Raw genomic sequence first — 102,477 nt, 5'->3', positions numbered from 1 at the left:
AACAGATTTATGTTCTCATCAAAAACAGACAAGATATCACATGATTTCCACGTGTTTCCTATGTATTTTCTTAGTATACAGAAATATATAAAGTACCACAAAGCTTATAATGTGATACAGGAACAGATCAGTGCTGAATACAAGAAAGACTGAACACTAAAAACATTCACAGATCTAAAAGTGTAGGTTCACATCAGAAAGTACTAATGCATGTATCAAATACATGACTTACACACTCTTATCTATGTGCACGACATACAAAATATAGTCTACAAAGCTGACATGTTAACACTAGGGGTGCAATGGATCACAAAACTCACGGTTCGGGTGGTATCACGGATTTGAGTCATGGATCGGATCATTTTTAGGATCAGCAAAAAAAAGGGGGGAGACAAATAAAACTTTGTTTTCCATTTATTCTATAACACACTTACAGCAAGAAATAGCAATGAACTTTGCTCATGGTCTTAAATGAAAACATTCGGGACAAACAACATTTAAGATGTCCAATGTTTAAATAAAATAAAATAAAATATATAAAATATTCAATGCTCAATTATTGCAATATGAGGCATGATACCTTCCTCTTTTAAACACAGTAGTGAATGAAACAGCCTGTGTCCACATCATCAAAACTCGATGATTAGACATGACTTAGAAACATGAACATACGTCTTTTCCTGCAGCTTGTTGAATGAGCCACCAAACAAATATTCAACGCTAACATCAGCTAGATGCTAATTAGCCAGCAGCCAGACCTCCTGCACACTAATCATACAACATCAGGTGAATGAACCTGGATCAATTCCACATGAATGAGTGAGTCCAGACATCTCACTGTAACTTCAACAGGCAAACTACCCACAACACATTATATATATATATCTGCTGCATTCTTGTTAAGGAGCCACATTCACACAATAGCCACACAGAGACATTTAACCATCAGAGATGAATTTAGCGACTAAAGAGACAGAGAGAGAGAAGCTGTATCTGACTCACGTTATCTGATGTCTTCTTCTTTCTATCATGGAGATGAAGTATTCATGTCATAACATCCATTTGTGGCTGTTGGTCATCTTGTTTGTTAGTTAACAGAACTTTATGGCTGCTGCTTTACCAGTCTGATATCATTAGCAACAATGACAAACAAGCTAACTCTCCTGGTTGTTTCTCTGGTTGCTTCTCTCTCCAGCTGCTTCCTGGCAGTGTCCTGCAGCTGCTGCGCTGCACAGTCCAGATAATTTCTCCCATTAGCTTAACAACAGTCCTCAACAGTCCTTCCATGGATGTATAAAGAGTCCTTCACGCTGCTACAACAAGCCAGCTGATGCATTGGCTAACGGAAGGAGCTATCTACTGCTGCTACTCTGCCTTACAGTAGAGGGAATTGAAGATGTAATCTGAAAACTATCATTGGACCAACTCAATGTCAATATTGCATTCTGGTTGTTGATTGGTTAGGGAGGCTGTCTTGCCTTGGAGCATCATTTTACGTGTCTCTTCCAAAGAAGAGAGAAAAAATATGATGTGAATAATACTGAGATTTGGTAATGGTTTATTTCAACCAAATATTCTCTTTTATATTTTGATCTCCCTCTTGCCGCTCAAATAGAGGAGGATCAACCTCCTCTGCCTCTATGGTGTGTGGCACACACACCCCTTCTTTCTTCCCTCCTCTCTCTCTCCCTCTCAGTTGGAGAAGAGAATTTCAGAGTACTCTTCTTGTGAAATCTCCTCATAAATTGCATTACTCTGGCCAAATCTCACATTAAAAATCACATTTTTTTGTAGGAAATTTCATGGTGAATCCATTGATACAGGTTTGAAAGTGGTCAGACTTATAGTTTAGATGTCAGAAGCCTCTGTTTGACACAAAGGTCATTGCTTTACATTGTAAGGGTGACGTGGCACTGCAACTTTCGGGGCTTAGAAAATCCAAACAACTTTTTTTCAGCACAGTGTGATACGTTATGTATCAAAGTTTGAAGTCGATACCATTAAGTGTTTGTTTGGAGGCCAAAATTGAGGCAAAGTCTTATTTTGAAAGGCTAATTGCGGACTTCCTGTTGGATTTAGGTCAGGGGTGTCAGCATATGATTTGTAGGTCTTGATGAGATGAATAATTGAGTTTTGGTTTGATCTCTCTATGACATTCCTACAGGCCGTGGTGGCCATTTTAGTTACATAGATGGCGCTAGAGAGCACATTTTGTCACTGTGGGGGTTAATTTTTCTATTTTATCAAATTTTTCACCAGACCTGCTGTGTGTGCCAAATTTGGTGAGTTTTTGAGCATGTTTAGGGGGTCAAATTTAGGTCTGATGTCCCATAATAATAAAGAAAGAAAGAAACAAACAAACAAACAAACAAAGACACGAAATACAATAGTGCTATTCAAATCTATCAGTTAATAGAGCTTGAAAAAAGTATGACCAGGTGCAACATCAAAATGCTGCATACTCCTTAATTCATCAATAATAGTAACATTATAATAACAATATGGATGGAAATCTGTTTAAAAATTAGTAAAATAGTACACGTGTTCTGTAGTAAACTGACAAAACTATGCAAGAACACCTGCAAGGTGTATGAACATGTTAAAGACGTCTGACAGCAGGTCTGACAACAGTCTGAGTGTCAAATTCAACCAGATTACTCCAGAGACTCCATGAATGCTGCCAAGTGACATTTACATTCAGGCATGTCAGTGTTGTTCCTGTCTTCTTAAGGTCTGTGGGGTCACCTGCGTGCTTGATGTAATATTACACAACCAGTCGCTCCTTCCATCCCTCATTGTTTATTTTGACAAACTGAAAAAACATGTCAAGATTAACTGATACTTAAATAAATAAACAAAGGGCTAATTAGAACTCCTAAAGAGGTTTTAGCAGTGGTGGAGGAGGTATTTAGACATCATAGTTGTACTTGAGCACTTGAGTAAATGTAATAGTTGGATTTGTTTCTTTGCACTGCAGGGTTGAAGTGACGCTGTTTGACATGTTTGCTGTGAGGGAGGTGGAGCAGGTGATTTGCGGTAAGGTTTTGGGCGTGTTGTCAGGCAGGTAGAGAGAGGTGTGTGTTTGTGTTTTAGGGAGGGAAGGTAAAGGAAGCTTATTTATGCTGGAGCAGATCTGATATGAACTTACTGTACAGTGATGGCTCTCTACAAAGTGATCTGTGTGGCAACTCTGCTGACTCTACTGATACAAGGTAAGCTTCCTCTTCACCTGCACACACCTGAACTAATGACATTTATAATGAACACTGGGAAGGAAATAAAATCATCTAATTAAGTAAATATAGCTGTAACACAAATATAGCTGTAACACAGTAAAATGTACTCAAGAAAAGTAAAAGTACACAGCAGACCCTGTCAGTGTTACAATATTGATGCATTAACACGAGTACAAGTTAACATGTTAAGTGGAAGAATTACTGAGATCTCTTACCTGAGTAAAAGTAGAAATACCACAATAAAATCTCACTAAAGTAAAAGTATTGGCAGCAAAATGTACTTAAAGTATCAAATGTAAGAGTACTCATTACACAAAGATGGTTATGTAGATTAATTATGTATCATTAAAATATTAATACTGATTCATTGATATATACATTTTAAGCAGCATTTTGATGTCATCGAGTTTGAAAAAAATTGAACTTTACTGTTAAAATTGTAATTATATGATTTATGTATAAAAACTGACTTGAAACGTGTAACTATAACTGTGAATTGAATGTAGTGCAATGGAGAGGAAGTACAAAGTAGCGTAAAATAACAAGTACAAGTACCACAAAATTGTACTTAAGTACAGTAATTGAGTAAATGTACTAAATTACTTGGATTGCTGGATGTTAATGCATCAAAATAATAAAATTGATCAAATCAGGGTAGAACGAAAGAAAGAAAAGTCTTGTCCAAGTTGAGTAAAATCTCAAAGTCCAAACATTTTGAAGATAAAACATTTCTAAAGGACAAAAACAACAAACTGGTTTTATTTAATGTTTAACTAATTTTAAGGAAGTTTGGCAGTAGTTAAGGAGAAATTAGTGTAAATGTTAAATCTGAATCTGCTAAGTAAGCAGAAACTATGGGTGTCAGATAAATGTAGTGGAGTAAAAAGTACAATATATCTGCCTGAAAAGTTTCCTAAAATAGAAAACTGTGTAATAAATATACTCAGTAACTCGTCACCTCTGATTTTGTGGCTCTAAGAATCCAAAAATGGAAATTATTTTGTACAGGACTCTGTTCTGAGGGCTAAAAAATGAAATGATAACATACTATTTATAGCAGATAATCATGTGAGGGAAGCAGCAGCTCATGCTTCAGCTTAGCTTATTTGGTTAGCAAATAGCTGTCATTCATCCTGTCACTGACTGTAAAGAGTCACTATAAATCACAGGATCTGATACTGTATTCATGTCCTAAGGTTCTGGAGAATCTAGGAATTGGGGGATTTTTTTTGACATGATGACAGTTTACTTTTTACTTTATCCAATTTAAATTTCTTTGATGAACATTCTGGGTTACATGTTTTATGGATGGACACTGGCAGGCAGCACTTGGTTAAGGTCAGAGAAAGATCATGGTCTTTGTTTAAAACAGGAAAATTCTGCAGTGACATGAAGCACGAGACACAACATGTTTATTAACGTTTAACCAAAAAGCCACCATTTTTCACTGACATTTGCTTTTGTTGTCTAAACCTAAACACACACGGGAGTCAGGACACAGACCTTGGTCTCCAGTGTAGGGCTACAACAATGTTTATTTTCATTATTGATTAACCCACGATTCATAGATTAATTGTTTTGTCTACATGATGTCAGAAAATAGTGAAAAATGTCTGTTATAATTTCTCACAGTCAAAAGTTAAGTTTTTAAATGTCTTGTTTTGTCCGACCAACTGTCCAAAACCCAAAGATAATCAATTTACTATAATGAATGAGAAGCATTGAGATATTTACAAATGACTAAAACGATTATTCAGTCGTCAAAATAGTTTCAGATTATTTGGTTTGTCAATGAATTAATTTTAATTGATCAATTAAGTGTTGCAGTTCTACTCTAGTGTCAACATCCAACTCAGATACTGTAAATGTTCCTAAACCAAAGAAAATAGAGTAGAATAAAACCACGTGAGAAGTTTAGAGGGAAAAATCACTATTTGGTGGAGCTGTTAACACCTCGTAGACATGTGAAATGTAACCCCGACTACACACTGCTTTTTGTAAGACGTCAAAAGCCAAAAAGGTTGGAAACCACTGGTTTCATCAGTCATCAGTAGATTTTTCTGTCAGGAAACAGCTGTCTCTCCGTTGTGTACTTCATGACATATGGTGGTGGTTTTAAACTAAAAATAGTGCACACCTTAACAGAAATATGTTCCGTGTTTTTTTCCTACCTGCTCTGGACAATGTGGGTTTACTGGTGCACTATAACAGGTTTGATGGGACACCAGATGGCACGTACAGGTCTGTTAAAATAACATGACAGAATGTGAGAGGTGGCTGCTTAGAGAGAGATATGTGAAGTATGTCAACATCCAATCATTGCACTGATAAATAACACAATGCCTATTGTTTGTTAAGGCTGTGTGTGTTGTCGTTAGATTGTACAGGTAGGTGTTATTTCCTGCTACACATTTCTGCCTGTCATGTCTCCCATGGTGCAATGGGATCAGTAATTACACTGTAGGATTTTTTTTCCTTTTTTAAAGATATTAATTACACTTTTTGTGCATTTTCTAACATCAAAAATGTGCTGACTCTGTTCTGAATTTTGGCCTAAACCATTTTGGTTTGTTTGTTTACTTTAATGAAACATGTTTTCAATTCCAGTTTTAACCCTCAAAACGCCCTGTAGCCTATATGTTCATTAATAATCCTCATGTGTACTGTAAGTCTAACAACTGAACCTTAGACGTGGCTCCACTGGCACTTTTCTCCCTCTGATTACTTTTCTTTTGCTCAATGAACTTTCATTATAATTTTACTAGGTAACAACAGTAGATTATAATGTCAGGGGGGAAGATAAACAGCTACACATACAGGTAATTAAAGATATTAAAGATATGAAAAAAATAAACAAATAAATATTCCAATTAAGAATAAGTGATGCCAAAGCAAAAGTAAACAGAGAAACCTCAGCCCATTACAACGGCAACTCATAAGACTCTGGATTACATCATGTGGGGGTACTTTAGAGGGCAATATCACATTTTCTTCCACTGAAAGAGCACCCATCAGGGCACTTCATCCCAGATTGTTAAATATAGAGGCACTCTATAGAGAATTTCATCTTGATTTATTATAAGACAGTGATTACAGAACTTTGGTATGTTTGGTATGCTGACTTTTGTTATGCACCTTAGACATTTTATCATGTTTGCTCTACTGTAGGGTCACCTTAGAGGGGCCTTTCAAAGTATTTTTTTTTGTCCTCTGGGGAACCAGGGGTGACAGTTGCCCCATCACAAACGTCCTCCCATGGGCATAATACATGTCAGTATATCACACAAAGTATCAGTGAATATAAATGCTGAATTGTTGTTTCAAGAGCTGTTTGTTTTCTGTTTTTCAGAGTCTCACTCACAACTAAATGGTAAGTCACAGTTTCCACTTGTTTGCATTTTAAAGAGGGACTTTGGCACTAAAAAGACTGTAACGTTGAAAGATATCTACTTGATTTGACTCATTTGGACGCTGAAGCTTCATATTAGCTTCAGATAAACTTTTAAATACATTTTTGCACAGAAGGAGGACTGTGGATTTTGTCCTCCATCACTTCCATTGTAAGTGCATTATGAAGGGATCTTCTAATGGTCAGTATGAACAGGAGGAATGATTACAGCAAGAAAAACAGGTTTAATGTTTATTTGAGCTCCTGACTGTTGTTTTAAGACACACTTGCTGCGTCTCCCAGCAGATTCCCAGGATCATAATCTTTAACTCACAGTTGAAGGTTATAATCCTGCAAACAGAAACCACAGTGGTAATTCAGGGAGGGCCGAGCATTGCTCACTCTGTGTTTTTATCGTCTGTCTCTCTGTAGTGTGCGGTCGGCCTGCGCTCAACACCAGGATTGTTGGAGGACAGGCGGCACCTGAAGGCAGCTGGCCCTGGCAGGTCAGTCTGCAAAGATCTGGGGGCCACTTCTGCGGAGGATCCCTCATTAACAAAGAATGGGTGCTGACGGCTGCTCACTGCTTCCCAAGGTAAGCAGTTAGAGTAGAGCTGTGATGGAAAACAACATGCCATGAGACCCCTCCAAGGGGGATGAATATGAGGGGTCTCAAGATGATTAACAGGACAAGAAAGAAGAAAAATATTGTTCTGCTGCTCAAATTTAGATTCCTTTTTTTTCAAGCTTTGTCTTGTGAAATTCTGGAATTTTACTTCTTCAGGCCTCCAACAATTATTCAAATAAAAATATCAGAGGTTTAGAAGAAAAATCTCTGGTTGAACTAAGGGTTGCAGGCAGACAATGCTTCTGTTCGGTCAACAGCCAAATGGACGATTGCTCTAAGTGACAAAAGAGGCACTTTACCAAGAATTTGAGCTGCATTTTAGGGCTTAATTTTTACCTGAGTAACATTAGAGCTAACCAGAAGGATATTTGAGTGGTCTAAGTGTCCAGCTAACAACAGCTAATAAGTTATTTCTATTAATGCATAAATGCTGCCTTCAAATTAATAGCATTATCACCTTAAAGGTAGAGTCAGTCATTCTGGAGAAAGATTGTTCATTACACTTTTTGTCAAATTCAGCGACTATCCCCTTACAGTCCCCAAGCTGTCCATTCTGTATGCATGCTGAGAAAAAATCTGGTGTTCATACACAGCACTGGCTCTGCAAACAGGAAACAAACGAAGTGGCTCAGATCGAGCCACACAACACTATTCCAGCCAATCAGCACTAGGGGGTGTTGGTGCTCATACACAGGACAGGGGGAAGTCAACAGAGCAGCTGTCTGTGTGAGGACATGACAGTCTCCCAGAATGGTGGGGGTGGTGAACTGGAGAGACAGAGGCCGTGGCCAATTCACATAGAAAGTGTTTTCTCACGGAACAGATACGCCTCCGTCTTATTAAATGTTTCAATCCACATTGAATCTGAGACAGTCTCATGGAGACCCCCCGCGTTCTTTACGCTCCAAGTCAGTTTATGTTGTGTTTAGTGAAGCGTAATATGAGCAGGCAATTGTTTACATCACACAAATGTCCTGCTGTATATGTGTTTTCAACTTATTAACCATATCAATGAATCAATAAATAGAAACACTGTTGATTTCTTCCCACGGAGCCATCATGCAAACTATTTTGGTTCAGTAAATGTCTTCTGTCAGTCAGCCTGGTGAAGGCAGTTTGTCTGGCCGCTGTCCTCTCAAGTGAAAAGCAGGGAGGCCGCAGAGAGGCAGAGAGTGTGGAGGGACTGTTGTGCTCATATGAGGCAAAAAAAAATTTCCACTGTGATAAAGTGCAAGAGGATCAGAAATCACTCTACAGCTGACCATGGATGTATAAAGAGAACTGGATACAGGAACAGCACCAGGCTTTGATGCCAATTTGATATATTTGGCAACATCACATGATACTATTTGGCCCAAAAAGACTTTTTCCCACAGACTTACATTGTTGTAGAGACGTCTGTAAATCAGTGGATACATTTTTTCACAGCGTCATGACCTCACAAAATGACTCGTTTCTCAATCAGAATTTGATCCATTTGGTCGGATCACATTTCGAAAGTCTACAAGAGCCACACGTTTGAATCGTTTTATCATCGTTCAAGTTATACATCCCTGCAGCTGACGCATTACTCTGTATCCCTCCATATTACTCTTTTGGTCTTGCCTTGGTATTCGTGTCTATGAATTTGGGGGTGCGGAGCTTCTGAAGGAGCATGAAGGGAAGAATGTATTTGTTCGGGTCTTTAGTTCAAAGATCAACAATCTTTCTCCAGAATGACTCTACTGGGACTGGGACTCTACTCTACCTTTAATGATTAAATACTGCCCTCAAATTAATAGCAATATCATCTTAATTCCATTTGTCTTTGTTCCCTCTACGTGTGGAGTTAAATCAGTTTAATACAGTTCACAATTTTTAGTACAGTCTTGGACTGAGATTCAGGGATAAACCTCAAGTTTAACAATGTAATATTTCTCTTAGACATGCAGCATATACCACAATAAAAGCTTGTTGTGCTGTAAAAAAAAAAACAAAAAAAAAAAAACCCAAAACTTTGATGATACTGCAGATGTCTTTCAGTTCCTAAAGATTCAGCTTGTCTTCTGGCAGCTGGTGCAAAGAACATGGCCCACATGTAGAAATTATTCATTGTAAGGACCAGTTTATGTAATTTGTGGGTAGGACTCAGTAAATTGAGACTGATTGTAATTTGAGGATGTAAATTTCTAACTTGTGGGAATTATATCTCTTTGTTGCTACATGGTCTTAAATGGATTTGCATCTGCTTGCGACTGAAGTGGTCTCGACTGCAGCTCTGCTTCTCATGTCTTTGCACTGTTTTATTTCTCTTCTAATCTTCAGCCAAAGCACAAACAATTTGGTTGTGTCTCTCGGTCGCCAGACTCAAGAAGGGTCCAACCCCAATGCAGTGTCTCGGAGAGTCTCTCAGATCATCAATCATCCCAGCTACAGCCAAAGCACTAGTGACAATGACATCTCCCTCCTGAAGCTCTCCTCACCAGTTACCTTCAACAACTTCATTGTGCCAGTGTGCCTGGCAGCCTCAGACAGCAGCTTCTTCACCGGCGTGGACACCTGGATCACCGGTTGGGGCAACATCGGATCTGGAGGTAGGTCATACAGCAACCAGGGCGCATTTATTACTTTTGCTTTCTCAGATGTCTCAGTGAGCAATGAAAACTTCATGTAACTTAAAATTTTCTAGTTATATTTTTATCATAATCTGCATGTAACAATTCTATCACACCCCACATTACAAAAGTATTGGACAGATTAAAAAACATACTGATAATTTATCTATTCTATGAACGTTCTGATGATGATGTGAGATGAAAGGTCATTAAAATCAAAAGGGTTCATTTATCAGAGGAACATTAACATGTTCAGTAAATCTCATGGCAAACTGATAACTAGACTTCACTAGATTTTGAAATAACATTTGAAATTTTGTCCTGATTGTGGCACAAGAGGAAAGGTCAGAGGTCACCAGAAACATTATGATTGACATGAGACAGACAGACAGGTTGGCTGATATCAGAAACCTTAAAGATCCCCTCCAGACATGTTTTAGGCAATGTTATAGTCAAGTCACCAAATTTCGAGTCTGAATCGAGTCTCGAGTCCCCATTGTTCAAGTCCGAGTCCAAGTCCGAGTCACCAAAGAAGAGTCCGAGTCGAGTCTGAGTTGAGTCCCCATTACCTGAGTCCCAGTCCCAGTCTGAGTCATCAAGGTTGAGTCTGAGTTGAGTTCCAGGATGGGCTCTAGTGCTCCACTCTGGGACGGTCAAAGAGCTGACATAAAAATAAAAAAGGTCTACATCAAACAAAATGACATAGCTGTCACTAATATTAATGATGCACCAATTGCAGTTTTCATGGCCAATTCTGATTTTTGCCGATTCTGATTTTCTGTCTTTATAAGAATTAAATAAGATTTTTTTTGGCTTTTTGGACTTGAAGTTTTTACAAATTGCGAGCTTTGTGTTGTCTTCACTCACACTAAAGAAATTCCACACCAACAACATGTTGTGTGTGTGTGGCTGCACTGTCTGTGCTGCAGCTGCTGCTGTGTGCATGACATGAACCATAATGGCTATGTGCGGAAAATTTGACCGGTGAAAAGTATATATAAAAATAAATGGGAAAGATCTGCCAGTCACTCTTGGCCGATCAGCTGAAAACAAGCTGTTTTAGATCGGTGTCCGATCGATCGGTGCATCTCTAATTAATATAGTTAATATCTTAAACCAAATTAGAAGGACCTATTACAAAAAAAAAACTAACAAAAACAGCAAACAAAAAACCTTTTTACTTCTTTATCAATTAATAAGTCCGTGTCTGAGTCTCCAACTTCCGAGTCCGAAAGCTTTGAATAATCTGTGTCTAACATGGTTTTAACACAAATAGTTCATTAAGCTTGATAGAAATTCTTAAAATCACATCTCCTCCTTCTCCCTCACTATAAAATCCAGAATCTATGAATATGCAAATATTTTTCTTTTCAAAAGTTTTCCTGCCTCATACAAAATGTCTCCTACTTCGCTGTAAAGTCTATTCTCAGTGTATGTGCACTGGAGGCTTCAAGTCATCACACCTGTGAAAGTTGCATACTGGACTACGCTTGGCTCCCCTCGGCTTTATGGAGCTTTATAGGGAGTTTCAGCGTCGTTTTGGGCTGCAGCAGCCAGCTGTTTTCAGAGAAAAAGCTCTAAAAAGTCACTGTACACTACCTGCTCAGCAGCAAACAGCAAACAGACACAGTTAGCTGTAGACTAGCTGGTGAACATAGTGGAGCATTTAGCAGCTAAAGAGCCGGATATTTCCCTCAGGAGTTGGTAGAGAGCAAAAACAGAGCTAAAAGAGAGTGAATATTGGACTTACATTCACCAGGTGGACAGAAACACGACTCCAAATGAATGATAATGTTGCTCCGCAACTGCTGGATGTGGAAATAAGCAACTGTTTGCTAACATGTTAGACACAACTACTTTATAAGCTGATAATATGACAGAAGTCATGTTTACAGACTCTGAAAATAAGTGGACAAAAAACATAATGTCAAGCAGCTTTAACCAAACTGAAACAATAAACAGACCCAGAATAGAACCCTGAGGAACCTCACAAGTAATTATTGATATTATTAATGAATGATAATGTTGCTCCATAACTGCTGGATGTGGAAATAAGCAACTGTTTACCAACAATTTCAACATATCAACTTAAAAGCTGATGATATCTCAGTGTTGTGTTCACTACTTGTGTCTGATGAAAACTAGTGAACAAAAGAAGCGGTATGAGTCCTTTTCAAAGCGTATCTCACCATATGTGTTGTTTATTAAACTGATTTTGTGTGTCTTTAGTACCCCTTCCTTCCCCACAAAACCTAATGGAGGTGGAGGTTCCTGTTGTTGGGAACAGACAGTGTAACTGTGACTATGGAGTGGGCACAATCACCAACAACATGATCTGTGCTGGGTTACGTGCCGGAGGGAAGGACTCCTGTCAGGTGACCATTTAACCACATGTTCTTTCTTCATATTTCCCCTCCTGCAAAGATTCTTTCTCCTGACCCACTCCTGAATGTTTCTCTCCTCAAAGGGGGACTCAGGTGGTCCGATGGTAACAAAGACAGGAAGTGTCTGGGTCCAGGCTGGAGTCGTAAGCTTTGGAAAAGGTTGTGCGGAGCCTAATTTCCCAGGAGTGTACAGCAGAGTGTCCAGGTATCAGTCCTGGATCAACAGCCAAATCACCAGCGACCAGCCAGGCTTCATCACCTTCACGTCCACTGGGACTGACAGTGACCTCAGTGTCAGCTGTTCTGGCCTGCCGCCACCTCCAACCACCCTCCCTCCAACAACCACAGTCAAGCGTGAGTAACTGTCATGTCCAGGCTTTGTGAATGGATCTGCCAGATTTTTAACCACAAATTTGAAAAGCTTTGAGATTACACATTTTTCCACACTGAGTGACAGTTTCAGATCTATTCTGCCTCTTCATTGAGGATAAATGATCTTTACACTGAGGGAAATATTCAAAACAAAGGCTCCATGGCGGCACTATTCTAACAGAACAGAGATATTCCAGATGTTTGTGCATCGTTTTGGACAAATTTTCCCAAAAGTCAGCCTGACATGTTTGGTATCTTTGGAAAAGTTTGGATCCCTGCTAGAATTTAGAATAAAGTTCTGTGGGTTTGAAGGATGTTTAATGATTAAAATGATAGATTTATCTTCTCTGGTCTTTTTTAAAAATCTTTCATTGTCTGCCTTTTGCTTTTCTCTCCAGCTGTGGTCTGCGGTAGCGCCCCAATGAATCCACGTATTTTGGGAGGAAGCTCGGTGGCGACTTCTGGCATGTGGCCGTGGATGGCGAGCCTTCAGAAGAATGGAAGTCATGTGTGTGGCGGGACTCTAGTGGCTGTGGACTCAGTGCTGAGCAACGCCAACTGCTTCTCAAGGTGAGCCTGATATATCAAGTTAGAAAATATTGACAGACGGACTAACACATTGTTGGTTTTCAAGTTCTTCTCAGTCCTAATTGAGTCGATTTTTCCTCCCACAGTTCACCTACAGCATCTGAATGGACTGTGGTCTTGGGTCGTTTGAACCAGAATGGATCCAACCCCTTTGAGGTGACACTGAATGTGACAAATATCACCCTAAGCACCCTGACCGGGTCTAATGTAGCAGTGCTGCATCTGGCAGCCCAGCCCACCCTGTCCGACTACATCCAGCCCATCTGCCTGGACAACGGACAGACCTTCACTGTGGGCTCCACATGCTGGGCTGCTGGCTGGAGCTCTGGGCGAGGAGGGGGTGAGTCCTTCACATACAGACTGACACAATAACGTTAGCTTTGTTTATCATGTCAAACACTTAGGACATAGCACACTGATAACTCTGGGTGATTCCCCTAATCATTTTCCCATTTTCTTATGTTTCCCAACTCTAGTGGAACAAGTTCTGCAGGAGTTCCAGACCACAGTGGTAAATTGTGGGAACGCATCAACCAGTGACAACATTTGTACAGGATCTTTTACACTGGAACAGGTGAATAATGACAGAGTAATATATACCATTTGTTGATATAGTATTTCTCTCTATTTCATCAAGGTATTTGTGGGACTTTAAACATCAGAAATGTTAGGTTCCAACAGTGGTAGAAAGTAACTAAGTCCATTTACTCAAATAGTGTACTTAAGTACAGTTTTGAGGTACTTACTTGAAACTCACATTTCACATGTCTATGAGTTGTTAACAGCTCCACCAAATAGTGATTTTTCCCTCTAAACTTCTCACATGCTTTCATTTCAATAAATGTTCAAATGATCCAATATTTCAGCAAAAATCAAAGATTAGAGAAAAAGTCCAAAAACTGAAAACAGATTTGTGTATCAGAACTTTGTTTTTTCTTCTTTCCTCTCCCATTAATCATCTCACGACCCCTCAGATTTATCTGCTGACCCTTTGGAGGGGCCCGACCCCTAGGTTGGGAACCACTGGACTAAACTAGCTAACTGTATATAAAATAGTGTAAACTAGCTCCACCTCCAGCAGCTACAACAGTAACATGCTGCTCTAACACTGATGCTTCACTATTAATAATCTAATGATGTCATATATAATAATATATCAGTCAGAGGGACCAAACCACTACTTTTACTGCAATACTTTAACTACATCAAGCTCATAATACTTATGTACTTTTACTGCAATACTTTAACTACATCAAGCTCATAATACTTGTGTACTTCTACTGCAATACTCAAACTATATCAAGCTCATAATACTTATGTACTTAAGTAGGATTTTTTATGCAGGACTTTTACTTGTAATGGAGTATTTTTACATTGCTGTATTGGTACTTTTACTTAAGTAAAGGATCTGAGTACCTCTTCCACCACTGAATTCAAAGTTGTGGAATTAAATTTCAGTTTTGCTGAGCACTTAAAAGACTTCTCATCCATGTCCAGATATGTTAGAATATAAGAAAACATTCATTTGGAATCCTTATTTGAAGGTTTTCTTACATCCTTACCAATAGTGGCACTAAATATGTAATATTTGTCCTGAAGGTGACACTAGAAGAAAGGTTGGTTCATTCGCCAACTCCCTCTAAACAGACACTCAGTAGTTTACTCTTTAGCAGCACTGGACAACGTAAGAGAATTAGATATGGCACTGCCGCTCAGCCTTGCTGCCAATTTATCCTAGTGGCCATTTGCAGAACTGCAGCAAAAAAATATCCTGCAGCCCAAAAAACATTTTCCCCACATATTATAAAACTGTTGACAGGACACCTCAAATTTTAAATAAGGTCAATTGTTGTATTTGTAAAACTTTGCTAGAGCCTAGAAAAGTGTTGTAAAATTTGTTTCATCATCCCAATGTAAAGTCTGTGGGCCAAGCAGGCACTCACTAGCGGGGCCAGTAGGAGAAACACTACTTGTGTGCAGTTTTCATTCAATTGAATAGGCACCATCTTTGAGTCCGGTATCCAGTTCCTATAATAAATACCTGGCATATAGTCTATAGATGTGACACATTGCATTATGAGATTGTTAGCAGAAAGTAGCGTATGTGCTATGGACCTTTTTTCATTCTGTGTTGGGAATTTTTGAGACTCTATATAGAGCACAAATTTTACACTCAGAATTCAGACACTCACTGAACATTCACTTTATAGTAAAGAAGGATTTGAGGATTTGATTTCAGACACAGCACACACATTCTTCCTCTTAGAGAAAAGATGAAGTAAAACTCACTTATTGTTCAACTGCCCTGAATGATCTTGCTGTACTTGGTCTATAAAATGTCAGAACATGGTAAAAAAAAAATGTCCATAACTTTTTTTTTTCCAAAGCCCAAGGTAACATCCTCAAATGTCTTGTTTTGTCCACAACCCAAAGATATTCAGTTTATTGTCATAGAGGACTAAAGAAACCAGAAAATGTGCACATTTAAGAGGCTAGAATTTTGACATTTTTTCTTAAAAAATGACCAAAAGCAAATAATCAATTATCAAAATAGTTGACAATTAATTTTCTGTCAATCGATTCATCGACTAATCATTGCAGGTCTACAAAATTTACCTTTTGGCCTGAAGGTAGCACTAGAGGAAAGCTTATGCAGTGTTCAAAATGAAAATGAAATGGCTCATTCACATTTACTAAAAATATGACTTTTTTTAATACATGAATTTTTCATTTATATATGAAAAACATGAATAATTTTAGTGGATTTCATGGAAACAACATCACCGTCATCACAAGCAGGGCCGAAATAACACTTACCACCTGAAAAACATTTTTTAAATGAACAGTTTGAAATTACTGGATGTATAAGACTATAGACTTGCACTGTGAAAGAAACATCTGTAAATCAGCGGATACATTTTTTGAGCGTCACAACCCCATCATATGACTCATTTTACTATCAGAATTTGATCTATTTGGTCTAATCATATTTCAGAAGTCTAGAAGAGCTGCAGGATTGAATTATTCTATCCCCATTCAAGTTAACCAGAGGGCTAAACTAGAAGTTAGCCATCTCGGCCGGCAGAGGTCTCTAGTGAGCATGCTCCATGGGAGCATCGGGCCCTAAGAGCGTGCAAAGTATGTTTCCAGGAAGTGGCTTTTTGGGCTTCATGCACCACTGACCAATTTAGGATTGAACAGGGCCTCGCCTCCGACACTGTATCAAGTTCTCTTTATACATCTATGGACGCTAAACACAGCATACGGTTAGCCTAGCTTAGCTCAAAGACTAGAAACAGGGGGAAGAGCTAATGTTTGCTGATTACACCAAAAGGCAGATTTGCAACCATAAAAATGAGAGGCAGATATTGTTTTTTTAATAGTTTCACAGAATGCTGTGACTGAATGTCCACTCCAGTTATTTTTGAAGCTACATGTTGGACTTGAACTAATCTGTCTTTTCTGGTTGTTCAGGGTGATTCTGGGGGTCCGATGATGTGTCAGATAGACGGCTCTTGGTTCCAGGCAGCCGTGTTGTCAGGCAACAACACCACCACCAATCAAACACGAGCAGATCCGGTGATGGTCTTCACCAAACTGAGCCGCTATCAGAGCTTCCTGGCTCAGACTGTGGGAGCATTCTTATCTCCAGCCTCCACCAACAGCACCGCACCTAACAGCACTGTGTCCACTAACCAGACCACCACGACCACCAGCGGGGGCTCACCTGCTCACCCCTTCTTCTTCTTCTTCCCTCTCTTCGTCTTCTCTGCGTTCCTCCACCTCACCTTATAGGAACCTACCTTTACCTCTAAATAGGTTTACATGATGTGACGGGCACAAATGAATGTGAACAACCATGAGAGACAATATAGGCTTAACGCTGCATTAACTAATCTATGACTCGATTCTGTCTTTATTGGCGACCACTAGGAATAGAGAAGTGAAGTGTGCTGGGTTACATCAGAGTGGTCTTTTAATTAAAGTCTCCTCCACTCAAAAATCTGGTTCCTACAGTTGAATGTTTTAGCTTCACTGTGCAGAATGATGCATGTGCAGAGTTTGACACTAGAAGGCTGTTTTTCTCATTCAGCTACTGAAAGTGGGAAGTTTCTCTGAGCTCATTGTAAATGTAATTTTAAGGGGCGGGACTACAAGCATGAATTGTGACATCACAAATAATTTGGAAGCCAATCATGGTCCAATATTCAACTTACACAAGTGTGATGTGGAACAAACACTGAGAATGGACCTTACAGTGAAGTAGGAGACATCTTGTGTCCAGCAGGAAAACTTTTGAAATGAAAAAATATTTGCATATTCATAGATCCTGGAATTTTTAATGAGGAAGAAGGAAGAGATGCCATTTTAAGGTTTTTAACAAGATAATTGAACTTTTTTTTTCTGGAAAAACCATATCCGACACAAATTATTATTCAAAGTAGGGTATTTAATATACATATTAAACCAAGAGGAATAATTACAGGGACCAATAACTCTTTCAGTGTACATTTTGGCCTGTGAATATATTAAGATAGAATTTAAAAATGTGAACCTATCCTTTAATTTAGTCACTTTTCTAGTATGAACACACTACACACTCAAATTCTGATTACAATTAGTGTGTAATATGTAATTGGGACACAGCTCATGTTTTGTGGCGAGGCAAACTTTTCAGGATTTTTTAGAATTTTTAGTTAAAACGACACCTCCAGCTCACTTCTCTACTCTATTCCAACAATAAAACATGATTTGTGCTGTTCGTGTTGGACACAGTTTTATAATTTGGTCATTGTTGACATTTTTTCTTTTTTGGCCAAATAAGAGATTCTGGACGCTAACTGCTTTCGGTCTATGAATGAAAGGTATAATGTGGGTGAAAAATGAAGAATTATTTAAGCTCCACTGAACAAATGTTTGTATATGTAGCCTTGCAGTTTTTTTAAGCTATGTGGTTTTTTATTGTTATTTTTTAATCAGCACAACAATGAAATATGTGTAATCTTATATGATTTTCACTTTCTGTAGTGTTTAGACGTGAATGATTGTTAAACAGGTTTTCCTGCAGTCTTTAACAAATGGACTGAAAAATCTTTAAGAAGCATATTTCAGATGTCTGATGAACACAGTGACAATGATTTGCCTGTCCATCACCTACCTCATAATATCACAGAGCTACTGTACAATAACAGAGGTTACTACCTGAAAAGACAAAGCACTTAAACAGTATTTGCTTTATAAATACTTAAAAGCTGCACTTTAAATTGATGATTATTTTGCCTTGAAAGATAAATGTCAATTTCAAGTCTTACCAAGCACTGTCACACAAAACTGTCCAGTAAATGTCATGTTGTCATAATGACCTGCTTTAAACTGAAGTAAAAATCTTTAAAATTTTTTACTTGATTCAGTGACATATTTTTGTGCTGTGAGCCCACATGCTGTTGCTCTGTTTTATTTCTAAAAAGCGACACGTTAATATAGCAGTTAATTTGTTTTGTTTACACAAATAAAGAAATGCACAGAAAAAGTGATTGTATGTGTGTTTAATCTAATACACAGCCTACATTTATAACTGCGCACTTATAGGTTTGAATGTAGCAGCTAAATATAGGATGATTAATACATTTGTTCTTGAATTTTTACGTGTTTTGATCAAGACATGAATATTTATGTTTAACAATAAGACTAAGAGTTTATAGAGCCATGCTAGCGTCTAGAGGTGGACATGAATGTCTGTGCCAAAGTTCATGGTAATCCATCTTTTTTATTGTAGCGTACCACAAGATGTTTATTTCATTATGTAGTCTTTTTATTGTTGTCTACAATGGTTTAAAATTATTTTTTGGAATTGTCCACATGGTCCACATTAATAATAGTTTGCTTGTATAATCTTATGTAGCTCTGTGGAATATATGCATGTATTGACACATCAGAGTCCTGAGGTCCTACCATCACATTGCTCTAAACAGAGCAACATAGAGAAACAGAGTCCTTGAAGGACTTACACTTCAGAAGGAGGATCTCCACCAGACTACACGAGACAAGCAACAGCAAAGAAAGGAGAGACTCTCTACCAGTGGCACACTGGCTGCATGTGTTTTCTTTAAAGAGAGAGTTGAAGTTGAAGCAATCATGGAACAAAACTGGCAAACACCGAAGTAGGAAAGGGAACAACAGAAGGTCAAAAGTAAAAGTCTTTAAAAGAAAGTAAAAAGTTTCCCAAATGAGAAATACTCAACTAGCAGGACCTCAAAACTGTACTCATCTGATGATGTTGACACCATTAGACAAATGTAAAATTCTTTCAGCAGTTTGAGCTTCCAACCCACTATTTCGATCTGATCCAAAGTGATAGACCAACCGACACCAACACTGCTAGTGTAGCGAAAAGTAATGAAGGAGGATACCATCCGCTGGTAAAAACAAAAAAATTGTTTGTTTATCTTTTAACATAAAAGGTCAAAAGAAAAAACTCAGTTAAAAGACAAGTAGTCTGGTTTAAGGTGCTGACCATGAACTGCAACATCCACAGTTTGAGTCTGGCCAGAAACCTTTGTTGCATGTGGTTCCCCATCACCCTCCACCCTCTTCTGTCATCTCTCTCCTGTAAACTTATTATTGAGGCTTTCCAAAAGTCTAGTATCTGTTTATGTTCTAATAAGATGCAGCGTGCTCTGCTGTTGTCTGTCTGATCAAATTATTTCATTTTTGTTGTTCAGAATCTCATTTGTACCTCAGGTTATGAGGTACCCTTGCATTTTATTAAAATAATGCACCATTCACCCTGAACAGTGTTGAAATTAAAATATATTTTATTATGGTACCCTTTGGGAGTTGTAAGAAATAATTGATTTGTAGTGATACTTTAAGTAGACTATTGTGTTGTAAATAGTATCACAGGTGTTTTCAATCTTATAATCACTCATGCAGCTGGTTTAAAAGGAAAACATTACTCACTCTGCTGTTTTGTGCCACTGTGTGCATCACATTGAACATGGAAAACAGAAGGAAAACTAGAGAGTGGTCTGAAGACATTAGAAAATAGTCAAGCATGGTCAACATAACGGTTACAAGACCATCTCCAAAGAGCTTAATGTTCCCGTGACCACTATTTACAATATTATTAAGAAGTTTAAGGCCCAAGGAACTGTAGCCAACATCTTTGGACATGGTCGCAAGAGGAAAATTGGCCCGAGATTGAACAGAGGGATTGCTCAAATGGTTGAGAAAGAACCAAGGAAAACTTCAATACAGATCCAAGCTGATCTTCAAGTTCAAGGTACAGTAGTTTTAAAGCTGTATCTTAGTCACAGATCATGGGTCTTGCAGCAGGATAATGACCCCAAACATACATTGAAAAGCACTCAAGAGTTGATGAGAAGAAAATGTTGGACCGTTCTGAAATGGCCTGCTATGAGTCCTGAAATGAATCCCATTGAACATCACTAGAAAAAATGGAAACTTGCAGTTGGGAGACGGCACCCATCAAACCTGAGAGAACTGGAGCAGTTTCCTCAAGAAGAGTGGGCCGAACTACCAGTGGTGAACTGTAGAAACCTTATTCAGATTTACAGAAAGTGCTTGACTGCAGTTATTGCCTCCGAAGGCTGTGCTACAAAATATTAAGTTAAGGATACCAATATTTTTGGCCATTTTCATTTGTTTTACTGTACAAAATAATATGTTAAGTTGTAAATCAAAAGCAAAGTTTCAGTTTATTCAATGTGAAATAAAGAATGATGGATACCATATACTACTACTGTCAGTTTCAAATTAATACAGAGAAAATTTTAAAAAAGGTGGAAGGGTACCAATATTTTCAGCCATGTCTGTATGTTTAGGACTGCCACTAAAACCTGTAACTGGAAACCACTGGTTTCATCTTTAACAATGTCTTGTATTTTAAAAGCTTGTTATATTATCCATTGTGTAAATCTTCATCTGAAAAGTTACTAAAGCTGTCAAATAAATGTAGTGGAGTAGAAAGTACAATATTTCCCTCTGAAATGTAGTGGAGTGGAAGTATAAAGTAGCATCAAATGGAAATACTCAAATAAAGTACAAGTACCTCAAACTTGTACTTAAGTACAGTACTTGAGTAAAAGTACTTAGTTACTTTCCACCACTGCCTTTGGGGAGCATTTTGAGGAAATAACAACAATAAGTTTGACCTCCTCCTCCTTTGACTAACTGTTAAATATTATTAGTTACTTTCCACCACTGCGTAAAAGTAATTATTTCAATCTGTTACTTGTAGCGTTTAAGTCAAATTATGGCGATAAACTGAAGATAGTTCCAGTTTAGTTTAATGTAACAATTTTAGCACTTATATTATTTTAGCATTTCTAGCATCTTACTGGCCTGTGAGCTCCTGTAGTCTCATAAATGTTCCTTTTGTGACAAACACAGATGTTGTTACATTTGAGATGCAGCTAAAAACAAACTGGGATTAGCAATGGCAGCAGCTCTGTTGCCATGGAGGCAAAAGGGTCCCTAGATGGGTCAAAATAGATGCACGGCAGTGCAAACATGAAAATCAACATGCTGATGGGATGTTACTAAATGTGTTTGACAGAATAAACCAGTGCAGAAGACATACTCATATCTCTTACTTAAATAAAAGTAGCAATACTACAGTGAAAAAAAAGTAAATTACAAGTCCTGCATTCAAAATCCAGCCTTGAAGGACAGGTCCACTATTTTTTTCAGTGTGTCTTAAAACAACAATCAGATGCCCATATGAACAGTAACAGAGGTTTCTCTCACTGTAATTATTCCTCCTGTTCATACTGAATATTAATTAATATAAAAGATCCCCTTCAAATGTGCTTTCAATCATTTTGTGCAAAAATGCATTCCAAAGTTGATGTGAAGCTTATATGAGTGTAACTTTATTTTGTTACTATGTTTCGTTTCAATTTTCATTTTTTTCTGTTTACTGTATTGTACTGTGTTGTGTGACCATTGCAGGAAATTAAATGTGTTTTTCCTCACATTACACACATATCTAAGTGCTCTTTTGCTTTACAAAGTGGAATGTGAAACCTTGTACTCATGAAATCAGTGTCTGAAGAATATTCACTTTGATACACAGTAGCAGTCAGTTATCTTAAGGAAAATCTTCAGAAATCTGGTACAGTAGGCATTCATTGTGAGTGAAAACATGTAGGACAGGACTGTTTGGAAATTAGGAGATGAGAAGCACACTTCCAGAGTCTACTGTCATTCTGACAAAACATCTAAACATTTTGACCACCTTGATTGTATACAGTGTCAAAGGAGCGTGTCATTCTGGTGGCAATGAGTTATTCGATGACACAATGACTTAATTTTGAAACATGGATTTAAGGTTTTGGGTGAGTTGCAGCCTTTTGCAGGTTAACTATAGCGTTTTGCTGCATGTATGAGCTGTTTTGGGAAATTTCAGTGCTAAGAATTTTAAAAATGTTTCAAGAAATGTGCCAAAGCAATTGAAAAAATTGTAAGACATATAAAAAATACTCTGCATGTGTTTGATATGGTTTTTCCACAAAAAAAGTAGAATTACCACTTTAAAATCCCTAAAATGGTAATGCTGAATCTAAATTTGTTGGCAGAATTTCAAGTTTTACTTTAAATGCTGATCATTTATATTTCTAATGCCTAACAACCTGTAACTGTTACTTATGTCAAAGAATATAGGTTACTGTTTGTGGTGTATTATCTCATATTCATTCATATTCATAAACAAAAGACCAACACCTTCTCTGCATTAAACATTAGCATGAGCTTTTGTTGTTTTGTCATAACAGAGTGAGGAGTAATAAAAGATTCTTTTTTTTTTTTTTGGCCTTTATTGGACAGTGGGCAGTGAAGAGGCAGACAGGAAACAAGGGGAGAGAGAGATGGCTATGACATGTGACATTTGGCTACTGGGGTGCTCCAATCAATTGACTCTTTACAGTCTTCTGGAATAAAACTGATAATTACATCATTTCAAGTAGCAGCATTTCATCTGTGTCCCAAACCCAACTGAAAACAACACAAAAAGTACTGAAATTCATTCAATTTATTTGTAAGTCTGTCACAATGAAGTCATTGTAAATTTTTTTGAAAGCTGATAACTCTTCTTATTGGTTTGGTTCATTTCTTTATATGTCTACATTTAACTTTAAGCTTTATCTACTGTAAATACATAAATGAGATCAGATTTATGATGGAAATATGAAATTTCTGTTTGTTTCATGTATTCATTTGAGGAACGTTACAGTATCCTCATTCCTCCAGATCTGATGTTTTCAGCTCTTCAGTGACACTGAAGTCATATGATTCATGTACATCATCATTTATTCACCAAGTCTACATTTGATTTTTATATACACAACTACTTTTACACCTCAGGAACAGGGAAGCATAATAACAATACTAACAATAACAACAGTAATAATAATAGAGATGACTAGCAATAATAATAGCAATAATAGCTGGAGAAGGTGTAAAGGCTGGACCACACTTTCATCACTCAGGTTCTGGAACTTCCTGTGAGATGAGAAAGCAAAAAAACTCTGGGGAAGAAGTCAAGTTAGTTACACACATTAATGGTACATGAATGCATACAGATTGAGAGGAGGAAGAGGAGAGAGGAGCTCAATGCATCATGGGAAGTCCCCCAGCAGTCTTGGCCTATAACAGCATAACTGAGGGCTGATCCAAGGTGAGCTTTATCAAAAAGGAAAGTTTTAAGCTTACTCTTAAACGTAGAGAGGGTGTCTGGGTGACCGAATCTGGAAGATGGTTCCACAGGAGAGGAGCCTGATAGCTGAAGGCTCTGCCTACATTCTACTTTTGGAGACTCTAGGAACCACAAGTAAGCCTGCATTCTGGGAGCGCAGTGTATTAGTAGGGTAATAGGGTACAACGAGCTCTTTAAGATATGATGGTGCCTGACCACTAAGGGCTTTGCAGATGAGGAGAAGGATTTTTAATTCTGTTCTATATTTTACAGGAAGCCAATGCAACGAAGCTAAAATGGGAGAAATATGATCTCTTTTTGTAGTTTTTGTCAGTACACGTGCAGCTTCATTCGGGACCAGCTGGAGAGTTTTTAGAGACTGATAATACCTCATATTAAGGAATTGCAATAATCCAGCCTAAAAGTAACAAATGCATGGACTAGTTTTTCTGCATCTTTGTGAGAAAAGATGTGCCTGATTTTTGCAATATTATGTAAGTGACAAAAGGCAGTCCTTGAAATTTGTTTTGTGTGGGAGTTGAAGGACATATCCTGATCAAAGGTAACTCCCAGATTCCTTACGGTGGTGCTGGAGGCCAGGGTAATGCTATCCAGAGTAGCTATATCATTAGATAATGTATTTCTGAGGTATTTAGGGCCAAGCACAAAATTTCCTTTTTCTCTGAGTTTAGTAGCAGAAAATTGCAGGTCATCCAAGACTTTATGTCCTTAAGGCATGCTTGTAGTTGCTTTAGCTGATTGGTTTCATCTGGCTTCATTGATAAATATAATTGGGTATCATCTGCATAGCAATGAAAATTTATAGAGTGTTTCCAAACAATATTACCTAAAGGAAGCATACATAAAGAGAATAGTATTGGTCTAAGCACAGAACCTTGTGGAACTCTGTGACTAACTTTTGCGTGCTATGTAGAAAGTCACACAACTTACTCGTGACTGCTTTCTCAAGTATCTTAAAGAGAAATGGAAGACTAGGTATAGGTCTATAGTTGGCTGAGATGCGTGAATCAAAAATAGGCTTCTTAAGAAGAGGTTTAATTACAGCTACTCTGAAGGACTGTGATTCATAGCCTGTTAATAAATAGCAAATCAGCTGTTGGGCTCATATGTTTTAGTGACATTTTGTGAGTCACAATGTGATGTAATTGGAGTCTGATATCAATTAAGATATATTATTATTATTATTATTATTATTATTATTATTATTATCATCATCATCATCATCATTATCATCTCCACTGTCGTTATCCCACTGATATGTGTATCACTGGAGCATATTACTGCAAAACTTTCAAAACTGACAAACTGAATGAAGCATGAGTGATGTTTGAAGCTTTGTGACGTCATCAGTCACATGGTTTTCTTCATTTGACACAAACTCTGACACATACTGTACTGAAACTGTGCGCTTCCCATGACTGAAACAAGCCTCAGAGCTTCGCTGTCATCCACCCATCACTTGCAGAACATCAAGATAAGATGTAAACTGATTCTAACAAAAATCTGTGTCTTTAATGACCAAAATGTTTTCACAGGGTTGGTTTTGTCTGATAATAAGTCTGTAATATTTCTTTAATTCAGGCCTTTCTTCTTTTTTCTTCTTGTATTTAAGTATTTTTCCATTATGTAACATAATGTCGGCTCAATACGTCAGTAAATAATTTGTGTAAAACCCTTCCTGTACAAACACACACACCTGTTCATCTTATAGCTGTAGTTCATTGGTCGTTCATGAGGTAATCAGTGTATTGTTATTTCCAGGTGGTGACCGCAGACAGGAGCGGCGAGGTCGTCCCTACTAAACCACCTCCTCCCACCTCAGTGCAAAGAGCAGTATGTGTACTTCTGTCCACACTGGGCCCAGCCCCACCTTTCACCTTTTACATAACTCTGTTAGCTCTCACTTTGATCCTCTTCACTGTGTAGAAAAATGTGACTATCATTGTTCTTTATGTTTGCTCTTTTTAATGTGACTCACTTTATTAACATCTATAAACACTCTTTATTCTGCTCAGTGGGGCCTCATTTATAAAAACAGTCTCAGGACCAAATTCTAAGAAACTTTATGCCCAAAACCTTTCAAACAAGTCTAGTTTAACTTTATTATTGTCTATCTATCTGTCAATCTTACTATATTATTATATTATCTAACCACCAGATTTAAGTGAAATTTTATGGAAAGTTCAGGTCTTCATGTCGTTTTCTGTTTGGATTCAGTAACTTTTTAAAAGTATGAGATGGCTCAACATTCATTATTATCTCATGAATGTCTGTTGTATCCTGTAACTATCTTTGTGTTTTGCGTATTTTGTTGCAGACCATGTGTATTATTTAAATGAATGTGGAGTTTAATGTTGCTCTGGCAGAGGAATGAGCTGTCATTCTAGTTCAGAAGTGAAAGAAAAAGATTAAAATTTCCACCCAAGCTGTAAACGTCAGAGCTAATTCATGTTTCAACTCTGACCTGCTGTACTTAGTGTAGAGCAAACTGTTTTACAGTGCAACAGATGATTATGAGTGACAAGTGTTTTTATCTGGTTTTTGTCACTCTGAGGTTTACCAACCTGGAAATTCAAAAACCGGTCTGATTGTTTTCACTGTTAGACTTCTTTGTAAATGTGCAGCTACCAGTGAGGCCACATCCTCAGATATTAAGTTTCCTGTTACTAAGAATTTTCTCTGAGGTTCAATTCACAAGATGTCTCTGCTTATGCTTATACTAATGAGTCATGTACAAATAGTTTGCCTTCCTCCTCTACAGGAAAAAACACGTTTGTAATGTAAAATCAATATTCTGCTCATCATATTGTCATCATGGCATTGACTGATTTTATTGACATATTTTGGCAATATTATGTCAACTTGTACAGTTCAGTAGTTGCTACAGAAATTGTCTCACTCCGACAGCCTCAGAGTCTTCATGCAGGCTGCAACTAACGATTATTTTCATCATTGATTAATCTTAATATTATCCTCTAAATTATTCAATTGATAGCTTGGTCCATGAAACATCAGAAAACAGTGAGAAATGGCCCTTTGTTCAAAAAAATCAAAATTATTAATTTAAGACAAAGAAAAGCCATAAATTCTCATTTTGAGCTGGAACCCCCACATCTCTCAGCTCTCTAAGTCATGGACTGTTTTCAGCATCTAACTTTTCATGCCAGACTATTCTCTTTATTTCTGTTACAGTATGATGCTGCTGAATGTGTTATGTTTTTGTCTACTGATTTCTGACGTGTGAAATTCAACTTCTTACTCTTTGGGAAACTTGACCACAAACGGAACTGAATGGCTCGCCTCACAGTTCGGTCATCTTAGGTTTCCATTCAACAAATATTTCCAATTCACTTCTGTTGAAGCTTGACCAAAAGTTAATTGAGGCATGTGTTTCCTGGTTGGGTGTGATGTCAAGCCAGTTTTGCAGTTCAGAGTTCACTTTTGTTCAGCTCTGACTTGGTGGATGTACTTGTTGAAACATCATGTGACCGTACCTTTCTATGGAAATTTGAGGCATTGATTATTCTGAAGAAAAAGGGTGTGGTCACAAACTGATTGGCTAAGATGGGAATGAACCCAGCTGCCCTCAATTACTATTTGAGAGCTAGTCCCCAACAGGTGATCTAAATAACCCTCCAACCAACCCAGAGGGATTTCGTCATACAACTATATAAATTCGGAACAGGGAAATGACAAAGTCCCATGAATGGGGTGACTGCTACACAACAAAGGGTCAGTTGCACTCATACCTTGCAGACAAATGCCCCACAGGATGTCAAGTCTTGCCGACACAGATGATTTATTGTATCGCGAGTCCACCGTGAGATGTTGATATGTCTGTGTCTCATGAAGGCTCTGTAGGATAGCCAAATATTTTAGCCATTTGTAATCAAGAAACTTATGACATTACCACTGATGTATAACTTGCCTTGTCATATCCTTACATTTGCTTATGTGGTCAGGGGTTTCATCTAAGGGGTCAACGTAAAGCGCCCACTTCTCCTCTGGATAGATGACCTTCATAATACATATGAAGTCATGTAAAGGGGATGAATTATCAAATTAAAAATCATGCTAGAGTACCACACAAATGTCTGGACACTCCTACACATGGTTCAATCTGCTCTATGGTAGTGAATGTAAATTCTCACCACAAGTGTCCAGTGCCGTTTGTCACAGACTGGTCCTATGGGGACATCGTAAGATGAATGAATGAATACTTGTGTGTATTGCAATCATGTATGAACAGATTTTGATAACAGTCAGCTTGTTTAATCCCTTGAATGATCCTTGCCACATTGCAGTCATTTGAAAGGAGTCAATAAGATAAAACTCTGTTTCCTCTTGTAACTTCACGACAGCATGAATGAATGCATTCACACCGTAAGTGACAAATGTGGAGTTACATTTTTGCCAAAAAAAATATTTAAGCATGTAAATGAAAAGACTTTATGCATGCAGATACCTCACTCTCTATTTCCCTTCCGGGGGCCAGATTTTGCAGGTCTGTGGCAAATATCTTGTATGGTCTAACTTTGCGGACAAGGAGACTTGTGGACTCGGTGTGAAAGTGGGAGACCTAGGAAACCTCAAGGGGCTGGGCTGCAGTGCTGGAGAAGGAGTGGAAGTGGCAGTGGCAATCCATTTAGCAGGGCTTCGTGGCTGTGGTTCCACATATTTCTTGAGATGGTCAATGTTGGTTTTTTTTGTTTTTTTTCCCCCAATGGTGTTTCCTTTTGGTGTTGTTAGATCAGCACTTTTTCCCATCAATATTTGATATTGTGAATGGACCCAATAAATCAGCCTCTAATTTCCCTCCCTTTCTTTGTTCCTGACAAATATTTTTCCATAGCACTCAGTCCCTCACCACAAAGCAGTCATCCTCCCCCTTTGATAACTTCCTCTTCCGCACCCTTCCTTGTCCTTCTATAATATTGACCTCCACTTTAGCGTACACATCTTTGAGCTCTGTAGTTCGGGTGCATGGCTCCTCATTTTCAATCAGTGCATAAAGATCTGCAACACTAGTGTAGATAAATAAGCAAAAGACACACAGCAGAGAAATGCATATGTTACCAAAGCAGTTCCTATTGTAGGTAAATGCCATCATACCTGCCACTTGTCTGGAATTTCAGACAGGTAACAGGCCTCCCTTCCATACATGAGAAAATAAGGAGAATATTTAGTGGTTATTTGTTTTTTAGTGCATAGTCCAAAGACAGTTGGTTTGATATAACTGTCCAAGTCACTTGGGTGATCCTGCACCATCTTTTTCAAGGCCCTGAAATTGGACAAATATGGTCAGTCTCTAGAGAGACAGACACACAAAATATAGATACACAAAATGTAGGAAGTTGTATTTTCACCCTTGAATGGTGCCATTAAGCTTTTCCACCAAGCCATTTGTTTGCGGGTGGTATGGTGCACAGAGGCTTCTGTCAATGCCAAGCTTGGAACACAAATCCAGGTTGAGCTAGCACAAGCATTGAATATGAAAATGAAGAACATACATTTTTATGCAATACCATGCTGTTTTTCCCAGTGTTGCTGTGTACAAAAAAAGAGTAATATCACATCTCAGGATTCAACTTACTTTGTTGACAAATTCTTTTCCTCGGTCAGTCAGAATTCCTTTTGGTGCACCATACTAATAGAAAAAATCCAGAATGTAGTCTCACTTCCTTGGCCCTCTTATTTTTTAGTGGATAGACCTCTAGCCATTTAGTGATATAGTCCACCATGACACAAATGTATATGTGTCCATTGTTTGAGCACTTCAACTTGCCCACAAGGTCCATCCCCACAAGTTCAAAGGGCTCCGACACCTTAAATGCAAACAAAGCATACCATCAAGTAAAAGACTTCTATGTTAAACATGTTTTAATTTAATGAGATCATTCACCTCGATGGGTTTATACTGGATTTCATCCTTTATAGATGCCCTCTTTTTTTGACAGTCATCACATCGGGAATCTAATAAAGCAAAACAATTGAGACACTCGGATATGAAATGTGTAAATATTTCCATAAGATCCATAGAAATATGGAGAAATAATGTACTCACCCATTTTGTGATGTCTGCTTTCATAACAGACCAGTCATACCGTTGAAGGATTGCATGCATGGTCTTGTCCACTCCACAGTGGGCCCCGATAGCACTGGCATGAAAGATGTTGTTTGCTTCATGTGGAGTACAGACTACCTTAGCAAGATGATGCTGCTGCTCATCACGCTTTCTGTGGCACTGGTAATACAGTTCCCCATCTAGGGATTTTATTGCCATAAACATTTGAAATGACATTTAAAATTCAATAACGCAATATATACAGTGCTGTTGTGTGGTTTGCCTTACTTATTATTTGCTAACTCTCTGCCCTTCATTTAAGAATGTAACGCTGATTCTTGGTGAAGTTAGGAGGGTAGATGTTTTCCAGTTTAAAGTCAAGGATTTCCTTCACTTTCTGAGGGTCCATTGCTGGTTTCTTTACTAATCCGCTATTCAGTTGCCTACTCGATTGTTTCAAGCCACTATATTGCTACTGAGCAAAATTCCTGTGGAGAGGATGGAATGGCCTGCCAGCAGTCCTGACCTCAACCCCACTGAACACTTGTGGGATCAGCTTGGGCATGCTGTTCATGCCAGAGTGACCAACACAACCACGTTGGCTGACTTGTGACAAATGCTGGTTGAAAAATGGGACGCCATCCCACAACAGTATGTGACAAGGCTGGTGACCAGCATGAGGAGGAGGTGCCAGGCTGTTGTGGCTGTGTATGGTTCTTCCACATGGTACTGAGGCAGGTTTGTTAAATGAATAAATTGTTAAATTGCCAATATGTCTTGTTTCTTCAAACTTCAATCATCGAATCCACCAAACAAGAGTCAATGTTAGAATAAGCTGTTTGGCATTGGCACAGAAGATTTGGCATATTTTTCATGGGTGCAAGCCACATACTCAGCTCTGCTGCTCATCCCACAAATGCATGTTCCTTACAAATGTGGCACCATTTAAAAGGGAAATAAACAGGCTTTCCAACGGTATAAGATTTATTGCCAAGAAGCATTGTTACAGCAAAGAAATAATCTACCAAACACAAATTTCCTTACTTTTGTGCTATGTTTATATCAGTGAAGCTTGGCACACAACTTCATGGCTTGATCACTGCATATGCACAGCTGATGCACATGACACTTTAGATGCCATGTAGATTGATTATGATCTGGCCACTACTGACCATATACCCTTTTCTATGTTAAAGTTTGGCAATATACCTAGTCTATCATCTATTGATAGCAACATAAGTGCGGGGAAATTAGACTGGTCTAATTTAACACATTTCTCAGACCGACACCCTGTTGGATGTATTGAACTACCAAAAGTTGCTACTGTTTGTTGTGATATGAACTGCAAGAACCTGCAACATAGTAATGAGTTAAGTTTTATGTATGATTCCATTGTGGAGTCCCTCCTTATCTCCAGCAGGCCTTTTTATAAACATAAGTCTAATGTGTACCATGCTAAACTGGGTTGGAATGACAAGGGCTTCATGCTGAGGCTTGAAGGGCTTTTAAAGCATGGGTAGAATCGGGTAGATATAAACACGGTCCCTTATTTGAACATAAGAAACATGCAAATGCAAATTTTAAATATGCCCTTCGATTTATTAAAAGGAACGAGAATACAATGAGATCTGACTCACTTGCGAGGAAGTTGCAAAATAATAGTTGTAATGATTTCTGGAAAGAAGTCAGAATAATAATTGTAAAACATCATTACCATCAAATATTGATTCGAGTAATTGATATTGAGTAAGTGGCTCAGAAAAAAATTCTCAGTTGTGGCAGAAACATTACTATGATCTGTTCAACTGTGTTAAAAGCAAATCATTTAATGTGGGCAACACAGACAATAATGAAGATGTGATTGTCACCCCACAAGAAGTCCAAGATGCTGTCATGAAGCTAGGAGATAATAAGGCATCTGGTATGGATAATAGAACTGCTGAACATTTAAACCTTGCTAGTAAAGAAACTCTACCCTTTTGTTTGCTATTTGTTTTATTGGGCTATTAGTCCATGGTATTCTACCTGACTCTATTTTTTCTGTTTATACTAGTGCCTGTCATTAAAGATAAAGCCGGTAAACTAAACAGCTCAGAGAATTACAGGCCTATAGCCTTAGCCAGCATTCTGTCCAAAGTGCTGGAGAGAACCCTACTAAATAGGCTGGAACAGTACATCCTGACTTCTGACAACCAGTTTGGCTTTAAACGTAAACATGGCACTAATTATGTGCATTTGCCAAAGCCTTTGACCGTATAAATCATGAAAAACTATGCAAATTAAATGGGGAAATTCTGTATCTGCTCCATTCCATGTGAGTAATGCAGTTCGAAAAGGCAGCATTTTGTCTCCTTTTCTTTTTAATATCTATATGGATGATCTGTCACTGCAGTTGAAAAGATGTGGAACAGGGTGTATAGTTGGCAATTCTATCATTAACCACCTTATGTACACAGATGATTTGGTGATTTTCTGTCCATGTAGTGCTGGTCTTCAACAGTTGTTGAGGGTATGTTCACAATATGGTATAGATTTTGACATCAAATATAATGCAACTAAGAGTAATATTATGATATAGAAGTAGAGAGGACAGAAAATTAGTATTTCCTGATTTCTTCCTGTATGGCATTGCCCTTAATTAGTGTAATGAGGCTAAATATTTGGGCCATTATATAACCAATGATTTATCAGATGATAGGGACATTTACAGACAGTGTTGAAAGTTGTACGCACAAGCAAACATGTTGGCTCACAAATTTAGTATGTGTTCAGTAACTGTGAAAATCTCTTTTTAAAGCTTATTATTATATTGTAATTTAGGCTCTGCAGAAATATTTAAAAAGAGAGAAACACGACAGCTAAGACTAGTTATTAAGGTTCCTCATTGTTTCGGCGTCTGTCCAATTGAGCTCAAGAGTTTAAATCCACTTATAAAACGGGTAGTTAAAATCTCACAATCTGATTGGTTCATAGCCATGATATAATGAGTGTATACTACAGCTATGACATTTAACAGACCTTTTACAGTTCTGTTTTTAATTATCACTCTGTGGCCACTGTCAAAATGTTACTTGCAACCTGTAAGCAAGCAGGGATGACGCTGAACTAAACCAACCACTGTCTCTGCAGCACCATGGTGCAAAAGCTTTCAGATGCCTTGAAGCAAGAAAAATAGTGGTATATTGTGATTACATCACAGAGAAGGGGGTTGTCGGGCCTCTGCTGCACTGGCTGAACAATGCCTCTATATATTGCTTAAATGTCTCATGAGGTCAGGGTCATTTTGAAAAGTTGTCTGCTCTCAGAACTCTTGACACTTAAGAGCACAAACATTTTTTATCACATACTGTATCAGTGTTATTTGACACTGCACACTTACACGACTGTTGATTTTGGCTGTACGACAAAAAACATCCCTGCCAGAGTTGAAACCAGACCTCTGGTTGACAAGATGTTTTCAACTGACGCTGCCAAACTGTTATCTGTTGTACAGGTGATGTCAAAGACACAAACACTCATATTATTAACCCTAATATTTAAGGAAATGATTAAGGAAAATGTTTATTGATAAGGCTGATTGGGTGGATTCCTTGAATGTAAATCACTTCAGATTGTTTCTCAAACGTTACTTTGTTACTAAAAAGCATCTTGAAAGATCACAGACTTCATTATTAATACATTTGCTTCACATTATAAAACCATTACTTTGCATATGAGAATTAGAATTTAGGTTTATTTCTAAATATGTTGTTGCCTGCTGACAAATGAGATGTGTTTGTTGATTTTTGTCTTTAAAGGTTTGATTTTTTTTTTTTCAGTGTTTGTTTCCTGAATTTGTTTGTTTTTTTTTTTTTTTTTTAATATTTGTCAATTTCTGTGGTTGTTACAGGATGTTTATTGTGGATCAAACTTTACACATTTTGGGCCTTTAATAACCTGTGAGGTGCAGCTCTTCTGAGGTAAATATACAACTTGTTGTTCTGTTGGAGCATGAACTGACTCCTTCACTTTTGACATCATTCATCATTAATCTTCTTACTGGTTTATCCGGCTCGATGTTTTTTTTTTTTTTTTTTTCTTGTTTTCTGGAGGCCATTTTCCGGTGCTGTGATAAGTTTCCCAAAATGACTCTGCACTTCTACATACCTGCACATGTAACTGCACTTTAATCTCAGCGACACAGACTTCCTTGTTGAGTTCAACACCTCTGAATGTTTGTGGCCTGTAACTGGCAGATCCGGTTTGTCCTCACAAAAGAAAACGTCATGAGTGTTTCTAGACAAAACACAACCTTTTGACAGATAACAATCCCCTCTCAAAAACCCTATTATGGATGGTCAACCATTATGTTAGCGTGTACAGAACAGTATGTTTCGCAGCTGTACAGAATATACCTAAGATGCCTTTTTAATGGATGCACTATTAAATCAAATAAATAAAAGAATTAAAGATTTCTTGGAAGTTTTCATGTTTTATTGTTTTACAAAATTGAATCAAAGTAGATTTAATATGGCCTTTTTTCAGTGATGGAAAGTAACTAAATACACCTTTGTGTCATGATTCTGTGTCTCCATGACCTGCTGCCACTCTCTCTCCCTGTGTGTGAGTGGAGAAAGGTGTGCTGGAATCAGAGCAGAGCCAAACCAGCTGCACGTCATCTCAATAATCAAATACTCAGCCCTACCACTTCAGCCCTGCCAGATCGTAGCTTCTGTGCCAGTCAGTCTACATCTCGAGCCAATTTTATGCCATCACCAGTTTTCTTGTCAATGCCTGTTTTGCCCTTGCCTGACCCTGACTCCCGTTTCCCGGCAATCTAATCTGCTCTTTCTCAATCCCCTCAGCTTGTCTCGTCAGTCCTGTTTCTTTGCCCTGGACCCTCACTCTTCCCAGTTTCCAGCCTAAGCCCCAGCCCCAGTTTCCCAGTTTCCAGCCCAAACTTCTCCAGGCCTGGATTCCCTTTCCCTAGCCTTCAAAATGAATACTTTATTCTTGTCATATCCCTGTCTCCTCGCTGTTGAGTGCCTACACTTGGGTTCACCTGCTTTGGCCCACACAACACTTTGAGGCATTTGTACTTTACTTGAGTATTTCCATGTGATGCTACTTTATACTTCCACTCCACCACGTTTCAGAGGGAAATATTGTACTTTTTACTCCACTACATTTATTTGACAGCTTTAGTTACTTTTCAGATGAAGATATGACACAATGGATAATATAACAAGCTTTTAAAATACAACACATTGTTAAAGATGAAACCAGTGGTTTCCAACCTTTTGACGTCTTACAAAAAGCAGTGTGTAGTCGGGGTCACATTTCACATGTCTATGAGTTGTTAACAGCTCCACCAAATAGTGATTTTTCCCTCTAAACTTCTCACATGCTTTCATTTCAATGAATGTTCAAATCCAATATTTCAGCAAAAATCAAAGATTAGAGAAAAAGTCCAAAAACTGAAAACAGATTTGTGTATCAGAACTTTGTTTTTTCTTCTTTCCTCTCCCATTAATCATCTCACGACCCCTCAGATTTATCTGCTGACCCTTTGGAGGGGCCCAACCCCTAGGTTGGGAACCACTGGACTAAACTAGCTAAGTGTGTATAAAGTAGTTGAAACTAGCTCCACCTCCAGCAGCTACAACAGTAACATGCTGCTCTAACACTGATGCTTCACTATTAATAATCTAATGATGTCATATATAATAATATATCAGTCAGAGGGACCAAACCACTACTTTTACTACAATACTTTAACTACATCAAGCTCATAATACTTATGTACTTTTACTGCAATACTTCAACTACATCAGGCTCATATACTACTTATGTACTTTTACTGCAATACTTCAACTACATCAAGCTCATAATACTTATGTACTTTTACTGCAATACTTCAACTACATCAGGCTCATATACTACTTATGTACTTTTACTGCAATACTTCAACTACATCAAGCTCATAATACTTATGTACTTTAACTGTAGTAGGATTTTTCATGCAGGACTTTTTATTTGTAATGGAGTATTTTTACATTGCTGTATTTGTTCTTTTACTTAAGTAAAATATCTGAGTACCTCTTCCACTTCTGTTTTTTTGACACTGTTCGACAAAATTGTGAAAATAGATCTCTATAATAATTAATTACAAATACAAAATACATGTTGACATATGTATTCAGCCCCTTTAACCCTAAACTATCACTGATGCAGCCAAATTTGTTTAAGATGACTCATAACTAGTTAGAGATCACCTGTGTGTAAATTGTTCTATAAATACTCATGTCAGTATCATGGAAAAACCATCACGATTGTAGACAAAGAAATACTGAAAAGGTGGTTGTGTAAGAGGGAGTGATGGACCCAAGTTTGGCAGGTTACAATGTGTGAACTGTGACGTTAGTCCCATGTTGTTGACAGTTCTTCTTGGTTTTACTGTTCCAAAGTATTCAGAATCTGATTAACCTGACAACGGCTAGAGTCCATTTGTTCATGGGAAGCCAGATGCAGTTTGACCAGTTCATTCCTGAGGAGACAGCAGGTCTGTCAGACACTACTCAGTGGAGATGGATGGAGTCCGAAGGTGAATTTTTTTGTTGAACACTGAGCGGCTCTGCAATACCGTCATAGACTGTAAAAAATAATGGTCATAACCACTGTGATGTCAGGGTAAATGCTAGATTGGACTGGCCAGAGGGACGAACTCTTGTGAGTGCAGTTAGGCTTAGGCTTAGGGTTAGGGTTAGGGTTAGGGTTAGGGTTAGGGTTAGGGTTAGGTCAAGGTAAAGGCTAGGGTTTGCATTTTGACCATTGCCATCTTAGATTTTTGGAGCAAGAAGTGACAACAGCTGTGTCTCAATTCAGGGGCTGCATCCTTCGAAGGCTGCATTTGTAGACCGAATGCGTCACAGCGGCGTGACTCATTTCAAAGGCCCCCCCAAATGCAGCTAAGAAATGTGGCCTTTTCTTGAACTTGGAGGATCCAATGGATGGATCCTTCACTGTCCAACCTATCCCAGAACGCATTTTGCACTGACTGGCAGCAGTGATGGTGGAGATTTTGAGCCAGGCGAAGCTGTAATTTTTCGCTGTAGTACTAATATGTTAATATGTCACTTCATTAAGTTTTAAGATTTTTTTCAGGTGAGAAAATAACAATTTAGATTCTCACTATGTGGCCAGTTTATCCAAATATCACCTATTTGTAAATCTTCTCGAACGTTTTTGGACATTTGAGGAGCCGCTGGCAGGGTGAGACCAGCCAGTCATCTCAGCTGTTAACAGTCCGACTCCGGAGATGATCAACCAGTCGACATCCGTCATCCCGAACTGATCTGTGCAGCTCTTTGATTATTTACCGCTGACTCAAATGTCTCCACAGCATTTTGATTGATATAATTCCTTTTGGAGGATAAATGTTGGTCTCACAGATGAAATCTAACAATGTCTGAATGTAAAATGAATTTGCATATTTTACTAGACAGAACAACAGTGCTGCCTCTGGGGCTCTATATATACAGATATCACCACATTTACTTAAATATAAATGTATTAAAATGAACAGATCATTCTATATTAAATCTTGTTTTATTTTATAAAGCCACATAACAGTTTGGATTTTTATTATAGATACATTACAGACTGAATAAAAATGCAATGCATCTCTCTGTCAGTGAGGTTATTATTTTGTGTGAGGGAAAAGTGTTGGTGGAGCTGCGAGCTTTGATTATTTTGTCACAGTACAGTCAGGTAGGTGTGTTGAAGCTGAGCTGCAGCTGTCAGCAGGTACACTGCTGCAGAGAGGCAGAGGTGAAGACAGCAGAGAATGGACAGGCTTTTCTCTCTATTCCAGAGATTGGTTGAAAAATAAAAATATTGAATGAATTAAAATAAAGTAATTATTTCTATACATTGATTATTTCATTTAGCCTACAGCAGTCTTTACAACTATTTACAACATAAATTAAAAGTACATAAGAAGTAGAATAACAGGCTGTCTGCAGGTCCTTAAATTCAATTTCATAAATATGAGGCCTTAGAAAATAACATTAAAAACATTAAACATTCTGGCTCCATTTCTACTGGCTGTTTCCCGATTGTCAGCTTTGGGTATTGGCGGGAACAGCTAATGACGCAGCTGGAAATCCTCTGTAGACCAGACTGGTTCTGGCCTTCGTGGTCTACCAAAGCTTTGTCCTTCATAGACCGCGTAGACCACGTCCTTTGAGGGATGCAGCCCCTGAATTGAGACACAGCTCATATTTGGACGAGCGAGTGAAGCTGACCCTAACGCTAGCTGCTAGCTTGGTTAGCATGGTGCATTTACAGTCCATGGTTAACTGTGATAATGCTAATGGTGATTTTCTCTCACGAAAAACAGACTTAAAACCATTAGAACAAAATGTACTGAGGCTGCCAGAAAAAAACTGAACATCTGACTCCTCAGAGGGTCTTTTATTACAACCAAACACTCACACTCACACACAAGACTTTTTTAGGCAACCAAAGTGTCACACACTGAGATAGCGATGCTACTGCTACATCTATACTCTGTGAATCTGGGGTTACGCCATGGTTATGTAACCTAACCAACATTGCTGCTGTGGTAGTAACTTGCCTGTGATGGCACCCACCTGTCACTCAAAGTGGCCACGCCCTTAATTACACATAACTTTAAGCCTTAATAAAATTTAAATGGGTGAGTTATATAAAAATTCGCCCCCCATACAGTTGTCATGAACAGGAAAATTGGCTATAGAGGCCAAGAGAAAAACAGTGTGGTTCCGCATGTGAAACTTTCATGTGCAGGGTTGAAAGTCTTGGCCTGTCAGGGATTTTTGAAATCTTTACTTCCTGCTGTGTTCAAAATTACAGGATAGGTTCACATTTGAACCTTTTAATATAATACTCACACACCCATAAATACACTGAAAGACTTTTGTGTTTCCCTGCTGAACAGCAGTGCAGGGATAGTAAAACAAATCTAGTATGAAATTTCATACTAAAAATACTACAGATTACATGTATACAGCGTCTGTAATTCCCCAAAACAAAGTCTGGAAAATAATAATACAATAATATAACATTGCAACAAGACAATTCAGTCACACTCAGCAGTCATCACACACACATTAATTTAAACTGTCAAATATTATTAAATCTATCAGTTAGTAGAACTTTAAAAAAGTATGACCAGGTGCAACATCAAAATACTGTATACTCCTTAATTCATCAATAATAGTAACATTATAATAATAATATGGATGGAAATCTGTTTAAAAATTAGTAAAATAGTACATGTGTTCTGTAGTAAACTCGTAAAACTATGTGAGAACACCTGCAAGGTGTATGAACATGTTAAAGACGTCTGACAAAGAAGTCTGACAACAGTCTGAGTGTCAAATTCAACCAGATTCCTGCAGAGATTCATGAATGCTGCCAAGTGAGATGTACGGTCAGGCATGTCAGTGTTGTTCCTGTCTGTGGGGGCACCTGAGTGTTTGATGTAATATTACGCAACCAGTCGCTCCTTCCGTCCCTCGCTGTTTATTTTGACAAACATGTCGAGATTAACTGATACTTAGATAAATAAACAAAAGCACTAATTAGCACTGATTTAACAGTTTGAACCCCTAAAGTGGTTTTGGCAGTGGTTGAAGAAGTATGTAGATCCTTTGTATTTGTAAAAATATCAATACATAATGTAAAAATATGTCCAGAAGTATCATCAGTGAAATAAACTTAAAATAAAAGTAAAAGTAGTTTGGTGAAATATTGGATCACTCGAAGACGAGACGCAACTACACACCGTGTCATCCTTTTTAAGCTTGTGGGTTTTTATGCAAAATCTTAATCTACAAAGTAACTAAAACTGTCAAATAAATGTAGTTGAGTAAAAAAAAAAGTACAATGTTTCTCTCTGAAATGAAGTGGAGTCAAAGTATAAAGTAGCATCACATGGAAATACTCAAAGTAAAGTACAAGTACATCATAATTGTATTTTAGAACTTGAGTAAATGTAATAGTTGGATTTGTTTCTTTGCACTGCAGGGTTGAGTGACGCTGTTTGACATGTTGGCTGTGAGGGAGGTGGAGCAGGTGATTTGTGGTAAGGTGTTGGGTGTGTTGTCAGGCAGGTAGAGAGAGGTGGGTGTTTGTGTTTGAGGGAGGGAAGGTAAAGGAAGCTTATTTATGCCGGAGCAGATCTGATATGAACTTACTGTACAGTGATGGCTCTCTACAAAGTGATCTGTGTGGCAACTCTGCTGACTCTACTGATACAAGGTAAGCTTCCTCTTCACCTGCACACACCTGAACTAATGACATTTATACTGAACACTGGGAAGGAAATAAAATTTTCTAATTAAGTAAATATAGCGGTAACACAACAGGAGTGCAAATCCTTTAAAATGTTCTCAAGAAAAGTAAAAGTACACAGCAGACCCTGTCAGTGTTAAAATATTGATGCATTAACATGAGTACAAGTTAACATGTTAAGTGGAAGAATTACTGAGATCTCTTACCTAAGTAAAACTAGAAATACCACAATAAAATCTCACTGAAGTAAAAGTATTGGCAGCAAAACGTATTTAAAGTATAAAATGTAAGAGTACTCATTACACAAAAAGTGTATACATATATATATATATATATTAAAATATTAATACTGATTCATTGATATGCACATTTTAAGCAGCATTTCAATGTCAAGTTAGAGCAAGTTTTAACAACTTTACAGTTAAAATTGTAATGATATGTTTTATGTGTAAAATACTGACTTGAAACGTGTAACTATAACTGTGAATTGAATGTAGTGCAGTGGAGAGGAAGTACAAAGTAGCGTAAAATAACAAGTACAAGTACCACAAAATTGTACTTAAGTACAGTAATTGAGTAAATGTACTAAATTCCTTTCCACGACTGGATGTAATAATAAAATAAAAAATAAAATTGATCAAATCAGGGCAGAACGAAAGAAAGAAAAGTCTTGTCCAAGTTGAGTAAAATCTCAAAGTCCAAACATTTTGAAGATTAAACATTGCTAAAGGGTTAAAATCAACAAACTAGTTTAACTAATTTTAAGGAAGTTTGGCAGTAGTTAAGGAGAAATTAATGTAAATGTGAAATCTGAACTACAGGCGTCAGATAAATGTAGTGGAATAAAAAGTACAATATATCTGCCTGAAAAGTTTCCTAAAATAGAAAACTGTGTAATAAATATACTCAGTAACTCCTCACCTCTGATTTTGTTGCTCCAAGAATCCAAAAATGGAAATTATTTTGTACAGGACTCTGTTCTGAGGGCTAAAAAATGAAATGATAACATACTATTTATAGCAGATAATCATGTGAGGGAAGCAGCAGCTCGTGCCTCAGCTTAGCTTATTTGGTTAGCAAATAGCTGTCATTCATCCTGTCACTGACTGTAAAGAGTCACTATAAATCACAGGATCTGATACTGTATTCATGTCCTAAGGTTCTGGAGAATCTAGGAATTGGGGGATTTTTTTTGACGTGATGACAGTTTACTTTTTACTTTATCCAATTTAAATTTCTTTGATGAACACTCTGGGTTACATGTTTTATGGATGGACACTGGCAGGCAGCACTTGGTTAAGGTCAGAGAAAGATCATGGTCTTTGTTTAAAACAGAAAAATTCTGCAGTGACATGAAGCAGGAGACACAACATGTTCATTAACATTTAACCAAACATCACCATTTTTCACTAACATTTGCTTTTGTTGTCTAAATTAAAACACACACAGGACTCAGGACACAGACCCTGGTCTCCAGTGCAGGGCTACAAATAACGATTATTTTCATTATCGATTAATCTACCGATTCATTGATTAGTTGTTTTGTCTACATGATGTCAGAAAAGAGTGAAAAATGCCTGCTATAATTTCCCACAGTCAGAAGTGAAGTTTTTAAACGTCTTCTTCTGTCTGACCAGCTGTCCAAAATCCAAAGATAAACAATTTATTATAATGAATGAGATTATTCAATCGTCAAAATAGTTTCAGATTATTTGGTTTGTCAATTAATTGATCAATTAATTGTTGCAGCTCTAGTCCGGCATCAACATCCAACTCTTAGATACTGTAAATGTTCCTAAACTAAAGAAAATAAAGTAAAATAAAACCACGTGAGAAGTTTAGAGGGAAAAATCACTATTTGGTGGAGCTGTTAACAACTCATAGACATGTGAAATGTGACCCCCACTACACACTGCTTTTTGTAAGACGTCAGAGGCCAAAAAGTTTGGAAACCACTGGTTTCATCAGTCATCAGTAGATTTTTCTGTCAGCAAACATCCATTCAGAGGAGCCCTCTCTCCTTTGTGTATTTCATGACATATGATGGTGGTAAAAACTAAAAAAAGTACACACCTTAACAGAAATATGTTCCGTATTTGGTTGGTTTAATGATACACGTCAGGGTCCCTTAAAATAACATGACAGGTGAGAGATATGTGAAGTATGTCAACATCCAATCATTGCACTGATAAATAACACAATACCTATTGTTTGTTAAGGCTGTGTGTGCTGTTGTTAGATTGTACATGTAGGTGTTATTTCCTGCTACACATTTCTTCCTGTCATGTCTCACATGGTGCCATGAGGTCAGTAATTACACTGTAGGATTTCTTTTTTTTAAGTCAGTAATTACACTTTTTGTGCATTTTTTTTTTGCCGTCAAAAATGTGCTGACTCTGCAGGTTTTGTGACTCTGTTCTGAATTTTGGCCTAAACCATTTTTGTTTGATTGTTTAGCTGCATATTTACTTTAATGAAACATGTTTTCAATTCCAGTTTTAATCCCCAAAACCCCCTGTAGCCTATATGTTCATTAATAATCCTCATATGTACTGTAAGTCTAACAACTGAACCTTGGACGTGGCTCCACTGGCACTTTTCTCCCTCTGATTATTTTTCTTTTGCCCAATGAACTTTAATTATAATTTTTATAATGTAACAACAGTAGAACATAATGTCAAGGAGGAAGATAGACAACTACACATACAGGTAATTAAAGATATGAAAAAAAACAAATAAATATTCAAATGAAGAAAGATAAATAGTGCCAGAGCAAAAATAAACAAAGAAATTTAAGAAAAGAGAAGAAATACAATTATACAACCATCAGTAAAGTAGTCCAATAGTTTTAAAAGCTTGTTTGTTCTAAGACTTTTCTTTATTTTTTAGTTAATTTCCTCCCTCAAACTAAAAAACTGTGTCCATTAATGACTAAATTATGCCAATACTGCCCTCATATTAATAGCTTTATCACCTTTATTATATTTTTATCAGTTTAATACAGTTTGCAATGTTCAGTACGATCTTGGACTGCGATGCAGTGATACATCCTGTTTTCACATCATTTATAAAAACAGAAATGTTATGGTTGTAGTATTTAGCTGGAAACAAAAATGACAATCACAAAAAAGTGTCCTCCCTCTTCTAGTATGACCTCATTTATTTTGGATCTTGGTATAATCACAGCTGAAAACCCCCAAAATGAATAAAAAACATCATAAGTATGAAGGTCTTAAATGTCCTGCTTGAATCCTTTTAAATAATATTTGGAAAGATGTACAACTTTTATTTAATTTAATTACTGACCAAACTTTATTCCAGATGTTTTTCCAACAACAAATAGCTCTGGTAAATGGTATAAAAGTTTATAAACAGGGGAGAAAAATATAAAGGACACCTGATACATTCAGTGGGTCCCATCAGCAGAGAACAATGATCCATGTTTAGTAAAACATCTCCAGTTAAGATGAACATTTTACACAGTGGCTCAGAATATACAGTAAGGAAAACAACACCTCTGTAATTAAAAAGTATTCATTTTTTAAACATCTATTTAGCATACATCTCTGAAATATAACACAGGGAACGTTTTAAATGTTTCTTTCTCAAACACATCTGTAGTAAAAACAAGGAACTATTAACATTTTGAGAATTAGCTGTTTTGAGCCGTCTTGTCAGGGAAACGAGAAGCAAAATTGGTGAAATAAAAGGAGAATTCTTTTGGCCATGAGTTTGTAAATGTTAATAGCCTCCCTTCCTTCCCTCTCAATGGACGTCAGCAGAGGTTCTGAGAGCCTTCCTTCTCCACATCTGTTTGTAAACTGGGTCTTGATCAGCTTCAGTTTGGAGAATGATCGCTCAACTGATGCAGTCATCACTAGCAGCTCAGACTGCACTGACCCAAAGACAACAGAACCATGTAAACTAGTGAGTAGAACTGTACCAGAACCAACTGAATGGAACAATGTTACAGCTACAACAACTACAACATGTTTTTAAGGGTTCTTTATTTTCATGATGGTCAGCATACACTCATTCCTACCATAATTGTAGAGGAGTTCTCCTTCTTTAGGCTCAAAGGTAAGTATGACAGTGTTATTTAGACGAGTGGTCATTTTTGGGTCATCTGCAAACCTTGGAGGAGTAGGTCATGACCTCTCTCTTTCAGAGCAGTTCATCTCTCTGTCTGCTAAGGATGACTGAGCAACGCAGCTGTCCTGATGAGGCTGGCTGTCTCCTTGGGAAACTAAGGTTGTAGAAGAAATGGCTGTGCTCTGTTTCAGATGGCCAGACTGTCTCTTCTAAGAATATATTGCATGTTACCTGAATGTGTGAACAATGGTTCACTTAAGTCGGTGTAGTTTCTTGTTCAGGATCTAGTACCCAATAGAATCCTCACACCTGTATGGATGAGTAAAGAATAACCTTATTTGGACATGTAGTAAATCTCGAGGGTCTAGTGAAGGATCAAATACTCCCCACCAGGAGGTAACCTTCAGAATTGAGAAGCATTAAACAGTGTTTCACTTGTACTGCTAATATCTGTTCTCTTCTAGCTTAGTCTAGCTTCAATAAATCCATGTCTCCTGAAACCTTTGTCAGTTAGGAGTTAGACAGTTCTAAATATTTTTGTTCACAATAATGGCCAGTTTACTCCATCATAGGGGCATTTTACATGCAAAGTATCTCATGTTCTTCACTGGAAGGGCACTTCACCATGTTTTTCTCCCATGCAGGGCACCCTATAGGGCACTTCACCATGTTTTTTGTTATTGAAGGGCACTCATCATGGCATCATGTTTTCTAACACCTGGGGGCACCCTAGAGGGCACTTAATCCCTTTTTTCATTGAAAGTGCCCCCAATTCTGCACTTAAGTTAGGGGAACCCTAAACGTCACTTTTTCCACTAGAAGGGCAGCCATACAAAACCTCCAGCTCAGCCCATTACAAGAGCAACTCATAGGGCTCTGCATTACATCATGTGGGGATATTTTACAGGGCACTATCACATTTTCTTCAAATGAAAAAGCATCCTTGAGGGCATTTCATCCCAGATTGTTACACATACAGGCACTCTATAGAGCATTTCATCCTGATTAACCATAACTAAGACAGTAATTACAGAACAGGTGTGGGGGCACCTTAGAGGACATTTTATCATGTTTGCTTTATTGTGGGGTTAACTTAAAGGGCACTTTTGCTTTTTTTTTTGCCCCCTTGAGCCCACCATTGAACCTACCTGTTCGATGACAGTGAAAAGCCATTAAAAGGAACCAATAAATTATAGGATGGTACAGCACTTAAATTTTGGTTATTGAAACCTTTGATGATCATGATGATTTCTGAAGCAATGCCATCGAAAACAACAACTCTTTTGTGACTGGAATTTTTCTCTCTCTCTGTTAGCTGAGAGAAGAGACGGTAAAATGAGTGTCACTCATATTTTAAAAATCTGTGTTTAAGTGAGTTTAGTAGTCAATATTGTAGTATTGAGTATCAGTGAATATAAATGCTGAATTGTTGTTTCAAGAGCTGTTTGTTTTCTGTTTTTCAGAGTCTCACTCACAACTAGATGGTAAGTCAAAGTTTCCACTTGTTTACATTTTAAACATGTTGTTGGATAGAAAGGTTGATAGTCTGATTGTTGTTGGTATTTGCTGTCAAAGCCAGAATTCCAGTCTTAAAGGACTGGTTCATTATTCTTCAAAGGCATCTTAAAACAACAGTCAGGTGTCCACAGAAACAGTTAAAGAGGTTCTCCTTGCTGTAATCATTCCTCCTGGTCATATTGGCTATTAAAAGATCTGCCACATTTACAGTCTTTTTAGCATGAAATTCCCTCTTTGTGTTTCCTTGGACAGTCTTTCCCTGTTGAGCTGTGAAGGAAGTATAGTAACACAAAGAGGGACTTTGGCACTACAGTTTTTGTAACATTGAACAGTATCTACTTGATCTGGCTCATTTGGACGCTGAAGCTTCATATTAGCTTCAGATAAACTTTTAAACACATTTTTGCACAGAAGGAGGACTGTGGATTTTGTCCCCATCACTTACATTGTACGTGCGTTATGAAGGGATCTTCTAATGGTCCGTATGAACAGGAGGAATGATTACAGCAAGAAAGACATGTTTCACTGTTCATTTGGGCTCCTGACTGATGTATTAAGACACACTTGGAAAATTGTGAACCTGTCCTTTAAGAGAGCAAGTAGAAGCAAAGAAACATTTAGACTAATATTGAAATGAGATTATAGTTTCACCTCTTGTTATCTTGAGAGCCTCCCAGCAGACTCCCAGGATCATAATCTTTAACTCACAGTTGAAGGTTATAATCCCGCAAACAGAAACCACAGTGGTAATTCAGGGAGGGCCGAGCATTGCTTACTCTGTGTTTTTATCGTCTGTCTCTCTGTAGTGTGCGGTCGGCCTGCACTCAACACCAGGATTGTTGGAGGACAGACGGCCCCTAATGGCAGCTGGCCCTGGCAGGTCAGTCTGCAAAGTTCTGGATTTCACTTCTGCGGAGGATCCCTCATTAACAAAGAATGGGTGCTGACGGCTGCTCACTGCTTCCCAAGGTAAGCAGTTAGAGTAGAACTGTGATGGAAAACAACATGCCATGAGACCCCTCCAAGGGGTCGCAAGATGAATATCAAGGGTCTCAAAATGATTAACAGGACAGGAAAGAAGAAAATTTATTGTTCTACTGCTCAAATTTAGATCTCTTCTTTCTAGCTTTGTCTTGTGAAATTCTGGAGATTTTCCTCTTCAGGCCTCCAACAATTATTCAAATAGAACAATACAAGAGGTTTAGAAGAAATAGATTTGTATCTGCTTGACTGAGGTAGTCTCGACTGCAGCCCTGCTCTTCATGTCTTTGCACTGCTTTGTTTCTCTTCTGATCTTCAGCACCAGCACAGCGGGTTTGGCTGTGGTCCTCGGTCTCCAGAGTCAAGAGGGGTCCAACCCCAATGCAGTGTCTCGAACGGTCTCTCAGATCATCAATCATCCCAGCTACAACCCTAGCACTTTTGACAACGACATCTCCCTCCTGAAGCTCTCCTCACCGGTTACTTTCAACGACTTCATTGTGCCGGTGTGCCTGGCAGCCTCAGACAGCACTTTCAACGACGGCGTGGACACCTGGATCACCGGTTGGGGCAACATCGGATCTGGAGGTAGGTCATACAGAAACTGGGGCACATCTATTACTTGTGCTCTCTCAGATTCAAAAATGCATCTCAGTGAGCGACGGAAACCTTTTGTAACTTACAGCTTGTATTTATATTTTCAACATAATCTGCATGTGACAATACTATCACACCCCACATTACAAAAGTATTAGACAAATTAAACAACAAACTGATGATTTATCTATCCTAGGAACATTCTGATAATGACGTGATATGAAAGGTCATTAAAATCAAAAGGGTTCATTTATCTGAGGAGCATTAATGTGGTCAGCAAATTTCATGGCAAACTGCCGACTAGACTTCACTAGATTCTGAAATAACATTTGAAATGTTGTCCTTATTGTTGCACAAGAGGAAAGGTCAGAGGTCACCGGAAACATTATGAGTGACATGAGACAGACAGACAGGTTGACTGATATCAATAACCTTAAAGATCCCCTCCAGACATGTTTTAGGAAATAACAATAATTATCTTTGAAAAATGAATTTGTGGGTTTTTCCACACAAAAAGCTCATTTACCTTGATAGAAATTCTTAAAATCACATCTCCTCCATCTCCCTCACTGTAAAATCCAGAATCTATGAATATGCAAATCTTTTTCTTTTCAAAAGTTTTCCTACTTGACAAAAGATGCCTCCTACTTCACTGTGAGGTCCATTCTCAGTGTACGTGCACTGGAGGTTTCAATTCTCCGTGTCACACTTGTGTAAGTTGCATACTGGACTACGACTGGATCTCCTTGGCTTTCTGGAACTTTAAAGCGAGTTTCAGCTCATTGTTTGGTGTTCTCATAGAGTTGTTTTGGGCCGCAGCAGGCAGCTGTTTTCAGAGAAAAAGCTCCAAAAAGCCACTGTACAGTATCTGCTCGGCACCAAATGGCAAACAGACACAGTTACCTGTAGGCTAGCTGGTGAACATAATGCAGCATTTAGCAACTAAAGAGTCAGATATTTCTTTCAGGAGCTGGTAGAGAGCAAAAACTGAGCTAAAAGAGAGTGAATATTGTACTTACATTTACCAGGTGGACAGAAACACGACTCCAAATGAATGACAATGTTGCTCCATAACAGCTGGATGTGGAAATAAGCAACTGTTTGCTAACAAGTTCAACACGTCAACTTAAAAGCTGAAATATGTCAGTGTTGTGTTCACTACTTGTTTTTGCTGAACACTAGTGGACAAAACAAGTGGTATGAGTCCTTTACAAAATATATTTCACCATATGTGTTGTTTATTAAACTGATTTTGTGTGTCTTTAGTACCCCTTCCTTCCCCACAAAACCTAATGGAGGTGGAGGTTCCTGTTGTTGGGAACAGACAGTGTAACTGTGACTATGGAGTGGGCGAAATCACCAACAACATGATCTGCGCTGGGTTACGTGCTGGAGGGAAGGACTCCTGTCAGGTGATCATTTTACCACCTGTTCTTCCTTTAGATTTCCCCTACTACAAAGATTTTTTCTCCTGACCTACTCCTGAATGTTTCTCTCCTCAAAGGGGGACTCAGGTGGTCCGATGGTAACAAAGACAGGAAGTGTCTGGGTCCAGGCTGGAGTTGTGAGCTTTGGAAGAGGTTGTGCGGAGCCTAATTTCCCAGGAGTCTACGCCAGAGTGTCTGAGTATCAGTCCTGGATCAACAGCCAAATCACCAGCGACCAGCCAGGCTTCGTCACCTTCACGTCCAATGGGACTGACAGTGACCTCAGTGTCAGCTGTTCCGGCCTGCCGCTACCTCCAACCAACCTCCCTCCAACAACAGTCAATCGTGAGTAACTGTCATGTCCAGGCTTTGTGAACAGATCTGACTGATTTTTAATTACAAATTTGAAGGCTTTTAGATTAGACATATTTCCACACTGTGCGACAGTTTCAGATCTATTCTGTATCAACTTGTTCCGCCTCTTCATTGAGGATAAATGATCTTTACACTGAGAGAAACATTCAAACCAAAGGCTCCATGCTTCTTATGGCTGCACTATTCTAACAGAAGAGAAATATTCCAGATGTTTGTGCATCGTTTTGGACAAATTTTTTCAAAAGTCAGCCTGACATGTTTGGTATCTTTGGAAACATTTGGATCTCTGCTAGAATTTAAAATAAAGTTCTGTGTGTTTGAAGGATGTTTAATGTCTAAAATGATGGATCTATTTTCTGTGATCTTTTTTAAAAAACATCTTTCATTGTCTGCCTTTTGAGAATTAGCTATTTTGAACAGTCTTGTTAGGGAAATGAGAGGCAAAATTGGTGAAATAAAAGGAGAATTCTTTTGGCCATGACTTTGTAAATGTTAATAGCCTCCCTTCCCTCCCTCTTAATGGACAACAGCAGAGGTTCTGAGAGCCTTCCTTCTCCACATCTGCTTGCAAGCTGGGTCTTGATGAGCTTCAGTTTGGAGAATGATTGCTCAACTGATGCAGTCATCACTAGCAGCTCAGACTGCACTGACCCAAAGACAACAGAACCATGTAAACTAGTGAGTAGTACTGTACCAGAACCAACTGAATGGAACAGTGTTACAGCTACAACAACTACAACATGTTTTTAAGGGTTCTTTATTTTCATGATGGTCAGCATACACTCATTCCTACCATAATTGTAGAGGAGTTCTCCTTCTTTAGGCTCAAAGGTAAGTATGACAGTGTTATTTAGGCGAGTGGTCATTTTTGGGTCATCTGCAAACCTTGGAAGAGTAGGTCATGACCTCTCTCTTTCAGAGCAGTTCATCTCTCTGTCTGCTAAGGATGACTGAGCAACGCAGCTGTCCTGATGAGGCTGGCTGTCTCCTTGGGAAACTAAGGTTGTAGAAGAAATGCTGTGCTCTGTTTCAGATGGCCAGACTGTCTCTTCTAAGAATATATCGCATGTTACCTGAATGTGTGAACAATGGTTCACTTAGGTCGGTGTAGTTTCTTGTTCAGGATCTAGTACCCAATAGAATCCTCACACCTGTATGGATGAGTAAAGAATAACCTTATTTGGACATGTAGTAAATCTCGAGGGTCTAGTGAAGGATCAAATACTCCCCACCAGGAGGTAACCTTCAGAATTGAGAAGCATTAAACAGTGTTTCACTTGTACTGCTAATATCTGTTCTCTTCTAGCTTAGTCTAGCTTCAATAAATCTATGTCTCCTGAAACCTTTGTCAGTTAGGAGTTAGACAGTTCTAAATATTTTCCTTCACAATAATGGCCAGTTTGCTCCATCATAAGGGCATTTTACATGCAAAGTATCTCATGTTCTTCACTGGAAGGGCACTTCACCATGTTTTTCTCCCATGCAGGGCACCCTATAGGGCACTTCACCATGTTTTTTGTTATTGAAGGGCACTCATCATGGCATCATGTTTTCTAACACCTGGGGGCACCCTAGAGGGCACTTAATCCCTTTTTTCATTGAAAGTGCACCCAATTCTGCACTTAAGTTAGGGGAACCCTAAATGGCACTTTTTCCACTAGAAGGGCAGCCATACAAAACCTCCAGCTCAGCCCATTACAAGAGTAACTCATAGGGCTCTGCATTACATCATGTGGGGATATTTTACAGGGCACTATCACATTTTCTTCAAATGAAAAAGCATCCTTGAGGGCATTTCATCCCAGATTGTTACACATACAGGCACTCTATAGAGCATTTCATCCCGATTAACCATAACTAAGACAGTAATTACAGAACAGGTGTGGGGGCACCTTAGAGGACATTTTATCATGTTTGCTTTATTGTGGGGTTAACTTAAAGGGCACTTTTGCTTTTTTTTTGCCCCCTTGAGTCCACCATTGAACCTACCTGTTCGATGACGGTGAAAAGCCATTAAAAGGAACCAATAAATTATAGGATGGTATAGCACTTAAATTTTGGCATCTTAAAACAACAGTCAGGTGTCCACAGGAACAGTTAAAGAGGTTCTCCTTGCTGTAATCATTCCTCCTGGTCATATTGGCTATTATAAGATCTGCCACATTTACAGTCTTTTTAGCATGAAATTCCCTCTTTGTGTTTCCTTGGACAGTCTTTCCCTGTTGAGCTGTGAAAGAAGTATAGTAAAAAAAAGAGGGACTTTGGCACTACAGTTTTTGTAACATTGAACGATATCTACTTGATCTGGCTCATTTGGACGCTGAAGCTTCATATTAGCTTCAGATAAACTTTTAAACACATTTTTGCACAGAAGGAGGACTGTGGATTTTGTCCCCATCACTTACATTGTACGTTCGTTATGAAGGGATCTTCTAATGGTCCGTATGAACAGGAGGAATGATTACAGCAAGAAAAACATGTTTCACTGTTCATTTGGGCTCCTGACTGATGTATTAAGACACACTTGGAAAATTGTGAACCTGTCCTTTAAGAGAGCAAGTAGAAGCAAAGAAACATTTAGACTAATATTGAAATGAGATTATAGTTTCACCTCTTGTTATCTTGAGAGCCTCCCAGCAGACTCCCAGGATCATAATCTTTAACTCACAGTTGAAGGTTATAATCCTGCAAACAGAAACCACAGTGGTAATTCAGGGAGGGCCGAGCATTGCTCACTCTGTGTTTTTATCGTCTGTCTCTCTGTAGTGTGCGGTCAGCCTGCGCTCAACACCAGGATTGTTGGAGGACAGACGGCCCCTAATGGCAGCTGGCCCTGGCAGGCCAGTCTGCAAAGTTCTGGATTTCACTTCTGCGGAGGATCCCTCATTAACAAAGAATGGGTGCTGACGGCTGCTCACTGCTTCTCAAGGTGAGCAGTTAGAATAGAGCTGTGATGGAAAACAACATGCCATGAGACCCCTCCAAGGGGTCGCAAGATGAATATCAAGGGTCTCAAAATGATTAACAGGACAGGAAAGAAGAAAATTTATTGTTCTACTGCTCAAATTTAGATCTCTTTTTTTCTAGCTTTGTCTTGTGAAATTCTGGAGATTTTCCTCTTCAGGCCTCCAACAATTATTCAAATAGAACAATACAAGAGGTTTAGAAGAAAAATCTTTCTCTCTTAAATGGATTTGTATCTGCTTGACTGAGGTAGTCTCAACTGCAGCCCTGCTCTTCATGTCTTTGCACTGCTTTGTTTCTCTTCTGATCTTCAGCACCAGCACAGCGGGTTTGGCTGTGGTCCTCGGTCTCCAGAGTCAAGAGGGGTCCAACCCCAATGCAGTGTCTCGAACGGTCTCTCAGATCATCAATCATCCCAGCTACAACCCTAGCACTAATGACAACGACATCTCCCTCCTGAAGCTCTCCTCACCGGTTACTTTCAACGACTTCATTGTGCCAGTGTGCCTGGCAGCCTCAGACAGCACTTTCAACGACGGCGTGGACACCTGGATCACCGGCTGGGGCAACATCGGATCTGGAGGTAGGTCATTGAGAAACTGGGGCACATCTATTACTTGTGCTCTCTCAGATTCAAAAATGCATCTCAGTGAGCGACGGAAACCTTTTGTAACTTACAGCTTGTATTTATATTTTCAACATAATCTGCATGTGACAATACTATCACACTCCACATTACAAAAGTATTAGACAGATTAAACAACAAACTGATGATTTATCTATCCTAGGAACATTCTGATAATGACGTGATATGAAAGGTCAGTAAAATCAAAAGAGTTCATTTATCTGAGGAGCATTAATGTGGTCAGTAAATTTCATGGCAAACTGCCGACACGCAGATTTATATTCCTTTGAAACTAAGTGTGATCATGGACAGTGAATTTAGGTTAGACAAACAGATAAACTCAGTGGTCGAAACGAGTTTCTTCCAGCTAAGGCTTTTATCTAAGGTGAAGTCCTTTTTATCACTTAATGACTATGAGAGGGTCATACATGCTTTTATCTTGTCTCATGCAAGCGAGAGCACATTTCCCCTGTACTAGCATCCCCCCACTGGTTCCCAGTACGTTTTAGGATTGATTTTAAGATTTTACTGTTTGCCTATAAATCACTGAATGGACTATCTCCAACCTACCTCTCTGATCTCTTACAACCACACATCCCATCAAAGTCACAAGCAAAAACTGAGCTAAAAGAGAGTGAATATTGTACTTACATTTACCAGGTGGACAGAAACACGACTCCAAATGAATGATAATGTTCCTCCATAACAGCTGGATGTGGAAATAAGCAACTGTTTGCTAACAAGTTCAACACGTCAGCTTAAAAGCTGAAATATGTCAGTGTTGTGTTCACTACTTGTTTTTGCTGAACACTAGTGGACAAAACAAGTGGTATGAGTCCTTTACAAAATATATTTCACCATATGTGTTGTAAACTGATTTTGTGTGTCTTTAGTACCCCTTCCTTCCCCACAAAACCTAATGGAGGTGGAGGTTCCTGTTGTTGGGAACAGACAGTGTAACTGTGACTATGGAGTGGGCACAATCACCAACAACATGATCTGCGCTGGGTTACGTGCCGGAGGGAAGGACTCCTGTCAGGTGATCATTTTACCACCTGTTCTTCCTTTAGATTTCCCCTCCTACAAAGATTCTTTCTCCTGACCCACTCCTGAATGTTTCTCTCCTCAAAGGGGGACTCAGGTGGTCCGATGGTAACAAAGACAGGAAGTGTCTGGGTCCAGGCTGGAGTTGTGAGCTTTGGTTTTGGTTGTGCGGAGCCTAATTTCCCAGGAGTCTACGCCAGAGTGTCCGAGTATCAGTCCTGGATCAACAGCCAAGTCACCAGCGACCAGCCAGGCTTCGTCACCTTCACGTCCAATGGGACTGACAGTGACCTCAGTGCCAACTGTTCCGGCCTGCCGCCACCTCCAACCACCCTCCCTCCAACAACAGTCAATCGTGAGTAACTGTCATGTCCAGGCTTTGTGAACAGATCTGACCGATTTTTAACTACAAATTTGAAAGCTTTTAGATTAGACATATTTCCACACTGCGACAGTTTCAGATCTATTCTGTATCAGCTTGTTCCGCCTCTTCATTGAGGATAAATGATCTTTACACTGAGAGAAACATTCAAACCAAAGGCTCCATGCTTCCTATGGCTGCGCTATTCTAACAGAAGAGAAATATTCCAGATGTTTGTGCATCGTTTTGGACAAATTTTTCCAAAAGTCAGCCTGACATGTTTGGTATCTTTGGAAACATTTGGATCTCTGCTAGAATTTAAAATAAAGTTCTGTGTGTTTGAAGGATGTTTAATGTTTAAAATGATGGATCTATTTTCTGTGATCTTTTTTAAAAAACATCTTTCATTGTCTGCCTTTTGAGAATTAGCTATTTTGAACAGTCTTGTCAGGGAAATGAGAGGCAAAATTGGTGAAATAAAAGGAGAATTCTTTTGGCCATGAGTTTGTAAATGTTAATAGCCTCCCTTCCCTCCCTCTCAATGGACAACAGCAGAGGTTCTGAGAGCCTCCCTTCTACACATCTGCTTGTAAGCTGGGTCTTGATGAGCTTCAGTTTGAAGAATGATCGCTCAACTGATGCAGTCATCACTGGCAGCTCAGACTGCACTGACCCAAAGACAACAGAACCCTCTAAAGGGTTGTTGCTGAGCAAACTAGTGAGTAGTACTGTACCAGAACCAACTGAATGGAACAATGTTACAGCTACAACAACTACAACATGTTTTTAAGGGTTCTTTATTTTCATGATGGCCAGCATACACTCATTCCTACCATAATTGTAGAGGAGTTCTCCTTCTTTAGGCTCAAAGGTAAGTATGACAGTGTTATTTAGACGAGTGGTCATTTTTGGGTCATCTGCAAACCTTGGAGGAGTAGGTCATGACCTCTCTCTTTCAGAGCAGTTCATCTCTCTGTCTGCTAAGGATGACTGAGCAACGCAGCTGTCCTGATGAGGCTGGCTGTCTCCTTGGGAAACTAAGGTTGTAGAAGAAATGCTGTGCTCCGTTTCAGATGGCCAGACTGTCTCTTCTAAGAATATTTTGCATATTACCTGAATGTGTGAACAATGGTTAACTTAGGTCGGTGTAGTTTCTTGTTCAGGATCTAGTACCCAATAGAATCCTCACACTTGTATGGATGAGTAAAGAATAACCTTATTTGGACATGTAGTAAATCTCGAGGGTCTAGTGAAGGATCAAATACTCCCCACCAGGAGGTAACCTTCAGAATTGAGAAGCATTAAACAGTGTTTCACTTGTACTGCTAATATCTGTTCTCTTCTAGCTTAGTCTAGCTTCAATAAATCCATGTCTCCTGAAACCTTTGTCAGTTAGGAGTTAGACAGTTCTAAATATTTTCCTTCACAATAATGGCCAGTTTACTCCATCATAGGGGCATTTTACATGCAAAGTATCTCATGTTCTTCACTGGAAGGGCACTTCACCATGTTTTTCTCCCATGCAGGGCACCCTATAGGGCACTTCACCATGTTTTTTGTTATTGAAGGGCACTCATCATGGCATCATGTTTTCTAACACCTGGGGGCACCCTATAGGGCAATCATTCCCTTTTTTCATTGAAAGTGCACCCAATTCTGCACTTAAGTTAGGGGAACCCTAAATGGCACTTTTTCCACTAGAAGGGCAGCCATACAAAACCTCCAGCTCAGCCCATTACAAGAGCAACTCATAGGGCTCTGCATTACATCATGTGGGGATATTTTACAGGGCACTATCACATTTTCTTCAACTGAAAAGGCATCCTTGAGGGCATTTCATCCCAGATTGTTACATATACAGGCACTCTATAGAGCATTTCATCCTGATTAACCATAACTAAGACAGTAATTACAGAACAGGTGTGGGGGCACCTTAGAGGACATTTTATCATGTTTGCTTTATTGTGGGGTTAACTTAAAGGGCACATTTGCTTTTTTTTTGCCCCCTTGAGTCCACCATTGAACCTACCTGTTCGATGACGGTGAAAAGCCATTAAAAGGAACCAATAAATTATAGGATGGTACAGCACTTAAATTTTGGTTATTGAAGCCTTTGATGATTTCTGAAGCAATGCCATCGAAAACAACAACTCTTTTGTGACTGGAATTTTTCTCTCTCTCTGTTAGCTGAGAGAAGAGATGGGAAAATGAGTGTCACTCATATTTTAAAAATCTGTGTTTAAGTGAGTTTAGTAGTCAATATTGTAGTATTGAGTATCAGTGAATATAAATGCTGAATTGTTGTTTCAGGAGCTGTTTGTTTTCTGTTTTTCAGAGTCTCACTCACAACTAGATGGTAAGTCAAAGTTTCCACTTGTTTACATTTTAAAAATGTTGTTGGATAGAAAAGTTGATAGTTTGATTGTTGTTGGTATTTGCTGTCAAAGCCAGAATTCCAGTCTTAAAGGACTGGTTCACTATTCTTCAAGGGCATCTTAAAACAACAGTCAGGTGTCCACAGGAACAGTTAAAGAGGTTCTCCTTGCTGTAATCATTCCTCCTGGTCATATTGGCTATTAAAATATCTGCCACATTTACAGTCTTTTTAGCATGAAATTCCCTCTTTGTGTTTCCTTGGACAGTCTTTCCCTGTTGAGCTGTGAAAGAAGTATAGTAACAAAAAGAGGGACTTTGGCACTACAGTTTTTGTAACATTGAACGGTATCTACTTGATCTGGCTCATTTGGACGCTGAAGCTTCATATTAGCTTCAGATAAACTTTTAAACACATTTTTGCACAGAAGGAGGACTGTGGATTTTGTCCCCATCACTTACATTGTACGTGCGTTATGAAGGGATCTTCTAATGGTCCGTATGAACAGGAGGAATGATTACAGCAAGAAAGACATGTTTCACTGTTCATTTGGGCTCCTGACTGATGTATTAAGACACACTTGGAAAATTGTGAACCTGTCCTTTAAGAGAGCAAGTAGAAGCAAAGAAACATTTAGACTAATATTGAAATGAGATTATAGTTTCACCTCTTGTTATCTTGAGAGCCTCCCAGCAGACTCCCAGGATCATAATCTTTAACTCACAGTTGAAGGTTATAATCCTGCAAACAGAAACCACAGTGGTAATTCAGGGAGGCCGAGCATTGCTCACTCTGTGTTTTTATCGTCTGTCTCTCTGTAGTGTGCGGTCGGCCTGCGCTCAACACCAGGATTGTTGGAGGACAGGCGGCCCCTAATGGCAGCTGGCCCTGGCAGGCCAGTCTGCAAAGTTCTGGATTTCACTTCTGCGGAGGATCCCTCATTAACAAAGAATGGGTGCTGACGGCTGCTCACTGCTTCTCAAGGTGAGCAGTTAGAATAGAGCTGTGATGGAAAACAACATGCCATGAGACCCCTCCAAGGGGTCGCAAGATGAATATCAAGGGTCTCAAAATGATTAACAGGACAGGAAAGAAGAAAATGTATTGTTCTACTGCTCAAATTTAGATCTCTTTTTTCTAGCTTTGTCTTGTGAAATTCTGGAGATTTTCCTCTTCAGGCCTCCAACAATTATTCAAATAGAACAATACAAGAGGTTTAGAAGAAAAATCTTTCTCTCTTAAATGGATTTGCATCTGCTTGACTGAGGTAGTCTCAACTGCAGCCCTGTTCTTCATGTCTTTGCACTGCTTTGTTTCTCTTCTGATCTTCAGCACCAGCACAGCGGGTTTGGCTGTGGTCCTCGGTCTCCAGAGTCAAGAGGGGTCCAACCCCAATGCAGTGTCTCGAACGGTCTCTCAGATCATCAATCATCCCAGCTACAACCCTAGCACTAATGACAACGACATCTCCCTCCTGAAGCTCTCCTCACCGGTTACTTTCAACGACTTCATTGTGCCAGTGTGCCTGGCAGCCTCAGACAGCACTTTCAACGACGGCGTGGACACCTGGATTACCGGCTGGGGCAACATCGGATCTGGAGGTAGGTCATTGAGAAACTGGGGCACATCTATTACTTGTGCTCTCTCAGATTCAAAAATGCATCTCAGTGAGCGACGGAAACCTTTTGTAACTTACAGCTTGTATTTATATTTTCAACATAATCTGCATGTTACAATACTATCACACTCCACATTACAAAAGTATTAGACAGATTAAACAACAAACTGATGATTTATCTATCCTAGGAACATTCTGATAATGACGTGATATGAAAGGTCAGTAAAATCAAAAGAGTTCATTTATCTGAGGAGCATTAATGTGGTCAGTAAATTTCATGGCAAACTGCCGACACGCAGATTTATATTCCTTTGAAACTGAGTGTGATCATGGACAGTGAATTTAGGTTAGACAAACAGATAAACTCAGTGGTCGAAACGAGTTTCTTCCAGCTAAGGCTTTTATCTAAGGTGAAGTCCTTTTTATCACTTAATGACTATGAGAGGGTCATACATGCTTTAATCTTGTCCCATGCAAGCGAGAGCACATTTCCCCTGTACTAGCATCCCTCCACTGGTTCCCAGTACGTTTTAGGATTGATTTTAAGATTTTACTGTTTGCCTATAAATCACTGAATGGACTATCTCCAACCTACCTCTCTGATCTCTTACAACCACACATCCCATCAAAGTCACGAGCAAAAACTGAGCTAAAAGAGAGTGAATATTGTACTTACATTTACCAGGTGGACAGAAACACGACTCCAAATGAATGATAATGTTCCTCCATAACAGCTGGATGTGGAAATAAGCAACTGTTTGCTAACAAGTTCAACACGTCAGCTTAAAAGCTGAAATATGTCAGTGTTGTGTTCACTACTTGTTTTTGCTGAACACTAGTGGACAAAACAAGTGGTATGAGTCCTTTACAAAATATATTTCACCATATGTGTTGTTTATTAAACTGATTTTGTGTGTCTTTAGTACCCCTTCCTTCCCCACAAAACCTAATGGAGGTGGAGGTTCCTGTTGTTGGGAACAGACAGTGTAACTGTGACTATGGAGTGGGCACAATCACCAACAACATGATCTGCGCTGGGTTACGTGCCGGAGGGAAGGACTCCTGTCAGGTGATCATTTTACCACCTGTTCTTCCTTTAGATTTCCCTTCCTACAAAGATTCTTTCTCCTGACCCACTCCTGAATGTTTCTCTCCTCAAAGGGGGACTCAGGTGGTCCGATGGTAACAAAGACAGGAAGTGTCTGGGTCCAGGCTGGAGTTGTGAGCTTTGGTTTTGGTTGTGCGGAGCCTAATTTCCCAGGAGTCTACGCCAGAGTGTCCGAGTATCAGTCCTGGATCAACAGCCAAGTCACCAGCGACCAGCCAGGCTTCGTCACCTTCACGTCCAATGGGACTGACAGTGACCTCAGTGCCAACTGTTCCGGCCTGCCGCCACCTCCAACCACCCTCCCTTCAACAACAGTCAATCGTGAGTAACTGTCATGTCCAGGCTTTGTGAACAGATCTGACCGATTTTTAACTACAAATTTGAAAGCTTTTAGATTAGACATATTACCACACTGTGCGACAGTTTCAGATCTATTCTGTATCAGCTTGTTCCGCCTCTTCATTGAGGATAAATGATCTTTACACTGAGAGAAACATTCAAACCAAAGGCTCCATGCTTCTTATGGCTGCACTATTCTAACAGAAGAGAAATATTCCAGATGTTTGTGCATCGTTTTGGACAAATTTTTCCAAAAGTCAGCCTGACATGTTTGGTATCTTTGGAAACATTTGGATCTCTGCTAGAATTTAAAATAAAGTTCTGTGTGTTTGAAGGATGTTTAATGTTTAAAATGATGGATCTATTTTCTGTGATCTTTTTTAAAAAACATCTTTCACTGTCTGCCTTTTGAGAATTAGCTATTTTGAACAGTCTTGTTAGGGAAATGAGAGGCAAAATTGGTGAAATAAAAGGAGAATTCTTTTGGCCATGACTTTGTAAATGTTAATAGCCTCCCTTCCCTCCCTCTCAATGGACAACAGCAGAGGTTCTGAGAGCCTTCCTTCTCCACATCTGCTTGTAAGCTGGGTCTTGATGAGCTTCAGTTTGGAGAATGATTGCTCAACTGATGCAGTCATCACTAGCAGCTCAGACTGCACTGACCCAAAGACAACAGAACCATGTAAACTAGTGAGTAGTACTGTACCAGAACCAACTGAATGGAACAGTGTTACAGCTACAACAACTACAACATGTTTTTAAGGGTTCTTTATTTTCATGATGGTCAACATACACTCATTCCTTCCATAATTGTAGAGGAGTTCTCCTTCTTTAGGCTCAAAGGTAAGTATGACAGTGTTATTTAGACGAGTGGTCATTTTTGGGTCATCTGCAAACCTTGGAGGAGTAGGTCATGGCCTCTCTCTTTCAGAGCAGTTCATCTCTCTGTCTGCTAAGGATGACTGAGCAACGCAGCTGTCCTGATGAGGCTGGCTGTCTCCTTGGGAAACTAAGGTTGTAGAAGAAATGCTGTGCTCTATTTCAGATGGCCAGACTGTCTCTTCTAAGAATATATTGCATGTTGCCTGAATGTGTGAACAATGGTTCACTTAGGTCGGTGTAGTTTCTTGTTCAGGATCTAGTACCCAATAGAATCCTCACACCTGTATGGATGAGTAAAGAATAACCTTATTTGGACATGTAGTAAATCTCGAGGGTCTAGTGAAGGATCAAATACTCCCCACCAGGAGGTAACCTTCAGAATTGAGAAGCATTAAACAGTGTTTCACTTGTACTGCTAATATCTGTTCTCTTCTAGCTTAGTCTAGCTTCAATAAATCCATGTCTCCTGAAACCTTTGTCAGTTAGGAGTTAGACAGTTCTAAATATTTTCCTTCACAATAATGGCCAGTTTACTCCATCATAAGGGCATTTTACAGGCAAAGTATCTCATGCTCTTCACTGGAAGGGCACTTCACCATGTTTTTCTCCCATGCAGGGCACCCTATAGGGCACTTCACCATGTTTTTTGTTATTGAAGGGCACTCATCATGGCATCATGTTTTCTAACACCTGGGGGCACCCTAGAGGGCACTTAATCCCTTTTTTCATTGAAAGTGCACCCAATTCTGCACTTAAGTTAGGGGAACCCTAAATGGCACTTTTTCCACTAGAAGGGCAGCCATACAAAACCTCCAGCTCAGCCCATTACAAGAGCAACTCATAGGGCTCTGCATTACATCATGTGGGGATATTTTACAGGGCACTATCACATTTTCTTCAAATGAAAAAGCATCCTTGAGGGCATTTCATCCCAGATTGTTACACATACAGGCACTCTATAGAGCATTTCATCCTGATTAACCATAACTAAGACAGTAATTACAGAACAGGTGTGGGGGCACCTTAGAGGACATTTTATCATGTTTGCTTTATTGTGGGGTTAACTTAAAGGGCACAGTTGCTTTTTTTTTTGCCCCCTTGAGCCCACCATTGAACCTACCTGTTCGATGACGGTGAAAAGCCATTAAAAGGAACCAATAAATTATAGGATGGTACAGCACTTAAATTTTGGTTATTGAAACCTTTGATGATCATGATGATTTCTGAAGCAATGCCATCGAAAACAACAACTCTTTTGTGACTGGAATTTTTCTCTCTCTCTGTTAGCTGAGAGAAGAGACTGTAAAATGAGTGTCACTCATATTTTAAAAATCTGTGTTTAAGTGAGTTTAGTAGTCAATATTGTAGTATTGAGTATCAGTGAATATAAATGCTGAATTGTTGTTTCAAGAGCTGTTTGTTTTCTGTTTTTCAGAGTCTCACTCACAACTAGATGGTAAGTCACAGTTTCCACTTGTTTACATTTTAAACATGTTGTTGGATAGAAAGGTTGATAGTTTGATTGTTGTTGGTATTTGCTGTCAAAGCCAGAATTCCAGTCTTAAAGGACTCGTTCACTATTCTTCAAGGGCATCTTAAAACAACAGTCAAGTGTCCACAGGAACAGTTAAAGAGGTTCTCCTTGCTGTAATCATTCCTCCTGGTCATATTGGCTATTAAAATATCTGCCACATTTACAGTCATTTTAGCATGAAATTCCCTCTTTGTGTTTCCTTGGACAGTCTTTCCCTGTTGAGCTGTGAAAGAAGTATAGTAACAAAAAGAGGGACTTTGGCACTACAGTTTTTGTAACATTGAACGGTATCTACTTGATCTGGCTCATTTGGACGCTGAAGCTTCATATTAGCTTCAGATAAACTTTTAAACACATTTTTGCACAGAAGGAGGACTGTGGATTTTGTCCCCATCACTTACATTGTACGTGCGTTATGAAGGGATCTTCTAATGGTCCGTATGAACAGGAGGAATGATTACAGCAAGAAAGACATGTTTCACTGTTCATTTGGGCTCCTGACTGATGTATTAAGACACACTTGGAAAATTGTGAACCTGTCCTTTAAGAGAGCAAGTAGAAGCAAAGAAACATTTAGACTAATATTGAAATGAGATTATAGTTTCACCTCTTGTTATCTTGAGAGCCTCCCAGCAGACTCCCAGGATCATAATCTTTAACTCACAGTTGAAGGTTATAATCCTGCAAACAGAAACCACAGTGGTAATTCAGGGAGGCCGAGCATTGCTCACTCTGTGTTTTTATCGTCTGTCTCTCTGTAGTGTGCGGTCGGCCTGCGCTCAACACCAGGATTGTTGGAGGACAGGCGGCCCCTAATGGCAGCTGGCCCTGGCAGGCCAGTCTGCAAAGTTCTGGATTTCACTTCTGCGGAGGATCCCTCATTAACAAAGAATGGGTGCTGACGGCTGCTCACTGCTTCTCAAGGTGAGCAGTTAGAATAGAGCTGTGATGGAAAACAACATGCCATGAGACCCCTCCAAGGGGTCGCAAGATGAATATCAAGGGTCTCAAAATGATTAACAGGACAGGAAAGAAGAAAATGTATTGTTCTACTGCTCAAATTTAGATCTCTTTTTTCTAGCTTTGTCTTGTGAAATTCTGGAGATTTTCCTCTTCAGGCCTCCAACAATTATTCAAATAGAGCAATACAAGAGGTTTAGAAGAAAAATCTTTCTCTCTTAAATGGATTTGCATCTGCTTGACTGAGGTAGTCTCAACTGCAGCCCTGCTCTTCATGTCTTTGCACTGCTTTGTTTCTCTTCTGATCTTCAGCACCAGCACAGCGGGTTTGGCTGTGGTCCTCGGTCTCCAGAGTCAAGAGGGGTCCAACCCCAATGCAGTGTCTCGAACGGTCTCTCAGATCATCAATCATCCCAGCTACAACCCTAGCACTAATGACAACGACATCTCCCTCCTGAAGCTCTCCTCACCGGTTACTTTCAACGACTTCATTGTGCCAGTGTGCCTGGCAGCCTCAGACAGCACTTTCAACAACGGCGTGGACACCTGGATTACCGGCTGGGGCAACATCGGATCTGGAGGTAGGTCATTGAGAAACTGGGGCACATCTATTACTTGTGCTCTCTCAGATTCAAAAATGCATCTCAGTGAGCGACGGAAACCTTTTGTAACTTACAGCTTGTATTTATATTTTCAACATAATCTGCATGTTACAATACTATCACACTCCACATTACAAAAGTATTAGACAGATTAAACAACAAACTGATGATTTATCTATCCTAGGAACATTCTGATAATGACGTGATATGAAAGGTCAGTAAAATCAAAAGAGTTCATTTATCTGAGGAGCATTAATGTGGTCAGTAAATTTCATGGCAAACTGCCGACACGCAGATTTATATTCCTTTGAAACTGAGTGTGATCATGGACAGTGAATTTAGGTTAGACAAACAGATAAACTCAGTGGTCGAAACGAGTTTCTTCCAGCTAAGGCTTTTATCTAAGGTGAAGTCCTTTTTATCACTTAATGACTATGAGAGGGTCATACATGCTTTAATCTTGTCCCATGCAAGCGAGAGCACATTTCCCCTGTACTAGCATCCCTCCACTGGTTCCCAGTACGTTTTAGGATTGATTTTAAGATTTTACTGTTTGCCTATAAATCACTGAATGGACTATCTCCAACCTACCTCTCTGATCTCTTACAACCACACATCCCATCAAAGTCACGAGCAAAAACTGAGCTAAAAGAGAGTGAATATTGTACTTACATTTACCAGGTGGACAGAAACACGACTCCAAATGAATGATAATGTTCCTCCATAACAGCTGGATGTGGAAATAAGCAACTGTTTGCTAACAAGTTCAACACGTCAGCTTAAAAGCTGAAATATGTCAGTGTTGTGTTCACTACTTGTTTTTGCTGAACACTAGTGGACAAAACAAGTGGTATGAGTCCTTTACAAAATATATTTCACCATATGTGTTGTTTATTAAACTGATTTTGTGTGTCTTTAGTACCCCTTCCTTCCCCACAAAACCTAATGGAGGTGGAGGTTCCTGTTGTTGGGAACAGACAGTGTAACTGTGACTATGGAGTGGGCACAATCACCAACAACATGATCTGCGCTGGGTTACGTGCCGGAGGGAAGGACTCCTGTCAGGTGATCATTTTACCACCTGTTCTTCCTTTAGATTTCCCTTCCTACAAAGATTCTTTCTCCTGACCCACTCCTGAATGTTTCTCTCCTCAAAGGGGGACTCAGGTGGTCCGATGGTAACAAAGACAGGAAGTGTCTGGGTCCAGGCTGGAGTTGTGAGCTTTGGTTTTGGTTGTGCGGAGCCTAATTTCCCAGGAGTCTACGCCAGAGTGTCCGAGTATCAGTCCTGGATCAACAGCCAAGTCACCAGCGACCAGCCAGGCTTCGTCACCTTCACGTCCAATGGGACTGACAGTGACCTCAGTGCCAACTGTTCCGGCCTGCCGCCACCTCCAACCACCCTCCCTTCAACAACAGTCAATCGTGAGTAACTGTCATGTCCAGGCTTTGTGAACAGATCTGACCGATTTTTAACTACAAATTTGAAAGCTTTTAGATTAGACATATTACCACACTGTGCGACAGTTTCAGATCTATTCTGTATCAGCTTGTTCCGCCTCTTCATTGAGGATAAATGATCTTTACACTGAGAGAAACATTCAAACCAAAGGCTCCATGCTTCTTATGGCTGCACTATTCTAACAGAAGAGAAATATTCCAGATGTTTGTGCATCGTTTTGGACAAATTTTTCCAAAAGTCAGCCTGACATGTTTGGTATCTTTGGAAACATTTGGATCTCTGCTAGAATTTAAAATAAAGTTCTGTGTGTTTGAAGGATGTTTAATGTTTAAAATGATGGATCTATTTTCTGTGATCTTTTTTAAAAAACATCTTTCACTGTCTGCCTTTTGAGAATTAGCTATTTTGAACAGTCTTGTTAGGGAAATGAGAGGCAAAATTGGTGAAATAAAAGGAGAATTCTTTTGGCCATGACTTTGTAAATGTTAATAGCCTCCCTTCCCTCCCTCTCAATGGACAACAGCAGAGGTTCTGAGAGCCTTCCTTCTCCACATCTGCTTGTAAGCTGGGTCTTGATGAGCTTCAGTTTGGAGAATGATTGCTCAACTGATGCAGTCATCACTAGCAGCTCAGACTGCACTGACCCAAAGACAACAGAACCATGTAAACTAGTGAGTAGTACTGTACCAGAACCAACTGAATGGAACAGTGTTACAGCTACAACAACTACAACATGTTTTTAAGGGTTCTTTATTTTCATGATGGTCAACATACACTCATTCCTTCCATAATTGTAGAGGAGTTCTCCTTCTTTAGGCTCAAAGGTAAGTATGACAGTGTTATTTAGACGAGTGGTCATTTTTGGGTCATCTGCAAACCTTGGAGGAGTAGGTCATGGCCTCTCTCTTTCAGAGCAGTTCATCTCTCTGTCTGCTAAGGATGACTGAGCAACGCAGCTGTCCTGATGAGGCTGGCTGTCTCCTTGGGAAACTAAGGTTGTAGAAGAAATGCTGTGCTCTATTTCAGATGGCCAGACTGTCTCTTCTAAGAATATATTGCATGTTGCCTGAATGTGTGAACAATGGTTCACTTAGGTCGGTGTAGTTTCTTGTTCAGGATCTAGTACCCAATAGAATCCTCACACCTGTATGGATGAGTAAAGAATAACCTTATTTGGACATGTAGTAAATCTCGAGGGTCTAGTGAAGGATCAAATACTCCCCACCAGGAGGTAACCTTCAGAATTGAGAAGCATTAAACAGTGTTTCACTTGTACTGCTAATATCTGTTCTCTTCTAGCTTAGTCTAGCTTCAATAAATCCATGTCTCCTGAAACCTTTGTCAGTTAGGAGTTAGACAGTTCTAAATATTTTCCTTCACAATAATGGCCAGTTTACTCCATCATAAGGGCATTTTACAGGCAAAGTATCTCATGCTCTTCACTGGAAGGGCACTTCACCATGTTTTTCTCCCATGCAGGGCACCCTATAGGGCACTTCACCATGTTTTTTGTTATTGAAGGGCACTCATCATGGCATCATGTTTTCTAACACCTGGGGGCACCCTAGAGGGCACTTAATCCCTTTTTTCATTGAAAGTGCACCCAATTCTGCACTTAAGTTAGGGGAACCCTAAATGGCACTTTTTCCACTAGAAGGGCAGCCATACAAAACCTCCAGCTCAGCCCATTACAAGAGCAACTCATAGGGCTCTGCATTACATCATGTGGGGATATTTTACAGGGCACTATCACATTTTCTTCAAATGAAAAAGCATCCTTGAGGGCATTTCATCCCAGATTGTTACACATACAGGCACTCTATAGAGCATTTCATCCTGATTAACCATAACTAAGACAGTAATTACAGAACAGGTGTGGGGGCACCTTAGAGGACATTTTATCATGTTTGCTTTATTGTGGGGTTAACTTAAAGGGCACAGTTGCTTTTTTTTTTGCCCCCTTGAGCCCACCATTGAACCTACCTGTTCGATGACGGTGAAAAGCCATTAAAAGGAACCAATAAATTATAGGATGGTACAGCACTTAAATTTTGGTTATTGAAACCTTTGATGATCATGATGATTTCTGAAGCAATGCCATCGAAAACAACAACTCTTTTGTGACTGGAATTTTTCTCTCTCTCTGTTAGCTGAGAGAAGAGACTGTAAAATGAGTGTCACTCATATTTTAAAAATCTGTGTTTAAGTGAGTTTAGTAGTCAATATTGTAGTATTGAGTATCAGTGAATATAAATGCTGAATTGTTGTTTCAAGAGCTGTTTGTTTTCTGTTTTTCAGAGTCTCACTCACAACTAGATGGTAAGTCACAGTTTCCACTTGTTTACATTTTAAACATGTTGTTGGATAGAAAGGTTGATAGTTTGATTGTTGTTGGTATTTGCTGTCAAAGCCAGAATTCCAGTCTTAAAGGACTGGTTCACTATTCTTCAAGGGCATCTTAAAACAACAGTCAAGTGTCCACAGGAACAGTTAAAGAGGTTCTCCTTGCTGTAATCATTCCTCCTGGTCATATTGGCTATTAAAATATCTGCCACATTTACAGTCATTTTAGCATGAAATTCCCTCTTTGTGTTTCCTTGGACAGTCTTTCCCTGTTGAGCTGTGAAAGAAGTATAGTAACAAAAAGAGGGACTTTGGCACTACAGTTTTTGTAACATTGAACGGTATCTACTTGATCTGGCTCATTTGGACGCTGAAGCTTCATATTAGCTTCAGATAAACTTTTAAACACATTTTTGCACAGAAGGAGGACTGTGGATTTTGTCCCCATCACTTACATTGTACGTGCGTTATGAAGGGATCTTCTAATGGTCCGTATGAACAGGAGGAATGATTACAGCAAGAAAGACATGTTTCACTGTTCATTTGGGCTCCTGACTGATGTATTAAGACACACTTGGAAAATTGTGAACCTGTCCTTTAAGAGAGCAAGTAGAAGCAAAGAAACATTTAGACTAATATTGAAATGAGATTATAGTTTCACCTCTTGTTATCTTGAGAGCCTCCCAGCAGACTCCCAGGATCATAATCTTTAACTCACAGTTGAAGGTTATAATCCTGCAAACAGAAACCACAGTGGTAATTCAGGGAGGCCGAGCATTGCTCACTCTGTGTTTTTATCGTCTGTCTCTCTGTAGTGTGCGGTCGGCCTGCGCTCAACACCAGGATTGTTGGAGGACAGGCGGCCCCTAATGGCAGCTGGCCCTGGCAGGCCAGTCTGCAAAGTTCTGGATTTCACTTCTGCGGAGGATCCCTCATTAACAAAGAATGGGTGCTGACGGCTGCTCACTGCTTCTCAAGGTGAGCAGTTAGAATAGAGCTGTGATGGAAAACAACATGCCATGAGACCCCTCCAAGGGGTCGCAAGATGAATATCAAGGGTCTCAAAATGATTAACAGGACAGGAAAGAAGAAAATGTATTGTTCTACTGCTCAAATTTAGATCTCTTTTTTCTAGCTTTGTCTTGTGAAATTCTGGAGATTTTCCTCTTCAGGCCTCCAACAATTATTCAAATAGAGCAATACAAGAGGTTTAGAAGAAAAATCTTTCTCTCTTAAATGGATTTGCATCTGCTTGACTGAGGTAGTCTCAACTGCAGCCCTGCTCTTCATGTCTTTGCACTGCTTTGTTTCTCTTCTGATCTTCAGCACCAGCACAGCGGGTTTGGCTGTGGTCCTCGGTCTCCAGAGTCAAGAGGGGTCCAACCCCAATGCAGTGTCTCGAACGGTCTCTCAGATCATCAATCATCCCAGCTACAACCCTAGCACTAATGACAACGACATCTCCCTCCTGAAGCTCTCCTCACCGGTTACTTTCAACGACTTCATTGTGCCAGTGTGCCTGGCAGCCTCAGACAGCACTTTCAACAACGGCGTGGACACCTGGATTACCGGCTGGGGCAACATCGGATCTGGAGGTAGGTCATTGAGAAACTGGGGCACATCTATTACTTGTGCTCTCTCAGATTCAAAAATGCATCTCAGTGAGCGACGGAAACCTTTTGTAACTTACAGCTTGTATTTATATTTTCAACATAATCTGCATGTTACAATACTATCACACTCCACATTACAAAAGTATTAGACAGATTAAACAACAAACTGATGATTTATCTATCCTAGGAACATTCTGATAATGACGTGATATGAAAGGTCAGTAAAATCAAAAGTTAATCTAAACGTACTGGGAACCAGTGGAGGGATGCTAGTACAGGGAAATGTGCTCTCGCTTGCATGGGACAAGATTAAAGCATGTATGACCCTCATAGTCATTAAGTGATAAAAAGGACTTTCACCTTAGATAAAAGGCTTCTGAGTTTCTTCCAGCTAAGGCTTTTATCTAAGGTGAAGTCCTTTTTATCACTTAATGACTATGAGAGGGTCATACATGCTTTAATCTTGTCCCATGCAAGCGAGAGCACATTTCCCCTGTACTAGCATCCCTCCACTGGTTCCCAGTACGTTTTAGGATTGATTTTAAGATTTTACTGTTTGCCTATAAATCACTGAATGGACTATCTCCAACCTACCTCTCTGATCTCTTACAACCACACATCCCATCAAAGTCACGAGCAAAAACTGAGCTAAAAGAGAGTGAATATTGTACTTACATTTACCAGGTGGACAGAAACACGACTCCAAATGAATGATAATGTTCCTCCATAACAGCTGGATGTGGAAATAAGCAACTGTTTGCTAACAAGTTCAACACGTCAGCTTAAAAGCTGAAATATGTCAGTGTTGTGTTCACTACTTGTTTTTGCTGAACACTAGTGGACAAAACAAGTGGTATGAGTCCTTTACAAAATATATTTCACCATATGTGTTGTTTATTAAACTGATTTTGTGTGTCTTTAGTACCCCTTCCTTCCCCACAAAACCTAATGGAGGTGGAGGTTCCTGTTGTTGGGAACAGACAGTGTAACTGTGACTATGGAGTGGGCACAATCACCAACAACATGATCTGCGCTGGGTTACGTGCCGGAGGGAAGGACTCCTGTCAGGTGATCATTTTACCACCTGTTCTTCCTTTAGATTTCCCTTCCTACAAAGATTCTTTCTCCTGACCCACTCCTGAATGTTTCTCTCCTCAAAGGGGGACTCAGGTGGTCCGATGGTAACAAAGACAGGAAGTGTCTGGGTCCAGGCTGGAGTTGTGAGCTTTGGTTTTGGTTGTGCGGAGCCTAATTTCCCAGGAGTCTACGCCAGAGTGTCCGAGTATCAGTCCTGGATCAACAGCCAAGTCACCAGCGACCAGCCAGGCTTCGTCACCTTCACGTCCAATGGGACTGACAGTGACCTCAGTGCCAACTGTTCCGGCCTGCCGCCACCTCCAACCACCCTCCCTTCAACAACAGTCAATCGTGAGTAACTGTCATGTCCAGGCTTTGTGAACAGATCTGACCGATTTTTAACTACAAATTTGAAAGCTTTTAGATTAGACATATTACCACACTGTGCGACAGTTTCAGATCTATTCTGTATCAGCTTGTTCCGCCTCTTCATTGAGGATAAATGATCTTTACACTGAGAGAAACATTCAAACCAAAGGCTCCATGCTTCTTATGGCTGCACTATTCTAACAGAAGAGAAATATTCCAGATGTTTGTGCATCGTTTTGGACAAATTTTTCCAAAAGTCAGCCTGACATGTTTGGTATCTTTGGAAACATTTGGATCTCTGCTAGAATTTAAAATAAAGTTCTGTGTGTTTGAAGGATGTTTAATGTTTAAAATGATGGATCTATTTTCTGTGATCTTTTTTAAAAAACATCTTTCACTGTCTGCCTTTTGAGAATTAGCTATTTTGAACAGTCTTGTTAGGGAAATGAGAGGCAAAATTGGTGAAATAAAAGGAGAATTCTTTTGGCCATGACTTTGTAAATGTTAATAGCCTCCCTTCCCTCCCTCTCAATGGACAACAGCAGAGGTTCTGAGAGCCTTCCTTCTCCACATCTGCTTGTAAGCTGGGTCTTGATGAGCTTCAGTTTGGAGAATGATTGCTCAACTGATGCAGTCATCACTAGCAGCTCAGACTGCACTGACCCAAAGACAACAGAACCATGTAAACTAGTGAGTAGTACTGTACCAGAACCAACTGAATGGAACAGTGTTACAGCTACAACAACTACAACATGTTTTTAAGGGTTCTTTATTTTCATGATGGTCAACATACACTCATTCCTTCCATAATTGTAGAGGAGTTCTCCTTCTTTAGGCTCAAAGGTAAGTATGACAGTGTTATTTAGACGAGTGGTCATTTTTGGGTCATCTGCAAACCTTGGAGGAGTAGGTCATGGCCTCTCTCTTTCAGAGCAGTTCATCTCTCTGTCTGCTAAGGATGACTGAGCAACGCAGCTGTCCTGATGAGGCTGGCTGTCTCCTTGGGAAACTAAGGTTGTAGAAGAAATGCTGTGCTCTATTTCAGATGGCCAGACTGTCTCTTCTAAGAATATATTGCATGTTGCCTGAATGTGTGAACAATGGTTCACTTAGGTCGGTGTAGTTTCTTGTTCAGGATCTAGTACCCAATAGAATCCTCACACCTGTATGGATGAGTAAAGAATAACCTTATTTGGACATGTAGTAAATCTCGAGGGTCTAGTGAAGGATCAAATACTCCCCACCAGGAGGTAACCTTCAGAATTGAGAAGCATTAAACAGTGTTTCACTTGTACTGCTAATATCTGTTCTCTTCTAGCTTAGTCTAGCTTCAATAAATCCATGTCTCCTGAAACCTTTGTCAGTTAGGAGTTAGACAGTTCTAAATATTTTCCTTCACAATAATGGCCAGTTTACTCCATCATAAGGGCATTTTACAGGCAAAGTATCTCATGCTCTTCACTGGAAGGGCACTTCACCATGTTTTTCTCCCATGCAGGGCACCCTATAGGGCACTTCACCATGTTTTTTGTTATTGAAGGGCACTCATCATGGCATCATGTTTTCTAACACCTGGGGGCACCCTAGAGGGCACTTAATCCCTTTTTTCATTGAAAGTGCACCCAATTCTGCACTTAAGTTAGGGGAACCCTAAATGGCACTTTTTCCACTAGAAGGGCAGCCATACAAAACCTCCAGCTCAGCCCATTACAAGAGCAACTCATAGGGCTCTGCATTACATCATGTGGGGATATTTTACAGGGCACTATCACATTTTCTTCAAATGAAAAAGCATCCTTGAGGGCATTTCATCCCAGATTGTTACACATACAGGCACTCTATAGAGCATTTCATCCTGATTAACCATAACTAAGACAGTAATTACAGAACAGGTGTGGGGGCACCTTAGAGGACATTTTATCATGTTTGCTTTATTGTGGGGTTAACTTAAAGGGCACAGTTGCTTTTTTTTTTGCCCCCTTGAGCCCACCATTGAACCTACCTGTTCGATGACGGTGAAAAGCCATTAAAAGGAACCAATAAATTATAGGATGGTACAGCACTTAAATTTTGGTTATTGAAACCTTTGATGATCATGATGATTTCTGAAGCAATGCCATCGAAAACAACAACTCTTTTGTGACTGGAATTTTTCTCTCTCTCTGTTAGCTGAGAGAAGAGACTGTAAAATGAGTGTCACTCATATTTTAAAAATCTGTGTTTAAGTGAGTTTAGTAGTCAATATTGTAGTATTGAGTATCAGTGAATATAAATGCTGAATTGTTGTTTCAAGAGCTGTTTGTTTTCTGTTTTTCAGAGTCTCACTCACAACTAGATGGTAAGTCACAGTTTCCACTTGTTTACATTTTAAACATGTTGTTGGATAGAAAGGTTGATAGTTTGATTGTTGTTGGTATTTGCTGTCAAAGCCAGAATTCCAGTCTTAAAGGACTGGTTCACTATTCTTCAAGGGCATCTTAAAACAACAGTCAAGTGTCCACAGGAACAGTTAAAGAGGTTCTCCTTGCTGTAATCATTCCTCCTGGTCATATTGGCTATTAAAAGATCTGCCACATTTACAGTCATTTTAGCATGAAATTCCCTCTTTGTGTTTCCTTGGACAGTCTTTCCCTGTTGAGCTGTGAAGGAAGTATAGTAACAAAAAGAGGGACTTTGGCACTACAGTTTTTGTAACATTGAACGGTATCTACTTGATCTGGCTCATTTGGACGCTGAAGCTTCATATTAGCTTCAGATAAACTTTTAAACACATTTTTGCACAGAAGGAGGACTGTGGATTTTGTCCCCATCACTTACATTGTACGTGCGTTCTGAAGGGATCTTCTAATGGTCAGTATGAACAGGAGGAATGATTACAGCAAGAAAAACATGTTTCACTGTTCATTTGGGCTCCTGACTGATGTATTAAGACACACTTGGAAAATTGTGAACCTGTCCTTTAAGAGAGCAAGTAGAAGCAAAGAAACATTTAGACTAATATTGAAATGAGATTATAGTTTCACCTCTTGTTATCTTGAGAGCCTCCCAGCAGACTCCCAGGATCATAATCTTTAACTCACAGTTGAAGGTTATAATCCTGCAAACAGAAACCACAGTGGTAATTCAGGGAGGGCCGAGCATTGCTCACTCTGTGTTTTTATCGTCTGTCTCTCTGTAGTGTGCGGTCGGCCTGCGCTCAACACCAGGATTGTTGGAGGAGAGGTGGCACCTGAAGGCAGCTGGCCCTGGCAGGTCAGTCTGCAAAGTTCTGGATTTCACTTCTGCGGAGGATCCCTCATTAACAAAGAATGGGTGCTGACGGCTGCTCACTGCTTCCCAAGGTAAGCAGTTAGAGTAGAGCTGTGATGGAAAACAACATGCCATGAGACCCCTCCAAGGGGTCGCAAGATGAATATCAAGGGTCTCAAAATGATTAACAGGACAGGAAAGAAGAAAATTTATTGTTCTGCTGCTCAAATTTAGATCTCTTTTTTCTAGCTTTGTCTTGTGAAATTCTGGAGATTTTCCTCTTCAGGCCTCCAACAATTATTCAAATAGAACAATACAAGAGGTTTAGAAGAAAAATCTTTCTCTCTTAAATGGATTTGTATCTGCTTGACTGAGGTAGTCTCGACTGCAGCCCTGCTCTTCATGTCTTTGCACTGCTTTGTTTCTCTTCTGATCTTCAGCACCAGCACAGCGGGTTTGGCTGTGGTCCTCGGTCTCCAGAGTCAAGAGGGGTCCAACCCCAATGCAGTGTCTCGAACAGTCTCTCAGATCATCAATCATCCCAGCTACAACCCTAGCACTAATGACAACGACATCTCCCTCCTGAAGCTCTCCTCACCGGTCACTTTCAACAACTTCATTCTGCCAGTGTGCCTGGCAGCCTCAGACAGCACTTTCAACGACGGTGTGGACACCTGGATCACCGGTTGGGGCAACATCGGATCTGGAGGTAGGTCATTGAGAAACTGGGGCACATTTATTACTTGTGCTCTCTCAGATTCAAAAGTGCATCTCAGTGAGCGACGGAAACCTTTTGTAACTTACAGCTTGTATTTATATTTTCAACATAATCTGCATGTGACAATACTATCACACCCCACATTACAAAAGTATTAGACAGATTAAACAACAAACTGATGATTTATCTATCCTAGGAACGTTCTGATAATGACGTGATATGAAAGGTCATTAAAATCAAAATGGCTCATTTATCTGAGGAGCATTAATACGTTCAGCAAATTTCATGGCAAACTGCCGACTAGACTTCACTAGATTCTGAAATAACATTTGAAATGTTGTCCTTATTGTGGCACAAGAGGAAAGGTCAGAGGTCACCGGAAACATTATGATTGACATGAGACAGACAGACAGGTTGACTGATATCAGTAACCTTAAAGATCCCCTCCAGACATGTTTTAGGAAATAACAAATCTTTTTCTTTTCAAAAGTTTTCCTACTTGACAAAAGATGCCTCCTACTTCACTGTGAGGTCCATTCTCAGTGTATGTGCACTGGAGGTTTCAATTCTCCGTGTCACACTTGTGTAAGTTGCATACTGGACTACGACTGGATCTCCTTGGCTTTCTGGAACTTTAAAGCGAGTTTCAGCTCATTGTTTGGTGTTCTCATAGAGTTGTTTTGGGCCGCAGCAGGCAGCTGTTTTCAGAGAAAAAGCTCCAAAAAGCCACTGTACAGTATCTGCTCGGCACCAAATGGCAAACAGACACAGTTACCTGTAGGCTAGCTGGTGAACATAATGCAGCATTTAGCAACTAAAGAGTCAGATATTTCTTTCAGGAGCTGGTAGAGAGCAAAAACTGAGCTAAAAGAGAGTGAATATTGTACTTACATTTACCAGGTGGACAGAAACACGACTCCAAATGAATGACAATGTTGCTCCATAACAGCTGGATGTGGAAATAAGCAACTGTTTGCTAACAAGTTCAACACGTCAACTTAAAAGCTGAAATATGTCAGTGTTGTGTTCACTACTTGTTTTTGCTGAACTCTAGTGGACAAAACAAGTGGTATGAGTCCTTTACAAAATATATTTCACCATATGTGTTGTTTATTAAACTGATTTTGTGTCTCTTTAGTACCCCTTCCTTCCCCACAAAACCTAATGGAGGTGGAGGTTCCTGTTGTTGGGAACAGACAGTGTAACTGTGACTATGGAGTGGGCACAATCACCAACAACATGATCTGCGCTGGATTACGTGCCGGAGGGAAGGACTCCTGTCAGGTGATCATTTTACCACCTGTTCTTCCTTTAGATTTCCCCTCCTACAAAGATTCTTTCTCCTGACCTACTCCTGAATGTTTCTCTCCTCAAAGGGGGACTCAGGTGGTCCGATGGTAACAAAAACAGGAAGTGTCTGGGTCCAGGCTGGAGTTGTGAGCTTTGGTTTTGGTTGTGCGGAGCCTAATTTCCCAGGAGTCTACGCCAGAGTGTCTGAGTATCAGTCCTGGATCAACAGCCAAATCACCAGCGACCAGCCAGGCTTCGTCACCTTCACGTCCACTGGGACTGACAGTGACCTCAGTGCCAGCTGTTCCGGCCTGCCGCCACTTCCAACCACCCTCGCTCCAACCACCCTCGCTCCAACCAACCTCCCTCCAACCACCCTCCCTCCAACCACCCTCCCTCCAACAACAACAGTCAAGCGTGAGTAACTGTCACATCCAGGCTTTGTGAACAGATCTGACAGATTTTTTACCACAAATTTGAAAAGCTTTGAGATCACACATTTTTCCACACTGTGTGACAGTTTAAGATCTATTCTGTATCAGCTTGTTCCGCCTCTTCATTGAGGATAAATGATCTTTACACTGAGGAAAATGTTCAAACCAAAGGCTCCATGCTTTTTATGGCTGCACTATTCTAACAGAAGAGAAATATTCCAGATGTTTGTGCATCATTTTGGACAAATTTTCACAGTAGTCATCCTAACATGTTTGGTATCTTTGTAAATGTTTGGATCCCTGCTAGAATTTAGAATTAAGTTCTGTGGGTTTGAAGGATGTTTAATGATTAAAATGATAGATTTATCTTCTGTGGTCTTTTTTAAAAATCTTTCATTGTCTGCCTTTTGCTTTTCTCTCCAGCTGTGGTCTGCGGTAGTGCCCCAATCAATTCACGTATTTTGGGAGGAAGTTCGGTGGCGACTGCTGGCATGTGGCCGTGGATGGCGAGCCTTCAGAAGAATGGAAGTCATGTGTGTGGCGGGACTCTAGTGGCTGTGGACTCAGTGCTGAGCAACGCCAACTGCTTCTCAAGGTGAGCCTTATATATCAAGTCAGAAAGTATTGACAGACGGACTAACACATTGTTGGTTTTCAAGTTCTTCTCAGTCCTAATTGAGTCGATTTTTCCTCCCACAGTTCACCCACAGCATCTGAATGGACTGTGGTCTTGGGCCGTTTGAACCAGAATGGAGTCAACTCCTTTGAGGTGACACTGAATGTGACAAATATCACCCTAAGCACCCTGACCGGGTCTAATGTAGCAGTGCTGCATCTGGCAGCCCAGCCCACCCTGTCCGACTACATCCAGCCCATCTGCCTGGACAACGGACAGACCTTCACTGTGGGCTCCACATGCTGGGCTGCTGGCTGGAGCTCTGGGCGTGGAGGGGGTGAGTCCTTCACATACAGACTGACACAATAACGTTAGCTCTCTTTATCATGTCAAACACTTAGGACATCTGGGAGTTTCCCCTAATCATTTTCCCATTTTCTTATTTTTCCCAACTCTAGTGGAAGAAGTTCTGCAGGAGTTCCAGACCACAGTGGTAAATTGTGGGAACACAGCAACCAGTGACGACATTTGTACAGGATCTTTTACACTGGAACAGGTGAATAATGACAGAGTAATACATACCATTTGTTGATATAGTATTTCTCTCTATTTCATCAAGGTATTTGTGAGACTTTAAACATCATAAACGTTAGGTTCCAACAGTGGTAGAAAGTAACTAAGTCCATTTACTCAAATAGTGTACTTAAGTACAGTTTTGAGGTACTTACTCTGACGTCTTACAAAAAGCAGTGTGTAGTTGGGGCCACATTTCACATGTCTATGAGTTGTTAACAGCTCCACCAAGTAGTGATTTTTCCCTCTAAACTTCTCACATGCTTTCATTTCAATAAATGTTCAAATGATCCAATATTTCAGCAAAAATCAAAGATTAGAGAAAAAGTCCAAAAACTGAAAACAGATTTGTGTATCAGAACTTTGTTTTTTCTTCTTTCCTCTCCCATTAATCATCTCACGACCCCTCAGATTTATCTGCTGACCCTTTGGAGGGGCCCGACCCCTAGGTTGGGAACCACTGGACTAAACTAGCTAACTGTATATAAAGTAGTGTAAACTAGCTCCACCTCCAGCGGCTACAACAGTAACATGCTGCTCTAACACTGATGCTTCACTATTAATAATCTAATGATGTCATATATAATAATATATCAGTCAGAGGGACCAAACCACTACTTTTACTGCAATACTTTAACTACATCAAGCTCATAATACTTATGTACTTTTACTGCAATACTTTAACTACATCAGGCTCATACTACTTATGTACTTTTACTGCAATACTTTAACTACATCAGGTTCATAATACTTATGTACTTAAGTAGGATTTTTCATGCACGACTTTCACTTCTAATGGAGTATTTTTACATTGCTGGTTATTGCTATTGGTACTTTTACTTAAGTGAAGGATCTGAGTACTTCTTCAACCACTGGGTTCAAAGTTGTGGAATTAAATTTCAATTTAGCTGAGCACTCCTCATCCATGTTCAGATATGTTAGAATATAAGACAACATTCATTTGGAATCCTTATATGAAGGTTTTCCTACAACCTTACCAATAGTGGGACTAAATATGTAATATTTGTCCTGAGGGTGACACTAGAATAAAGGTTGGTTCATTCGCTACTCCCTCTAAACAGACACTCAGTAGTTTACTCTTTAGCAACAGTAAATTGAGGTTTCAAACACCTATCATCATCATTTTACGTCATCACAGGTGTAGAGCATGGACCATAGACTGTAAAAACTATGGATGTAGCCATTGTGGTCTCACCCATTGGTTTGTGAACTGCCGTTTTGAAGCCTCGAGTTTAGCGATTTAACTGTGGCCATCTTGGATTTGACCGTCGCCATGTTTACTTTTTGGAGCCAAAAGCGACCATATTTGGACGAGAGGGTGGAGCCGACCATAGTGCTAGTTGCTAGCTTGGTTAGCATGGTGCATTTGCAATCTTTAAATGAACAGTTTGACATTTCTGGATTGACATTACTCCCTTCCTAAGATGGCAAAGTCATGACCCCCCCCCCCCCCCCCCACTCTGCCTCTGATTGGCTAGTACTTGTTGCCTCACTGGTTGGGTTGGTTAGGTTTAGGCATGAGGAGTAAGATTCGTTTGGGTTAGGGTAAGAATATCAGGGTAAGCCAATCAGAGGCAAACTAGGGTGGGTTATGACTTCGCCATCCTAGGAAAAATATTGCTTATATTGTGAAAGAGACGTCTGTAAATCAGCGGATACAATTTTTTGAGCATCACAACCCCGTCAAATGACTTGTTTCACGATCAGAATTTGATCCATTCGGTCTGATCACATTTCAAAAGTCTGGAAGAGCCGCATGATTGAATTATTTTATCCCCTTTCAAGTTAGCTGGAGGGCTAAACTAGAAGTTAGCCATCTCAGCCGGCAGAAGTCTCTAGTGAGCATGCTCCATGGGAGCATCGGGCCCTTAGAATGTGTGCAGTTTGTTTCCAGGAAGTGTTTTTTTTGGCTTCATGCGCCACTGAGCAACTTAGGAATGAACAGGGGCCCGCCTTTGATGCTGTATTCGGTTCTCTTTATACATCTATGGAAGCTACACACAGCATACAGTTAGCCTAGCTTAGTTCAAAGACTAGAAACAGGGGGAAGAGCTAGCCTGGCTCTGTCCAAAGGTAAACAACACCACGAATTAACTTCAAAATTATATCATAATACTGATTCAATGTTTGCTGATTTCACCAAAAGGCAGATTTGCAACAAGAAAAATAAGAGGCAGATATTGTTTTTTTAATAGTTTCACAGAATGCTGTGACTGAATGTCCACACCAGTTATTTTAGAAGCTACATGTTGGACGTGAACTAATCCGTCTTTTCTGGTTGTTCAGGATGATTCTGGGGGTCCGATGATGTGTCAGATAGACGGCTCTTGGTTCCAGGCAGTTGTGTTGTCAGGCAACAACACCACCACCAATCAAACACGAGCAGATCCAGTGATGGTCTTCACCAAACTGAGCCGCTTTCAGAGCTTCCTGGCTCAGACTGTGGGAGCATTCTTATCTCCAGCCTCCACCAACAGCACCGCACCTAACAGCACTGTGTCCACTAACCAGACCACCACGACCACCAGCGGGGGCTCACCTGCTCACCCCTTCTTCTTCTTCTTCTATCTCCTCGTCTTCTCTGCGTTCCTCCACCTCACCTTATAGGAACCTACCTTTACCTCTAAATAGGTTTACATGATGTGACGGGCACAAATGAATGTAAACAACCATGAGAGATAATATAGGCTTAACGCTGCATTAACTAATCCATGACTCGATTCTGTCTTTATTGGTGACCACTAGGAATAGAGAAGTGAAGTGTGCTGGGTTACATCAGAGTGGTCTTTTAATTAAAGTCTCCTCTACTCAAAAATCTGGTTCCTGCAGTTGAATGTTTTAGCTTCACTGTGCAGAATGATGCATGTGCAGAGTTTGACACTAGAAGGCTGTTTTTCTCATTCAGCTACTGAAAGTGGGAAGTTTCTCTGAGCTCATTGTAAATGTAATTTTAAGGGGCGGGACTACAAGCATGAATTGTGACATCACAAATAATTTGGAAGCCAATCATGGTCCAATATTCAACTTACACAAGTGTGATGTGGAACAAACACTGAGAATGGACCTTACAGTGAAGTAGGAGACATCTTGTGTCCAGCAGGAAAACTTTTGAAATGAAAAATATTTGCATATTCATAGATCCTGGAATTTTTAATGAGGAAGAAGAAAGAGATGCCATTTTAAGGTTTTTAACAAGATAATTGAACTTTTTTTTGTGGAAAAACCATATCCGACATAAGTTATTATTCAAAGTAGGGTATTTAATATACATATTAAACCAAGAGGAATAATTACAGGGACCAATAACTCTTTCAGTGTACATTTTGGCCTGTGAATATATTAAGATAGAATTTAAAAATGTGAACCTATCCTTTAATTTAGTCACTTTTCCAGTATGAACACACTACACACTCAAAATCTGATTACAATTAGTGTGTAATATGTAATTGGGACACAGCTCATGTTTTGTGGTGAGGCAAACTTTTCAGGATTTTTTAGATTTTTTAGTTAAAGTGACACCTCCAGCTCACTTCTCTACTCTATTCCAACAATAAAACATGATTTGTGCTGTTCGTGTTGGACACAGTTTTATAATTTGGTTATTGTTGACCTTTTTTCTTTTTTGGCCAAATAAGAGATTCTGGACGCTAACTGCTTTCGGTCTATGAATGAAAGGGATAATGTGGGTGTAAAATGAAGAATTATTTAAGCTGCACTGAACAAATGTTTGTATATGTAGCCTTGCAGTTTTTTTAAGCTATGTGGTTTTTTATTGTTATTTTTTAATCAGCACAACAATGAAATATGTGTAATCTTATATGATTTTCACTTTCTGTAGTGTTTAGACGTGAATGATTGTTAAACAGGTTTTCCTGCAGTCTTTAACAAATGGACTGAAAAATCTTGAAGAATCATATTTTAGATGTCTGATGAACACAGTGACAATGATTTGCCTGTCCATCACCTACCTCATAATATGACAGAGCTACTGTACAATAACAGAGGTTACTACCTGAAAAGACAAAGCACTTAAACAGTATTTGCTTTATAAATACTTAAAAGCTGCACTTTAAATTGATGATTATTTTGCCTTGAAAGATAAATGTCAATTTCAAGTCTTACCAAGCACTGTCACACAAAACTGTCCAGTAAATGTGAAAATCTAAACAATTTTCCCGTTTGTCATGTTGTCATAATGACCTGCTTTAAACTGAAGTAAAAATCTTTAAAATTTTTCACTTGATTCAGTGACATATTTTTGTGCTGTGAGCCCACATGCTGTTGCTCTGTTTTATTTCTAAAAAGCGACACATTAATATAGCAGTTAATTTGTTTTGTTTACACAAATAAAGAAATGCACAGAAAAAGTGATTGTATGTGTGTTTAATCTAATACACAGCCTACATTTATAACTGCGCACTTATCAGGTTTGAATGTAGCAGCTAAATATAGGATGATTAATACATTTGTCCTTGAATTTTTACGTGTGTTGATCAAGACATGAATATTTATGTTTAACAATAAGACTAAGAGTTTATAGAGCCATGCTAGCGTCTAGAGGTGGACATGAATGTCTGTGCCAAAGTTCATGGTAATCCATCTTTTTTATTGTAGCGTACCACAAGATGTTTATTTCATTATGTAGTCTTTTTATTGTTGTCTACAATGGTTTAAAATTATTTTTTGGAATTGTCCACATGGTCCACATTAATAATAGTTTGCTTGTATAATCTGTATGTAGCTCTGTGGAATATATGCATGTATTGACACATCAGAGTCCTGAGGTCCCACCATCACATTGCTCTAAACAGAGCAACATAGAGAAACAGAGTCCTTGAAGGACTTGCACTTCAGAAGGAGGATCTCCACGAGACTACACGAGACAAGCAACAGCAAAGAAAGGAGAGACTCTCTACCAGTGGCACACTGGCTGCATGTGTTTTCTTTAAAGAGAGAGTTGAAGTTGAAGCAATCATGGAACAAAACTGGCAAACACTGAAGTAGGAAAGGGAACAACGGAAGGTAAAAAGTAAAAGTCTTTAAAAGAAAGTAAAAAGTTTTCCAAATGAGAAATACTCAACTAGCAGGACCTCAAAACTATACTCATCTGATGATGTTGACACCATTAGACAAATGTAAAATTCTTTCAGCAGTTTGAGCTTCCAACCCACTATTTCGATCTGATCCAAAGTGATAGACCAACCGACACCAACACTGTTAGTGTAGTGAAAAGTAATGAAGGAGGATACCATCTGCTGGTAAAAACAAAAAAATTGTTTGTTTATTTTTTAACATAAAAGGTCAAAAGAAAAAACTCAGTTAAAAGACAAGTAGTCTGGTTTAAGGTGCTGACCATGAACTGCAACATCCACAGTTTGAGTCTGGCCAGAAACCTTTGTTGCATGTGGTTCCCCATCACTCTCCACCCTCTTCTGTCATCTCTCTCCTGTAAACTTATTATTGAGGCTTTCCAAAAGTCTAGTATCTGTTTATGTTCTAATAAGATGCAGCATGCTCTACTGTTGTCTGTCTGATCAAATTATTTCATTTTTGTTGTTCAGAATCTCATCTGTACCTCAGGTTATGAGTGAGTTACAGACATGGCAAAAATTATTGGTACCCTTGCATTTTATTAAAATAATGCACCATTCACCCTGAACAGTGTTGAAATTAAAATATATTTTAATATAATTGATTTGTAGTGATACTTTAAGTAGACTATTGTGTTGTAAATAGTATCACAGGTGTTTTCAATCTTATAATCACTCATGCAGCTAGTTTAAAAGGAAAACATTACTCACTCTGCTGTTTTGTGCCACTGTGTGCATCACATTGAACATGGAAAACAGAGGGAAAACTAGAGAGTGGTCTGAAGACATTAGAAAATAGTCAAGCATGGTCAACATAACGGTTACAAGACCATCTCCAAAGAGCTTAATGTTCGCGTGACCATTATTTACAATATTATTAAGAAGTTTAAGGCCCAAGGAACTGTAGCCAACATCTCTGGACGTGGTCACAAGAGGAAAATTGGCCCGAGATTGAACAGAAGGATTGCTCAAATGGTTGAGAAAGAACCAAAGAAAACTTCAATACAGATCCAAGCTGATTTTCAAGTTCAAGGTACAGTAGTTTCAAAGCTGTAATAGGAATTCAAAAGTTATTAAGTAATGGTCTGATACAATAGGATTTTGTGGAAAAACTATTAAATGTTCAATTTCGATACCCTAAATCAGAAGAAGATGGAGGGTGTGGTTAAAATAGTGAGTGGGTTTAGTTACACTCTGAGAGAAGCCAATTGAGTCTAATAATAAGATAAATGCAGTGCTAAAACTATCATTATCAATGTCCATATGAATATTAAAATCACCTACTATAATTACTTTATCTGTACTGAGGACTAAGTTTGATAAAAACTCTGAGAATTCAGATAAAAATTCAGAGTACGGGCCAGGAGGATGGTACACTATAACAAATAGAATTGGCTGTTAAATTTTCCAGGTTGGGTGAGAGAGACTAAGAACAGAGCTTTCGAATGAGTTATAATTAAGTTTAGGTCTAGGGCTGAGAGTAAATTCATTTAGGCTGACATATTCTTCATGATACAGCCAGGTTTCAGTAAGACAAAATAAATCAATATGATAATCTGAGATTAGATCGTTTACTAATACAGCTTTAGATGACATGAGATCTAATATTTAAGAGTCCATTTAATTCTTCTATTTTGTTGTACTATTGCAGTGGTGGTGTTAAATTTTATCAGATTTTATAAATGAATCCTCTTCTGTTTACTTTAGATTTAATTGATTTAAGTGGTTGGGGGACGGACACAGTCTCTATGTGGTTTTGGGTGGGTAACTGAAGCACAGAGAAGTGTGTAGGACTGCAGCTCTGCCTACTGGTCACAACTCTAGGTTGTCATGGTTTTCCCCCTAAACTTTATTTAAAAATGCACAAAATGTCATGCCAGCAGGTGTATTCCATGTATACCTTTTATGATTGGTTGGTTTGTAGACCTCTATGTAGGTTGTGGCAGCAGTCACATTTACATAATTTGGTCTTAAATTTCTGACTTTCTGTATTTCCCTCAGGCTGTCTCTGGTCAGCAAATCAGCTGTTGGGCTCATATGTTTTAGTGACATTTCGTGAGTCACAATGTGATGTAATTGGAGTCTGATATCAATTAAGATATATCATTATTATTATCATCATCATCATCATCATCATCATCATCATCATCATTGTTATCATCTCCACTGTCGTTATCCCACTGATATGTGTATCACTGGAGCATATCACTGCAAAACTTTCAAAACTGACAAACTGAATGAAGCATGAGTGATGTTTGAAGCTTTGTGACGTCATCAGTCACATGGTTTTCTTCATTTGACACAAACTCTGACACATACTGTACTGAAACTGTGCGCTTCCCATGACTGAAACAAGCCTCAGAGCTTCGCTGTCATCCACCCATCACTTGCAGAACATCAAGATAAGATGTAAACTGATTCTAACAAAAATCTGTCTTTAATGACCAAAATGTTTTCACAGGGTTGGTTTTGTCTGATAATAAGTGTAATATTTCTTTAATTCAGGCCTTTCTTCTTTTTCTTCTTGTATTTAAGTATTTTTCCATTATGTAACATAATGTCGGCTCAATACGTCAGTAAATAATTTGTGTAAAACCCTTCCTGTACAAACACACACACACCTGTTCATCCTATAGCTGTAGTTCATTGGTCGTTCATGAGGTAATCAGTGTGTTGTTATTTCCAGGGGTGACCGCAGACAGGAGCGGCGAGGTCGTCCCTACTAAACCACCTCCTCCCACCTCAGTGCAAAGAGCAGTATGTGTACCTCTGTCCACACTGGGCCCAGCCCCACCTTTCACCTTTTACATAACTCTGTTAGCTCTCACTTTGATCCTCTTGATTCACTGTGTAGAAAAAGGTGACTATCATTGTTCTTTATGTTTGCTCTTTTTAATGTGACTCACTTTATTAACATAAACACTCTTTATTCTGCTCAGTGGGGCCTCATTTATAAAAACAGTCTCAGGACCAAATTCTAAGAAACTTTATGCCCGAAACCTCATACAAAACCCGAGATTCATAAAACGGATGATGGAAGGTGATAGTGGAAGACGAGTTTCTGAATTTTCTTGTTGTCAAAATAAGGATACTAAGCCACAATGAAATTGTTTTGCTGGCTTCACACAACTTCTCATCGGAGTGGATTCAAGAGTCCAAGAGGCTCCTATTTGAAGTTTGTTCGAATACTTCACAATGCTGTGTGTAGCCCAGGCTCTAAAATGACACCCTGTAATATTAGAATTATCCCTTTAAAATAATTCATCTTAATTGAGAAGTTAATAATTCATTGAAAAGTCGTTAAAATCCTTGAAAACAATTCATTTTATTTTGAAACAAACAAACAATTAATTTAGGTTGGTTATATACATTAAGAAAATAATAATACGAAGAACTATTAAAAAGTGTTGGTATAAAAATAACATTTGGAGTTAATATCATTCAAATAACTCATATAAATGACTACATCTGTTAAAAGTTGTTTAAAATCACGAAACTATGTGCATAAAGGGAGAAACACAGCCAACATTGTATTTTCCAAGCAGCAGTGAAGGGCTCAGTATGACAAGATCCCCAAATAACAAATCAATGGACCCCACTAGTCCCAGGTGATCGGCTGCAGTTCCGCTTCCTGTTATAACTTCCTGTTTTAAAAAACAACCTATGCTGGCTACCTCGAGTGCTGTTGGGACATAGAGAAAATAAAATCTTTTGTCATCCGTTGGGTAAGAACTAAAAATGATCTTCTGAACGAAGTAATATTAATTCTAGATGATGTTAAACAGCGCCTGACCGCCATACTGTTGCATTTAAGATTGTAAAGCAGCGTGAGAGGCCGGATGATTTTCGCGGGTCTGCCGAGGTGAAATGCTGTAAACCTCATTCATACTTTGACTCAGCGGTGGGTGAAAACACTATAAAACCTGTTAAGATGACTGTAAGGCAGCTGATATTTATGTTAATTGGTGCTGATAGCCATTAAAAGGTGCTAATAGTGCTCTATCTGAGACTGTGTTTTGTAATGCTAATAGCGTGTTAACTTGAGCCTAGCCACTTAGCTGGCATGATTATTTGGTGTTACGTGCAATTTATGTTTATTTTATGTTTATGGTAATTAAAGAGGTTAATATTTAGTGCAATCTCTCACTGTTACCGGTGCAAGGAGAGACAATTAAGCACGTTAAGCCTTAATGCCTCACATTACTATTAATGCTTACTGCATTTGATGCAATTTTGACCAAATTAAAGGGGTACTCCACAGTATTTTATTTTATTTTTGTAAAATGTACTTTTGTCAGTTACTTGTGTAACCACATAATTTTGAGTATTTGTAGATGGTTATTAATGTGTAATTGAACATGATTATAAGAAGCACTTTGAATGTATTTATAGTTACACAACTACAAATGAACACTTGAAACTAAAGATATATTTTTGTTGTACAACTAAACCTTTTTGAGAACACGATTTGAACTAATTAATACAAATTAATATTAATTGGTAATAATTCATGGGAGATTAGAAAATGAACATGATTTATGCAGACAGTATGAATGTAATGAGATATTTGGATCTCATCTGGCCTGTCTCTAGGTCAGGTTTTTGGTGATACAATAAAGAAAAAGGGGACGCAGCCAGTACTTCCTGCCGGACTCCTGCAAGGCTTCAGATCCCTAGATCCAGAGATTCCCAGTGTGAACTGGGTGGCGAGCCGAACCGAACCACTGGTATTGAACCTGAGATGCGTGCAGGGTTCCTTGGTTTCTCCTTTCTCACAGACTGTGTGGTAGGACTAAAATAGACAGTGATACACTGACATTTGGTCGGAAAAAGGGCCCCATCGCAATAAGGACTAACTTTGGGAACAAAGGGTATCTTTTGTTTTATTTTGCCGGCTTTATTATTTTAGTTTGTTATTTTTCATACATTGTTCTTTCCAAAAAAGCTGTTGTATTACATGTTGACTTTTCAGCTTGAAATAACAAGTGGCCACAAACATACAAACCATTGTGGTCTGTGTCATTATTGATGTTCAAAATATTGGCTCTTAAAAGCTTAGTGTCTTCTGTTACTGGTCCAGTTATTACTATTGACTATTACTTACCTGTGCTCTGTTATTACATCGTAACAAGGGTTACAGAACTGGCGAGCCAGCTAGGAGCCAATTAATTTGAATATCAATACTGAAATCATGTCCAATATGGACTTTGTACAAAGGTATGGTGTTAGAATCCCAAATGCAGTTATTGTTAATGGTCTGACACAGATAGCTGATCAAGATGAACAGGTAATTGACTATCTAAAGAAGTATGGCAAAATTGAGAGATCCCTTGTTGTTGATGATCTATCAGACAAACTCTACCAAAACCTGATCGTTGAGTACTCGAGTGGTTCAGCCTTGGAAGGCTTAGAACCTCACTTGTCGCGTACGTACACAGTACATAGCAATCCCCCCATTGCCTATGAAGTAAAGACACTAAGCGGTGTGTACACTACTAAGATCGGCAGCAATGTTACCAAGACATATCTGGCTGAGCTCAAGGAGCTGGCTAAGCAGAGTGGTAAAGATTATGGTGAGGTGCTGAAAGAAATGATGTCTCAGATCGGTGAAGATGTTGAAGCTATGCAACCCCGAGCTGAAGGCCCTCCCCCCATACCTGCTGAGCCCACTGTCTTCATACCATCACCTCTGGGCCCTGAGCAACAGCCTCTCATCTCATTCTCAGATATATCACCAAGCAATAATGGCTTAGGTGCCACTGACTCTGCCCTACTCACTAATGAAAAGAGATTACCATCCCTTTCGGTAAGTGATATGAATCCACCTGAAGTCCAGAAGGTCGTGGTTGAGCACATCGTACGGAGACAGGATGCTGTCCCACAAGTGCAATCCCCAGTGAGACTCCGCTCCTTCTCTGGAAAGGCCCCCAGACCTAATAATGAAACCGACTATGATACTTGGCGCTCACATATTGAGCTGCTCCAAACTGATTCCAGCATGTCCCCCCTGCAAATATCCAGAAAGATCTTTGAGAGCTTGCTCCCGCCCGCAGCTGACGTTGTCAAAGGGCTACGGCCTGTGTCACCCCCTTCAGCCTATCTACAGCTACTAGACTCAGCTTTTGGCACCGTGGAAGATGGGGAGGAACTTTTCGCTCGATTCCTGAACACCCTCCAAGATCTGGGTGAGAGGCCCTCCGCTTACCTCCATCGGCTGCAGCTAGTTTTAAACCTTGCGATTAAAAAGGGGCGGGGTTGTACACGAGGAGGTAGACAGACACCTTCTTAAGCAGTTCTGCAGGGGGTGTTGGGATAATGCCTTGCTCAACACCCTGCAACTCGAACAAAAGAAAAGTAGTCCACCCTCATTTTCAGATCTCTTGCTAATGATACGCTCTGAAGAAGACAAACAGCAAGCGAAAGCCAGTCGTATGAAAAAAACATATGGGTGCTACAAAGCAGAAAGCCCAGTTGCAGTTCCATGGTGCATATGCCTGTGTGCCAGAGGAGAGTCATGAGATCGGCCTCAGTGCTATTGAGGACTTGAGGAAACAGGTGGTTAGTCTACAGAGTCAACTAACCTCATTCATGCAAACGAAAAGGACAAAGGGGGGTGGCGACAAGGGAGCAGCTGGGAAGTTTCAGAGTAGAGTATCAGGGCCAGATGATGCCAAGACAGACATGCGAGAACCGATCAAAAAGAACCCGGCAAACAAACCCAAACACGGGTACTGCTTCAACTGCGGGGAAGATGGACACATTGCTCCATCTTGCACCAGCACAGCAAACCCAGCTTTAGTAGCTGAAAAGAGGAAGCAGTTTGAGGAAAAGCAGCACAGGTGGGAAACACAAAATGGTCCCAGCCCGCCTTTAAACGAGTAACAGGCCCTGTTGCGGGACAAACAGGGGCTGAGGAGAGTCAACAACATCCCCCAGAATTCTTAGCGCTAAAGTGGTCAGTCACTGAAAAGTTCAGCTATTACCTATATGGTAACCATTTCACCGCTGTTACTGATAACAACCCGCTGACTTATATACTGACCTCAGCAAAACTGGATGCGACAAGCTATAGATGGCTGGCAGCACTGTCCACATTCTCATTCAAACTTCTTTACCGGCCTGGAAAGCAGAACGGTGATGCGGACGGCTTGTCCCGTAGGCCGCATGGAAAGTTGGAGGATGACCTCAAATCCCAGAAGGAGAGAGAACGTATTCTCCAGTTCACCCGAGATTACCTCTCTGATCCAGAAAACATTGACGCAGTCGATCAAGCAGTCGTGCAAGCCATCTGTGAAAGGCAGCTTATCTACAGTGTCAATGATGATGAAAGTAGCGCTGATAATGTTGCCCTAGTTGAATGTCTTGCCATCTCTGCTAATGCTGTGCCCGACAGCTATGAGCAGGAGGGTCAATGTGACACAGTTCTGACCAGCCTGCATGACCATATGGGTCACATGGGAGTGGACCGTACAATGGATCTTGTAAGGTCTCAATTCAGGTTTCACACCATACGAATCAATGTTTGGGCGCCAGCCTCGCCTGCCGGTTGATCTGGCATTTGGATTACCAGTGCGTGGCAGCCAACACACATCACATTCCGAGTATGTGCAAAACCTTAAGTCACGGCTCGAGGAAAGCTACAAACTAGCCATGGATAACGCTGCAAAGACAGCACACAAAAACAAAACACAGTTTGACAGGCGCGTGACTGCTTCAGACTTGGAAGCTGGAGACCGAGTACTGATCAGGAATGTCCGCATCCGGGGGAAGCATAAGATCTCAGACAAATGGGAGTCGATTGTCCATGTAGTGGTGAGCAGAGCAGGCACCCTTCCTGTCTATACGGTTAAACCCGAAAACAAGGATGGTCCTTTAAGGACACTGCATAGAGACTTACTCCTCCCATGTGGATACTTACCTACAAAGGAAAGCATTGAACCTGTTCAGCAGCCTGCAAAGCACAGACCAGCAACTCGTGTAAATCCTGCTGTAGATGCCGATCGTTCCTCGGAGGAGGAGGACGATGAGCTCATGCCAGTCTACTGGTTCAACCAACCCCCACAAGCTCAGGTCCCTGCAGTGCATGAGAGCCCAGTACTGCCTGATCCACCGATGTCTAACGAGCAAGATACACAGCATACTGAACCTCCAGATGTATGTTCTGTCGAGAGCCCAGTGAATGCTCAGAATGCTGATTGCACTCCCGAAATTGACAAACAACCTGATATGTCCGATTGTACACCAGACACTCCCCTGACACTTGACAAACCTACCAGCCGTCAGGGTGACACTGAGTACCTATCTACTGAAAGAGTAATTCTAACCGAACAAATACATGAAACAGACCAACCCAAAAGTGTATGCCTTGGGGAAAAAGAAAACTTACCTGATAATGTTGATGACATCTGGAATGAACAGCTTCCAGTGCTCTCTGACATGTCAGAGAGTGAAGAGGAGAAAGGAGAGGATGGGTCGGATGAAATAGAGACGGAGACTAAAGAGGAGACAGAGAGACGAACAGGAGCAGATACCTCTGTCAGAAGATCAGAGAGGAATCGTCAACCATCAAGGCGACTTGATTATGCTGAACTTGGAAACCCCTTTGTCACAGTGGTTAAATCGTTCTTTCATGGACTGACCACAGCACTAGCAGGTGCTTTGAGTGAAGCTGAAGACTCCCTATATTCCCCTGTCCTGCCCTCTCAGATAAAACATATTTGATCACTGCCATGTACAGGGATGTACATGAGTTCAGGAGGGGAGAGTGTAGCCCAGGCTCTAAAATGACACCCTGTAATATTAATAATATTATTGTAACCCTTGTTACCTGTAACAAGGGTTACATGTGTCTTGCACAAAGGCCCACAGAAGGACATTAACAACATAAAAGCATGTTTGAAAGTGCTTAATGAGTGCAGAGAAAACATTCCCAGGTTTGTTTTGCACTACTTGGATGAGCTTCCACCTGTCGGGTTTGGCAGCATGGACGTCTCGGCGCTGCTAAGCAGACTGTCTGGATGAAAGCCCACTCCCTGTCCAAAGCTTCCAAAAATTATACAGCCAAACTTGCACCACGGTGGATTGGTCTGCACCATATTGTGGAGTAGGTAGACCCTGTGAATTACAGAATTACGCTCGAGGACACGGGATGAGATCTGAGAGTGGTCAATGTACGTGACTTAAAAGAGTGTCACCCGACCTGTGCTGCGGTGGAAGCTCAGGAGAGAGAAGCTGTAATGCACATTTTTATGGACAGATGAATTTATAGGTTTTTTGTGAAATTATGTGAAAGTAAATAAGGAGGCGGTGTTTTATTATATGTGGGGGGGGGGGGGGGAATAGCAGTCACCCCAATGTTTAGATCACCTGTTGTGCGGGGACTAGCTCCCAAATAGTAATTGAGGACGGCTGGGTTCATTCCTTCATTCCCCTCTTAGCCAATCAGGGTGTGACCACGCCCTTATTCTGGGGTTATAAGAGAGGAGAGGAACTGCACTCTGTTCTTTCCTCAACTGGTTGCAGACCTCATTTGTAGAGATTGTCAGACAGAAACTCTAGTCTGTTCAGGCCCTTTTGAGTTTTCTTCCCTGTCTTTTGCCTCCCTGATTTGAGGGTACCTTGAGGAACACTACAAAATAAACCTTTCAACTAAGTGACCTGCGTTGGGTCTCTCTTATAACCCCAGAAAAAGGGTGTCGTCACAAACTGATTGGCCAAGAGGGGAATGAACCCAGCTGCCCTCAATTACTATTTGAGAGCTAGTCCCCACACCCTGCACAACAGGTGATCTAAATAACCCTCCAACCAACCCAGAGGGATTTCGACATACAACTGTATAAATTCGGAACAGGGAAATGACAGAAAGTCCCACGAATGGGGTGACTGCTACACAACAAAGGGTCAGTTGCACTCATACCTTGCAGACAAATGCCCCACAGGATGTCAAGTCTTGCTGACACAGATGATTTATTGTATCACGAGTCCACCGTGAGATGTTATGTCTGTGTCTCATGAAGGCTCTCTAGGATAGCCAAATATTTTAGCCATTTGTAATCAAGAAACTTATGACATTACCACTGATGTATAACTTGCCTTGTCATATCCTTACATTTGCTTATGTGGTCAGGGGTTTCATCTAAGGGGTCAACGTAAAGCGCCCACTTCTCCTTTGGATAGATGACCTTCATAATACATATGAAGTCATGTAAAGGGGATGAATTATCAAATTAAAAATCATGCTAGAGTACCACACAAATGTCTGGACACTCCTACACATGGTTCAATCTGATCTATGGTAGTGAATGTAAATTCTCACCACAAGTGTCCAGTGCCGTTTGTCACAGACTGGTGCTATGGGGACATCGTAGGTCATTGGGTCAAGCTGAAAACATACACACACATAATGAATGAATGAATACTTGTGTGTATTGCAATCATGTATGAACAGATTTTGATAACAGTCAGCTTGTTTAATCCCTTGAATGATCCTTGCCACATTGCAGTCATTTGAAAGGAGTCAATAAGATAAAACTCTGTTTCCTCTTGTAACTTCACGACAGCATGAATGAATGCATTCACACCGTAAGTGACAAATGTGGAGTTACATTTTTGCCAAAAAAAATATTCAAGCATGTAAATGAAAAGACTTTATGCATGCAGATACCTCACTCTCTATTTCCCTTCCGGGGGCCAGATTTTGCAGGTCTGTGGCAAATATCTTGTATGGTCTGACTTTGCGGACAAGGAGACTTGTGGACTCGGTGTGAAAGTGGGAGACCTAGGACACCTCAAGGGGCTGGGCTGCAGTGCTGGAGAAGGAGTGGAAGTGGCAGTGGCAATCCATTTAGCAGGGCTTCGTGACTGTGGTTTCTTGAGATGGTCAATGTTGGGTTTTTTTTTTGTTTTTTTTTTCTTCCCCAATGGTATTTCCTTTTGGTGGTGTTAGATCAGCACTTTTTCCCATCAATATTTGATATTGTGAATGGACCCAATAAATCAGCCTCTAATTTCCCTCCCTTTCTTTGTTCCTGACAAATATTTTTCCATAGCGCTCAGTCCCCCACCACAAAGCAGTCATCCTCCCCCTTTGATAACTTCCTCTTCCACACCCTTCCTTGTCCTTCTATAATATTGACCTCCACTTTAGCGTACACATCTTTGAGCTCTATAGTTCGGGTGCATGGCTCCTCATTTTCAATCAGTGCATAAAGATCTGCAACACTGGTGTAGATAAATAAGCAAAAGACACACAGCAGAGAAATGCATATGTTACCAAAGCAGTTCCTATTGTAGGTAAATGCCATCATACCTGCCACTTGTCTGGAATTTCAGACAGGTAACAGGCCTCCCTTCCATACATGAGAAAATAAGGAGAATATTTAGTGGTTATTTGTTTTTTAGTGCATAGTCCAAAGACAGTTGGTTTGATATTACTGTCCCAGTCACTTGGGTGATCCTGCACCATCTTTTTCAAGGCCCTGAAATTGGACAAATATGGTCAGTCTCTAGAGAGACAGACACACAAAATATAGATACACAAAATGTAGAAAGTTGTATTTTCACCCTTGAATGGTGCCATTAAGCTTTTCCACCAAACCATTTGTTTGCGGGTGGTATGGTGCACAGAGGCTTCTGTCAATGCCAAGCTTGGAACACAAATCCAGGTTGAGCTAGCACAAGCATTGAATATGAAAATGAAGAACATACATTTTTATGCAATACCATGCTGTTTTTCCCAGTGTTGCTGTGTACAAAAAAAGAGTAATATCACATCTCAGAATTTACTTTGTTGACAAATTCTTTTCCTCGGTCAGTCAGAATTCCTTTTGGTGCACCATACTAATAGAAAAAATCCAGAATGTAGTCTCACTTCCTCGGCCCTCTTATTTTTTTAGTGGATAGACCTCTAGCTATTTAGTGAAATAGTCCACCATGACACAAATGTATATGTGTCCATTGTTTGAGCACTTCAACTTGCCCACAAGGTCCATCCCCACAAGTTCAAAGGGCTCCGACACCTTAAATGCAAACAAAGCATACCATCAAGTATAAGACTTCTATGTTAAACATGTTTAATTTAATGAGATCATTCACCTCGATGGATTTATACTGGATTTCATCCTTTATAGATGCCCTCTTTTTTTTGACAGTCATCACATCGGGAATCTAATAAAGCAAAACAATTGAGACACTCGGATATGAAATGTGTAAATATTTCCATAAGATCCATAGAAATATGGAGAAATAATGTACTCACCCATTTTGTGATGTCTGCTTTCATAACAGACCAGTCATACCGTTGAAGGATTGCATGCATGGTCTTGTCCACTCCACAGTGGGCCCCGATAGCACTGGCATGAAAGATGTTGTTTGCTTCATGTGGAGTACAGACTACCTTAGCAAGATGATGCTGCTGCTCATCACGCTTTCTGTGGCACTGGTAATACAGTTCCCCATCTAGGGATTTTATTGCCATAAACATTTGAAATGACATTTAAAATTCAATAACGCAATATATACAGTGCTGTTGTGTGGTTTGCCTTACTTATTATTTGCTAACTCTCTGCCCTTCGTTTAAGAATGTAACGCTGATTCTTGGTGAAGTTTGGAGGGTAGATGTTTTCCAGTTTAAAGTCAAGGATTTCCTTCACTTTCTGAGGGTCCATTGCTGGTTTCTTTACTAATCCGCTATTCAGTTGCCCACTCGATTGTTTGCAAGCCACTATATTGCTACTGAGCAAAATTCCTGTGGAGAGGATGGAATGGCCTGCCAGCAGTCCTGACCTCAACCCCACTGAAGACTTGCGGGATCAGCTTGGGTGTGCTGTTCATGCCAGAGTGACCAACACAACCACGTTGGCTGACTTGTGACAAATGCTGGTTGAAAAATGGGATGCCATCCCACAACAGTATGTGACAAGGCTGGTGACCAGCATGAGGAGGAGGTGCCAGGCTGTTGTGGCTGTGTATGGTTCTTCCACATGCTACTGAGGCTCCTGTTTGTTAAACGAATAAATTGTTTAATTGCCAATATGTCTTGTTTCTTCGAACTTCAATCATCCAATCCACCAAACAAGAGTCAATGTTAGAATAAGCTGTTTGGCATTGGCACAGAAGATTTGGCATATTTTTCATGGGTGCAAGCCTCATACTCAGCTCTGCTGCTCATCCCACAAATGCATGTTCCTTACAAATGTGGCACCATTTAAAAGGGAAATAAACAGGCTTTCCAACGGTATAAGATTTATTGCCAAGAAGCATTGTTACAACAAAGAAATAATCTACCAAACACAAATTCCCTTAGTTTTTGTGCTATGTTTATATCAGTGAAGCTTGGCACACAACTTCATGGCTTGATCACTGCATATGCACAGCTGATGCACATGACACTTTAGATGCCATGTAGATTAATTATGATCTGGCTACTACTGACCATATACCCTTTTCTATGTTAAATTTTGGCAATATACCTAGTCTATCATCTATTGATAGCAACATAAGTGCGGGGAAATTAGACTGGTCTAATTTAACACATTTCTCAGACCGACACCCTGTTGGATGTATTGAACTACCAAAAGTTGCTACTGTTTGTTGTGATATGAACTGCAAGAACCTGCAACGTAGTAATGAGTTAAGTTTTATGTATGATTCCATTGTGGAGTCCCTCCTTATCTCCAGCAGGCCTTTTTATAAACATAAGTCTAATGTGTACCATGCTAAACTGGGTTGGAATGACAAGGGCTTCATGCTGAGGCTTGAAGGGCTTTTAAAGCATGGGTAGAATCGGGTAGATATAAACACGGTCCCTTATTTGAACATAAGAAACATGCAAATGCAAATTTTAAATATGCCCTTCGATTTATTAAAAGGAATGAGAATACAATGAGATCTGACTCACTTGCCAGGAAGTTGCAAAATAATAGTAATGATTTCTGGAAAGAAGTCAGAATAATAATTGTAAAACATCATTACCATTGAATATTGATGGAGTAAGTGGCTCAGAAAAAAATTCTCAGTTGTGGCAGAAACATTACTACGATCTGTTCAACTGTGTTAAAAGCAATTCATTTAATGTGGGCAACACAGACAATAATGAAGATGTGGTTGTCACCCCACAAGAAGTCCAAGATGCTATCATGAAGCTAGGAGATAATAAGGCATCTGGTATGGATATTATAACTGCTGAACATTTAAACCTTGCTAGTAAAAAACTCTACCCTTTTGTTTGCTATTTGTTTTACTGGGCTATTAGTCCATGGTATTCTACCTGACTCTATTTTTTCTGTTTATACTAGTGCCTGTCATTAAAGATAAAGCCGGTAAACTAAACAGCTCAGAGAATTACAGGCCTATAGCCTTAGCCAGCATTCTGTCCAAAGTGCTGGAGAGAACCCTACTAAATAGGCTGGAACAGTACATCCTGACTTCTGACAACCAGTTTGGCTTTAAACGTAAACATGGCACTAATATGTGCATTTGCCAAAGCCTTTGACCGTATAAATCATGAAAAACTATTTAATAAATTGAATTAAATTATTTTGAAAGAGGTGTTCCTGGATTTCTAATTAGAATCCTGGTTTTTTGGTACACTCAACAGACGATGCAAATTAAATGGGGAAATTCTGTATCTGCTCCATTCCATGTGAGTAATGCAGTTCGACAAGGCAGCATTTTGTCTCCTTTTCTTTTTAATATCTATATGGATGATCTGTCACTGCAGTTGAAAAGATGTGGAACAGGGTGTATAGTTGGCAATTCTATCATTAACCACCTTATGTACACAGATGATTTGGTGATTTTCTGTCCATGTAGTGCTGGTCTTCAACAGTTGTTGAGGGTATGTTCACAATATGGTATAGATTTTGACATCAAATATAATGCAACTAAGAGTAATATTATGATATAGAAGTAGAGAGGACAGAAAATTAGTATTTCCTGATTTCTTCCTGTATGGCATTGCCCTTAATTAGTGTAATGAAGCTAAATATTTGGGCCATTATATAACCGATGATTTATCAGATGATAGGGACATTTACAGACAGTGTTGAAAGTTGTACGCACAAGCAAACATGTTGGCTCACAAATTTAGTATGTGTTCAGTAACTGTGAAAATCTCTCTTTTTAAAGCTTATTATTATATTATAATTTAGGCTCTGCAGAAATATTTAAAAAGAGAGAAACACGACAGCTAAAACTAGTTATTAAGGTTCCTCATTGTTTCGGCGTCTGTCCAACTGAGCTCAAGAGTTTAAATCCACTTATAAAACGGGTATGACATTTAACAGACCTTTTACAGTTCTGTTTTTAATTATCACTCTGTGGCCACTGTCAAAATGTTACTTGCAACCTGTAAGCAAGCAGGGATGACGCTGAACTAAACCAACCACTGTCTCTGCAGCACCATGGTGCAAAAGCTTTCAGAGGCCTTGAAGCAAGAAAAATAGTGTCTGTGACACAAATGTGAGGTCTCTCTGCAGAAGAACTACTGGCAACTGAAGTTCGTTGTCCGGAGAAGGTGGAGCAGCATCCTCACCACACCAAGCAACGCATCTAACAAAATGAGTCGGCCTCTCGTTACTGCAAACACTTTGCAATGTGACCCCAGTGACACTGAAAATTTACTCCATGGGTGAACAATTAATGTGAACATTCAAATTAATGTGAATAAATAAACTCTGGTTAGATTGCTGACTAGCTTTAATGTTAGTTTAGCAGTTTACTAACGTTGCATAGCAACCACAGGCAGCTGGGAACTACTTTCATATAAATGACTCTAGTAATGTAATTGTTAACAGTTTTTATTGGATTGTGTCCATAATTTCTATATTAAATATTTGGTAACTGTTTTATAAAAGCAATATCTCACTCTTGGCAGTGGTATATTGTGATTACATCACAGAGAAGGGGGTTGTCAGGCCTCCGTTGCACTGGCTGAATATATTGCTTAAATGTCTCATGAGCTCAGGGTCATTTTGAAAAGTTGTCTGCTCTCAGAACTCTTGACACTTAAGAACACAAACATTTTTTATCACATACTGTATCAGTGTTATTTGACACTGCACACTTACACGACTGTTGATTTTGGCTGTACGACAAAAAACATCCCTGCCAGAGTTGAAACCAGACCTCTGGTTTACAAGATGTTTTCAAATGACGCTGCCAAACTGTTATCTGTTGTACAGGTGATGTCAAAGACACAAACACTCATATTATTACCCCTAATATTTAAGGAAATAATTAAGGGAAATGTTTATTGATAAAGCTGATTGGGTGGATTCCTTGAATTTAAATCACTTCAGATTGTTTCTCAAACGTTACTTTGTTACTAAAAAGCATCTTGAAAGATCACAGACTTCATTATTAATACATTTGCTTCACATTATAAAACCATTACTTTGCATATGAGAATTAGAATTTAGGTTTATTTCTAAATATGTTGTTGCCTGCTGACAAATGAGATGTGTTTGTTGATTTTTGTCTTTAAAGGTTTGATGTTTCCTGAAATTGTGTTTTGTTTTTTGTTTTTGTTTGGTTTTTTTTTTAATATTTGTCAATTTCTGTGGTTGTTACAGGATGTTTATTGTGGATCAAACTTTACACATTTTTGGCCTTTAATAACCTGTGAGGTGCAGCTCTTCTGAGGTAAATATACAGCTTGTTGTTCTGTTGGAGCATGAAGTGACTCATTCACTTTTTAAATCATTCATCATTAATCTTCTTACTGGTACTGGTACTGCACTTCTACATACCTGCACATGTAACTGCACTTTAATCTCAGCGACACAGACTTCCTTGTTGAGCTCAACACCTCTGAATGTTTGTGGCCTGTAACTGGCAGATCCGGTTTGTCCTCACAAAAGAAAACGTCATGAGTGTTTCTAGACAAAACACAACCTTTGACAGATAACAATCTCCTCTAAAAAACCCTATTATGGATGGTCAACCATTATGTTAAGCGTGTACAGAACAGTATGTTTCTGTTTCACAGCTGTACAGAATATACCTCAGATGCCTTTTTAATGGCTGCACTATTAAATCAAATAAATAAAAGAATTAAAGATTTCTTGGAAGTTTTCATGTTTTATTGTTTTACAAAATTGAATCAAAGTAGATTTAATATGGCCTTTTTTCAGTGATGGAAAGTAACTAAATACACCTTTGTGTCATGATCCTGTGTCTCCATGACCTGCTGCCACTCTCTCTCCCTGTGTGTGAGTGGAGAAAGGTGTGCTGGAATCAGAGCAGAGCCAAACCAGCTGCACCTCACCTCAATAATCAAATACTCAGCCCTACCACTTCAGCCCTGCCAGATCGTAGCTTCTGTGCCAGTCAGTCTACATTTCGAGCCAATTTTATGCCATCACCAGTTTTCTTGTCAATGCCTGTTTTGCCCTTGCCTGACCCTGATTCCCGTTTCCCCGCAATCTAATCTGCTCTTTCTCAATCCCCTCATCTCATTTCGTCAGTCCTGTTTCTTTGCCCTGGACCCTCACTCTTCCCAGTTTCCAGCCTAAGCCTCAGCCCCAGTTTCCCAGTTTCCAGCCCAAACTTCTCCAGGCCTGGATTCCCTTTCCCTAGCCTTCAAAATTAATACTTTATTCTTGTCATATCCCTGTCTCCTCGCTGTTGAGTGCCTACACTTGGGTTCACCTGCTTTGCCCCACACAACACTTTGAGGTATTTGTACTTTACTTGAGTATTTCCATGTGATGCTACTTTCTACATGTCAGAGGGAAATATTGTACTTTCTACTCCACTACATTTATTTGACAGCTTTAGTTATTTTTTCAGATGAAGATTTGACACAATGGATAATATAACAAGCTTTTAAAATACAACACATTGTTAAAGATGAAACCAGTGGTTTCCAACCTTTTTGGCTTTTGACGTCTTACAAAAAGCAGTGTGTAGTCGGGGTCACATTTCACATGTCTATGAGTTGTTAACAGCTCCACCAAATAGTGATTTTTCCCTCGAAACTTCTCATATGCTTTCATTTCAATAAATGTTCAAATGATCCAATATTTCAGCAAAAATCAAAGATTAGAGAAAAAGTCCAAAAACTGAAAACAGATTTGTGTATCAGAACTTTGTTTTTTCTTCTTTCCTCTCCCATTAATCATCTCACCACCCCTCAGATTTATCTGCTGACCCTTTGGAGGGGCCCGACCCCTACGTTGGGAACCACTGGACTAAACTAGCTAACTGTATATAAAGTAGTGTAAACTAGCTCCACCTCCAGCAGCTACAACAGTAACATGCTGCTCTAACACTGATGCTTCACTATCAATAATCTAATGATGTCATATATAATAATATATCAGTCAGAGGGACCAAACCACTACTTTTACTGCAATACTTTAACTACATCAAGCTCATAATACTTATGTACTTTAACTGTAGTAGGATTTTTCATGCAGGACTTTTATTTGTAATGGAGTATTTTTACATTGCTGTATTTGTTCTTTTACTTAAGTAAAATATCTGAGTACCTCTTCCACTACTGTTTTTTTGACACTGTTCGACAAAATTGTGAAAATAGATCTCTATAATAATTAATTACAAATACAAAATACATGTTGACATATGTATTCAGCCCCTTTAACCCTAAACTATCACTGATGCAGCCAAATTTGTTTAAGATGACTCATAACTAGTTAGAGATCACCTGTGTGTAAATTGTTCTATAAATACTCATGTCAGTATCATGGAAAAACCATCACGATTGTAGACAAAGAAATACTGAAAAGGTGGTTGTGTAAGAGGGAGTGATGGACCCAAGTTTGGCAGGTTACAATGTGTGAACTGTGACGTTAGTCCCATGTTGTTGACAGTTCTTCTTGGTTTTACTGTTCCAAAGTATTCAGAATCTGATTAACCTGACAACGGCTAGAGTCCATTTGTTCATGGGAAGCCAGATGCAGTTTGACCAGTTCATTCCTGAGGAGACAGCAGGTCTGTCAGACACTACTCAGTGGAGATGGATGGAGTCCAAAGGTGAATTTTTTTTGTTGAACACTGAGCGGCTCTGCAATACCGCCATAGACTGTAAAAAATAATGGTCATAACCACTGTGATGTCAGGGTAAATGCTAGATTGGACTGGCCAGAGGGACGAACTCTTGTGAGTGCAGTTAGGCTTAGGGTTAGGGTTAGGGTTAGGGTTAGGGTTAGGGTTAGAGTTAGGGTTAGGTCAAGGTAAAGGTTAGGGTTTGCATTTTGACCATTGCCATCTTAGATTTTTGGAGCAAGAAGTGACAACAGCTGTGTCTCAATTCAGGGGCTGCATCCTTCGAAGGCTGCATTTGTAGACCGAATGCGTCACAGCGGCGTGACTCATTTCAAAGGCCCCCCCAAATGCAGCTAAGAAATGTGGCCTTTTCTTGAACTTGGAGGATCCAATGGATGGATCCTTCACTGTCCAACCTATCCCAGAATGCATTTTGCACTAACTGGCTGCAGTGATGGTGGAGATTTTGAGCCAGGCGAAGCTGTAATTTTTCGCTGTAGTACTAATATGTTAATATGTCACTTCATTAAGTTTTAAGATTTTTTCAGGTGAGAAAATAACAATTTATATTCTCACTATGTGGCCAGTTTATCCAAATAACACCTATTTGTAAATCTTCTCGAATGTTTTTGGACATTTGAGGAGCCGCTGGCAGGGTGAGACCAGCCAGTCATCTCAGCCAGTCATCTGTTAACAGTCCGACTCCGGAGATGATCAACCAGTCGACATCCGTCATCCCGAACTGATCTGTGCAGCTCTTTGATTATTTACCGCTGACTCAAATGTCTCCACAGCATTTTGATTGATATAATTCCTTTTGGAGGATAAATGTTGGTCTCACAGATGAAATCTAACAATGTCTGAATGTAAAATGAAGTTGCATATTTTACTAGACAGAACAACAGTG

At 39.6% G+C, this 102,477-nt stretch overlaps 3 protein-coding genes across 3 annotated transcripts; all 3 read left to right on the top strand.

Moving 5' to 3' along the window:
• The first annotated feature begins 3,079 nt into the window (after nt 1-3,079).
• On the top strand, nt 3,080-18,720 carry LOC137201246 (polyserase-2-like). The gene is made up of 10 exons (XM_067616195.1): nt 3,080-3,212; nt 6,586-6,606; nt 7,057-7,219; nt 9,557-9,825; nt 12,076-12,221; nt 12,314-12,584; nt 13,001-13,172; nt 13,277-13,530; nt 13,667-13,764; nt 16,665-18,720. The coding sequence occupies exons 1-10, from the start codon at nt 3,158-3,160 to the stop codon at nt 16,983-16,985; spliced, it is 1,770 nt and encodes a 589-aa protein (XP_067472296.1). The 5' UTR covers nt 3,080-3,157; the 3' UTR covers nt 16,986-18,720.
• A 21,421-nt stretch (nt 18,721-40,141) lies between these two features.
• On the top strand, nt 40,142-81,829 carry LOC137201242 (uncharacterized). The gene is made up of 30 exons (XM_067616188.1): nt 40,142-40,273; nt 45,862-45,882; nt 52,063-52,225; nt 52,575-52,843; nt 53,779-53,924; nt 54,017-54,284; nt 56,626-56,646; nt 57,486-57,648; nt 57,997-58,265; nt 59,206-59,351; nt 59,444-59,711; nt 62,047-62,067; nt 62,907-63,069; nt 63,418-63,686; nt 64,627-64,772; nt 64,865-65,132; nt 67,468-67,488; nt 68,328-68,490; nt 68,839-69,107; nt 70,048-70,193; nt 70,286-70,553; nt 72,889-72,909; nt 73,750-73,912; nt 74,261-74,529; nt 75,677-75,822; nt 75,915-76,245; nt 76,686-76,857; nt 76,962-77,215; nt 77,337-77,434; nt 79,759-81,829. Exons 1-30 carry the CDS (start codon nt 40,219-40,221, stop codon nt 80,077-80,079), a joined length of 5,298 nt encoding a protein of 1,765 aa, XP_067472289.1. The 5' UTR covers nt 40,142-40,218; the 3' UTR covers nt 80,080-81,829.
• Nucleotides 81,830-85,770: 3,941 nt separating this feature from the next.
• LOC137168368 (uncharacterized) lies at nt 85,771-89,493 on the top strand. Its single transcript, XM_067570914.1, has 3 exons — nt 85,771-86,287; nt 86,377-86,463; nt 87,156-89,493. Exon 3 carries the CDS (start codon nt 87,754-87,756, stop codon nt 88,849-88,851), a length of 1,098 nt encoding a protein of 365 aa, XP_067427015.1. The 5' UTR covers nt 85,771-86,287; nt 86,377-86,463; nt 87,156-87,753; the 3' UTR covers nt 88,852-89,493.
• The last annotated feature ends 12,984 nt before the right edge of the window (nt 89,494-102,477 follow it).

Source organism: Thunnus thynnus, chromosome 17, assembly GCF_963924715.1.
Source record: "Thunnus thynnus chromosome 17, fThuThy2.1, whole genome shotgun sequence".
NCBI lineage: Eukaryota > Metazoa > Chordata > Actinopteri > Scombriformes > Scombridae > Thunnus > Thunnus thynnus.
The sequence above is the reverse complement of the archived record's forward strand: the minus strand, read 5'-3'. Positions and strand labels throughout refer to the sequence as shown.

Bases quoted from the DNA above. Each gene is read 5' to 3' on its own strand.
- LOC137201246 (XM_067616195.1), top strand. From the start codon at position 3,158: ATGGCTCTCTACAAAGTGATCTGTGTGGCAACTCTGCTGACTCTACTG. The intron at 3,213-6,585 runs GTAAGCTTCCTC...TCTGTTTTTCAG, and splicing joins GCTGACTCTACTGATACAAG to AGTCTCACTCACAACTAAAT. The intron at 6,607-7,056 runs GTAAGTCACAGT...GTCTCTCTGTAG, and splicing joins GTCTCACTCACAACTAAATG to TGTGCGGTCGGCCTGCGCTC.
- LOC137201242 (XM_067616188.1), top strand. From the start codon at position 40,219: ATGGCTCTCTACAAAGTGATCTGTGTGGCAACTCTGCTGACTCTACTG. The intron at 63,687-64,626 runs GTAGGTCATTGA...GTGTGTCTTTAG, and splicing joins GGGCAACATCGGATCTGGAG to TACCCCTTCCTTCCCCACAA. The intron at 68,491-68,838 runs GTGAGCAGTTAG...TCTGATCTTCAG, and splicing joins GCTGCTCACTGCTTCTCAAG to CACCAGCACAGCGGGTTTGG.
- LOC137168368 (XM_067570914.1), top strand. From the start codon at position 87,754: ATGTCCAATATGGACTTTGTACAAAGGTATGGTGTTAGAATCCCAAAT.